This window comes from Bidens hawaiensis, unplaced genomic scaffold, assembly GCF_021521415.1.
Source record: "Bidens hawaiensis isolate Kalapana, Puna unplaced genomic scaffold, B.hawaiensis_p1.1 tig00005567_1, whole genome shotgun sequence".
In the NCBI taxonomy this organism is placed as follows: Eukaryota; Viridiplantae; Streptophyta; class Magnoliopsida; order Asterales; family Asteraceae; genus Bidens; species Bidens hawaiensis.
In genome coordinates, this window is record NW_027491360.1 from 815,925 (window position 1) to 960,103 (window position 144,179).

The following is a 144,179-nucleotide window of genomic DNA, read 5'->3' on the forward strand; positions in this document are numbered from 1 at the left end:
TCATTACCCGTTTAAATAATATAACAATAATAACAATATCTCCTAATTACACAGAAGTCCTCCACTAGCCGCTCCATGACTTTGACCACGTGCGTATAGTCGTTCAGTAGCGATATAAGTAGAAGAACGAGTCACACAGCCGTTGGTGATATTTAAACTTCGATCTTCTAGAGAGTTCATCTATAACCAGCTGTGTTGAATTAGGATCCTATATCCATGTTCCAGCTATAGGGTGTTCCCTGTGGATAATTGATACAAATGCGTCTCCAATTTGATACACCTGTCTAACACATCACTATACTAAATGCAATCATTAGTAAGCAAACAATACCGAGGATCGTCGATCCTTTATATCCTGACATATATTTCAAGGATAAACTATCCATAAGACAGTTAAGGATAAAGGATCCTCAGTATAAAAATCGTGGCCTAACACTACTAAAAACTAAAAAAAGATTGTTGCAATAATGGTCAATTTTGAATTTTGAAAACAAAAATAAATAATTGTAAATATTATTATAAAAAAATGTTCGATTTTTGGAAGTTCAATAAATAATTGATAAAATTTTCAAGATAAGATTCAAAAACTTTAACACGAAAAAAATAAAGATTGTTATTCATATAAAAATGAAATAATTTACATGAATTGTCTAAGCTACATAAAATAAAAAATGATAGAATAATAACTACTCTCCATCAAATATTTTTTCCATGCAATTAGCCAATCTACCAATTTGGGCTGCCATAAACTGAAATTATTTAAAATAAATTAATGTAAGATATACTGAACTATTAAAAAACAGATTAGGAAGAATTACCAATGGATGTAATCGGAATAATTAACATAATAATTTCGATAAAAAAATAAATCAACAATATTTTCGTATATCTCAAAACCTTGGGAATGCAAGGCTTCCTTACATAGGCTTGCATTCTGTTGCCCTGCAAATTATTATAAAGATTAGTAAAAAGTTGTATAAATAATATAGTAAATTAATGAATGTGTTAACAATACCATTTCGTCTTGAACAATCATTTCGATGGACCAATCTTGCCCGGGCTTTGAGTTGTCCTTCAGCCGCCAAAGTTTCAAAATACGCACCTTTAGGATACACTCACTGTTAAGAACATCCAATTTGTTCAACATGGTGATATTTGTTGGCTCCATCTTGCTAGTGGTGAAAAAGTTAAAAAAATAAAAAAAATCATTTAGGAACAATAACACTTTTAAGCAAAAAAATGAAAGATGAAAATGGAAGATATATAAACAACAAAAAGTAAAAACCTTGGCACAAAGCTAATCGTTTTTACTAAAGAGGCTTTGATGGTGTAAGAATTAGCCTCTCAAATGTACGTATTTATACGAAATGAATTAGGGTAGACTGAATTATAGAAGGAAGGTATACAGGTAATTGATTAGAAACATAAATTTAGGAGACTTCAAAAATTTTCAAAAAAGTTATAGTAAGAACGAATAGAAGGGAATCGTAATTAATGGATTTCAAATTTTGAATTTTCTAAAATGCAATGTCACATAATTAGATTAGAAATGCAAATAATATATTTCCAAATTTTTGAATTTTCTAAAATTCCTAATTTCCTAAAATACAATGTTACATAATGTAAAAATATAAGTTACTAATTATATTATTTACAATAATATAATTAATCATCAATTATAACACCATATATTATGTAATGTAATTCATATAAGGTGTGAAAATAAAAGTTACTAATTTTGTTATATATATGTAACTCAATTGTTATTAGTAAATCGTAATTATAAGTCAATGTTTACAATAATAAGTCAATGGGTCAATGGGTTAACAATGGATTTGTAACTCAGTTGTTATTGTTAAACAATAATAAGTCAATGAACTTGTATTATAATTGTTAAAACTTAATTAATGACCGTAATTAAGTCAGTGGGTCAATGAGTCAAATGAATTAATTATAGTAAAACTTAATGATTGTTAATTAATTCAAATTTACACCATAATTTGTACAATAATTCATTCAAATTACAAATTAATTACATTCAAAGAATATATAATAATTAATGCAAATTTACAAATTCCGTAATTAAACCATTTCTTAATCAAATGAGTCATCATTTCCTAAATTTAACATGAATGGTACAAACCTTTACAACTTTATGAATTTGATAAATTTATATAAATATAATATTTTAACAAAATTTTAATATTTTAAATCGGTAATATCTCTATATTATATATATAATCTCTTCTATTGATGAAATATCAAATAATTATCTAAATTATATATTATATATTATCTAAAAAATTAACAAAGATGGTGAATGAAATCAACCAAAAATAATAAAATATTCAAAATGAAATTTTGAATATTTGGTTTTCGAAACTATAGCTACGATTTTAGAATATTACATTAATTAGAATATTCAAAATGAAAAATTAGACACTAAATGTAAGAAAAAGGATAATACTTTAATAGCATTGATGAATCTTATTTTAATATATTATTGATTTATTTTATTAAGTTGAAAATTAGAGAAGGCATTGATATACATGGAAAGTATGAGAATCAACCAATAGAAAGGGGGGATATGGACTTAAAGACTATTGCTTTAATAGTATAGTTAGATAAATTATATTAAATGCTTATTGATTATTAATATTAATTTATACCATTTATATTATTCCTTTTTCATTATTCATTATAGTGTATTTTGCCTTAAAACCAAATCAATTATCCACTATTTCACGCCTCCATCTTGTTCTTCCACGGATCTCTATCTTCATTTCATTTATCCGGCAAATTGACCGTCCACCGTCGATGAAGCTGTTCACCAGCCCGACGTTTAATCTACAGCAATTCGGCCTACCCATGACTGTGTTAACAAACCATCAACGTTTCTACCGGTCACTTAAAGCATTAGGTATTATGTTCTGTATGTTGATTGGCATGATATTGTATATATATTTTTTTGTGATTTCATACACTAATTTAGGCTGCCCACCAGGTGTTCGATCAAATGTTAGTTTGTTATTTTTTATTATTATTGCTTAATTTTTAATTGTTTAATTTATTAATTGATAAATACTGGTTTTAATTTTAGATTTATGAGATTTGATCGATTAATTGCAAGTAAGCTTGAAATCCGTAATCAATTGCATGTAAATTTCTCTATATTATGAACAAATCAACCATATGATTAAGGATTACTTTAATTACGGAATTTCAAGATTACAATCAATTATGATATATACGTGGTATGAATGATTTTAACATAATTATCAAATTAACCATATGGTTAAGGATCTAATATTATCATAATAATTCTAATTTTAGGGATGGTAATAAATAAGAAATAAAATTTATTATACAAAAAACAATTGTCATAGGGATTCTAAAAGTATCATAAATCTACAATTTATATCAATTGTGCAATTATTAAATTGATGATTAATTTTATTAATGGTAATAAATAAAAAATAAATTGGTTACATATTTTTGTACATTACTATCTTTATGATGTATGTTGAAATATGCCGTACATTTAAACATATTAATTTTATTTATATTGTAATTATAATATAATAATATAATTTAACAACATTAAATTCAAATATTTCAAATTCCAAAATCCGTAATCAAAGACCTCCTAATTTTCATCCATATTTCAAGCTAATTCAAAATCCCAAATTTTATGATTTTTAATTAATTACATTTATACTTTCCTTCTTTATTCACCTATCCAAATATTCGAACATCTAATCCTTATGTATAAAATACTCTAACCTTCACATAATAATTCTCACACCATCATACCGGAATTAGCTATAACGAATTTGTTTCTTTGTAAGGTATATAGTTTGGTCGTGCTTATATAATTCATTTTGTTGCCATCATAAAACGAACCTACGAACCCGGAACCCATATAAACAACTTCAATCCTATCACCTCTCTTAAATTTCATTGTTTTACAAGAGATTTTTGTTGAAATGGAAGAACATGTAAGGGAAACATAATATAACAAGGTTAAAATACACATTATTCGGATTTACAAAACTTTAATGAAAATCAACGGAGGAGATAAAATTCAGACGTATATTATCGTTTTTTTGATTTTTTTTGAAATTATTTGTAAATTTATCGGTTTTGTTTAAAATTTTTTGAAAATTTATCAGTTTTGTTTACGCTTTTTTGAAAATCATCGGACAAGACAACTTTCACTGCAAAAGTATCTTTTATTTTGCAACTTTTTGGAAATTTCACGTTAGAGACGAAATTCACCTGAAATGCGTCGGAGGCGATGAATTTAAAAAAACATGAATTTCGTCTATTTTTGAAAACTCACGGGGCCGATAACTTTAATTTGAAAACCATGGTTTTCAGAAAATGATTTTGGCCAGAAAACTATCGGCGCAGACAGATTTCATAGTAACTTTCACGTTACTTTTACACCTGTCACACTGTGAGTGGTTAACAAATCTCACGTCACGAGTACTAATGTCACGTTGGAGATAAGTTTGTATTGACTATTTTGGGAATCTATCTCTTCAAATGGACTATTTTAAGAATCTGTCGACTATTTTGAGAATTACCGCGAATATAATATATCCAAATTTGAGAAAAGTAAAAGTGTTTTTTGATCATTGTAATGTTTGAGGTGACTACATAATTTAATTCGTTTGGGCCCCAATTACTCAGCTAGTGTGTTAATATAAATTTTATTTGTCTTAATTTAAATAAAGGTTAAAATGGTAAGTAAATGGTTTCGGACCAAACGAGAAGGTGAAGGAAGTCTCTCTCTATTTCTAGAGTGTGTATGCACATACGTAGCCACCGTAATCATTTTCCCTTCTTCACGTTGATGACTTTTAAATGGTTTTAATTTTTTTAACGGTTATTTGAATTACTTACATGTTACTGATAAATTCGATCATTTTTATTTTATCCTCAAAAGATAACCCGTTATAAGTGAGAAAATCCCCTAGCTTAAGATATTCGTGACCTTGTCTATCAACGTTTCGTTTGAAACGAATGGACTGAAGAGACAAACGAAATGAGGAGACCGTCGATCTTATAAAAGAGAAGCAAATGTCGAAAGATATCAAGTATTTGTCATACCGACCGACAACGTACCTCCAAGGAAATGCCTTGGTTCTAGCTCACATGAAAAGGAATAACATCCGTAAAATATCCGGACTTTAGTTTATTTTTTTAATTATTCGTATGTTTTTAGTATATATATATTTTTAAATTTTAGTGTATTAATATTTAATTAATGAAATATTTTTTATTTTATTATCATTAAAAGTTAGTCAAGAAATTAATATAATAATAATAATAATAATAATAATAATAATAATAATAATAATAATAATTGAGTAATAATTGCAAATAAATATAAGGGGTTATACCACTACATCGTTTTTTGTCACACTATGAAGCAAAATGGTTTTTAGGTTTTTCTTCTGGAATGGGTTCGAATCTCTAAAACCTCAAACCAATAATAGATTATTGAGATTCCGTCTCAAAGCTTGAATCAAGTATTGGTGATTGGTAATTGTAATGACTTACTGCGTAGTAAAAAAACGTTACTAAATGATTATAAAGAAGGTGAACCCACGATTTACACATGAAAAACCTATAAATTTAAAAACTTTTTTCGAACCCGTAAGCCGTATCCTGTATACACCTTAATTTTACATACCAATTAGACACGTGGAAAAATGAAAGTTAGATAAAACTAAAAGCATAAATACATTTTTGGATAAATAAATTTAAAAATGGATGCATAGAATTCGTAAGGGAAAATTTCCTAAATGATTCTAAAAAAGAGAGAGAAAAAGAAAAGGGATAATTCCCAAAATGATCCAAAATAATAGAGAAAAAAAAAATGATACTAAATGCGTCCAAGTTCCCAAACTAGCCCATCAAATATGTACCGAGGAGACGCTTTGGTAAAATAAATGACGGGATTTTAAAACCAATCAAAAGGTGACATGTTTAAAGGATCTGACACGTCAGACGGGATTTTTAAAAGTCTCGTCTGTTCCGACCATATTTATTTTTTAGTTAAATCACTTTTTAAACGGTTTTTTTATGTTTGTTGTCTGGTCAGTTCAAATTATTATTATCATAACTTCATCTTCTTTATCTTCTTCATCTTCTTCATCTTCATCTTCATGTTCATCTTCATCTTCATCTTCTTCTTCTCCGGCACCCTCAACCTCACCACCACCCGACACCACCTCACCGCCACCCGTTGCCGCCGCATCACCACCGCCAACCACCAATCTTTATCTCACATGTGAATTCAATACTTCTTCCATATTCCAATTATTCAGATATTTCTATTTATTTTATGTGTTGCAACTTCATTTAATCTCATCATTCATATTTCATAGTAATTGTTTTTATTAATTCTACTTTTTAAGTTTCTTACCCAAAACCCACTTGATATATTTGAACACCGGTAGATTATGTACATTTTTAGGCACAAGTGTTTCTACTTTTAGATCAAAACCAAAATAAACATGAAATCATGTCGGATAACAATATTTAATATTTGATCTAATTACATATCACATGAACAATGAGCATTTGAACATGAAGAGAGCAGTTGAAAGAAAGCTCTCGTTTTATTTAACATGACGGGATCCAATGTAATAAAGATTGGTGGTTGGCGGTGGTGATGCGGCGGCAGCGGGTGGCGTTGAGGTGGTGTCAGACTGTGGTGTGGTTGAGGGTGTCGGAGAAGATGAAGATGAAGAAGATGAAGATGAAAGAAAATGAAGAAGAAGAAGAAGAACATGAAGATGAAGAAGTTAGGATTAATAATAATTTGAACGGACTAGACAACAAACATAAAAATACCGTCTGGATAGACTGTTTATTAAAAAGTGATTTAACTAAAAAATATGGTTGGAACAGACGAGATTTTTTTTAAAAATCTCGTCTGGTGTGTCAGATCCTTTACACATGTCACCTTTTGATTGGTTTTAAAATTCCGTCGTTTATTTTATCAAAGAGACTCCTCAGTACATATTTGATGGGTTAGTTTGGGAACTTGGACCCATTTAGGATCATTTTTTTTTCTCTCTCTTGTTTTGGATCATTTTAGGAATTAAAAAGATCCTATTTAAGTCAAGATTCCCAAAACAATCCAATAAATATGTACTGAGGCGACAAGTTGGGAGAATAAACGACGAGATCTTTTAACCAATCAAAAGCTGACACGTGTAAAGGTTCTAGCACACCAGACGAGATTTTTAAAAATCTCGTCTGTTCCGACCAAATTTTATACTTAACTCACTTTTTAAAAAACCGTCTCTCCAGACGGTTTTTTTTTATGTTTCGCGTCTGATCCGTTCAAATTATTATTATCCTAACTTCATCTTCTTCTTATCTTTATCTATATCTTCTTCTATATCTTCATCTTCATACATAAAAATTAACCCCACAACAATTCACATAAATTACGTCGAAATTAACAAAATCAAAAAACAACCCAGATGAAATTAACTCTTGAAAACCAAAGATATGAAGTCAAGATCAAATTTTGATGATAGAATACATGAAAAAAAGAGTGAAATTGAAATGGGTAAGTGATGAAGATGATTAAGAACCTGATAGAAATGAAAAGATTGAATCTTTTTGTCGTTGTGTGATGAGCTAATTGTATTGTATTGTCTGTGTGTGTATGTGTGATTAGCAGCAGGCTTCTTCTTCTTCTTCCTCCATTGGATTTTGATTGATTAAACAAGTAATTTGTTGACAGAGGAATTTGGGGCTTTTGGTGTGGTGAAACTGGGGATTTTGGAGATGAATATGAAGATGAAAATGCAGATTTGGAAGAAGGCAGGGATAATAATAATTTGAACGGACCAGACGAGAAACATAAAAAACCGTTTGGAGATTGATTTTTAAAAAGTGAGTTAAGTATAAGACCATGTGTACTGCAAACGTTATGGCCGCGTTGTGGGGTGAAAACGCGGGGGGTACCCCCCCCCCCCCCCCCCGCGTTATGTTAAATTGATTTTTTGGTGCGTTGTATACAAAACGCGCAAATGGCACACAAATCAAAAAATATTACCGTTATTTGTTACTGTTGAGAATCGATGTTAATAGCCGTTGGGGTGGGTCTTGGAGCATGCTTGTTGGGTGGTGGTGATTGGTGTCCGGTGAGAGGTTGGATGTTTTTCGGCGAATCGATATTGTTGACGGTGATGTTGTGGCTGGATGTTTTCCGGCGAGTTGATGTTTCCAGCGAGCTTTCCATGGATGGTGATGGTGATGGTGACCGGCGAGTTGGGTGGTGGTGATGTGGTGGTTGATCACCGGCGAGATGAGGTGTGGTGGATGGCCAGAGATTGTGATAGATCTGAAAATGATGTGCTCCACTATATATTATTATTATTCTTGTGTCCAGAGGTGTCCAGAGATGGTGGTTATATATTTTTTTTTTTTTGAGTTTAATGAATTATTATTTAAAAAAAACAAAAACAATTAATGGTGACTGGGCGCCACGTGGCGCATAACCCCTGGAAGTGAAGAGTTATGACTACAGCCTGTTTTTATACAAAATCATAACTTTGACTGGGCGCCACGTGACGCATAACCCCTGGTAATGGAGCTTTATGATTACACATTGTCTAAAATATGGTCGGAGTCTAGTGTGTCAGAACCTTTACACGTGTCAGATTTTGATTGGTTAAAAAATCTCGTCGTTTATTTTTTCAAGTTGTCGCCTCAATACATATTTTTTGGATTGTTTTGGGAATCTTGATTTAAGTATGATTTTTTTTTCTCTTTCTCCTTTAAGATAATTTTAGGGAATTTTCCCAATTCATAAAGTTGATTATATTCCATTACAAAAACATTGACGCTTTTACCCCGACAATCCCCTCGTAAATTGTAATCGTAAGCAAGCCGATCCTGTTCATATTTCGAAGCAGCAAATTCCAACATGACGTACAACTGTGCAATGCCTATCGTACAACTATTCACAGAAGACTAGCTTTTGCAATAAATTACACATTAAATATTAAATAATAATAATAATAATAATAATAATAAACGCCACATAACTCAGCGGTAGCACTATATAAATCGTCCACGGAACAACTCAAACCATCCCAAAACCAAACTTGAAACTACAATCACATATTAAACCAGTTCTTCCAAAAATGGCCGACGAGGTGAAGTTATACGGAGTTGACGGAAGTCCGTTCGTTTGCCGAGTGAAAATTGCTTTGAATCTCAAGAAAATCGACTACAAATATGTCGTGGAAGATCTAGGCAACAAGAGTGCCGATCTTCTCAAATACAATCCTGTCCATAAAAAGGTGCCTGTGCTTGTACACAACGAGAAACCGATCTCGGAGTCGCTTGTGATCGTTGAGTACATCGATGATGCATGGAAAGGAGTTCCGATTTTGTCAAAGGATGCTTATGAGAAGGCTCAAGCTCGTTTTTGGGCCAAGTTCATTGATGACAAGGTAATTTTTTTTTTCTTCATAATTTCCATTATTATTTTTTTTATTAGAATTGATCAATGGGAGTTGAATCGAACGCGAATCATAAGTTGGTTGTTGCTCAATTTTAGAACACTCACTTTACAAGTGAGAGGTAGGGGATCAAACCTCACTACCACCAACTTATATGAGAGATATGATGGATGACCCTGGCTTGCCAGGGTTCGAGTCCTGATCTCACCCGGTTTTACCGGCTCCTCGCTGTCGTGCCGTTTGGCGGGCGTGGGGTCGGGTTTTATCCGGTGAATCCCTCAACAGGTGGACCGCTAGGGGCTTCGTCCGTCCGGACTAGTGGCCGGCTCGGGCTACCTTTAGCCAATGGGGGCCGCGTACGGAGTACTCGGCGTTACTTAGTTGGCCGTTCAAAAAAATAAAAAGAATCGAATGCGAATCGAATCGGGATCATGGCTTTTTCATTAAAGAAAGTATAGGATTCTCGCCTTGAAATATGATCACACACCTTTTATAATTTAATTTCACATATATACCTTTATTATTTGAAAATTTTCTTATATTCTTAATCAAAACTTAAAATAAAAGTAAAACACACGTATATATACTTTATTTGTATTTTGGTCAACAACAACATCAACGATCAGCGAGATGAACATAACATATATGAAATTTCAAGTTTTAGAAAAAAAATTAGCTAAAAATTGGTAAATAAACCTTTTTAAGTTAAAAGATGTGCTAAAAATTGGTTAATAAACTTTTTTAAGTTAAAACACACGTATATATACTAGTTTCGTTAGCACCAGGGGGTGATGGGAGAATAGGTGGGTAGATGTTTACCAGTTGGATCATTGACATGAACGGGTTTAACTATATGCATTGTTGTGTCTTCGGGCGAGTATTTACAGACGTTCGCCTTAAGTGAGGGTTTTCTTCGGATTAGAATACGAGTGTATTCTAATGTGGTGAATTTAGCTACTAGTCTATTTAAAGCTTTTTAAAGAAAAAGATTGGGCATAATGATCATTTATTAATCGTCTTTTAATTAATTGTGTATGAATATGTTGTAACTACTTTGTAAATATTTTAATTATGTATGGATATATATGTTTTTATGAAAGACATGTAACAACATAATCAGCCCCTTTGAATTGAATAAAAATTGTACATTTTTACATATGTGGATATTGATCTTTTTTTACCGGATAACCATAACTTATTTTGCATTTATTATATGCTATGTTTAGTGCATTCCTGCATTATTCAAGGTTATTGGCAGCCATGGAGAGGAGCAAGCTGTTGCAGAAGCTCAAAAGCAACTGCAATTTTTAGAAAACGAATTGAATGTCAAAGGTAAGAAGTTTTTTGGAGGTGGTAACATCAACCTGGTTGATATTGCTGCCACTTTCATAGCATACTGGGTCGGAGCAGCTGAAGAAGCATTAGGAATAAAACTGGTGACCAAAGACAAGTTCCCAAAACTAATTGAATGGGGTGGTAACTATATTAACTGTCAAGTTGTCAAGGATGGTTTACCTCCAAGAGAAATTCTGGTTGCTTTCTTCAAGAAGCGGTTTGGTAGCGCGTAATAATTTTCTTTTGACAATAAAGTTTGGTGTTTGAATAAGCAGCTCTTAGATGCTGGTCTGCTTTATATTATGTAGCATGTAATGTTACGAGTAACCTTTTTGATGTTTTGACATTTTGTTGAAGATACAATGCCTGATTTTGTTTTGTAGTTTCGTTTTACTTATAATGAATAAAATGTTTGTTTTTATGTTGGAAATTTGATATTAAATATTTACTAAAAGTATTACAAAGATTAAATATAGTTTAAATTAAGTCAATTTGATATTATATATGTAGGGTGGAGTTATTTTTACAAAGGCCATTAAAAATAAGACTTATGAGAAACCTTAATTAAATGACATGTGTAAGGTAGGAAACAAAATAAAAATGGTATATAAGTAATATTACACATTTTCTATCTTTACATGTAAGTCACATGTTAATTCTTAAATCATTTTTAAATGTTTATAACTTTTTAATATAATATGTATTTTTTAAATAAAATTCATCATAATAACAAATGTTTTTTATCTTTAATTTGAGTATGATTTTGTTATATAAAAATAAACAAAAATTATGGTATTGTGTCTTTTTGCTACCATTGTGTCTTTTTTTCGTCATTGTGTCTTTTTTCGTCATTGTGTCTTTATGTTTGTTAATGTGTTTTTTTCGCCATTGTTTTCTTCAACTGATCATTGTGTTTTTTTAATACTGATAACACCGTTGTGTATTAATATGTAAATATAATAAAAAATACCAACAAATTATCTAATACATAAAACACAATAATGAATACATATTACATAATAATCTAAAACGTAAAACACAATAATGAATACATATAACACAATGACCTCAAACGTAAGACACAATGGTAAATACATATAACGCAATGACTTGAAACGTAAAACACAACGCAATCTACATATTATACAATGACTTGAACGTAATACACAATGAACATAATACTATTTTTCTCAACTTAAGTGAATGTTGAGCACAATGATAAGTAGAAAGACAAATGTTGAGCATAAAGACACAATGACGAACAAAAAGATACAATGATGTAATCTTTGTTTTAATTTTTATCTATAATATGCGTACCAATTGAAAAACACAATGACCAAAATCTATAACATAATGCATAGAAAAACTCAATTAAAAACATAATGGACAACTAAATAACACAATATAAAAACCCACTAACTTTTTTTTATTTTTATATAACAATATGATATTCATATTAAAAATAAAAAACGCTTGTTATTATAGTAAAAAAAATTTCTAAAAAAATATTGTATGAAAACATTATAGACGTTTTAAAATTATAGAGGAATTGACATATGTCTTGCATATGAAGAGAAAAAGTTATCATAAGTGAGTTATTACATTCATGCCCTTCCCATCAATTGTTATTCTTAAATTAACACTAGTAGAAAAATGAGCTTTAGACGCGACTGTGTTTTCTTTTTTGACGCGGTTGACACCCAAAATTGCGTCTAAAAAGGTTCCATGAATTCACAAAAATCTGCTTTGTAAAAAAACCGCGTTTAAAGCTACAAAACAGAGTCAAATGATATGGGGCTTATTTTTTTAGCCGTGTTTTTGGTATAAACCGCGTCGAAAGCTTTAGGTTTTAATTAACCATAATACACTTGTAATTTCTTGTAATTTTTTCTAGGAAATAAATTTGAACCGATATATAATAAACATGTAAACAAACATCTGGTATTCTGAAAACTTGAAGGAAACAAATAAAACTATAAAATTAACGGAATTTGAAAATTTTTAAAGGGTTTAAGAAATTATATACTTATATTTCTGTGTTCAAAAATCAAAATTATGGATAGACTTTTAATGCTTTTAAATACATCAATTTTGGATTATACATTCCAAATTTTATAAAAATGAAATCTTAACATTTGATGCTTTATCAAGTAGAAAGATATATTTTATAAAAAAAAGGTAATAGAAATACTATGTGAAATAAAGAGGCGGTGGGCAATTAGAAAATATGTAAAGAGGCTGTAAACAATCTAATACGTAAATAAATCAAAGTTATCAGACATGGTTATTTACAATAGGGTCAGTTCCCAAGTCATACGAATGTCATTATTGAGTCAGGCGATACACGAACTGATTAGACCTGGTTAATTATTTGCAATAGGATTGATTCTCGAATCATGAGAATGCACGAAACGAGCCCGAATCGGATTAACTACTACAAAATAACCAGCTACATAAGGTTGTGTGTAGGGGGCGACATTGGGGTTTTTTAGGACGACATTGGGTTACAACACCACCCCACAAGCGATAAGTGAGGGGGTGGGATTGCTAAATTTTTCGCCGGGTTTGGGTTCTTTAGGGTCATTAATGACTAGTTCGAATTTGGGTTCTTTAGGGTCATTAATGACTAGTTCGAAGACCAAGAGCTTGAAAAGAATATCATATTAAGGGAGAGGTAATCCCAATTTCAGAGAAGAGGAAAAAAGTCCAATATAATAATAATTAAACCTTCTTTTTTCCGGGGGGGAGGGGTGGGGGGTGGCAATTCAAAATGGGGTAGCGACGCAGCTTGCTATTCGATTACCTTCTATTTTGATGTAATCACTACCTTTCGGTGACATTTATACTTGATATTTATATTGTTGGCATTCTAGTAATAATAATAATAATAATAATAATAATAATAATAATAATAATAATAATAAAATACATTTTCTTCCTTTCTTTAAAAAAAACTAAACTGAGAATTTAAAAAAAAAGGTGCAAGACACAGACACGGTTTTGGATTTGACCCACATTATCTAACTATATAAACTCTACTAGCTTTAGAAACCCGTGTATTACACGGGATAAATTAATGTATAAATTACAATGAATCATTTAATACAAATAAAAAGATAATTAAGTCTCTTTATATTATGTATAAAAAATGTATTACAAATAGTCGTTTTATATCATTAAATATATTTGAATTTTAAATCGACAATGGGTTGTTCTACCATCGGTATACAATAATGATGCAATGCTACTGGAAGCAACATTTAAAACAATGAGACATTTCTATGTTAAAGATGTAGCTAAAGTTTTTCACAAAAATGTAATACATTCCATACCCAACCATAGACAAAAATGACAACAGATTTTTTTTGAACAATTTTCATGTTATCCTTATAAACATATTATTGTTCAACTATCACAATAGTATTATAATAAATATAAATAATGGAAAATTTGTCTTTGATTTTAAGACTAAATATTTGTAAAAAAATAAAAACAATATATTATAGTTTTCTTTTCCCTTTTATTTAATATGAAGATGTCTCAAAAAATTGAATGCTAATCTACTCTTTAAACATAAACTCATTTATATATACATTTCAGTTTTAAAGAAAATATATTTAGACACGTAATTATTATATTAATAAATTTATGGCACTAATAGTTCAATCAATTGAGATTGACCAATTAATACGGCATGTTGAATTTATAATTAATACTATATTTAGACTCAAGATTTTTTTTCTTTTCCATCAATAGAATAGAAGTGATTTTGGCGGGAATTTGATAGTGAGAATTAATTTCAGAATGCCATGTATCAGAATTATTTTCTTTTATTAGTATAGGTAGATGAGCCAGTTTCTATATCAATTTAACAAACTCTAAACTAGTCTCTCTCTCTCCATTGTTCCGGGTAAGATTTAGTGCTCTTCGCATGCTTTGTACGTTAATAATTTTGCCTAACCATTTTTGTTGTTATCCAAATAAAGCTTTCTATGGATCATGTATTACATATAGGGGTGAGCAAACATGTCAGACCCGTGATGCCTGATCCGGACCCGTTTAGTGTTATTCTCAGTATCGGGAAACCTGCCTTACTGTAAATAACTAGGTTTCATCGGTTCTGGTCTTGCGAGTCTTACCTGGTTTATGCTCATTCCTAATTACCCGAGTTTCTACTAACGTATTTTCTAATCAAAACTTTCTTGAGATATTCGTATTTGAAGTTCATAATTATGGATAGAGTTTGAATGATTTTAAAAATTGAAATTTTATGTTATATTAAATATGATATTAGTAATAAATAAGCAAGATATTTTACAAAAAAATTGATTTACACATATTAATATGATTTTAAATGTATAAATTTGGATTATACATTCCAATAATTTTAAAGTCTGGTGCTATCTGTAGTAAAATATTTAAATAAAAATAAAATGATAGGCCCTGATTGTTTTCAAAATAATTGACCACAAATGCATTCTTCATTTACCTTGTATTTATAAAAAATAAAAAATAAATATTGTGTGAAATAAAAGGGCGGCTAGTTCCAAAAAAATAAAAAATAAAACTAAAGAGGTGCTAAACATTATCCCTCCAAATTACAAAACCCTAACTAAAGTTAATTCACGCAGTTAATCTCACAAGTTCGATTATCTTCTCCTTGATCTGTTCAAGCCCTAACCCCCCCCCCCCCCCCCAACCCACCCCCACCCCACCAAATCACCACATTTGGAGCTAAATTTTGCAACAATTTTGAAGATCAGCCATCTGGTATTATTTTCTGTTTCAAAAAAGTAACAATTCTTTGCTTTGTTCATTCTAATTATTAATTTGTTTTCCAAATTTGGTCAAAATTCTTGACGGGGTTCTTCTTTTTATCGATCAGAAACGATTCTGAGTTGTTGATTTATAAACCAATTTTGTCATCAAGCGTGTAGGTACACTTTTAACTTTTATATTCAATTAGAATTTTGTTTAAATAGGTATGAAGTAATTAAACTTTAATTGCTTTCGTATGTTTCTAGTCCCAGTTAACTCATATGGACATGTGGTCCCTTTGTATGCTGATTTTTTTAGCTTCCATTATTTCATGTCTGACTTAATTTTGGTGGATGATTTCCCTAGTTAACCATATGTTTTCTATTTATTGTTTTAGATGTCAAGTTCGTCCGAATTTCATGATGGTACTTTTTTGTGCGATACTGGTATTCTCGACAATATAGATAATGTGGCTTTTCTCGACTCCAATTTTGATTCATTTGAACAGATTCAAAATCAGCCCGTTCAACAACAAACGGTAATTAATTTGTTTGTTTTACTTCTTTTTTTAACCTACCTATGTAGCAGATCCTCATTTTCTGCATAAATTTGGTTCAAATAGAAACATATTGAACTAAGAAAGTAATGATACTTAAAATAACATGTGCTAAACACCAACTAAGTACACAAAAAAGTCATCTTGTATAAAATTTGGGGACAAATGAGGCTGAAGTATGTGTGATTATGTTGATTAGTTAGGTTATTAGCTCCTTACTTCACTTGTCATTCTTTAGTTATATTTTCAATTACACCTAAAATGTGTTAAATAATTAATTTTGATTTCATCTAATAACAAATTGTATGTTGTTTTAGATAAGAACTACCCGAACAAAGTCGATTCAAAAGCCTCAAAGTCAACGACAAAAACCGAAGCAAACTAGGGCGAAGCAAAATAAGGCTAAAGGTAAAAGAAACCAAGCTGTAGCTAAACCTACATATAAAGATTTATAGTACAAATGAGTAAAAATTGGTTTGGAGAAAATTAAAAAAAGACCTTAATGGCATCAAAATATGGCCCGTCGATTAGAAAACTGTTAATTGATATAGCAGAATTTGACCTATTAACACCGAGGAATACAAGATGAATTGAATATGAATTTGATTCAGAAATCTAACAATGATTTATGGCTTCTCTTAGTCATAATGAAACGATTACAAAGAAAGAAATCTCAAACCAAATGATTGAGTATTAAGAAAGAATTACAAAGAAAATGAAATTGAAAGTATTATCTAACTAAACCCTAATTTGGTTATAAATACCATTAACAACCTAGACTAAAAGTGTCACCTTTAGTCCCTTTAATTACACAAGTTGTGTAAACACTAACCATCTTACCAAGAATGACAATAAGCCCCCTGGACTTATATTACCAATATCTGCCTTTGACTTTCGTTACCAAGGCATATATATCATAACAATCTCCACATTATGCCTTTGTCAACTAACATTAAAACTAATCACCAACATGTATTAAATCCAAACAAGTGTTGAACTTTGGACCGGGCACAACTTTGGTTAACATGTCTGATGCATTTAACTCAGTATCCACATAATCAACTTCAATCTCCGTTGAATTGATTATTTCTCTTATAAAATGCATCTTTACTGTAATATGTTTGGTTATCTCATGATAAATGGGATTCTTTGATAGCTTAATTGCACTTTGGTTATCACACAACACCAAAGCTCTATCAACAATAATCCCCAATTCTGACACAAACCCCTTTAGCCACATACACTCCTTAACAACTTCAGTTAATGCAACATATTCAGATTCAGTAGATGACAAAGCTACCACCTTTTTAGATGTTGACTTCCAACTTACTAAACCACCATTTACCAGAAATGCATACCCAGTGACAGATTTACCCCTGTCTAGATCTTTGGCAAAATCTGCATCTACATACCCCTTCACCATCTCCACTCCACTACCACCTTTACCAATCAATATACCAACATCATGTGTACCATTTAGATACCTCATCATCCACTTAACAACCTCTCAATGTTGTTTACCAGGGTTACATAAAAATCTAATGACTAGGCTAACAACATATCCTAGATCAGGTCAAGTGCAAACCATTAGGTACATTAAGCTACCTACTACACTAGAATAAGGAATTTTTGACATTTCCTTTACCTCCACCTCATTAATAGATGAGTCCTTCTATGATAGTTTAAAATTCTGACCTAAAGGAGTAGAAACTGACTTACTAAAGCTCATAAAGTAATTAGCTAAAACCTTCTTCACATAAGACTTTTGAGTTAACTTCAAGATCCCAGCAACCCTATCTCTTGAAACTTCCATGCCAAGAATCTTCTTTTCACACCCCAGTTCCTTCATATCAAACTCCCTTTTAAGTAACTCCTTTGTAGCACTAACCTCTTCTTTTTCTTTTTAGGCCACAAGCATATCATCCACACACATTAAAAAAAATACACAAAAGACCCCTTTGTATATTCCTTAAAATATACACAATTATCAAAATTACTTATGTTAAAACCATTTGACACCATATAGTCATCAAACCTTTTGTACCACTGTCTTGGAGACTACTTCAAACCATATAGTGATCTTTTTAACAATCACACTTTATCACTATCTTTCTCCATGTAAAAACCCATAGGCTGCTTCATATAAATTTCTTCTTCTAAATTCCCATGAAGAAATGTTGTTTTTACATCAAGCTATTCAAAATCCAATACTGCACAAAATGACAATATTACCCTTATTGAAGCATGTTTCACAACTGGAGAATAAATCTCATTGTAATCCACTGCTGCCCTTTGAGTGAATCCTTTGGCAACTAATCTTGCCTTGAACCTAGGAGCCTCCCCTTCTTCCACTCCTTTAAACTTATAAATCCACTTACAACTTACTAACTTCTAATCTTCATGCTTGTTGACTAGCACCCATGTGTTATTCTGCTGCAATGATTCCATCTCTTCTTTCATTGCTTTAACCCACTCATCTCTATGCTCAGAGTTAACAACTTCATTATAAGTCAATGGTTCATTCACACTTTTAGATTCTGCAACACTAAAGATATATGCAGAAATGTCTTCCATGTTCCTGAATCTTGCAGGTGGTACAATGTTTCTTCTGATTCTGTCTTTCTAAGTTATAACTGGAAGTATTAGTACTTGTGCTTCTACTATTACTTGAACTTGGATCACCACTTGAGACTTCAGTTTAGTTTTTTTCTCTTTCATCAGCATCAATCAACTCCACCTTAAACTGACCATTTCCCTCCTCATTTTCCAATGTTTTCCCAATTATATCTTTATACATTGTATCCTCCTTAAACACTACATCTCTACTGATTATAACTTTAGATGTACCTTCATTCATTCTCCACAACCTATACCCTTTCACACCACTAGGGTAACCAAACATCACACACTTGACAGCCCTTGGTTCAAGTTTTCCCTGATTCACATTAGCATAAGAAAGTGAACCAAATACCTTCAAATTATCATAATTTGCAGGTTGTCCTAACAACATCTCCATTGGTGTTTTCATATCAATGGTTGTAGATGGAGATCTATTAACTAAGTACACTACTGTACTTAATGCTTCTGCCCAATATACCCTTGGTTTACCAGCACTAATTAACATACACCTTATCTTCTCAAGTAAAGTCTTTTTCATCCTTTCAACTGGACCATTCTGCTGTGGAGTTCCCAAAACAGTCATGTCTAGCTATGCCTTTATCTTTACAAAGCTTACTAAACAACCCATTACAAATCTCAAGACCATTATCAGTTCTCAACTTTTATGTTTTCCTTTTTGTCTGAGTTTCAACTAAAACCATCCATTCTTTGAACTTCCCAAAGGTTTCATCGTTATGTTTTAACATATATACGCAGACCTCCTTGAAAAACATCAATTATTGAGAGAAAATACCTTGCACCTCCTAAGGATTGTACTTTTGCAGGACCCTACAGATTAGCATGTACATAATCAAGTATATTCATTGTAGGATGCAATCCTTTCTTAAAGCTAATTCTCTTAGCTTTTCCAAACACACAATTCTCACAGAACTCTAACTCATAGTTCTTAAGATCTTTAAGATAATCTCTAATTTAATCAATCCTTGTGGACTAATATGTCCCATTCTTCTATGCCAAAGCATAGCCTTGGACTCCACCTCTTTCTCTGCAACATTTGCAGACCTTTTTGACAGAACCTCACTATCCAAGAAATAGATATTATTACCCTTCCTTGTACCAGACAGAACTGTCATGGATCCCTTAACCACTTTGACCTTACCATTCTTTAGATTTACTTGATAACCATTGCTCTCAAAGGTACCACGAGATATTAAATTCCTTTTTAAATCAGGAATATACCTAACATCTTCAAGCTCAATCTTGGTTCCATTATCTAACTTAAAAGAAATAGAACCAATACTTTGTATCTTGCAATGTATATCATCTCCTAACTTCACATACCCTTGATCCATTATTCTCAAGTTCTTGAAATACTCCTTTTCAGGAGTCACATGATAAGAACACCCGGAATCCATAACCCTTCACTAGACCCTTGTAACCTCTCGAAAAATACCATACATATTTTGGGTTAAAATTGTCATCTTTAAAAATAGAAGGACCCAAAAATATTTTAAATGTGGTAAGATTATAAGTTGGAAGAATTCAGTAACTAATAAAATGAGGGAATGGATATCCATCCCACATGGAAAGAAGGAAGAAAATGAGACTCTTTCACATGGGTATAAATAAGGAAGATGAATTCCATTCCACGTGGAAAGTGGGATAGATTTGGAAGCTCTTTATAAGGGATACAGTTTCCATGTAATATTCTTTTATGCTTAGCATGCACCCAGTGGTCCTAGTGGAGGGTTCGGAGCACTCGACGTGCATGCGCATAGGCATGGGTTCGGGTGAGGATGATGGCGACGGCAACGACGAAGGGCGATGGGCGAAATGTGGCGCTCTTTGCACTTCGCACGCTCGCTTCGCCGCGAGCCGCCTTTATGTTTTTGGAAAGTGGAAACGAGATTTATTGATAAATCGCGACACCTCATCGCATATCGCGATGGGTATGTCACAGAACCCCAAAGTGGGCGGTGTCGCGATACACGATCCCCCAAGTCACAACGTCATCACGTATCGTGATGACGTGGTCTGATAGACAGTGACGCGTGCCCCGCCACGTGTCCCCATATGGCACAGCGTGTCCAGCCACGTGGTGCTGGCACGCCTACTGATTACGCGACAAAGCTAGTCGCAATACGCAATGGCCTCCCAAGGTCCCATCGCGTATCGCTATGGAATAAAATATTCAAAAAAATTGCCGCCAGATCCATCGCGATACGCGATGGGTAGCCTAATCAGCTCTATAAATAGGGCTTCAAGTCCATTCATTTCATCATCACAACCTCACTCTCTCTCCAGAAACCACTCTCTCACTACCTCGAAAAGCATGCCACCGACCCGACAGTTATACCTAGTAATTTGTGCCGAAACCCGACGTTGCCTTGAAATTCATGCCATCACGAGAAGAACCGAAGTTTCGCCTTGAAGTACGTGACGAAGAAGATTGACGACCGACGTGCCTCGATTTGCGTGCAAGAGAAGTGTTAATCAAGATTTCTTGATAAAACGTGCAAGCGTGGAAGTGCTGCCCGAGAATCTAGAAAAATATAAACCAAGCAAGGTAGGGGTCATGCCCGAATAAAATATTATTATAATATTAAAAATGCTTAGACCCTAGTCGGGTGTATACTTGATACCTCGAGAATAAATAAAGAAAATATAAACAAAGAAAATATAAATAAAGAGATATGGATATAAAATAATTTTTTGTTAATAATGAAAATATTATTTAAAGTTTCTTAAATAATAAGTAAAGAAATAAAGTATACGTTTCTTCAAAAACGGTACCAACTGTGAGTCACACGCCTAGGCCTAAGATGGGGGTGTGACGGATTGGTATCAGAGCCATTAATCTTAGCGAATTAGGTGTTAACTAATAATACCTAAGCTTCGATCCAAGTGAAAGAATTTCTATTATTATTTGTTTTATATAATTAGGGATAAGATAGGCTGGTAACCATTTCTTTCCCCCCCTTCAATATAAACCACCCATAGACGTCGTTCAAGAAAGTGATAGACGACTTTATGCGCGAAACAAGGAGAGCTGGATGCCCCGAACCAATACTCCCAAAAGACAATATGAGTGAAGATTACTATGAAGACTTCTTTAACCAAGATCATCTAATTGACCGACCCACATCGATGTATTTTCCTGGCACTGAACAACTACCAATCAATATACCAAGCGATCCTCCGAGGCAAGAGTATCATCCCACAAATATCCCAAGTTTCCATCCATCAAACATTCCCGATTATCGTCCTTCTGACATCCCGATGTATCACCTGTCTAATTAAATGCTAGCGAACAAGCAAATCAAGGTTGAACCCAAGTCCGACTCATCAAGCTGGATGCAATGTCATTCCGACCAAAGACGATGGAATTTCGGAACACCTGTCCATAACCCCACCGACATTCACTCCAACTCCTACAATGGTCCTTCCCGAAGACCAAAGATGAGAGACCTTCAACCATACGAAAGATACCACCTCGACCCTGAAGTAACTAGTAAAGCAATAACCATGGATGAAGAGGAAAACCCAGAAGAGGAAGATCCAGAAGAAGATGAGGAAATCTCTGAGGAAGTAAGTACTATAGGGGAAAAGCCTTCAATCGATTCAAAATGTGTTTGTCCACCCGATGAGGGTTGTATACATCCCTTCTATCATAGGAACCCATGTTATTATCCAAAGAACCATATATACAATATATCCAAGAAAGAAAGATCAGATTTCCACCTGATTTTCCTCCTTTCCAAGGTATGATTTCGAAAATTTCTGAACAAGCAAATGACATTCCGTAACAGGAAGCAAAAGTTGAAGCTTTCTTTAATCATCCATTTGAGGCAACATTATCACCATATGCAAAGAATAATTACAACATCATGATGATGGGTTACCGTGACCCACCGCCGCAATATGGATATCCAAACGTCATGCCACAATCCTAGAAGGAACATCTGGATCGAGCTCTGCATGAGACTGATGAATTGAGGAAGAAGGTTGATACCGAAGGAAGCAAGGAGAAGAAGATAGGAGATAAACTTCTCCACAAATGAAACAAGATGAAGAAGATAATTAAAAGTTACATGAAGGACTAGGAACCTCTTCAAAAATGTTGTGTGTTTGATAACGTGTTATGTTTGTACTTAGAATATGAATGTTGATCGTTCATATTGAATATATATATATATATATATATATATGTATATATATTAAATGTGATATATATATATTTATGTGTAATGTGTATCGAAGTAATATATATATCCTTTGATGATATAATATGTGTGATCAATAAAAATACGTGTTTTAAGAAAAGAATATGTTTATTTTAGAATGTCAAACCAAGAAAACTCTCAAAATGCAGAAGCTTCTCAAGGAGAAGGCAACTACGCACAAAATGGACCTGCTCAGCAAATTCCTGAGAAATTAATGAATAAAATACAAGATATGATAGCAAGAGCCGTAAGGGCATAATCAAATCGAAGAAGTGAAACTAGGCAAATCGAACACACTCAAAAATTAATAAAATTTAAATCACGCCCTAACCCATCTCATCCCGAAGAAAGCGTACATGAATTAAACGTAGGTGGTGATTTCAATCGTAAATTTCAGAAACTCAAGATCGAAGGTTGTTCGTTCAAAGACTTCAAGAACTTCGGCCCCAAGGAATTCTATGGCGATAAGGCGCCATTGCGACACTTAGGTGGCTAGAGGAGATGGAATCGATAGTAATAAATAGCAAATGCGTTGAACAAGAAAATATTCAATACACGGTGCAAACGTTCAAAGGAGAAGTATTAGAGTGGTGGAACACTCTGATTATGAGCAAGGGGAGAGAACGGCTATATCAACTTATGTGGGAAGAATTCAAAGAAATGGTGCTAGCAACGAATTGTGCACCACAAATAGGAGCTAATAAAAAGACATGCGATCCCATAGAAATACATCACAGTTCCCCCTTTTTCCGGATTATTTCCGATGTAATCATAAAAGGCTAATTACTTGAAAACGGCTCTTCTGCTCATAAACGAAATGTTCCAAGTGTTCATGGAAATTATTGCTCCCAGTGGACCATTTGTATCTATATGCATCAGGATCCCGATTCATGGATCTCTCGATTCGAGGAAAAAAAGAGTTTCTCTTATTCGTATTAACTACTATTGGAGGAATGTTTTTTTGCGGTGCTAACGATTTAATAACTATCTATGTAGCTCCAAAATGTTTCAGTTTATGCTTCTACTTATTATCTGGATACAAATGAATATCTTTGATCATGGAATCCCCATTTGAATGATTCACGATCGATCTTTTTATTAAGTTTTGCCCAAGATCAAATCCAATCGAAGTTTCTTAACCACAAGGTGGTTGGAACTAATCTTCGCGAATATAATACCAAGTTCCAAGAGAATTGTAGACTTGTGCTCCAGTTGGTGACTCCAGAATCCAGCAAAGTAACCCGATACATATGGGGACTTCCACGAGAAGTTCGCGACATGGTAAGGTCTCACTTACCACAAACTGCCGATTCTGCCATGGAATTGGCTGGTTACCTGATGAATGGTCTGATCTGCAACAAGGAAGAAGACAAGAAAGTGGTGCCCAAGTGACCACAAGAAGATTGGAAGCGCCCGATTCAAGGGCAAAAGTGTCGAAGAAAGGAAAAGTGGAACCAACTCCAATTATACTCAATGAAAGATCTGCAAAAAGTACCACAAAGGCCGATGCCACTTCGCTACGTCCGCAACAACTGTGTGTGACTCATGTCACAAACCAGGACACACAACGGCTGGCTGCTGGAAGAAGTCGATGACTTTCTACAAATGCAAAGAAATGGGACACCTCAACTTCGAGTGCCATAAGAACAAACCCGCTACTGGTGGTGCAGGAGGAAGCGGCCACAAGAATGAGCTGAAAAAGGGTAATGCAAGAATCTTCATTTTTGACACCAAGAAAGAGGCCGACTTTCCGGAAATCATCACCGGTACGTTCTTAGTTAACAACATGTATGCTAGAGTTTTATTTGATTCAGGTGCCAATCTAAGTTTCATAGATTATAGCTTTTGTAGTCTATTAAATGAACCTCTAAAGAAATTAAGTAAAACTGTAAGCGTCGAGACAGCTAGTGGTGAATTAGTTAAAATTTTCGAAGCCTTAGAAAACGGAAAAATCTTGTAAGTTGGTTATGTTTTATCCATCCAATTGTTTCCCATGACTCTTGCTGGTTTTGATATAGTACTTGGTATGGACTGGTTATCCGATAATCATGCCCGTATCATTTTCAACATCAAAATCATAGAACTTCGAGCCACGGATAAACGAACCATTTGAATTGAAGGGGACAACAACGCTGGACAAGTTAGCATAATCTCCATGATTAGAACTAACAAGTGTTTGAACCAAGGATGCTTAGAATTCATGGCCTACATCACCGAAGAATCAAAACCAAAGGAGATAAATGACGTGCCTATTGTCTCCGAATTTTCCGATGTCTTTCCCGACGAGCTGCTAGGGATTCCACCCGATCGAGAAGTCGAATTCAAAATGGAACTTATGCCAGAAACTGCACCAATTGCCAAAGACCTGTATCGATTAGTGTCAACCGAGATGAGGGAGTTGAAGAAGCAATTAGACGAACTACTAGAGCCTTGAACAAAGTAACTATCAAGAACCGATACGCACTACCTTGAATTGACGACATATTTGATCAATTACAAGGAGCGAGTTATTTCTCGAAAATAGATTTACGTTCAGGCTATCACCAACTAAAAGTCCAATCCAAAGCCATCCCGAAAACCGCATTCCGAACAAGGTATGGAAATTATGATTTCATGGTCATGCCGTTTGGTCTCACTAATGCCCCAACCGTGTTCATGGACATGATGAACTGAATATGTAAACCTTGAATAAATTTGTTATCGTATTCATCGACGATACACTTATTTATTCTAAGTCGAAAGAAGACCATGAACTGCATCTCAAAAGTTTGCTCGTTCTACTTAGAAACTAGAAATTGTATGCCACATTCTCACAGTGAGAATTCTGGCTTTACGAAGTGAAATTTCTTGGTCACATAATCAATATGAACGGAACCATTGACTCGTTAGTCAAACGAGATAATGATATACTTAGACTTGGGAACAGGATTTGGGTACCAACCAAAAAGTTACCACCAGATCCATCGCGATATGTGATGAATCATTTTCAAGGCCCATCGCGTATTTCGATGGGTAGCCTGATAAGCTCTATAAATAGGGCTTCAAGCTAATTCAGTTCATCGTCACAACCTTACTCTCTTTCTAGAAACCACTGTCTCACTACCTTGAAAAGCGTGCCACCGACCCGACACTTATACCTCCTAATCCGTGCCGAAACACGACGTTGCCTCGATTTACTTGAAAGAGAAGTGTTGATCAAGATTTCTCGATAAAACATGCAAGCGTGGAAGTGCTGCCCGAGAATCTAGAAAAATATAAACCAAACAAGGTAGGAGTTATGCCCGAATAAAATATTAATATAATATTAAAAAGTCTTAAACCCTAGTCGAGGGTATACTCGATACCTCGAGAATAAATAAAGAAAATATAAATAAAGAAAATATAAATAAAGAGATACGGATATAAAATAATTCTTTGTTAATAATGAAAATATTATTTAAAGTTTCTTAAATAATAAGTAAAGAAATAAAGTATACGTTTCTTCAAAAAGAAGAAACGTAGTGTTTAGAAAATATAAATGATTGAACTAGAAATTCAAACATATTTAATAGAGAAAAGATATTTGAACGAAAGATTCGAATAGAAAAGATAATCGAGGTAGAGATAATACAAAATAGACTAAAGGTCTAAAGCTATATATTTATTCTAGTAATAACAAATGGTTATACTCGTACTATAGGTCTGAGATAACAAAGAAAGACAAACTCGATTAGCGAAGTGAAGCTATCTTTCAAAAGGTGAATATGCACCAAACTTTTAACTACTTTAATCGAGTCAATTAAATTGATTACATGATATTACGTATCTCTAAAAAATTATGAACAAAAGTATTCGATGGCCCTCAAGCTATCGTGTACGTTTGTATGGATCCTTTCATATGTGGTAGGTGGTGGGCACACCGCGCCACACCTGGTTATATGCCTCCGCCATGACGGGCCAGACCTAAGTTATGTTCGATAGAGGGTAATCATGTTATACTGATGGTAGCTAAGTAACCTCGAACGTTGCGGTGTTTGCTGAGCGGTTTCGAGTTGAGCTTAAGTTTGTAATTGTGTTTAAGTTTTAACTTGATTATTCCTAAGCCACGATGGGTCGAGACCTAAGTCATGATTCGAGGGGTAACTAAGTAAATAAAATATATTATGCGTTAGCTTATTCATCTGCATGTGTTGCTGACATATTTTCAAACTGTTTTACAGGTAACAGAGTATAGGCGCTTGAAGAATCGAAGTCGTCACTAGGCGATCTGATGGCTCAGATCATTTTGTTAAATATTAAACTAGAATGGTGGTTTTATATAAACAATGAATCTTTTGTAAACATTAAACGGGTATTTTATAATCCTGTATTTTGATATGTAAGTATTAATATTTTAATCCACGCAAATATTTCCGCATTAACCCATAACTCTGATTTATTTACAAAAACGGTACCAACTGTGAGTCACATGCCTAGGCCTAAGATGGGGTGTGAAAACCCTTGTACATTAGTAACCACCATGACATCTTCTCTATCATAGCCATCAGATCCTTCTTGTGAAGTATTTTCTTCTTTGTTGAAATTACTACTCTCTCCCTTCTTCTTCAACAACTCAGTTTAGTCACTTTTAAAGTGTTTATTAGAATTGCAGATGAAACATCTCTTCTTGAAATTAGACTTAGACCTTGACTTATGGTCACTTTTCTTTTTGAAGGTTCTCTGTTTTCATCTACCTCTCGCATGCAACCCATTAGATCCATCATCTTTATCCTCTCCTCTCTTATGCAACTCCTTAGAGTTCATGGCTGCAATCACATCTTCCATAGACAAACTTTATATTCCAAACATCAAAGTATCAACAAAATGCTCATATGACACGGGTAATGATGCCAAGAATATAATAGCCCTATCCTCATCATCAATCTCAACCTCTATATTTTCAAGATCAAAAATATCCGTCAACACAAAAATGTTAGTGAGCATAACACAACCTCCCCGTGGCCGCATGATTCCAAGGCCCCAAACCCTTCAATTTTGATCAAGCTAAATCGATTCCAAGCTCCTAGAGGTAGTTCAAGGTGTGTACGTAGTACATTCCCATGATCTTTAATTGCATAATCTAGGTCGTTACAATGGTCATTTAATATGTTTCTTGAACTAGGGACATATTCATATTAAAATCATTTGGCATGCTTCCCGAGGTTAAAAGTTGGAGTTTTTGGTGTCAAAAGATTCCTAGGTATGGCTAGTATATCATACTAATATTTCATGACCATTGGAGTTGTTTTGATAGGTCAATTGGTAAAAACTGATGTCTAGGGTTCTTGAATGTTGAAATCATAAATTGTTGTCATTCGGGTATTGTTTGAAGGAATGGTCAACCCGATCAGTTTGAAGCGTCTTATGTTAGTGTAAGGACAGTGGAAAAATAATTTTTTGGGTTATAGGGGCTGGTTTGGTTGATGATTCAAAGAGCGCGTAAAATCGATTAATTGTGAATTAATGTGGAAAATGATGAGATTTCAAACCCCATGACTTGGATGGTTAAATATTAATGGCTATGCTGTAATAAGGTTAAATATTCTAAAATTGGGGCTGGTTTTGTTGGTGGTTGGTTATTCGGATTGTTAACGCATGTATTCGACATAATTAATGTAAGACGGGCATAGTTTGGGAACCGTTGGTGATGATTTATTGGAAAGGGAGTTTAGGGTAATTCAAGGACTCCGGGGCCTGATGTAGATGAATATGAATGTTGGGTGTGGCTATGGGTCAATCCAATCTCGTTAGGCCATCTCGTAAAGTGAGCGAGTCGTTGCGGTTTAGTTAGTGGTTGTTGCATGCTTTAACTTGACAGTTGTGATGTTTATGTGATTCATATCAGGTGAGTTTCATGATGCCTCTTTTTAAATGTTTTACGTTTTGGGCTAGCATACACGTTTTATGACGTTTTTACCCTTTTGAAGCGTTTGGATGATAGTGCATAGTTTATGTTACTTTTACTATCTATGCTTGGAAGTTTGTATGATTTATGATTGTTTAATTTGTATGTGTGTGTGTGGTCACCACGAGGATATTTTTGTTAAGCCGTGACCGGGTCGAAGAGAAGAATAAAATTCCTTAATTTCCCCGTTGGGGGTTAATGTGACGAGTTCCGGGATAGGAAGACTGTCCTTAAAGCGAATGTATGTTTAAAACTCCCCTAACAATTTATCTGTCCTTGGGGTGAAGTTTATTCGGGTCCTTAACTTTGTGTTTTGGACTTGAGTGGATGTGACCCGTGTTACTTGCTTGACTGAGGAAAGTTTATTTATTTATTTATTGATGTTATTTATGTATTATTTTTTATGGAAGTAGTATGTTAAATACTTTGGTCGGTCTTTAATAAATTTTGATGATAAAAACACGAACTCACTCAACTCAAGCTGACTTTGCGTGTATGTTAGAATGATTTCAGGTTGAATGCGGACGGGATTATTTCTTGGAGGTGCTCATGACTACCCGAGGTCCCGAGGCAATTCTAGTCGATGCTCCTTATCTTGTTAGTATTTAAGAAAATTCTAATTTACATTTTTATGTCTTAAGGATAATATTTGGAGGTTTTTGTAAATTTTCCGCCGCAAGAATACTCTTTATTAAATTTTTGAAATATATGAAACCGGTTTAACCATTATATTTGAATTTGTTTGGAATGATTACCAACTGTAGGACTCCCGGATTTCGGGGTCTTGCAAGTTGGTATCAAAGCCAACGTTCGAGACCGGGCATCCTTCAGTTCTTGGGCTTGAACCGTTATGAGAGGGACTAGAATTCTCAGCCGCGGGTATCTGCACTCCAAGAGGTAACCATTATATTTCAATATATGTTAGGATGTTTCTCACTTAATTGTTGATGTGTTGGATAGAATGTAAAGGTAGTCATAAACAAGAAGTATTTAGAACGGGTAGGTAAAGTAAACAATTAATAACACTTGATCAACGTTATTAGCAGTTTACCCTTACTTTCCATGTGCTGAACACGACTTGTGGTTGATTACGTGAAGATTCTATCTTCGTAGGATTAAGCATGAATAATTAGAGTTTTAGTTAGAGGAGGCCATATAGGGAGCCGTGGTGGTGGTTAACCATCACGGACTAGAATTGTAGGGATGATTCACCAGTGTTAGATAATGATAACACTGAAGAGTAAGTTCATTTTTGTGTAAGTCGTTGTGAATGAGGGTTATCGATTTGTGCGTAAAATGTGACACTCGTCAATTTCAGGTTAACTCCGTTAATCCAAACTCCGTCAATTCAAACTTAAGATCACTTGATCTATAACGCACATCTCATTACATTTAAACTAGGGTTTTAAATGACGCATGACAATCACTACACATGTAGTCTTTCGGGATTGCACCGAAACGCACACGAGTCGACTCAAACCATTGGTGCACAAACGACAAACATCAAAACAACAAATACGTGATAATTATGTGTTAACATATATGTTACTTGATATGTTATGTGTAATGCTAAACACAAGAAGCAAGAACAAATTGTTTACACTAGAAAATTAATAACTAAAAGTAGAGGGGCCATTGTGTAACATATTATTATTATAATAATTAACAAAACCCTACACTCCCTCCCCTCTCCCTAGACCGATTGCCCCCTCTCCCTCTCTTCTTGGCTGCCGTAAACACACACACACACACACATACAAGGATTTTCAAGCTTTTATTGAAGAATTAAGGTGCTATTAGGTAATTAACTACTTCTCTATGCATTCTATGTGTTTAATTTTGATATTGAATGGGTTAATCAAAACCCTAAATTCTTGAAAGTGATGATTAAGATGAGTTAGGGTTTGATTGTATGTTTGATGATGATTTGCTAGTGAATTGATAACTAGTTGTGTTATAATTGCTTGTTAATTACTTGTTATTTGATTTTAAACTTTCAAGTAAAACCCTAACTATGTGTGTAACGTAAAATTGATATGCATGGTTGGTAAATCTTGTGTCTAGAGTGTGATATGCATGGGTTATGGTTCATAGATTGTTGTTATGTTGAGTTCTGATGTAAACTGGTACTGGACAGATTGTTGATTTGATGTTTAGACGACTGTAACTGGATGTTAATGTGGTAATTTGTCGATATTATTAAAACTACAGTATACTAGGTTGAGTCTAGTTTCTAAAGAGTCCAAATTTGTAATTTTTGGACGTGTAAAAGTTAACGTTTATTATTTTACAAAAACGTAGTGCAAGTCTGAATTGTGGGGTCTGCTGTTAGGCTGTTTTGAAATTATCATATCTCATAAACTACAAGACCAAATGGGTTAGTTCCACTTCTGGAAGTTAAAATATTGAGTTAAGAATCTAACCCAATTGGTCTTGCATTAAATGAATTTACCATTTAACGGGAATAACAAATATCATTCTGTTGCACACGATTTTGACTGCTGTGAGTTTACTGTAATGTTTTGGTCTTTGTGAGAAAATTATGTGGAATAAAAATACAATAAAAATATTTCTAGAAACCTAACTCATGTGTGCTTTTGTGACGATTTTTGGTGAATTAATTGATATATTATGATCTGTTGAATAGAGTATTCTTTCAAGTAGAAATCTGTCTTGATAAAACTAGCTGCTGAACTATGTGAAAATACATGAAACGTGTTTGTTAATAGATAATTGCCTTGTTTTGACTAAATTGCCCTTGTGGGGAGATAATTTACTAGTAATGTTCAATGTTAGTATTTGATGCTTAAGTAATTGTATACACATGTAACGTGTCACCAATGTGTTTGTCGAGTCACACATAATTCACAAACGAAACACGAAACGTATCTCATGCATAGGTATTATGTGCCGAGTCTAGAGACTCAATAGTAGTTTAAATGCTTAGAGAATCTCACTTTTGTTTTAGAGCACTAGTGAGGATTTTCTTTGACGCGCATCTCTCGGATTTGTTTTTGAATTCTTCGCAAATAGTGAGTTTCACGTTCCCCTTTTACTCTTTTAAACGCTTTTTACTTGGGGGAGATAACATACTCCAAACACTTTAGATTTTGTTATTGGTTATATATCGCTTGTAAGGCTAAGTGGCAAACAAACCAACTAAAGTCCTTCATAACATCGAACCGTTTAGTATTTGTATAATAGCGAGTCACTGTTGAGTAGTACTACTGGGTTTGACAAACCCCACCCAACTCTAAACTCGACTGTAGGTCGAGTGGGTGTAATCTTGGCTAACACATTACCATGGTCGTGGTTGACATGGTGGCAAGGCATATGATAAACAGTCAGCTTCGGTGTCGAACACTTAGTAATACTTGTTTTATAGGCTAGCTACCTATTGATATATAATTGACTTAACATTATCTTGTAATGCAAACGCACACACTTAAACGTAAACGTTTTCCTTTATTTATATATGTGAACTCACCAACCCTGTGTTGACACTTTTAGTATGTAATTCTCAGGTAGCCGAGGCGGGCGCGCGGTATAGGGACATGCATTTCATTGAACACTATCATTTTGAAAACTTGCTTTTAAACTTTTATTAATTTAGTTTTAAGTCGTCCTGCGTGACGCAACACTTGGCTTATGATTTACGCTTCCGCATTCATTAAACTTTAATATTTGTGGTTTAAAAACTTTGAATATGATGTTTGATTATAACTAATGATTCCGATCCTGTTAGTTCACACCCTCTGACGGTAAAACTCCGTTAATGGATTTTGAGGGTGTGACATAAAATAATGCCTGAACTGATTGCTGAGGCTGCAAAGGTGTCGAATGCTCTGATTAGAATAAGGATAAAAAGATAATGAAGGTGGTTCGAGAATGTGGAGGACTTGAGGTAAGGCTCACAAGACATGCTATTCCATTCATCTGGGCGCAACAAAGGTGTTCCAAGAATTTAAGATAATTATTGGTGGCCAGCGATGAAGTATGATGTGACTCCATACGTAAGTAAGTGTTTGACGTGTTTGCAGGTTAAGGCTGAGCACCAGAGGCCATATGAGAAACTCCAAACCTTTAGGCGTTCCAAAATGGAAGTGGGAGAACCTTGCGATGGATCTTATAACTAAATTACCACGTATGTATAAGAGAGGGTATGCTACTATTTGGGTGGTGGTGGACAGATTGACTAAGAGTGCACATTCCATGCCGATGAGGGAGGCTTGTAATTCATAGTAGTTAGCCGATTTGTTTATTCGCGAGATAGTGGCTCGACATGGGATTCCAGTATCCATTGTGTCAGATAGAGATACGCGTCTTACTTCTATGTTTTGGGAGAGATTTCACAAGGAGATGGCGACCAAACTTCATACGAGCACTGCTTATCACCAGCAGACGGATGGTGAGTCCGGAAGGACCATTCAGGCCCTGAAGGATAGGGTGAGAGCTTGCGTGATTGACTTTGGTGATAGTTGGGATCTGCATTTGCCTTTAGCCAATATCGAGGAGGATGACTGAGTTAGGTTGAAGGTTTCCCCATGGAAGGGTATCACTCGGTTTCGTAAGAGAGGGAAGCTAAGCCCCAAATTCATCGGTCCGTTCAGAATTTTGAAACGAGTTGGGGAGGTAGCATATAGGTTCGAACTACCTGAAGAGATTAAGGGGATTCATCATACCTTTCGCGTCTCGCATCTCAGAAAGTGTTTGGCGGACGGGGAGGCGCATGTAGACGGTTGCCATTCTTGATAGTAAGGAGGAGCACCATAGGAATAAAGTTGTTAGGCAGGTGAAGTTGCAGTGGAGGCACCGCAAATAATCTGAGGCTATGTGGGAATCGGAGGAAGGAATGATGAGACTCTACCTGCACTTGTTCCCGAATCAGCGGGATTCGGGACGAATCCCAATGTAAGGGGGGTAGACTTGTAACACCCAAAAAATTCTCGTAAACCGAATGACGCGAGTGTAAAGTTTGTAAATTATTTTCTCGGGATTCGCTTGAGGGCTCGGGAATCTATGGGCATGTCCAAAAAGTATTTCATTTAGTTTGGGAGCAAGAAGGATCGTATTACAAAGTGCAAGGGCTTAAGTGTAACATTTTGATTTATAACACAACCTCCCCCCTTCCTAACCCTATCTGACCGCAAGTTTCCATGGCCCCAAACCCTTCAATTTTGATCAAGATAAGTCGATTCCAAGCTCCTAGACAAGGTGTGTAATACACTCTCATGATCTTTAATTGCATAATCTAGGTCGTTACAATGGTCAATTAATATGTTTCTTGAACCAGGGACATATTCGAATTAAATTCATTTGGCACGCTTCCCGAGATCAAAAGTTAGATTTTTGGTGTCAAAATATTCCCAGGTTTGTCTAGTATATCATATTAAAATTTCATGACCATTGGAGTTGTTTTGATAAGTCAATTGATAAAAACCGATTTCTATGGTTCTTGAATGTTGAAATCGTAAATTGTTGTCATTCGTGTATTGTTTAAAGGAATGGTTAACCTGATCAGTTTGAGGGGTCTTATGTTAGTGTAAGGACAGTGGGAAAATTATTTTTTTGGTTATAGGGGCTGGTTTGGTTGATGTTTTCTTAATCGGTTTGAAAGAGCTCGTAAAATCGATTAATTGTGAATTAATGTGGAAAATGATGAGATTTCAAACCCCACCGACATGGATGGTTAAATATTGATGGGTAGGCTGTAATAAGGTCAAATATTCTAAAAATGGGGCTGGTTTGGTTGGTGGTTGGTTAATCGATTCGTTATCGTTCGAATTCGACATAATTAACATAAGACGGGCATTGTTTAGGAACCGTTGGTGGTGATTTATTGTAAAGGGAGTTTTGGGTAATTCAAGGACTCCGGGGGGCTGATGTAGATGAATATGAATGTTGGGTGTGGCTATGGGTCAATCCAATCTCGTTAGTACATCTCGTAAAGTGAGGGAGCTGTTGTGGTCTAGCTAGTGATTGTTGTGTGCTTTAACATGACAGCCTTTTGGATTGTCAAAGATTAGCTAGAGGATCCAATTGTGATGTTTATGTGATTCATATCAGGAGAGTTTCATGATGCCCCTTTTGAAATGTTTTACGTTTTGGGCTAGAATACACGTTTTATGTCGTTTTTACCCTTTTAAAGTGTTTGGATGATATTGCATAGTTTATGTTACTTTTACTTTCTATGCTTGGAAGTTTGTATGATTTATGATTGTTTTATTTGTATGTGTGTGTGTGTGGCCACCACGAGGATGTTTTTGTTAAGCCGTGACCAGGTCGAAGAGAAGAATAAAATTCCTTATTTCCCCTGTTGGGGTTAAGGTGAGGAGTTCTGGGACAAGAAGACTGTCCTTGGGGAAAATGGATGTTTAAAAATCCCCTAACAGTTTATCTATCCTTGGGGTGAAGTTTATTCGGGTCCTTAACTTTGTGTTTTGGACTTGAGTGGATGTGACACGTGTTACGTGCTTGATTGAGGAAAGTTTATATATTTATTTATTGATGTTATTTATGTATTATTTTTTATGGAAGTAGTATGTTAATTTCCTTGGTCGGTCTTTAATAAATTTTGATGATATAAACACAAACTCAGTCAGCTAATGTTAGAATGATTTTATGTTGAACGCGGACGGGATTACTGCTTGGAGGTGCTCAAAACTACCCGAGGTAGTTATAGTCGATGCTCCTTATTTTGTTAATATTTAAGAAAATTCTAATTTACATTTTTATGTCTTAAGGATAATATTTTGAGGTTTTTGTAAATTTTCCGTTTCAAGAATACTCTGTATTGAATTTTTGAATTATATGAAACCGGTTTAACTTTTATATATGAATTTGTTTGTAATGATTACCAACTGTAGGACTCCAGGATTTCGGGGTCTTACAGTATGCGAATCCTATAACATTATACATGTCAAGGAGGCTTGCGAAGTTAATGAAAATAGCATGTCAACTTATTCTAGCATGTAGATTGAATAAACAAACATATAGATTTAGCATGTATTAGGATTGAGTTTGCTTGAGTGAAAATAGAGTGTGTTTGAGTTTATGTGATATTATAATAACAATTTTACATCCCAAAGGTGTGAAATGTTTAAAAGGGATCGAGTATAACTCAAGTTTGGCGATTTAAGTTACAAAAGGAAGGATTAATGTCTTGGAAGTTTGAACACCGATGTCACCCTAAAAGGTAAACGAAAGTGTGTAAGCACGGATGGTAAAAATTGTATATATTTGTATATATTTATTTATATAAACATGATTCATAATAATTTAGTCAAGAATTTATCATAGGTTTACCACTTCAACAAATCATCAAAAGATAACTTGGAGGTTCATGACATTAAGAATCAAGAGAGTTTGGGTATAAACCATAAACTTTGTTAGATATGTTAGAATCAAGAGTGGTAGGATATAAACCACAAAATTTGTTAGTTACGTTAGAATCAAGAGAGTTTGGGTATAAACCACAAACTTTGTTAGTTATCAAGAGAGTTTGGGTGTAAGCCACAAACTATGTTAGTTTATCAAGTATTGTTATGGAATACCACTTTTACAAACCAAAATATGATTTGAAGGGTCATGAAAAAGAGTTAAGTATTTTTAGAAGTTATTATTGGAAGATTTTAGAAACTATGTTAATCCATTTTCTTGTGTGAGGCTTGGTGGGTTTATGGTTGTAGAATTATTGTTCGCAACTTCACCATATATTCTTTCACTCACAACAAAGATGGAATTCTTTAATAAACAAAACCAAGGTTGAAAAACATTTATAACTTTTGAACATTTTGAGAACTTAAGCTAAATAACATGAATATAGTTAATAGCTTAGTTTATTGCAACCAAAACACAAGATGGTTTGAAAATAAATCAAGAACACATATGAGTTTTGCTAAAATCACACCTTGAAATCTCTTTATGGATTCTTCCACTAAAGTTCACCTTTGTGAAACTTGGGGTAATATCCTAGAGAATTAACAAAGTGATTTTTAAGAAAATTAGATGAAACTTCAAGAGTTTTGGTTTAGAAAATGAGTTCTTACCAAGAAGATGAAGATTGAATGTTGGAGAATTTGATGATGAAGTTCGATGATTTGGGAGGTGGGAAGATGTAATAAGTAAATAGAAAGGTAATAGATATAAAGGGAATGAGGTTGGATTTTGGGGGAGTGTAGGAGGTATTGAAAAGGTAAGAAGAGGGGGAAAGAAGGTGGAATCCGGTTTTGGAGCCAAAGCAACAAACAATTTTCGTATTGAAAAATCAACAATAAACACCAAACTTGTTTTCGCGATTCCCGCTTCGTTATAACTCCGTTTCGCATACAGTTTTCGCCTACGTTCACTATTTTCAGAGTCCTATGATATGCAAGAGAGTATTTCAACGTTCATGGTGTCGAGATTTGGGTTTAAACCTTTAATTTTGATGCGGGTCAAGGGTTACGTTCTCAAACTTTTGTTTGTGATTCCCACTTTTGTTTGGACGCATTTAAACCTTGAATTTTGATCGGCTTGAATGCGTCCAAAATTAAGTATTTTAATGCGTTTAATTGTCTAAACATGAATCATGTATTAACAAGCAATGTGTGATTCAAATTAAAATTCCATTAGTCACGAAATTAAGATTACAAGGATTCAAAGTGAAAAATTTGACTATTACAAGTGATTAAATTAGTACTACAACGAACTGAAAAGTACATGTATTACAAATGGAGCCAAAGATCTGATACCAATTGTTAATTAATATAGCGGAATTTGATCTATTAACACCGAAGAATACAAAATGAATTGAATATGAATTTGATTCAGAAATCAAACAACGATTTAGGGCTTCTCTTATTCACAATGAATGATTACAAAGAAAGAAATCTCAAACCAAATGATTGAGTATTGAGAGAGAATTACAAAGAAAATGAAATTGAAAGTATTATCTAACTAAGCTCTAATCTGGTTATAACTACCATTAACAACACAGACTAAAAGTGTCACCTTTTGTCCCTCTAATTACATAAATTGTGTAAACACTAACCATCTTTACAATAATGACAATAAGCCCCCTGGCCTTATATTACCAATATCTACCTTTTACTTTCGTTGACCAAGGCATATATATCATAACCAAAACATATCGGGAACATTTGGTCTATCGAAATGAGCTGTTTTGTAGCTTCCGGGATGTTTAATACCGAGAAAAGTTGCTTTAATGAATACGAAGCGGTTTTACAGCTTTTTGTCAATGGATGGGTTGATGTCAATCATTTTCTGGTTTGCAATGTAAGTTATTTTTTATTTGGTAATATAACAGTTTTTAGATGTAAGTGAATTTATTAAGTTAATCATACATTTTCCTTTCTTGATTTAAGGTACTTTTATGAGGCGCCAGTTCAAAATTTCAACTGATGCATCTTCTTTAATGTGAATACAATCGCATGTGATTGGTTGTCGTTCAAATCACGCAGAAGTTGAAGGACATATCTCCAGTCTATGTAGCTTTCATGAAGATAAAGAATACTTTTTTGCAACATATTTTGACGGGTATTATATTTATATATTTTCTTGTCTATTTTAATTAGTTTTTCCTTATTTTGTTAGTACTTAATTATTCTATAAGCTTTTTTTTTGTAGCAATCATTGGTCCCTATTCATTATTATCTCCAAAAAGGCATGAGTATATATTTTAGATTCTCTAATGATAGCGGGAAAAAAGATCAATATAAATATCTTCCTTCGAAAGTAATTTGGTCTGCTCTTAGTGAAGTCAATTTTACATGGACAATGTTTCCGGTATGATTTATATTTCTTAGTTGATTTATTTATTTAAGTTTTAAATAATTAACTGTTAATTTATTTTAGTGTCAAGAACAACCATCCAATTGGGAATGTGGTTTCATGGTGCTCAGATATATGTTGGATTTTGTGTATGCTTATCAAAACAAATTTCGGACCTTGTAAGTATTTTATATTTTATAATTGTTTGATTTTCTTAAATGTTAACTTAGTCTATTTTTATTTCTTTTTAAGATGGTGCATGACATGCCATTTATTACCGAATCAGAGACCGAAACTTACTTGAGAAGTTGATGCCGAGTATTTTTTATAAAGTTTGGTATACTTGATTAGAAGTATTTGTAGTTTAGATTTATATTTTGTTTAATAGATTGACATTATCTATTGTAAACTTATGGATTCAATGCATTTTGGTCTAGCTATATTTTGAAGTTTATATTGATAAATTCTGGATTTAATGCATTATGGTTAATTGTGTTATTTTGGTGGATCAACTTGATTGTTAAAATTGAACGATTTAAATAGATTTGGGAGGTTAAATTATGGATTTGGAGCCATTATAGCAATTTATAAATGCTCATTTGACGCGGTTTGTGAGTGGCTAAAAATATTTTTTTAGAAAGGTGAGTTGTTAATTATTTGTCGCGGTTAGGAGGCATTTGACGCGGTTTAAAAGGGTGGCTAAAAATAATTCTTTGGAATTAGAGTGGACCATTTGATGCGGTTTTTGAAGCATTTGACGCGGTTTCCAAAACCGCGTCTAAAAGTAAGTATAGCTTTTGAGGCCCAATATTTTGACGCGGTTAAAAACCACATCTAAAGCTCATTTTCATCGCATCTAAAGCTTGTTTTTCTACTAGTGTAATCTCCACCATCAAAATTTAAGATCAATGGATTAGATTCCTTCTCACACTTCTCATTTTTGTTGTACTTCGTATTTTAACTTTACCCTATATATGTATACACATTTATGGTAAAGTGCTTTGCCTTTGTGGTATCTAAGAAGTTGGATAAACATATGATAGGGGTAGGTTGCATCCCATGAGTATTTTTAATTTTGGTACTATATGTACGACTAGGGTTGAGCAATTCACGGTTACGAACCGCCAGAACCTGGGAACCGGAACCGAACCGTATTATTGTATTTTTGGTCCGGTTCCGGTTCCTAAATTTGGGTGAAAACAGTTCCCGGTTCGGTTCCGGTTTGAACCGGTGGTTCCAGTTATAGAATCGCTAGAACCGGTTTAGGTTTAAACTTTGAAGATTATATTTAAATCTTGTATATTTAGTAGGCGTTCCGACTTCCATGCTCTAGCGAGAATCCACGTTCTAACTTTCCTAGTTATATACAATCCCTTAATGATGATCATCTTCCACTACCCTAAATCTGTTTTAATATATAATCATTTTCTGTAATATTTTAAGTCATTCTAATATATTCTCAATTCTCTCAATTAAAATATAATATGTTTATAAGATGATGTTTTATTTTCTAAATTGTAGCTTGCTTCTCGCACCTTCTAATAGTTTATATTTAGTTGTTTAATTGAAAACCGGTTCCAGTAAGAACCGTTTACATAAGAACCGTTTAACTCGGTTTTGAACCGGACCGGAACCACTAAAATACGGTCCGGTTCCGGTTCTTATATTTAGCATTTAGTGGTTCCGGTTCGGTTCCATTTTGGTCCAGTTCGGTTCGGAACCGTTGCACAGCCCTATGTATGATAAAATCTTGATCACACCCTAAAAGGTGTTGACACTGATCTTATGAATTTTTATAATGACTCGAAAGAAACTTTGACTCCAATATTTCTGATCAAATAACAGAAGTTCTCAAAGCTTCCAGTTCCTAAGAGCAAGCTAAATGTTCAAATAATCCACCTAGTTGTAGTGGCCCGTGTATCAGTTTTCCAAAAGGCCCATTGAAACTCACAAGATCTTCAAACCAGTCTTCACATACCCATCTATGGAAAACCGTCAATGACTCATCTTCACACTCAACCGACCCTCATTTACTTGCACTACCGGCTCTAGAGACTTTGTAGAGGATAAATACTTTCCAAAATCAGCAGGCTATCCCAGGAGAGATTTTCACATTCGTATTATTAGTATCCCAAACCCAACGTCACTTTGAAACCAACCCTAGAACACACCTCGTGCTCCCAGGGTTACCAAAACTAAGGGTGTTAAAAATAATCCGTATCCGAACTATCTGTAATATTAAACTTAATATATTTTAATTTTAATTTATATATCAACTTATGTTTATAAGATGTAAGTCATGTAACCCTAATTTCTAATCTCACGTCACTACCCTTCTCTGGTCTCCAAAGTCCTCTCCCATTCTTCATTTCCGCTCTTTTTTTCACAAGAGTGACGAAGAGACCGCCTCTCTCTCCATTGCTATCAGTTTGTTAGATTGTTAATTACATGCTGCTATTAGTTTGTAAATTTATTTTTATAACAAATTCGTTTTTTTTAGATTTTCGGATATACGATTCATTATTCTATCAAATATTCAAAATTTCGGATTCGGATAGTGAACTCACTATCCGAAAGGTCCAGATTTATTCGAAACTCTGGATATCCAGATTTGAACACCCCTAACTCAAACCCTAACCATGTTCAAATCTCCAAATACGCTTAATCTGACATCCTCGTGGCTCATGTTTCATGTCTACAAATTGAAACCTTGTAGCTCTATATGATTAAGTGGGCCATGACTTTACTACTCGGAACTTGGTTCACGTCTTCCGGTGATACATAAACTGTATCTTCCAAAACTATTCAATTAAAATATTCACCAATGCTTTATTGAAGTGAGTAATAAGAAATAAAGCATATCAGAATCTTGAACTGAAGAGTCTTCAATGCCTTCACCAAGTCCCAATGCATCAACTCATAAACATTCTTAGAAGCAGAATTAAAAACCTTTGGGCATTGTCTCTTCGAATGCTCAGCTCACCTCCATGCAGCCCACCAAGTCAACTATGACAACTCCCATTGTCAATGTTATCTCAAACCATTGGCAACCAACACTTCATGATATGAATCTCCCATTACACTCCCCGAAAAATGTCTTCACCCAACACAAGATCCCAGATCCCCTCAAATGTCGTATATGTCATATAACTTATCTACACCGAATAAGAAATAACTTCCTAGTTCCAATCAAATAAGTAACATTCATAGTTTGAGACCAGCTAACCGAAAAACAATTATAATAAATTAAGTAGAGCTTTCATAGAAAGTAATATGTACCAAGGGTTCTATGACTATACACACGACCATTTAACGTAAACCCTAACAGAAAAATTTTCCAAATGAACAACGGTTCACATGACTTGCAGCTAAACGCTTTTTACACTCATGTCGTCTCCAGCACATGCAACAGAAATGCTTTAACTGTGGATGATTCCTCATACATGCACTAGTAGAAAATATACCTTTAATGACACGCCAATCATGACACATAGTAATTTTATGACGTTGTAAAAACCACGCGTAACTAAATATTGTCATCTTTTATAGAAATTTGAAGAAACGAAGACACACATTTGTTTGTCAATGTTTTAGTTTCATAAAAGGTTTTTTTAACAAAAAACACGGGCTACACTTAGAGTGTGTGTCATTTTTAAGTGTCACCTTTTAATTTTTGTTAAAAAAAACTAAGTAAAAAACCCCTCTTTCATCTCATCGACCTCTCATTTCTATAACCTAATTACATCATCTCTCATCATCGATCTCTCATGGCTATAACCTAATTCCATCATCTCTCATCATCGATCTCTTATGGCTATAACCTAATTCCATCATCTCTCATCATCGATCTCCGGTTATTTCATCGCCATTGCTGACGTATTCGCCTCCGATCTGTTTCCGCCGTTGCGATTTTTGTTTCGGACCGGTATTGTTTAGTGATCGTTCGGTTTCAAGTTCGTATTTAGTGTAATTCGATTCGGTATTGCAGTTTGAGTTGATTCGATTAGTTGTGTTTGATTTAGGTTATTTTGAAACTGTAGCATTTTGATTTGATTAAATGAGTTCGAATTAGGTTTTCGGAAATTGTTAGCATTTTGATTTGATTAAATGAGTTTGAATTAGGTTTTCGGAACCGGTATCGTTTAGAGATCGTTTTGATTCGATTAAGAGTGTTCGTATTGTTTAGAGATCGTTAGTTTTCAGGTTAGCATTTAGTGTAATTCGATTTGATATGATTAGTTGTGTTTGATTTAGGATATTCCAAACCTGTAACATTTTGATTTGATTATGTGTGTTTGAATTAAGTTTTGTTTAGAGATTGTTGTGTTTTCAGGTTAGCATTTTGTGTAATTTGATTCGATTCGATTAATTGTGTTCGAATTAGGTCAAAATATGGTGAATTAAAACGAAACGGGCCAAATATGGTGAATTAAAACCAAACGGGTTAAAATATGATGTATTTAAAATAAACGGGTTAACATATGGTGTGTTAAACTGAAACGGGTCAAAAATGAAATTGGTCAAAATATAGTGAATTAAAATGAAATGGGTCAAAATATGGTGTATTAAAATGAATCAGGTCAAAACATAGTGAATTAAGCGGTTTAGGCAGTGAATTAAAATTAAACCGGTCAAATTAAATTAGGAACTTAAAGTGAACTGGTCAAACGGGTCAAAATATGGTGTATTAAAATGAAAGGCAGTGAATTAAAATTAAGCGGGTCAAAATAGGAACTTGAAGTGAAACTGGTCAAATGGGTCAAAATACAGTCAAACGGGTCAAAATATGGTGTATTAAGATGAAACAGGTCAAAACATAGTGAATTAAGCGCTTCAGGCAGTAAAGTCCTTTTAAGATGCTTCTTAATAAAGTCCTTTTAAGATTTCATTATATAATCATGAATTTAACAATTTATTACCTTAAAAAAGAAAATTGTAACCATTTTGCAAATTTCATACCCCCTTGGCAGGTTGTCTGGTGCACTTCTAGAAATAGTTTACTGGTTAAATAAGAAATTTAACAATTAATATTATTTATTCAGATGAAGTTATAAGTATCTTGCATTGTTTTTATTTGAATTCGAATATATTTTTTTCTTTTTACTATAAAAGTATGTCTAATTAATATAAATTGATGTTAATATAAAAAAATACATATCATAATTCTATATGTATACATCACAATAAGAACCAGCAATTAAGACCAGAAACAAATATAACAAAATCTACCTTTGATATGTACAAGTGACGTTTGAATGAACGACTTAACTAGAAAAATCTAACCATCAATAATCATCATTGTAGCAAATATCATGGATAAATCATGGATTACGTCTGATAGATTATTAAATGCGTATGAAGAAGGCGTGGAGGTCTTTTTAGAGTTTCCCAAAGTAATAATTCAAAATCCGATGTTATTCCTGTCCTTGTGTAAATTGCATCAACTTGTGTCATCACTCAATTGACAATGTGCGTTATTATCTATTTGCCCACGGTTTCGATGAAAGTTATACAATTTGGTCTTTCCATGTTGAAAAACTTCCCGAGGTTGATTCTAGTTGCCCTAATAAATCTAGATCGCCCGAGTTTGATTATACAAAGGAAATGCTGCATGATGCCTTCACCTATGTAGAAGAACCTGATGCATTGAAATCACTTCTTGAAGAATGTGATAAGCTACTTTACGTAGGCTCAAAGAATAATGCACTTAGTGGATTATTGAAATTCCAACATTTGAAGGGTCAATTTAGTTGGCCTGATTCTAGTTTTGATGCTTTGTTGGGTGCCCTAAGAGATGTCTTACCATTAAAAAGTACAATCCCTAGCTCGATATATGAGGCCAAGAAGTTGCTAAAAGGAGTAGGTCTACAATATGAAAAGATTCATGCATGTGAAAATGATTGTGTTCTATTCTGGAAAGAACATAAGGATGCTTCTCAATGTCCAACTTGTGGCAAATCTCGTTGGAAGGAGAATACCAAGAACGTTCCTTCAAAAGTTTTGTGGTATTTTCCTCCCATCCCTAGATTTAAAAGAATGTTTTCGTCACCAAAAATTGCAAATGACTTAACTTGGCATGCACAAGGCCGGGCCAATAACGGTAAGATAACTCATCCTCGTGATTCCCCATCTTGGAAGCTTGTTGACAACACGTGGAAAGACTAAATAAAAGAAGATCGGAATCTTAGATTAGCCTTGTCCGCCGATGGCATTAGTCCTCACAAGTTATTAAGTTCCAAGTATAGTTGTTGGCCGGTTATTCTAATAAGATATAATCTACCCTCGTATCTATGTATGTCAAGAAAATTCATGATGTTGACTATTGATATCAGGCCAACCCAACCAGGTAACAATATTGATGTCTACTTGGCACCACTAATAGAAGATCTAAAACTCTTGTGGGAAACTGGTGTTAAGACATATGGTGCTTACAAAAAAGAATACTTTAATCTAAGAGCAATATTACTTTGGACTATAAGTGACTTCCCCGCATATGGTAATCTTTCGGGGTGTGTTACCAAAGGTTACTATGCTTGTCCGATATGATCAGAGAATACCTTTTCCCAATGGTTTCCAAAGTCTAAGAAAGTATGCTACCTTGGGCATAGAAGATACCTGCCACTTGAACATCCTTTTTGTAAAAGAAAAAGACATTTCAACAATCAACAAGAGAAGAATGTTATAAAAAAACCATTATCTGGTGAAGACATTTACGACTATCTGGCGGGGTTTAATAATACATGGGGAAAGAAGAAAAGGTCAAAGAAGAAAAGGTCAAAAAAGAAAAAGAAAAGTATCGATGAGAGAGCTAAATTATGGCATAAAAAATCAATTTTTTTTGAACTTGTATATTGGAAGAAGTTGCTTGTACATCATCAGTTAGATGTTATGCACATAGAAAAAAATGTGTGTGAGAGTGTTTATGGGACATTGTTGAACTTACCTCACAAGACGAAGGATGGATTAAAAGCACGGGAAGATCTTAAGGAGCTGGGCATTAAGCCTGAACTACAACCTCAACCAAAAGGGAATCGACTTTGGCTTCCACCTGCATGCTACACATTGAATACCTCGGAGAAACTTATGTTTTATGATACCCTGTCTAACATAAAAGTGCCTGATGGGTATTGTTCCAATTTCAAGAATCTTGTATCTGATGATGTTTCAAAGACAAATGATTTGAAGTCTAATGATTGTCATGTACTAATGCAACAACTTCTTCCTTTTTCAATCAAGGGGGTGTTACACGTGAAAGTGAGGAAGACAATAATAAGTTTGTGTAATTTTTTCAACGAGTTGTGTAGTAAAGTAGTTGATGTCAGTATGCTAGGAAAGTTACAAAGTGACATCGTGTTAACTCTATGTTTGTTAGAGAAGTATTTTCCTCCTTCATTTTTCGATATCATGATTCACTTGATGGTGCATTTAGTGAGAGAGGTGAGGTTATGTGGCCCGATTCATTTTAGGTGGATGTATCCATTTGAGATATACATGAAAACACTTAAAGGGTATGTACGAAATCATCATCGACCTGAGGGTTGCATCGTAGAATGTTATGTGGCAGAGGAGGCCTTAGAATTTTTCTCGAACTACTTTAAAAACATGAAATCAATTGGCAATCCTCATGAATGTGTTGATGAAAGAATACACACTGGCAGACCTTTATCACGGGCTAAAGTTGATGTTGGTGCATAATGTCAGTAGTTCAGTATCTCGTGTTTATTTGTGTCTGTAATCGTTTACATTGTTCATTTGGTGTTGAACTTGTTCTATTATGTTCGCTATGTGTTTAGGCAAACTTAGGTTGAGCGAAGTTAGGACAACTTCGCCTAGTATGTTAGGAGAAGTTGTCGAGTTATATAAACTCTAACTTCAGCTCCTTTTTATAGAACTTTGAACGGCTGTGTTTTTGTGATTCTCTGAGTCACGTGTTTGTTCCTTGGTTATAATCCTTAGCAATATAACAAGCATTATCATATACACTCGTGTATTTGTTTATCTTCAATGTGTTCATCGTCTTAGCACTCGCATCATATACGTAGGGGATTCCGTACCCTCGTGTTACGAGATACTCCTGTGTAGATCCGGATGGGAACCTACAATTGGTATCAGAGCATCTTGCTTGTGATTGTGTGGTTCGGGATTGTCACACGTGTGTTAAGATTTTTTCGTTAGACAATTTGCGGAACTGTTTTACGTTGAAATACCTCTCTTTTGTCAGGTGCTCCTCAACACTCATCAAATACACCTTCCCATCACTCTCACAACCTTCGAAATCAGTCGTGCAAAACCTGCAAAACAGCGTTGTTCTTCTGGCGAAGTTGGCGACCCTCAAACTAGGGTTTTAGCGAACATATAGGGTTTAGGCGAAGTTATTGACCCAGCGAAGTTGCAGACTAGCGAAGTTGTCTTAACTTCGCTGTTCGCTGTTCATAGAATCTTGTTTTTGATCTTTGAGTCTCGTTTCTTTCAACTATGACTTCGTTAAACATCAAAGAACTGGTAAAGATAGAGGTTGAAGCTGGCTCAACAACTAAAGCTCCAAAACTGCTTAAAGGTACTGATTCGTTGCATGGAAAGATAGATTTGAACAGTATGTGAAGTATCAAGACGCAAAGATGTGGGTCTGCATTCAAGATGGGTACATTCCACCAACATCCATGTTTGAAGTTCGAGAACATATCAAGAAGTACAGTAAATGGAGGATGATGAAAAGAAAATGTATGAAGCAGAAAGTAAAGCTCATGCAGCCATTACAATGGCACTTCCTCAAGAGATTCTCCATACTTTCAAGAAGTACAAAACTGCTCGAGAATTGTGGGAAGCACTTGAGAATCGATATGAAGGAAATGTTGAGATTCGTACCTCCAAGACGAAGCTGCTGAAAACTCAATTCTCAGTATTCAAGTATCTAAAAAATGAGTCGCTCGATGATATCATCACACGATATTATCATCTGATGACCGAATTGAATAACTACTCCATTGAATAAAAGGAGGAGGAGATAGTTGAAAAACTTCTTGATGCTCTCCCACCAAAATGGGAGATGTACACAATTCTGATGAGAGAAGATAAAGATTTTGAGAAGATTGACTTGGACACGATAGTAAATAAGTTATGTAATTTTGAACTTAACATGGCTCGAAAGGAGACACCTACTGATCAGGTTCAGGATCCGAGAATGTATGGTGCTAAAGGATCTCCAAGCTCAAGTTCGAAAATAGAATCGACTGCCTACTACTCAAGGGAAGAACCAAACTCCAGTCAAGATGGTCATGTGATGGTCAATATGGATGGTGACGTATGTTTCGTAGCGAGAGGTAGTAGTTCCTCAAAACCTCAAACCACATCTGGTAATTTCTCAACCAATGCTTCTAGCAAGAACTACTCACAGATGCCTATGAGTGTAAAATCAGCTGAATAACAGTTTGCTCTTTATGCCTCTTTTATTGCATCTTATGAGAATTACATCAAAGGAAAAATAGTTGACCCTGCAACCTTGGATGAGGATTATGATTAGATCGATGCTGATGATCTGGAAGAAATGGATCTGCAATGGCAGATGGCTATGATAGTAAGAAGGGTAAAGAGATTTATGAAGAAAACGGGTAGGAAGTTTGTTAGAGAAAGACCGGGGTTTGACAAGTCAAAGGTTCGTTGTTAAAACTGTCAACAAAATGGTCACTTTGCTAAAGAGTGTACAAATGAGAGAGTCAAACGAAGTCAGAACAGGCCTGCTCAACAGAATGGAAATGGAAGTGAAAACAAGGCTATGGTATCTCAGCAAAACGGTGGATACAACTGGAACATACAAGTTGAGGAGGTGTTCAAACAGGCAAATCTGGTAAATATCGAAACTGGAAGAAGTGACAAAGAGACGGGGGAAGATCAAGCATACATGGCAGAAGTGAATGATCAACTCTCAGAGATATGTTCTGAATCTCACTGTGAACAATATGAAAAACTGTCTGATCAATTGAAAGAATTAACTGATCAGTTTGTTAGTTTGGACACTCAATTTAAAAATTTAAAAGAAGAACATCATTATTCTAAAACTAAAGAAAATAGCTACTCGGTAAAAATAAAAGCTAGTGAAAAAGATATCAGAAGTCTTAAAGCCACCCTAGCTGAAAAAATACAAGTGATTGATCTTAGTTATGAAGTGTTAGAAGAAAAGACCAAACTAATCGCTGAAAAGGATAAACAGATAGCTGATTACCAGGTAAAAGTGGTGGAACTGAATAGGAAAATTGAACAATTTATAAATTCTTCTGCGATGCTTGATCATATTATAAGTGTTCAACGTTCCCCGGTTAACAAGGGGGGAATTGGATTCTCAGAAGTCCCACACCATACAATAATAACTATACATATAATCCTAGTAATCAGCAATCCGTGAATGTTGAAATTAGTCAGACAGTTCCAATCAAAGTCTCTGCTAAAGAAACTAAAGTTAATGAGAGTGAAGCGAGTAAGACATGTTCTAATGTCACAAGTTTTGTCTCGGATTCTGTCTCGTCAAATTCGGATAAATCGTCTGAATCGGGTGAGATAAAAGAGGAGGCCGTGTTACTAAAACGAGGGGAGGACTATAAGTTTGATGAACATAAATCTTCCCTAAATCCATTTGTTCCATTGTATGTGAGGCAAACTGACAGTAACACAACCTCATCATCTACAACAACTTTTGAGACGAATGCTCAAAACAACAAGAATAAATCGAACAGAAGTTGTTTTAGATGCAACTGGATGGAACACTTTGTCAGTGACTGTCCTCTGAAACAAAGGAAATCTAGAAAATATGAGGCCAATTGAAAACTGAGAATAAAACGAATACTAAATATGATGCTGGTAAGAATGCTAACACATCAAATTTCAATCATTGGACTAATCCAAGATTTCAAAGAAACCAGTCTTGTTTTTTCCCAATGAATCACCAAACCAACAATTATAATTCCATTAATGCTAGAAATTCTCGAAGGTTTGGATGGCCTCATAGTCAGTCATCTAGAAAATTTCCTTTCAGAACTTATAGAAACTCTCCTCAAACTAACTTTGGGCAACCAAGGTACTGGATGCCGGATAACAGGTTTAATCAACCCAAGACCAGAAGGTCTTGGGTCCCCAGATTTTAATCTATTTATTTAATTGTGCAGGAACAGTCGAACAGGGCTGTAAACAATATGTGGGTTGTTGACAGTGGCTATTCCCGGCACATGACTGGTAACAAGAAATTAATACATGATTGGAAACCTGTTCAAGGAGGAAGGGTTAGTTCTGCAGGAGAAAGTGGAGGAAAAATTACTGGTATTGGGACTGTGACGAATGGAAGAATAAAGTTGGAAAAAGTGAATTTTGTGGAAGAGTTGAAGCACAACCTGTTGAGTGTCTCCCAGATTTGTGACAAAGAATACACCGTTCATGTTACTAAAGATGAGGCACTCGTACTCTATCCTGGTTTCAAGATACCAGAGACCTGGGTCGTGATGAAGGCTCCAAGAGAAAAGAACACATATGTAATGGATATGAGATCAACCGAGATGGCAGCAGAAGAGTCATGTCTTCTGTTAAAAGCAACATAATCTGAGTCAGAGTTGTGGCACCGAAGAATGGGTCATATTCATCTTCGCAAGATGAACTATATTGTCAAGAATGGGCTGGTACTTGGGGTTCCATTGAAGAACTTCAATTTTGAAGACCAATGTGTGTCATGCAAGAAAGGAAAACAGCACAAGAAGCCACATCACTCCAAGACGGTTAACTCAACTATTAGCACCTTGGACTTGCTTCACATGGATCTCTTTGGTCCTGTGAATGTAAAAAGTCTAGGAGGAACGTCATACTGTTTGGTGGTGACCGATGATTACTCACGATACTCTTGGGTCTATTTTCTGAAGGCAAAAGATGAAACAGTTCAGTTGGTAATTAACTTGATTACCAAGGTGGAAAATATTGTTGGGAGAAAGGTTAAGTACATCAGAAGTGATAATGGTAAAGAGTTCAAGAATTATCAGATGGAGATGTTTTGTTTGCAGAAAGGGATAGAACATCAGTACAACGCCCCATACACTCCACAACAAAATGGAGTAGCTGAAAGAAAGAATAGAACTCTAATCGAAGGCGCCAAGACCATGCTGGCAGATGCTAAAATTCCCGTGGTGTTCTGGGCTGAGGCTGTTGCTACAGCCTGTTATATCCTTAATCGTGTTTTAACTGTTAAAAGATTAAATAAAACATGTTATGAACTTATGCATGATAGAAAGCCAAATTTGAAAGGTCTTGAACCTTTCGGGTCCCCATGTTCGATATTAAAGACTAACTCTAAATTTGGTGAGAAAGCTGACGAAGGTATCTTAGTTGGCTATGTTGTTGGGACACCAACAGAAGAGTCTTTAATCTATCAAACAACAAGGTTGAAGTGGTCTGTACACTGACATTACCAGTTACAAATCACTAAGGCCTAGCATGGGACCAGCAGAGGCTTTCGACTATGATAAACTATTCAAATCTTTACCTTACTTGGATTTTGAAGACATTGATGAGAAAATGGCTACACAAATGCTGTTTGACAAAGAGGAGGCCATTGTACAACGTCCGCAATACAATGAAAGTCAACCAACCTCGTCGAGTGCGGTTGAAACTCCAGCTGTCTTGAATGAAGATGAATTCTACAATCCATTTCACACTCAGCCTCACTCTGATGAACTCTCTTCAAATCTTGAGAATGATCTGGAAGTCGGTCCAATACAGACCACCAAAATTCACAAGAATCACCTTTTAGAAAATGTGATCGGTAATCCTTCTGATGGTGTGCGTACTAGAAGAAGCCTGGATGAAAACACATGTGTGTATGCAAGCATAAAAGACACTGGTATTATAAATGAATGCTTGTATGCCTGCTTCATCAGTCAGATAGAACCAAAGAATTATCAAATGGCACTGAAGGATAGCTCGTGGGTTGAAGCCATGCAGGAAGAACTGGCACAGTTTGAAAATATGGAAGTATGGCAGTTAGTTGAAAGACCACAAGAAGTGAACGCTACCGGTACAAAGTGGGTATTCAAGTGTAAAAGAGATAAGAAGTGGGTAATCATTCGCAACAAGGCAAGATTGGTAGTCAAAGGGTTTAATCAACAGGAAGGAATTGATTACAATGAAGTGTTTGCTCATGTGGCAAGATTGGAGGCAATTCGACTGTTTCTAGCCTTTGCTGCACACAAAGAGATGAAAGTTTTCCAGTTGGATGTGAAGAGTGCGTTTCTGAATGAAAAATTCGATGAGGTGGTATATGTCGAACAACCCCCGGGTTTCCCTGACCCAGATTCTCCTAATCATGTGTACAAACTGAGCAAAGCATTATATGGGCTATATCAGGCACCTCGAGCCTGGTATGCAACTTTGTCAGACTACTTGCTAGAGAATGGGTTTGAGAGAGAGAAGATCGATAGTACCTTGTTTGTCAAACGGAAAGGGGTGGGATTTTCTATTCGTTCAGGTTTATGTGGACGATATCATCTTCGCTGCCTCAAGAGTTCTATGTGTCAGGAGTTTGAAGCAGTCATGAAGAAAAGGTTTGAGATGAGTGCCATGGGCGAATTAACGTTTTTTCTGGGTTTACAGGTAGATAAAAAGAAGGATGGCATGTTCATTCATCAAACTAAGTACGTTCATGATGTGCTTAAACGCTTTAAGATGGATGATAGTACCCCATTTGACACTCCAATCTGCGTCAACTACAAACTGGGTGCTGATTCCGACAGTGATGAAGATGTGGATCCCACTCAATATCGGGCAATCATTGGTTTTTTAATGTATCTAACTGCATCTACACCTGACATTATGTTTGCAGTTTGTCTTTGTGCTCGTTTTCAAGAAAACCCGAAGGAATCACACATGAAGGGAGTGAAAAGAATCTTGCGGTATCTTAAAGGAAAGCCTAAGTTGGGACTATGGTACTCGAAAGGGGGAGAACTGGATCTGGTAGCATACACCGACTCTGACTATGGAGGATGCAATCAGAATAGGAAATCGACAACCGGTGGATGTCAGTTTTTCGGAGGAAGATTGGTGTCGTGGCAGTGCAAGAAGCAGACCTCTGTAGCCATTTCCACCTGCGAAGTAGAATACATGGCAGCATCAAATTGCTGCTCCCAGATTTTATGAATACAACAGCAAATGCGCGATTATGGTCTGAATTTCACTCAAACTCCTATTTGCATTGATAACATTGTTGCAATCTCAGTAACTAACAATCCCGTTAAACATAGTAAAACTAAACATATTGACATTCGTCATCATTTTATATGGGATTGTGCTGAGAAGAAATTAATTTTGCTTGAAAAGGTTGATTCACCGGATAATTTTGCTGATCTTTTTACAAAAGCGTTTGATCGATCCTGTTTTCAAAACCTTGTTGATCTAAATGGGATGATCAATCCCGAGTAACCTCGTTTTCTTCTTTCATAAAAAAAACATCACTATCTCTTAAAATTATGTCGGTTGCTCAAGTTTGAAGGACATATTACACGAATATGTTTGGTCCTTACATCTACGTGTAGATTATAAGGATAGTCATTAACCAGTTGACTGAAAGAGACGGGGGCGGTTTATGATGGGTTTTTATTCTTTCGCTTAAAAGTTGTTCATACTTAGTCAGAGGGACACATATTCGTATGTGGTCGGTCCGCCTGATTCAATGGATCTTCAGGATAGCCGTTTACCTAAAAACTTTGACTTGATCGGGGCGTCTGAATTTTAATTTTTTTTGGGGAAATGATATAATTTTTCAGTCTATAACTTCGCAAGAAGTTTCTTTATTGGCGTTAAAATGAAAATTGATCCAACCTTGAAAAGTGATAGATAACTAATTTGTGTGCTTAACCGGTGAAGTTATTAGGCCTAAAAGACTTTAGATAGTCATTGTATGTTATGGTAGCTTTCTATGGTGCGTAAAAGTAGAAGTGATACAAACTAAATCTTCTCGATTTACTGTGGAGAGTCATTTTGAGTTGTGCATGTCTCCACATACATCTTTCCGAATGATAGGCAGAAAAGTGATTACCCAGTCATACACGAGCCCGTGAGTGATCTGATTCCCGCGAAGAAAGTGTTATGTATCTGCAGTGATCAAGATTCGGGAGTTTCAGTTGAATTACTATTATTAAAAAAAAAAGCTTTCGTTATTATCATTGAGCCTTATGAAGATTATCTGCTTACAAATATCAAGAAAGAGGCAACAAAGAATATTCCAAAGTATAAGAAAGTACGGGAAGACGAATTCGAAGGTCGACATGTGAATATTGATTGATCAGACACTACGAGCCGAAGTTAACTCGGGGTGACTTGGGGCTTGAGAATAGATAGGAGGCATCACATTCTCTCATGTGATGTCCATCTAAATTTTGAGCTTAATTGATCCTAATCCGTATCACAAAAGCGATGAAAACCATACTAAGTTTAATACCTGCCTACAACCTGTTTCTCTATGTCATAATACCGCTGAACATGGATCTGTGTGACAGCCTCTTAATTAGTATGATTCCTGTTCGGATCTTTTCTAAAACATGCATGTTTTCGTCAAGACTGAAATTTGATCCCGTCCTTTTATCTAACTTTTGTTATATATTTTGTCTTATGTTTTGTCTTCATAAACACTTGGTTACTTGTTTCTTTGAATGTTTATCTTTTATCCTTTGAGCGAAGTTTATTTATGGGCGAACTTGACTTTTATTTGACTTTGGGCGAAGTTACTTAAGCGCGAAGTTGGGTAAATGGCGAAGTTGAATTAACTTCGCCCCTGGGTTTTCCAAAACTATATATAGCAGAGGCGGTCAAACTAGGTCAAAACTCTTCTTCACTAAACCCTTGGCGAACTTATCTTTTGAATCAAACCTCTCGTTTTTTCCTCTTTTGTGTGCTATCGAGGTTCGTTAGTCCTTATTGTGTCATAATTTCTATAGATTGTGTGATAATCTGGGGCATACTATCAGTTTTCATTCGGTCGTTTTGAAAACCCTTGAGTCCTTTTTAATGATCGTTTGGATGTTGTAAAGATGTTAATTGGCAATTTTATTTCTTAATCGCACATTTTTATCCAGGAAATCAACATCTGATTGTTCATCCCTCAACCGTACTGGGAGATTAAAATTGACAGTTCTTGTGGCGAAGTTAGGTATAGGCGAAGTTGACCCTAACTTCGCTAACCATATAACTTCGCCGCTTAAGAACACTTGGATACAGAATAATCATCTTGTTTATTATACTCATGTGTACTGCTTTGCGTATTAGTGTTACATTCCCAGTGAAGTTAACAACTACACTACTACTGGTAAACAGCGAAGTTATAACCTTTTATTCAGAAATATGACTTAGCTCGTTTGTTTTGCAGATATGGCTGCAGTGGCTGGTGCTGGAGGTACCGGTGGTGACGAAGGCGGAGGTGATAAGCGACAGTTTTCCCCGGGTCACAACATGTATATCACCTTGGATCCGGATGGTCGTGGAACTAATGACTCCTGTGAGATCATTACGTTTCTTATTCACTCACATATTTTCCATGCCATCACTACTACTCTTCCGATCTCACTACCAAACATTGAAGATTTCTGGAACACGGTTGAGTATGATTGTCGTGTTGACCCACCTGTGATGCGTGCTACTGTTAACAATCAAGTGGTACAGTTCTCAGCCATCAGATCCGGGAAGCTTTACAGTTTGGGGTTGAGACTACTGACAACCCTACTGACTTTTCGGCCACTTTTCGAAATGGTGCTTTTGTTCGTATGGGGTATTCAGGACCATTGGCAGACTCTCAGAGAAGGAAGGGGTTCTTGTTAGATCAGTGGAGATTTCTGATGCACGTAATGATTGTGTGCATGTCTGGTCGCAAAGCTGGTACGGATGGTATGGGTGCGACAATTCAATTGGCGATGACTGCATTGACTTACAACAAGCCTTAGAGTTTCAATCAGATGATATTCTATGAGATCAATCGACAGCAACGAGCAGTGGCACGGGAAACATTTTTGATGTACCCGAGATTCTTACAGATGATTCTAAATCATGTAGCTCCCAATCTGCCACAACGACGTCCTATTTCGTATGTGGAGAGTGTTTATAAGAGAATTTTTGCTCAGTGTCGACCATCAAGTGCACGTAGCAGGGAAGAGCTACGTCCTAGGCATAAGGCATTGTTTGGGTTAATGAATCCTGCTTATGTTGCTCCTCCAGGTGATGAATTTCTTGATCCGGCGCCGCACCAAGCTGATATCCCTCAACCACCTCCTGTGGTTCAACCACCACCCGTGGTACAGCAAGCACCGCCTGCTGATCTTGTTGCAGCTCCAGAAGTACAGGTTGATCTTGAAGTTGCCTTTGGAGGGCAAGGGTTCTTTGATATGGAAAGGCTTGATCTAGCTGCTGAAGTTCAAGCCTCAGTCATTGAGGTGTCTGGTGTAAATGTTTCCATGGTCGATACATCTGTGGCGGATTCTGAGGGAACTGTCTCTGATTCCTCCACTGACGATATAGTCGAAGCACAGCAAATTCTTGCCAGATAAGAAAGAATTCATGGCAAACGAAAGAAAGACTTAGATGATAGTGAATCAAATTTTGAGGAGGATTTGTATCTTTTGGTACGAAGATCAAAGAAGGCAAAGGTTGATGAATTCTAAAGTTGGTGAAAGTTCAAGGGTTGTTCATTTTACTCCACCATCATTATCGGGCATGTCTATGTTACCGGTCTCTTCGGCAGTTCCTTTACCAGTCACCTCAAGTGTACCCTTGGTGACTGTATCATCATCCATTGGTATTCCTCCAACCACGTTCCAGTTTACAGCACCGGCGATTGTTTCCTTACCGCATCCTACCCTTACTCCATTAGAGGTGGTCGCTAGATTTGTTGAGTCGACGCTGGTAGCGACTGCTGGGTTACCTGTCTCTATACCACCCACGGTTACTATTCAGCCTACCTCTGATATTCCAGCTAGCTTGGGAATTCCACCGCCGTATGCTCAATATATTTCTCATATGCGGTTTGACTTTGATGCTACTCTGTCTGACTCTGAGAGGATTGCGGCTCTTGAACGGGTTGTTGCTGAACAGTCGCGAATTAATCTCATTCAGACACAATCTATTCAGTGGATTGTGGTAGTGAATCAGATTCAATCATCCATTCTCATTGAACACGGTAAACTCTTTGATGCTCTTAAACAGTTCTTAGCATATCAGGGGGAGACGACTTGCAAGGGTGATGAATTGAGGACAAAGAAAAGGCAAGACAGAGACGATGATCCCAATGCATCGAAAGATGCAGGTGGTGAGTTGCCAAGAACTGAACAAAATCTTGGGACTTCCACATCTCAGGGGGAGTCTGCTCGTCCATCAGGCTGTACAGGTGGTGAGAATGTGGTGGTTGTAGATGATGAGGAGGTGTTGGGGAATGCTGAGGATGATGTAGTTGATGATGTTTTGACAGCTAGTAAAATTGAAAAGATTGGGGAACAGATAGAAATAGATAGTGAGTTAGAAGAAGGAGAGATAGTTGATGATGGTGTAGAGCATGATATTCCAAGTGTTGATGAGGTAAAGCTGGGTCAAGATGAAAATGTGTCGGGTGATTCTGAGTGGGAAGAACAGCCAAGATGGAAAGAAGGCTGTGCGCAATGGTTCTTCAAAACAAAGAAACCTACGGTACCAACAATGTTCAAGAAAATTTACAATATCAAGGGCTATGCTGAATCAAAGAAAGGTATTATCTGTTGGTTGTATGATGAACAGCTGAAATTGTTTGTGATAAAGCGATATGATGGGGTTCAGTACTTAAGAAGGCTTTGAGATCGCTCAACACCTTGCCTGAGTGTGAGGTAAAAGATTTGGCTCATTTGAGATTGATTAATAGAAGTGATGACAACTTTGCAAGATGGATTGGAAAGATTGTGTGGAAGGAAAGTGTGAAAGAGGAAAGGTTTGAGTTTTTGAAGCCTCGAAAAGGGAAGTTGGTCGAAGACAAGAAACGAGGCATGCAGGCTGATGGTAAGCCTGGATGGTGATGAAATACAAGCCGATTCGATGTTTAAAAGAGGTTCTGATGAAGCTGATGCCCAAGGACGTGTTGAAGGATCTCAAGTGGTGGTATGTTGACTACTAGACTGCTGAAGCCGTGATGGAGGATGAGGATGAACAGGAGATCCTGAGAGTGTATGACCCAATGCACTTGGTTAATTTGTCACAAGCTGATTTGCAGGTACTTAATGATAAAAAGATTTTCTATATTCCTGCGTGGAAGGATTAAGCAAAGAAGTACCAAGGGGTGGCCTCTGTCTGTGTGAGACAGGGCATTCATGCTTGAAGACGGTGGGTACGTGATTTTTGGATTACTAGACACGAGAAAGAAGATAAAGATATGAAGCTACTGCCAAGGGGGAGTCTGTTGGTGCATAATGTCAGTAGTTCGGTATCTCGTGTTTATTTGTGTCTGTAATCGTTTATATTGTTCATTTGGTGTGGAACTTGTTCTATTAGGTTCACTATGTGTTTAGGAGAACTTAGGTTGAGCGAATTTAGGACAACTTCGCCTAGTATGTTAGGCGAAGTTGTCGAGTTATATAAACTCTAACTTCGGCTCCTTTTTATAGAACTTTGAACGGCTGTGTTTTTGTGATTCTCTGAGTCACGTGTTTGTTCCTTGGTTATAATCCTTAGCAATATAACAAGCATTATCATATACACTCGTGTATTTGTTTATCTTCAACGTGTTCATCGTCTTAGCACTCGTATTGTATACGTAGGGGATTTCGCACCCTCGTGTTACGAGATACTCTTGTGTAGATCCGGCTGGGAACCTACAGTTGATTTTGTGGATGCTAAGTTACTTGATCAGCTCATCTTTATGTATTACGAAACATTGCTATCATGGAGCCGTATATAGAGTAAGAGTTACAAATAAATGTATTTTCTTTTTACATTATTTAATTCATATAAATTCTTATTAACTTCTACTACAATTCAGGCAACATATGCTGGAAATCAAGCATCTCAACCCCCGTGCCTCTGAAAACAGCACCCAGTTGCATAACCAACACAGTCGGACATTTATTAGTTGGCTTAAAAATGAGGTTGAAAAACGGTTGGCGAGTGGGGAGATATATGACAATGTTCGTTGGTTAGCCAAAGGGCCTAGTTTTTCTGTTAATAAGTATAGTGGTTTTTCCATAAATGATTATCAGTTCCATATAACATCTCGGGATAAATCTAGAACAACTCAATGTAGTGGAGTATCTTTAGTTGCACATGCTATGCAAATTGCTAGTGCAAAAGACTCCAATCACGTGTATGGCATTGTTACTTATTTCGGTCGTATAAATGAGATATGGGATCTTGATTATCGCATGTTTACTATTCCCGTATTCATGTGTGATTGGGCTGATAACCGTGGAATAAAAAAGGATGATTTTGGATTCACAGTGGTTAACTTTTCTAGACTTGGTCACCCGAGTGAATGCTTCATATTAGCTAGTCAAGCCAAACAAGTTATTTATGTTCAAGATCAACAAAATGAAAATTTGTATGTTGTTGGCTTCACACCACATAAGATGTACAAGTATGATGCAAGTGATGAAAGTAACGATATGCTAGAATTTGATGCTACTCTTGATGTTACACAAGACCCCACTTTAGTAGACATTGACGATGATTTTTTGTGTACACGCCCGGACGACGAGGGCATATTAGTTTAAATTTTAGTTTTTATTTCATATTGGCATAGTTAAGACATTAATTCTACTATTATCTAAATCAATATTACATATAAAGGAGGAGTGATGGGCAATGGAGGTAATTTCACAATTACATGACAAGGGCAAAATAGTCATTTCATAATTGGGCATAAAAAGTAATTTGCCAACACTTAGATCGATTCTTAAAGCGCTTGGTGCAACTTGATGAAGCTTCATCCACCTATGAAATTACTCTCATGTCCTTTGCCTAATGAAGTTGGAGGAAATCCAAAGGTTTACCATTTAGTGGGGGTTCAAGTAATTATGATCTCATGATGTTAGTATTAGTTACTTATGTAGCATCATTTTTTATATATGTGTGTACTTTTGAAGAATTCCTATCAATGTTATATGCATTGCACGGTAGGGATGCTTATCTTGTTGTTATTTAGTATATTCAAATGATTTAACTCAATTCATCTTCCGGAAGGTTGTTTGATGTTACTTTTATTTAAGAAGAAAAGCAAACTACATGTATTGTTCTTTTCTATACATTTTTTTAGCATAATTTAAATAAATAATTATTTTGATTAATGCGACTTAAAATGATATGATTAGTTTTTACGTTTTTGGTTAATTATATGATTATTCATGTGTTAACTCAAGCATGCATTGTTCTTTCTTTACATTCTTTTTTATCATAATTAAGCAAATTTTTTGATTAATGCAACTTGAAATTGGGTATGATTAGTTTTTTATGTTTTTGGTTAATTATATGATTATTCAGGTGTCAAGGGGATAACAAGAACGATTTATTTACCCAAAACCCACACCTAAAAAGTGTTTATTCAAGAATGGGGCAACATCATATATACCTCTCAATTAATAAGAGCAGGAGTCGTAGCAGGAGCAAAAGTTTATCGTGTTATCTAAAATACATGCAGATGCTGATAATAGCATTAATATAATGTGCATGTGATGATTTAGTGTGACTGTGAAATGATGGAGCGGGAAAGGTTACTTAGATGCATGTTTTGTGTATAACAGCATTCTAGAAAGTAAAATTTAATATAGAGCATTTATTGTGTTAAATTATACTGGGAGTGTATGGCTTGAAGAATGTCATTATCTGTTTATGTTTTCTAGACGAGGTTGGACAAATTTGTAGAAATGGAATCTATTGTTTCTTGATGATGAGAGTTAGTGTGTTTTTAACTTTTTATTAGTTGTCACATCATTTTTAGGAGGTGCTACAAAAAAAGAGTCCAATAAACAGGGGCGGATCCAGTGTTTGCACCCACTCAAATCCATAGTTTCCTTTATAAAGTTGTAATATATTAGGTTCAAAGACCCAAGTGACCCATCCAAAAATATTTTAGTGACCCATTCCTAATTTTTTTAGTGTCTCAAACTTAGCTTTTTAAATTTTAAGCCAAAATTTTTAAGCCCAAATTTAATTTTGTAATGAACAATAACAATTAAGCCCATATTAGTTAATTGCTCAACCACTTTAATTGAAAATTTGGAATTAGTGGGAGATGAACAGATTAGAGTGATGACGGCTTCACATGTGACATCTCATGTTAGATTTGTTTTGCAAATTGTAATTTCGAATTATTTTAATATAAAACAAACATTCATGATTCATGGTTATCACTTATTAATTTGTTTCTTTTGTATTTGAATTCTGCAACTGCAAGTCTAGTAACCAATTTCGATCTTCTGTTTAGAAAAAAATAATGCCCTTTTCTTCAAATTCAAAAGGCATGTGATCTTTGTTGTCTTATGGTGAAAAATTATTTGGTTTCTAGCTTTCTAATATATTTATTGTATGAGTGTACTGTTTATTATTGTTATTTTTTTAGAGTTCTACATTATTTAACTTTGTAATCCATTTTATTTGTACAGTAAGATCTTTTAGCTATGACAACCATGGAAAAGTTTTTGTCTTTGAAACGAAAAACACCATCTGCTAGACCAAGTTTAGTTGATCTAGATAATCTTCTTTGGGATCCCGTCGATATAAAAAGAATATCACCCTAATCAAATAGACGAGATACGGAGAAAGTATTGGCTTAATGGACCTTGCTAACCAGGTGGACATGGTCATGTATGTCCATAAAGAAAGATAGGGTCTACATAACGACATTTCAGCACGTATTGGAATGATAAATACGGTAATTGGTTAGAGAATAGTGTAAAAGAGGACAAAGTATTATGCTTATGTTGTTACCTATTTGCAGATTATATCGGAAACCAAGGGGGCCTTATGTATTTCGTCAAATGGGTTTAATTCTTGGAATAAACCAGAAAGACTTGTTAAACATGTTGGTGATGTTGGTAGTGCTCACAATAAAGCACTTAAAAGATGTGAAGATCTGTTGTTTACATTTAATGAAATCACGTAGAGCGGTAGAGGTCAGTTATAATATGTATTTTGTTATTTTTATGAAATTTATTGTTTAAATTTATATACGTAGTTTTTTAATGTAAATTTTTACTCGACCCGTTTCGTTTTGACCCGACCCATTTTGGTTTGACTTGTTTTAGTTTGAATTGACAAGTTCTAGGTTGAACTTCTTTTTGCACCCACTAGCTTAATTAAGAGGATCCGCTGGCAATAAAACCATATGGGCTAAATTGTCTTAAACCGTATATGTGTCATTGTTTTAATTTTTTCAGATATGAAACATACAATCACAAAAGTTAATCAAGAACCACCAAACGAGCATTATAATAAATTAAGACATGATCATATAGACTTGTAATGTCTCTAAAAAAACTACTAAGTTATGTAAAAGTTTACTTCAAGTACTTGATATTTATAGATGCAAGCTAATAACTCATCAATTTAAACCAATATTAATTAATAACTCATCAACTTATATTAGTATATTCATGAAATGAAACCCACTTTCCATCAACTCAACAATTAATAACCATTGAGGCATCCATTCAATGACACTTTCGGTTTCACAAACACCATCACTAGCCTTATTTCAAGTTAACTCCCATATTATTCCTAGCCACTCTTTGCGGTCAACATTCCATCTACCACTCTTCTCACAACAAGTATACACATTGTTAATTCCATCAACACTTTCAGAATGTTAGAAACAAACATTGTCTCTCGCGCACTTCACAAAGACAACAGGCACAAGTACCACTATTCAGGGCACCCTATTCAATATCTTTTTGCATTATATGTGAATACCGGGTATTGTGGGTAAAATCTTAGTTTTACGCAAAAATTTACACGGTAGTTAATATAAGGATTAATACCCTTACAAACATTACAAATATCATATACATACCCAAGCAAAACTTTATATATCATATATATCCTTACAAAGTAACTAAAATATCATATATGCCCTTATAAACACAATTAAAGTATCATATATACATCTGTTAATTAATTAAAATTTAATATATGAAAATTTTACCGTTATTTTTTTAAAAAAATTAACTTTTATTTATGCCAATTTTAACGAATATACCATTCTATCCCTTTCTATTACATAATGTGTTTATACCCTATATTATTATTTTAATTTTAATTGACGTTTCTCACCTTTAACGACAACCAAATCGTCTTTCGTCACTACTTCAAAATTGCAAACAATTCGAAGATTTATCGCATCAAATGGTCTACACTATAAAACCTTTTATCGCTTCTAATCAAACAAGAGTACTATCGTAATTTTTTAAATTTTTAATGAATTGATATATTAATAATTTTGTAAGGGCATATACGATATCTTTAGTTTTGCATGGGTATATATGACATTTTCAATATTTGCAAGGGTATATATGACAATGCACCTTAATATAATCATTCTCTATACACTAATTAACCGATTTGTCCAGTATGTGTGAATAGAACTCGAATTTTGATGGTCCATGGGTGAACATGGATGGGTCGTTTGGGAGGATTGGGGTAGGAATGATCAAATATATATTATTTCTAATCTTCACGGAGTCATGAACATTAATAGCAAGTAAATGTGCTATTAGAGATGACGGGACACCCATATAGATAGAGTGCATGGCTTCCAAATCACATGGTAACACCACCTCACTCCATGAGGGTGATGTGTGTGACTTCATTTCATGGCAAATGTTTGCCACACAAAATTGATTCATTGTTGACCATTGAAGAATTAAAATGAATTAATAAAGTTTTAGGGTACTTTTGGGTAGGTGTTGCCGGTAATATTGTGATTTATGGGTAACTAAGGGTAGAAATGAGGTGACAATACATGATTGACTGATGCATGAGTAATACCCATGAGTGTCCATCTCCCCATATGTAAGGCCCCGTTACCGGTAGCCCTACTTTGGTGTTGGATTTACTCATAAACGCAGTTCTAAATATCAGAGTTAATTAAAACATTCACGGAACATTAAAACATTCAATAAACATTACATATAAATCCATAACTTTGTCATAATTAAACATATTGTCTTCCCATTCAATTATAAATACTAAAACGTTTTTAAGTCTTCAGATGCCAGACTCTTATTCTTCTGCCATGTGTCCTCATCAAGCGAGCTGCCTCAACCTATTTGCCTGCGTGCATACTAAAAGTCAGCTACGCTGAGTGAGTTCTAGTTAATCACATAACTTACTTTACATGCACATTCACGTGCCCATAGGTACGCATTACATACTTAACATGTCCATCAATCTTTCATACACATACATATCTAACCTTACATTATAAAGAGCATTCTCCCTACATACCTCGGATATTATTAGGGTCCGGTGCCCTCCATCCTCGGATATTATTAGGGTCCGGTGCCTTCCATCCTCGGATATATTAGGGTCTGGTACCCTTGGACTCAACTTCCCCCTTTTCCTAAAACGGATAATCCCTTTCCAAGCCGAGATTTTGAGCATCACGTTGTCACCAACGTTAAACTCAATTGGTCGTCGTCGTTTATCAGCATACGACTTCTGTCTGTCTTGCGCGGCTTTCATTCTGGCCTTAATCTGATCGAAATTTGAACACGTTTCTTGAACCACTTCTAGGCTTCCCATCTCTTTCTGACCAATCTCTCTCCAACACACTGGGGTCCTACATCGTATACCGTAAAGCATCTAAAACTGTGGCATACCAATACTTGAATGGTAGCTGTTGTTATAGGAGAACTCTTCTAGATGCAGGTGATCGTCCCAACTTCCACCAAAATCTAGAACGCAAGCACGTAGCATATCCTCAAGGGTTTGGATAGTCCTTTCAGACTATCCATCTGTTTGAGGATGATACGCCGTATTGATGTTCAACCTCGAGCCCATAGCTTCATGGAATTTCTTCCAGAACCTCGAAGTGAATCGAGTATCTCTATCGGACACGATCGATAGTGGCACTCCATGCTTAGATACAACCTCTTTGATGAACAAACTTGCTAACGTTTCTGACGAGATGGCCTCTCGTATAGGCAAAAAGTGAGCACTTTGGTCAAACGGTCCACTATCACCCAGATGGTATCATGATGCTTAGCTGTACGAGGTAGCCTGGTTATGAAATCCATGGTGACATGTTCCCATTTCCATTCTGGTATCTCTAGAGGCTGCATCTTTCCATAAGGTTGTTGGTGTTCTGCCTTGACTTGCAAGCAGGTTAGGAACTTACTGACATAATCTACTACATCATTCTTCATGTCTGGCCACCAGTAATCTCTTTTCAAATCTTGGTACATCTTCATAGCTCCTGGATGAATCGAATACCTTGACTTATGAGCTTCATCTAAGATTCGACCTCTGAGATTTCCATGGCGTGGGATCCACATACGGTCAAACCTAGTTTTAACACCATGGGTGTTTTCCATCAACTTGTCTTTCTGACCGAAAATTCTTTCTTTCTTCACTAGCCCTTCATCTTCCAGCACCTCTGACTGTAGTCTGGTAATTTCATCAAACAGACTTGAATTCATAATCAACTGGTATGACTTCACTGTTGCAAAGACTTCCTCGTTCTTATGACTTAGCGCGTCAGTGACCACATTAGCTTTACCAGGATAGTACTTAATATCACAGTCGTAATCCTTTATCAACTCTAACCATCTTCTCTGCCTCATGTTCAATTCCTTCTGCTCGAAGAAGTACTTTAATCTCTTATGATCTGTGTAAATAGTACACTTAGTACCATACAGATAATGCCTCCATATCTTTAAGGCATGCACTACTGCTGCTAGCTCTAAATCATGCGTCGGATAAGTACTCTCATGGAATTTCAACTATCTAGACGCGTAAGCTATCGCCTTCCCTCGTTGCATTAACACACAACCTAACCCACGATGCAAAGCATCAGTACAAACAACCAAATCCTCGTCACCATCGGGTAGAGCAAGGATTAGGGCTTGCGTGAGTCTTTTCTTTAACTCTTGAAAAGCTTCTTCTTGGAACTTACCCCAACTGAATACTATCGACTTTCGGGTCAAACCGGTCAACAGTGCGGCTATCTTGGAGAAACCTTCGATGAATCTCCTATAGTAGCCAGCTAACCCTAAGAAGCTTCGTATATCAGTCGGATTCCGTGGAGTCTTCCAATTCGTTATTACCTCAATCTTAGCTGGGTCCATGGTAATCCCTTCAGGGTTAATCACGTGACCAATAAATTAAACTTCTCGCAACCAGAACGCGCATTTCGAAAACTTAGCATACAACTTCTCTTTCTTCAAAGTCTCTAACACCTCTCTCAGATGTTCAGCATGATCAGACTCGCTCTTTGAATAAACCAATATATCGTCGATGAATACAATAACTGACTTGTCCAACATTGGCCGACACACCCTATTCATCATGTACATAAATGCTGCAGGAGCATTTGTTAGACCAAATGACATTACGAGTTCTCTGCCTCCTTCACCTTCAACTGATGATAGCCTGTTCTGAGATCTATTCGTGAGAACCAACTTGAACCTTGCAGTTGGTCAAACAGATCATCAATCCTTGGCAAAGGATATCTATTCTTTACCGAAAGTTTATTCAACTCGCTATAGTTATGCACATTCTCATACTTCCATCCTTCTTCTTCACGAACAATACTGGCGCACCCCACGGGGAAACACTCGGTCTAATAAAACCCTTGTCGAGGAGCTCTTGCAGTTGGGACATCAATTATTTCATCTCGGACGGTGCTAGACGGTAAGGCGCTTTCGCGACGGGCTGGGCTCGTGGTACTAAATCTACCTGGAATTCTATTTCTCGCTCCAGTGGCAACCCCGGAAGATCCTCTGGGAATACTTCTGGGTAGTCGCGCACAATAGGAACATATTTCATCCCTTTCGTCTCGGCCGTAGCGTTGACAACATATGCCAGGTAGGCACTGCACCCTCGCCTTAACATACCCTCGGCTTTTATCATCGAAATGACATTAAGCCCAGAACTTTCCTTATCACCATAAACCGTCACCGCACTACCATCCAAAGACTTTAACCTTATTATCCTACTCTTACACACTATTTGAGCTTCGTACTCAGACAACCAATCCATTCCCAAAACTACATCGAACCCTCCTAAGGTCATAACATACAAGGTAACAGGGAACTCATGTCCCTCTAACTCTATCTTACAGTCCTTAACCATTTTCATTATTTTAACAGAAGCGTGACTAGCGGTTTCTACTATAAAAGTTTCAGACACTCGGCAACATTTCATTTTAGCTAGTTTACTAAATGGTGTAGCTACGAAACTTTTGTTTGCACCCGAATCAAATGATACTGAAGCAGAAATACCGTTTACTAAAAACGTACCAGTCACAACATCCGGAATCTGTTTAGCCTGCTCCTAAGTTAGCATGTAGGCCCTAGTCCTTGGCCTAGCTTGATCGGCATCTTTCTTTCCACTACCTTCAGCTCCACCATCAGTACACTCCCTTGCCATATGACCCGTTTTACCACACTTGTAGCATGCGGGTTTTACATCACACTCATTAGCATAGTGCCCCACCTTCCCACACTTATAACAGGCATTTGTACCAAGCCTACACTCTCCACCATGAGCCTTTCCACACTTGTGACACACCTCTGAACCAGTACCCCACTTGCACTCGCCACCGTGCACCTTCCCACACGTCTTGCACGTCTTTCACTCCCACACCTTCTGCTTCTTTTCCTTAGAGTTCCATAACTGAGTACCAGGTCATTTAACATGAGCGACCCACTTCTTGTCCTTCTTCTCTTCTTCCACCACAACATCATCCGCAGCCAGGTCCGCATAAACCATTTCTGCGAGCTCGACAGCAGAGTCAAAGGTAGCAGGTATACTCGTCCTGACTAGCGTGCGGACTCTCTGTGGAAATCCCTTCACATAGCACTTGATCCTTTTAGCCTCAGTGTTGACCATATTGGGTACCAACCTAGACATTCGGTTGAACTCTGTGGTGTACTCACGATGTGTCATCGTCCCAGCTTTCAAGTTCAGGAACTTCATCTCCGCCCTCTCAACTTCGGCGTCAGCACAGAATTTCTTCATAACTAGCTCCTTCAGATCATCCCACCTTATAGCTTTAATCTCCTCCCGACTCTTCATCTGCTCAACCGACTCCCACTAGTACATCACCTCTTCTTCAAACGATTGGGTGGCATAACCGACAGCTTGATCGGGACGACACTCTCTAATGCGGATAATTTTATCCATGGTGGTTATCCATTGAAGAGTAGCGATTGCGTCTCCCAAACCAGTCAGCTTTGGCGGGCCACAACCCTTGAAGGACTTATAGTTGCAACCGCCTCGACCCCTCTTCCTATCATCATCTTTCACATGCCTGACCCCACTCGAGGCTTCTCTCTCTCCTTCCTCATCTTTCCTACCATCTCCACCTGCCCCTCCAGCAGTTCTTTCACGGCTTCCACCCGACTCTCCCGGAGTAATATTCTTCACAACAGTGGCTACAGCAGTCGCTACAGCTTGGACAATAGCTGTCTGAATTGCAGGATCCAGTTGAAACCCTCCGTTGTTGTTCGGGTCTCTCCTAGCTGCACTTCCTTCATCTTCGGTGTTGGAAGCGGTCTCCACCGAAGGTTGTTGGGCACGACGAGGCCTGCCACGATGCCTATTGGGGCCCTCAGTTCTCGCATCGCCTCCCGTTCCAGCCATCGTATTCTAAAAAGGGAAACACAAACGTCATCACTCAAGGAACTATTTAGTACAAGGATAGTAAGGCTAACAGGTAATAACAGTGGCCAATTGTGATTAGCTTATCACGTTACCTTCCGTGTCCTATACACTTTCCCTTATGAGTCTATTTGTGCTGGTTCTATCCTAAACAGTTAATCAATCAGGTAATCCTATCCCTAACATTCGCATATCCTTTCTTTAACAATCAAGCTAACATTAACATACAGCTTTAACCATTCACTTTACCGTTACTGAGCTTGCTTGAGTGACACATGGCTATCTCGAACTGGCATCTTCTTTCTATTCTTACTTTAATCCCATTCTCTGTTCGAGTCTAATTAAATCTCTCGAACTTTGCTCTGGTACCAACTTGTAAGGCCCCGTTACCGGTAGCCCTACTTTGGTGTTGGATTTTCTCATAAACGCAGTTCTAATTATCAGTTAATTAAAACATTCGCGGAACATTAAAACATTCAATAAACATTACATATAAATCCATAACTTTGTCATAATAAAACATATTGTCTTCCCATTCAATTATAAATACTAAAACGTCTTTAAGTCTTCAGATGCCAGACTCTTATTCTTCTGCCATGTGTCCTCATCAAGCGAGCTGCCTCAACCTATTTGCCTGCGTGCATACTAAAAGTCAGCTACGCTGAGTGAGTTCTAGTTAATCACATAACTTACTTTACATGCACATTCACGTGCCCGTAGGTACGCATTACATACTTAACATGTCCATCAATCTTTCATACACATACATATCTAACCTTACGTTATAAAGAGCATTCGCCCTACATACCTCGGATATTATTAGGGTCCGGTACCCTCCATCCTCGGATATTATTAGGGTCCGGTGCCCTCCATCCTCGGATATTATTAGGGTCCGGTACCCTTCATCCTCGGATATTATTAGGGTCTGGTTCCCTTTCTTCCATACCTTTTTAACATACTTTCTATATACATAATCATAAGTTTCGTACATACATACATCATTCATTCTTCATCTTACAACATACATATAACATCAACCATTTCCTGGCAATACATGCAATTCCTAAGATCGTTCATGTATCGACAAGAAACCATTCATACATTTCACATAATACATATATGGCATACACTTATTGCTTAGGATAAGTGTATTAACTAATCACATCGAGTATTCACACAGCCCCGAAAACATAACAAGGAATGGGGGCTAGAAACTCACCTGAAGTCGGTTACGTTCACCGTTAATTGTTATTCCTTTCATCAGTTGGGCACGGCTAACTGTATAATAATTACATGCATCAATTACTATCACTACTCATCTCTCGTTTCTAGTCTAATTATAACCCTCGACGAACGGGGGTCCGGGGGCAGCGCCCCTGGCAGCGGGGTCTAGGGGTGGCAGCCCCTAGCAGGTCCAAGGGGCAGAGCCCCTGGCTGGGGTCGAGCTGCTAGGTCAGTTTGGAAAAATTTTATTTCCATTAACTGTCGTAATACATTTTCCATTAAGATTTTGAATCATTAATTAATTTGCTAACTCAAAAGTTCAAGGGCCTAATTGTAATTAATTCATTCTTTTATAAGTCCGGGGACTGTTCTGTCATTTTATCAAAGTTCTAATTCGTTATTCAGTTCTTAACGAATGGGAGTTCATAGCGAATTAACTATTATAACAACTCTGGCTTTGTAACGAATTAGACCTTATAACGAACTGGTCTTTATGACGAATTGGATCTTATAACGAACTGGTCCTTATGACGAATTGGACCTTATAACGAATCAGTTCATGTAGCGAATCAGTCCATGTGACGAATTGGACTTTTTAATTCGTTATCTCAGTTAACGAATGGTCATAGCGAAGTGGAAGTTAGTTCGTTATATTACCCTAACGAATCTGAGCACGAACTAAGTCTAGTTCGTTATGCTCCCTTATACGAATCAGCTAACGAATCACCTATTAATTCGTTAGGCTCCGTTAGCGAACTAGGGTTAGGTCAGGGAATGTTAGAACATTCCCTGACATTCCCCTTAACCTCGTACCACTTTCCGGGGCCGCCTTTCCGGCGCCGCCATTGCCGGAAAGCCGCCGAAAAAACGCGAACTCACCGGAAAAAACGAGTTTTAACTCGTTTTTCATCGTTTTTCGCCCCGTTCGATCCAGATCTAAGCTAGGGTGATCCCTAAGCTCATCATAGGTTTGGTTTATACCCGATTCCACCCGGATCTCGTGATTTAAACGGTTTAACGGTGTCGGCTCGTCGTTTCGCAACTATATCTAACGGGTTAAGCTCATATAATATTAAACTATCGTTACCTCGGGTCGGTGCTCGGTTTCCTTCTTGATTTCGGCTAGGGATAAGGAAGAACTAGAGAGAAATCTTAAGTGTGTGTTTTTGGGTGGTGTATGGAATATGTGTGAATGTGGATTAAGTGATGTTTAATGGTATTTATATTTAGGGGTCATGGGCTTAAGGCCATGGTCTTTCCTTCTTCTTTCATACCCCAAGTCCATATCCCATTTATATTTACCCAACACTAGTCCAACTCATATTCGATTTAGCTAAACCGATAACGACCCACTATAAAATAGAGGAAGTTTATTTTATTAATATAACCGAAAGTAGGATGTTACACCATACATCTTAAATATGTATATACACCATTTTGATACACATATTTGATAAGAAAATAATGAAATGAGAAAACCCGCACCAAGAATGCCCCATGACAAAAGCAAAACTCATACACCACTAAGCACACTAACACGAGTTATGCTTCAAGAAAGGATTCATTATCAAAATGTCCAAAAGGTCGAGACCCTGGTACACTCATAACATATTTCGTTACTTATATGATTTAACTACAATTTATACAGTTTGTTTTAATTAACAAAAATAACATTATTGGTTGTTAGCAACACCCACACCCACTTCAAACACAACTAAACTACGGTTAAAGATCGGATGTCCTATCATGTTGCTAAGAAACATTACCCCATTAAACGTCATAGACAAGGGAACAAGGCTATATGCAAGGCATTCAAGCGTATCGTGATTGACACTAAGATAGCTATGGGGAACACCAAGGAAAAAGAGTGTTTCTACTAAAGTATCACACTCACTGTATATGCAGACGACATGTCAGGCGTAACATTGCTTTTGAAATAATACCGTTTGCTGATGTTATTTTAAAATTATTCCGGTATTGCTATATATTCTGGATTGTTTCACTTATATCTTTGTTTGTTATTGATATTTTTAATATTTACGTTATGAATCAAAACCTTATTGTTAATGTTGCGTAGACTTAATCGAATATCAAAAAACCAGTATATTTTCTAAATCACATCATTACATCATTTTACACTAACTAAATTGTCTTAGAAATATCAATAATAAAATTTGACTATTTTTCTAACTAAATCTGATAAGAGTATCATGAATAGGGTGACACAGTAAATTTTAATTTTTAGTGATGTAGCATGTTTGTGAAAAAAACTCGAATTGTGATTGTCCATAGGTGAACATGGATGGGCCATTTGGGTGGATTGAATTAGGAATGATCAAATATATATTCTTTCTAATCTGTATGGAGTCATGAACATTAATTCCAAGTAAAGGTGTTATAGCATGGTTGCATGCCAAGTTCTCTTCGTGGACTATTAGCCACTCTTACACACATACAAATTATAATAATAACTTAGTAGTTCATATTCATATTATATATTTAAGAAATAAAACTGACACTTTATCAAGTGACCAATATCGAAATTAAGGGAACAATGCTAATATGCAAAGTGTTCAAGTGTAACATGATTGACGCTGAGATAGCTATCAGGGAACACCAAGGAAAAACATGTTTCTACCAAGGACAACACTCACCATATCTGAAGATGCCATGTAAGGCGTAACATTATTTTAAAATCATACCGTTTGGTGAGGTTCTATTAATAAATGCCATGTCTTGCTATATTACTAACTACTTGGATTGTTTCACTTTTATCTTATGTTTGTTACTGGTATTTTTAATATTTATCTTATGAACCAAAACCTTATTTTCAATTTATGTGAACTACCTTTGAGTCCACTAATATCTTCATGGAGATTGCATATGGTATTGTTTATGGTGCTTTTTCTACTTTGCTCACAAACCCTAGGAAAGTTGTAAAGTTGAAGACATGACAAGAATTACCATATCTTCTAGGGCGGCTATACCTTACCACTTTGAGTACTTGTAATGTTTGATATCATTATTCTATTTATTTGTAAATAAATATCCTTAATATAAGCAGGTAAAATCATTGTTGATGGTAGGTTTTGAAATTTTAATCAACATAAGTGATTGAATGTGTGTTAATTGGTGAGTAGTTAGAGTTGAAATTTATATAGGAGATGAAAGAGATACTCAAACTAAAGTCAATTAAGTTGTCTGTTCATGAATGATAAAATGGGTAAAGAGGTGGGCATACGCGAGTTGGTTGTGCACATGCATACTGGTGTATGCATATATATTGGATCGATGATGTTATAAAGTAACCGGCACTTAACTTGCATAAACAAAAGTTTCTACTTGGTGCCTTACAAACTAACAAGCAAGAATATAACTAAAATTTCACAAAACATGATGTATCCAATATATATGTATCCATTAATATTTTAGTGTGCACCCCCCCCCCTCCTTCATCCACACTCGCGCGAACACACACACACAAACAAATGCAATTGAAAAATGTGATCGCACTGATAACCCATTACACACCACGCCAAACACTACAAACCAATACAATGAGATAAGTTACTCGAACCCGCAGCAACGCGCGGGCACTTTTGCTAGTTAGTTTAATTTGTATGTTTTTATTTCATATTGGCATAGTTAAGACATTAATTCTACTATTATTAGTTTAATTTGTATGTTTTTATTTCATATGAACAGTTAAGATATTAATTCTACTATTATTAGTTTAAATTGTATGTTTTTATTTCATATTACCTAGTCAAGACAATGATCCTACTGTTATTAGTTTAAGTTTTATGTTTTTATTAGTTTAATTCACGTTAGTTTTATGCTACTGTAACTAAATCATGTTGAAACAGGTTGATTTTTGTGTGCACGCCCAAATGAATTCTGCTTCTGAATATGAAAATTCTACTTCAGATCATGATGAAATTTATGATTTAGATCCTGATGGAAATTCCGCTTCAGAAACCAAATCACAAAGAGGCCCGACCATAACACCAAAAGCAACAAGAGGGAAAGCTGTAGTTGCATACAATACAGGAGATGTCCCAATTGGAGAAGCAGCAAAAAAAAACTCACTACTTTTGAAGGAATGACAGCAAGAACTATGGTTCCCATAACTTATAAATGTTGGACGGACGTGCCCAAAGAAACACAGGAAGATGCATGGAATTATGTTTTGGTAAGTCTAATTGCTTATAATTACAACCAATGCATGAGTTAGGTCCTTCAATTGTAGTTACACTTATGGCTGTTTAAAATAGTTACAATATTTTCTTTATTTGTCCCCTATATATATTTATTAAATGATACATGGAGATATTGTTTATGTTTTCAGAAACATTTTGTACTTAATCCAAATAGCTGGAAGCAAACTCTTCAATCAATTGCGACAAAATGGAGAAACTTCAAACATAAACTATACAAAAAATTCATTGAGCCAAAAAGAAATGACCCAAAGGCATTGCTTAATCCTCCTACTATGTATCGGTTCTTGACAAAAGAAGATTGGAAAGTTTTCGTAGCACATAGACTTTCCAAAAAGTGACAGGTTAGTTAATTTTTTCTCATAATTATATATAATAATAATAATAATAATAATAATAATAATAATATGAGAAAATTAATTTGAGTAGCAGAAAATTATGGTTACAGTCCAAATGCCATACTCTGCACGTAATGTTGTCGTCTCTTGCTTAAAAGATGCAAGTGCTATAAATAACTTATAATAAGACTTGTCAAATTAGCTGCTTAAAGCTATTGTGCCACCTGATACAGAATCCAGTGCTTACAAATCATGCAGACTGCAGATTCATATTCATGCATGGAATGGATCAAATGTTTTTAAAAACCTATAACTTGTGATCATGCTAATATATATTGAAATAATGTGTCACAAGAAAACAAACTTATTTAATACGTTGTATATACATAAGAAATGTTATACTTATACAAAGAATATTATGAGAAACGGGAAACCTGATCGGTTAATTTATGTTGTGTATTGTCACACCCCCATCTTAGGCCTAGGAGTGTGATCGACAGTTGGTACTATATTTGTATATAAATCAGAGTTACGGGTTATAGCGGAAGACTTTTATAAAACATAAGGATTGAACTTATAAATATTTACATTACAAAAAAAGACGAGACGAAAGTCTCGTTTAGTATTTACTTATTTATATGTTTTACAAAAACACCATATTTTAATATTCAAACAAAATTATCCGAGCCATCGGATTCTTGAGCCCTTCGTCCGTCAAGCTCTATTCTTGGTTACCTGCAAAATGTTATAAAATACGTCAGCAACGAATGCTGGTGAATATGTTGACGCAAAAATATTTTCTTTACTTAATCACCCCTCGAGACCACGTAAGCCTCGGCCCATCTTGGCTTAGGAATAATCAAGTTAAACAATCATCATAAACTCGAGTCTCTACACTATGTTACCTCAGCCAAACACCGCAGCGTTTCGGCATAACTTAGGTACCATAAATATACACATGGTCAGTCTCACTCGGACGTAACTTAGGTCCGGCCCTTCGTGGCTAGAGGTCGTGACCAAGCGTGGTGCGATGTGCCCACCGCGTTCCACATATGTAAGGATCCAGACAAACGTAAACCACAGCCTGAGGGCTAGGCTTATACTCTTATTTACAATGTTTTTAGAGACACGTAGCCTCATGTAAAGTTTTACACATAACACGTTTGATTGTTTGAAAACAACTTTATAAAAGTGGGGCTTATTCACCTTTTCAATGGGATCGGTTTCCAACACCGTCCGTGAGTCTTTCTCTTGCTATCTCGCACCTATAGTACGAGTATAACTTTTGTTAGTCGGATATACAATCCGGCTTAAGACCTTTAGTCTTATTTACCTCGATGAATCTTTAGTTCATAATTTCTTTTACTTTAAAACCTTTAGTTGAAAAGTAATGTTTATAAACCTTTAGTTTATTCATAAAAACCCTACGTTTTTTCTTCTTTAAGAAACGTATTTCTTTCTTTATTATTTAAGTATACTCATTATACCTAAGTAATATATTTTAAAACAAAGAATAATCATATACATATATATACTCACATATATATTTCATTTTTCTTTTTCTTTATTTTCTTTGTTATATATTTCTTTGTTTATTGAGAATAACTTTGACTTGGGGTATTAAGCCCTTATAATATTTTATTATTATTTTATTCGGGCATTATGCCTACCTTTGTTGGCTCAATAAACCCTATTCACTCGAGCAGCACTTCGACTCTATTTCTTTATCAACACACGCTTTGATCAATCCTTTGCTTGGACACAGGAATCGAACACCAACACTTCGCGACACGTACTTCGAGATGGTCGTCGGGACTTCACACCAATATTGTCTCCTTGCTTATAACATCATCGGGAGGTGGCACGATTATCGAGGTATTGGGCACGAAAAACGATGAATCGAGGCAACCATTTCGAGGTGGTTCGAGGGCACGCTTCCCAATGTGTAGAGAGAGGTTAGAGAGAGAGTAATATGTGTGTTTTGAGATGTGATGGATCTGAATTCGTGGCCTTCTATTTATAGGTTGAAATTGGACCCCATCGTGCTACGCGATGGGTTCCTTGGTAAGCCCATCGCGTGACGCGATGTAGGCTTGCCAAATCACAGGGTAGACCTTCCCCGTGGTGACATGTGGCAGGCGTCGCGCCACGTGGCGCACGTGGCGAACGTGTTGCCACATGGCGGCAGACGTTGCCATCGTGTGCCACGTGTCACTGCGTGTCAGACACTCCATCGTGATACGCGATGGGGGTATTTCTTGATCCATCGCGTAGCGCGATGGGTCAAGAAGATAGATTTTTCATTTAAGCCCCTGGAGTTTGGAATTTGGCAGAATTGGCCCTTGACTTTGGAAATTTGGCATTTTGACCCGATATTCACGTGATGTTACATCCTCCCCACCTTGAAATAAATCTCGTCCTCGAGATTGCTTCATGAGAACAAGTGGGGGTATTTCTTTCTCATTTCGGACTCGAGTTCCCAAGTATACTCGGGTCCTCTCCGTGAATCCCATTTAACTTTTACGATTTTCAGTGTTCGTCTTTTCAATTTCTTTAACTTTGAATCTTCGATTTGAATTGGTCTTTCAATGAACTTTAAGTTCTCGTTAATTTCTACATCTTTTAATGGAATCGAAAGAGATTCGTCGGCTAGACACTTACGCAGATTCGATACATGAAATACGTCGTGTATCCCTTGCATTTCATCGGGCAGTCGCAAACAATATGAAACAGTTCCGATTCGTTCAAGTACCTCGAAGGGTCCAATGAATCGAGGACTAAATTTTCCTTTCTTGCCGAAGCGAATGACGCCTTTCCATGGCGAGACTTTTAATAAAACTTTGTCACCAACATTCAATTCTAATGGCTTACGACGGACATCGGCGTAACTCTTTTGGCGATCGCGTGCCGTCTTAAGTCGTTCTCGGATTTGAAGAACTTTGTTAGTGGTTTCTTTGACTATTTCCGGTCCAGACAATTGATTATCTCCGGTTTCAGACCAACACACGGTCGTCCTACATTTTCGTCCATATAACGCCTCGAATGGTGCGGTTTGAATACTCGTGTGATAAATATTGTTATACGAAAATTCTATTAGGGGTAAGCGGTCATCCCAACTTCCACCTAAGTCTATCACACAAGCACGGAGCATATCTTCCAATGTTTGGATTGTCCTTTCGCTTTGCTCATAGGTTTGTGGATGATAGGCAGTGCTAAGGTTAAGCTTTGTACCGAGTGCTTGTTGGAAGCTTTTCCAAAAATGAGACGTGAAACGACTGTCTCGATCAGAGATTATAGATAGCGGTACTACATGCAAAGCAACAATGTTTTTTACATAAATACGCGCTAATCTATCCATTGAGTATGATTCATTGATAGGTATGAAATGTGCAGACTTTGTTAAATGGTCTACAATTACCCATATAGCATTATGTTGTCGAGTCGTTTTCGGGAGTTTGGTTATAAAATCCATGGTTATTAACTCCCACTTCCATATGGGAAGTTCGGGTTACTGAAGCAACTCTGAAGGCTTTTGGTGTTCAGCCTTAACTTTTAAACAAGTTAGACATTTCGCAACATGTGAAGCGATGTCCTTTTTCATCCAATTCCACCAGTAGTTTGGCTTGAGGTTTTGATACATTTTGTCACTACCGGGATGCATCATGTACTTGGACTTATGGGCTTCGTTCATAATCTTTTCACGCAAGTCCCCAAAGATTGGTACCCAAATTCGGTTGCCCATTCTAAGAATACCATCGTCACCTTTGACTAGCGAGTCAATGATGTCGTTACGTTTTTCATCGGAGATCTTGTTTTCATTGATTGCTTGAGTTTGGGCAGATTTGATTTGGTCAATAAGATCAATTTGAAGTTCTAGCCTTAACGCTCGGACTCTTTTTGGCTTTTCGTGTTCTTTACGTCTTAAGGCGTCAGCCACAACGTTGGCTTTACCTTCGTGATAAACGATCTCACAGTCGTAGTCGTTAAGAGTTTCCATCCAGCGTCGTTGGCGCATATTAAGCTCTTTTTGATGGAAAATATGTTTCAAGCTTTTATGATCAGTGTACACGGTAAATCTTACTCCATAGAGATAGTGCCTCCATATCTTAAGTGCAAAGATTATGGCGCCTAACTCTAGATCGTGAGTTGTATAATTCTTTTCGTGCACTTTGAGTTGACGAGAGGCATAAGAGATTACCTTCTTTCATTGCATTAGTACACATCCCAAGCCGGAATGAGACGCATCACTAAAGACAATGAAATCTTCAGTACCTTCTGGCAAGGCCAGTATAGGTGCTTGGGTAAGGTTTTGTTTGAGTATATCAAACGCCTATTGTTGTTTCGTTCCCCATTCATACTTGATGTTTTTATGACTCAAAGAAGTTAGAGGAACAGCGATTCGGGAAAAGTTTTCAATGAATCTACGGTAATAGCCGGCCAATCCTAAGAAACTTCAAATCTCGGTTGGAAAATTTGGGATCTCCCACTTAGAGATAGCTTCAATCTTAGCGGGGTCCACTTAAATACCGTTAACGTTGATGATGTGACCAAGGAATTGCACCTCGTGTAACCAGAATTCGCATTTCGAGAACTTGGCGTACAACTTCTCGGTCCTAAGGATTTCAAGTAAGGTTCGAAGATGATTTTCATGATCATCCTTAGACTTAGAGTAAATAAGTATATCGTCGATGAAGACGATAACAAACTTATCCAAGTAAGGCTTGCAGATACGATTCATCATGTCCATGAACGCGGCTGGCACATTAGTAAGTCCGAATGGCATAACGGTGAACTCATAATGACCATACCTTGTTCGAAAGGCAGTTTTCGGGATATCTTCGGATTGAACTTTGAGCTGGTGATAGCCGGAACAAAAATCGATTTTTGAAAAGAAGCTAGCACCTTGAAGTTGGTCAAAAAGATCATCAATTCGAGGAAGTGGATAACGGTTTTTGATTGTAATTTTGTTGAGAGCTCGGTAGTAGATGCACATACGCATGGATCCATCCTTCTTTTTGACAAATAATATCGGCGCTCCCCATGGTGATGAACTTGGTCGTATAAAACCTTTCTCGAGAAGCTCGTCCAATTGTTTCTTCAGTTCCTTCATCTCAGTTGGCGCGAGGCGATACGGAGCTTTGGCGATTGGAGCAGTACCAGGAATAAGATTGATCCTAAACTCTACTTCACGATCGGGAGGAATGCCACGAAGTTCGTCGGGAGAGACATCGGCATAGTCAGAAACAACAGGAACGACTTTGATTTCTTTGGGTTTTGATACTTCGGTGACGTAGGCCATGAATTCTAAGCATCCTTGATTTAAACATTTGTTAGCCCTTTTCATTGAGATTAGGCTAACTTGGCCAGCGTCCTTATCCCCTTCAATTCGAATAGTTCATTTATTAGGGGCTCGAAGTTCAACGGTCTTGCTATTGCAAAGGATACGAGCATGATTGTCGGATAACCAATCCATACCCAATATAACATCAAAACCAGCAAGGGTCATGGGTAACAATTGAATAGACGAAACATAACTGGCCAATAAGATTTTTCCGTTTTCAAGGGCTTCGGAGATTTTAACGATTTCGCCATTAGCGGTCTCGATGCTTAGAGTTTTATTTAGTTTGATTAAAGGTTCGTTTAATAGACTACAAAATTTATAATCTATAAAACTTAAGTTGGCTCCTGAATCAAACAAGACTCTAGCATAAGCGTTGTTAACAAGGAACGTACTGGTAATGGTTTCCGGTGTGTCGGCCGCTTTCTTCGTATCAAGGATGAAGACTCTTGCATTGCCCTTCTTGGGCTCGTTCTTTTGACCGCTACCACCCGCACCACCAGTCGCGGGCTTGTTCTTGGGACATTCGAAGTTAAGATGCCCCATCTCTTTACAGTTGTAGCAGGTCATCTTCTTCTTCAAACAATCGGCCGTTGCATGGCCGGGTCTATTGCACGATTCACAGATTCGAGGAGCAAAGTTGCATCTACCCCTATGATATTTCTTACAAATTTTGCATTGAGGGATGCCGAGGTTGGAGCCAGACCTTCGTTGGTCAACTCCTTTACCTTTGAAACGGTTGTCTCCTCCTTTCCTTGAGTCGTGTGTTGTTACGACCTTTTTATCCTCCTCCTTATTGCGGATCATTCCGCCCATCAAATACCCTGCCAACTCCATCGCAGAGTCGGCGATTTGTGGCAAGTGTGACCTTACCATATCACGAATCTCTCGTGGTAGTCCCCATATATAACGTGTGACTTTGCTGGACTCGGGGGTAACCAGCTGGGGAACCAAACGACGGTATTCGTGGAATTTTGTGTTGTACTCACGAAGGTTCGTTCCAATAACCTTGTGAGCCAAGAATTTGGTTTGGATTTGGTCCGTCTCATGCATCGGACAGAATTTTGACATTATCAATTCTTTGAACTCGTTCCAAGTCATGTTGTACATCACCTCCCTTCCTCTACTCATCATTAACGTGTTCCACCACTCGAGCGCTTCGCCTTTGAACATCAGGGCGGAGTATTGAATTTTCTCTTCATCGAAACATTTGCTTATAATCACTATCGTCTCCATCTCTTCAAGCCACCTTACGGTTGTGATGGCTCCCTTGTCACCATGGAACTCTTTTGGTCCATAGTACTTGAAATCTTTAAATGAACATCCACCGATCTTAAGTTTCTTAAAGTCTTGTCTAATGCCTCCATCGGCATTCGACTCATGAACACTTTCTTCTAAATGAGATGGTTTCGGGCGAGATTTAACAGATTTTTGGGAAGGGTGAACAGATTATGAATGTTTTGTTTGTCTAAATTGGGATCGAAATTCAGATTCTTCCCCTAACAACCTTTTTGATCATTTGTTGAATTTGATTCATATATTTATCGGGAATTGGTTCCACTTGTTCTTTCTCAGGACCTTTCCCTTTTTCTTCTCGTTTCTCGGTTTTCTTTCGGGAAACCTCTCGGTTATCACTTTGTCTAGACATTCTTTATCTTTTATTTTTTTTATCTGAAATTTAACATATTTCTTTTCTTAATATACAATTTTATTTATTTCACAAACATATACATATCATGAAATGATATGTATATTATTTTACAACATACTTATATATAGTTTTAAGCGATATATAAATTCCTATCCTTAATCATATGTTACATATATCACACAGACTATCTTAACATGAAAACTTCATCTCTTGAAACATGCCATCATCATTATCTTCTCAATCTTTCATGAATTTCTTCACTACTTTTGTCAACTTGTTGCATTTTTGAAGAAGCGTTTCTCCTATCTTCTTCTTTTTCTTCTCGTCAGCATCAATCTTCTTCCTCAACTCATCCGTTTCCTGTAGGGCTTGATCCAAATGTTCCTCCTGGGATTGAGGTATGTCAGTTGGATACCCGTATCTTGGAGGTGGGTTGTGGTAACCCATCATCACATTGTCGTAGTGGTTCTTGGGATCAGGGTATGGAGATGCAGTCACATCGGAGGGATAATTGAAGAATGCATCGGCTGCTTCATTTTGCTCACGGATTTCATTGGCTTGTTCTTCAATGGATGGAATTTCACCTTGGTATGGTGGAAAACTTGATGATGCCTTACCCTTGAGTTCATGAAGAAATTGCATATACGGGTCGATAGAACCATAACTTGGAGCTGAGTGTTGTTCTTCCCTTGGTGTGGTTACTTCATTTGGATTGTCAGGATATTCCTCCTCAGGGTCGGTTTCTTCTTCCGGTTCTTCTTCTAGTTCCTCTTTGGTCATTGCCTGCATGTGGATCTTCTCGTATGGCATTGTCACTCTCATCTTGGGCTTGTGAGATGGCCCTTCTTTGTTGGTGTGAGAATTAGCATAATCCATGATTGAAGTGCCGGTATGCCACCTTCGTTGATCGAAGTGGCATTGCATCCAGTCGGATGAGGGAGATTTTGGTTCCTCCTTGATTGGTAAGCTAGAGAGGAAAGCATACGAAGGGTGCGGATTTGGTGGTAAATGTGTTTGACCTCCGGATGGGTAATATGGCGGAACTTCAGTCGGTTGGTAGGTAGGGATCTCAGTAGGATGACACGTGGGTATTTCGGATGGTTGATACATGGGTAGCCTTGTTGGATGGTAGCTAGAATGCCTTGGTGCTTGGTATCCTTGACGTGGGGTGTTATCTAGATGGTATATTGGACTTGGGTTGGGATTTTGGTCATGTCCCTCATTGGAATTGAAGAATGATTCAAAGTAGTCCTTACTCATGATGTCCTTTGGGAATTTGTAATACTTCCTTGCTCTTCTTGCTTCATTATCATAATATTCCATTAATTTCTCGAAGACATCTTTGGTGGGTGGTTTAGAATGTGGAGAGGGAAAGAAAGGGTTACCAACCAACCTTATCCCTATTAAATTATACAAGTAAATATTTCCTATGCTTGGATCGAAGCTTGGGTATTGTTTTATGATACCAAATTCGTTAAGATCGATGGCTCAGATACCAACCTGTCACACCCCCATCTTAGGCCTAGGAGTGTGATCGACAGTTGGTACTATATTTGTATATAAATCAGAGTTACGGGTTATAGCGGAAGACTTTTATAAAACATAAGGATTGAACTTATAAATATTTACATTACAAAAAAATACGAGACGAAAGTCTCGTTTAGTATTTACTTGTTTATGTGTTTTACAAAAACACCATATTTTAATATTCAAACAAAATTATCCGAGCCATCGGATTCTTGAGCCCTTCGTCCGTCAAGCTCTATTCTTGGTTACCTGCAAAATGTTATAAAATACGTCAGCAACGAATGCTGGTGAATATGTTGACGCAAAAATATTTTCTTTACTTAATCACCCCTCGAGACCACGTAAGCCTCGGCCCATCTTGGCTTAGGAATAATCAAGTTAAACAATCATCATAAACTCGAGTCTCTACACTATGTTACCTCAGCCAAACATCGCAGCGTTTCGACATAACTTAGGTACCATAAATATACACATGGTCAGTCTCACTCGGACGTAACTTAGGTCCGGCCCTTCGTGGCTGGAGGTCGTGACCAAGCGTGGTGCGGTGTGCCCACCGCGTTCCACATATGTAAAGATCCAGACAAACGTAAACCACAGCCTGAGGGCTAGGCTTATACTCTTATTTACAATGTTTTTAGAGACACGTAGCCTCATGTAAAGTTTTACACATAACACGTTTGATTGTTTGAAAACAACTTTATAAAAGTGGGGCGTATTCACCTTTTCAATAGGATCGGTTTCCAACACCGTCCGTGAGTCTTTCTCTTGCTATCTCGCACCTATAGTACGAGTATAACTTTTGTTAGTCGGATATACAATCCGGCTTAAGACCTTTAGTCTTATTTACCTCGATGAATCTTTAGTTCATAATTTCTTTTACTTTAAAACCTTTAGTTGAAAAGTAATGTTTATAAACCTTTAGTTTATTCATAAAAACCCTACGTTTCTTCTTCTTTAAGAAACGTATTTCTTTCTTTATTATTTAAGTATACTCATTATACCTAAGTAATATATTTTAAAACAAAGAATAATCATATACATATATATACTCACATATATATTTCATTTTTCTTTTTCTTTATTTTCTTTGTTATATATTTCTTTGTTTATTGAGAATAACTTTGACTTGGGGTATTAAGCCCTTATAATATTTTATTATTATTTTATTCGGGCATTATGCCTACCTTTGTCGGCTCAATAAACCCTATTCACTCGAGCAGTACTTCGACTCTATTTCTTTATCAACACACGCTTTGATCAATCCTTTGCTTGGACACAGGAATCGAACACCAACACTTCGCGACACGTACTTCGAGATGGTCGTCGGGACTTCACACCAATATTGTCTCCTTGCTTATAACATCATCGGGAGGTGGCACGATTATCGAGGTATTGGGCACGGAAAACGATGAATCGAGGCAACCATTTCGAGGTGGTTCGAGGGCACGCTTCCCAATGTGTAGAGAGAGGTTAGAGAGAGAGTAATATGTGTGTTTTGAGATGTGATGGATCTGAATTCGTGGCCTTCTATTTATAGGTTGAAATTGGACCCCATCGCGCTACGCGATGGGTTCCTTGGCAAGCCCATCGCGTAGCGTGATGTAGGCTTGCCGAATCACAGGGTAGACCTGCCACGTGGTGACACGTGGCAGGCGTCGCGCCACATGGCGACACGTGGTGACACGTGGCGGCAGACGTTGCCACCGTGTGCCACGTGGCACACGTGTCACTGCGTGTCAGACACTCCATCGCGATACGCGATGGGGGTCTCTCTTGATCCATCGCATAGCGCGATGGGTCAAGAAGACAGATTTTTCATTTAAGCCCCTGGAGTTTGGAATTTGGCAGAATTGGTCCTTGACTTTGGAAATTTAGCATTTTTGACCCGATATTCACGTGATGTTACATGTATTTATTTCCGTTTGTATGTCTTTCGTCTCCTAGCTACCGGTTAGGAGTTTCTCTTTTTGGTTTTAATATATTCGTTGTTTATAAAAAGGGGGGGTATTCTGTTGGACCAATTGGCTAAATTATCTCTATATAAATATAAATAATTAGATAACAAAAACTTAATTTGAGTGTTGAATGGGCTGATAAGTGACTACTATAGTGCTATTTGCTTGGAAAATGATGCCGGGTTATTAAATAGTGTTGCACCAGGTTGATGTTACTCGTACAACTTATTAAATAGTGTTGTGTGTCTGCAAGTTGAGGTGAATTCGATTGGTGCGGGGTTACGAAACTGTAATAACAGCTTGGTGCAGCAACTACATGACAGTTTAATGTTTCTAATGCAGGATCAAAGTAAAGCTAACGAAGTTCGCACACCAAATAAATACAACCATCATTTGAGCAGAAATGGATACGCTGGACTTACTGTTGAAATTGTATGAATTAAATTAATCGAATAGTTTACTTGTATTTATTTGTTTATTCGTGTTAATTATTTTTGTAATTTTGATAATTTAGATGCAACAAACCGGCAAGAAAGAAGAGGAGGTTGATAGGGCAACGCTGTGGAAAGAAGCAAGAAAAAATAAAACAGGAGATTTTGATGAAAACGTCCAAGTGGTTGTTAATAAAATTGTAAGTTTATATCATGTCTAGTCATTGTAGAAGAACAAGGTCCGGGCAAACCCGGGCATGGGCCCTAAATATTAATAATTAATAAAAGAATTAACATAAAACAAATTAGGGCCCACTCTTAATAGCTAGTCGGACATCTTATGTGGTTGAAATATTAATCAATCAAAGCAATGACATAATATACAGTAAGTAACAACAACAACAACAATAATAATAATTAATAATAATAATACCTCAGATTTGAGCATAGCCATAATATGCGGTTGAAATATTAATCAATCAAAGCAATGACAATGGCTTTAAAAAAAGATTACATCTTATGTGGTAACGTTTACTCTTTTGTATGGAAATATCTCTTTAAATTTTAATTTATCCCAATTATAGGATGAGCGACATCAGTCGGTACATTATGAATCATGTGGAACACATGATGTGCTCAGTGAGGCCCTGGGTACTAAGGAACAACGTGGACATGTGCGCGGAATGGGCAAGTTTGTAACACAAGACCGATATTTTTTTGTATCCAAGACTATGAAGCAGTACATGGACAGTGAGCAAAAGAAGACCAATGAACGGTTCAAAAAACTTGAAGATGAGCTAGAGAAACTTAAAAAAGGTACACATAGTGTTTCCGAAGCCGCAAGTTGCCAAATGGGGGCCCATGAAGAGTTTGAAAACGAACCACTTGATCAAGAATAACCTGTAAGTAGTCTTGGGTACAAGGGTTTCTTTTTAATATAATATATTTATGTTTTATCATAATTCCTTGCAACTAATATCATATATTTGTAGGACAATTCGTGTTATCTTGCAGTTGATGAAAGATCCATTGTGGATAATAGTGTCTCGGGTATTACAAAAAATATTAACTTTATATTACCGCTTTATATTCATATTTTCACACTAGTAAGAGTGTCTGCGCGTTGCGGCGGGAACACATTTGTGATTTAGTCAGTAGCGGCTCCTTGGTTACTGACATCTTCATTAGTAAAATTACACTAATATTAGTTTCGCAGCGGCTACGTATTGTTTAAACTAATTTACTAATAATAAACTGATGTACCAATTCATAAATAATAAACGGATGTACCAATTCATAATAAATTGCAATGAAAGTTTTTTTTTTGTAATCAATTTGTAAAAAAAAAGGAGACAAAATTTAAACAAAATCAGTCTGCAGACGTAATTAAGAAAATACATTGCTAAACGTAATTAACCAAATTTAAAATCCGAGATATTCGGAATAAAAAAAAAACACTCCATGTTTTATACCAAGATTGTACGTTGCTACATCTAATGTTTTGTTTTTGGGTTTGTTTATAAAACCCATTCTCTGGAATATGCTTAACACACTCATTATTAGTACATAAAAAAAATTAACTGTATTGGGTCAATTCAACTAACACAACCCGTACAAAAATAATCATTTTAACCCATGACCGACCTAACACATTTTGACATTGGGGCTGCGAATAACAATACGAGTATTTTGGATGTAACAAGTTGTCAAGAAAAGTTTCAATTTAAAAAAAAAACTGCTCCTTTGACCGGTGAGTCAAACGAGGGGAATAAATTTCTTGGATCATTCCACATGCTTCCCATCATTTTTGGTCGGCTTAGGAATTCAGCTCGTCCAGGCTTTGGTATTCTTTGTCCACTAAACTGCCACATGTTTGGCTTCTTAGAATATGAGTGCATCCCTAAATGAAATCACAACATAGGGAATGGAAAGGCTTCAGCTGGCTGTTTTATAGGGAATGGAAAGGAAACCGGTTTAACATATGTGGCTAGGTTTTACTTCGCATACTGTCATAAACTTAGCTTTACATTAAATTCCAGTCACTTCAAACCTCTATATAAGTAAACCTTAACTAACCTGTGCCACCACTTCAATAATCATAATCCCTCCGCCTAGAAGCCGAGTTATGCCTTGTTCCCCTGCCAATAACAGTTATGCAAATGTGAACTATATGTAAACTGCCAGCTTGGCTAACCGTCCCATTTTGACATGTTACAAATACAAATACCCACCCAGAACTACCACTGCGTCCGGAAGAATAACTACCATAGGCTCCATAAGGCTCATCGCCACCGCATCCCTAAGAAAACATGACATGTTCTGTTTTGATAATTACAATTTACAAATAAAAGAACATGAAAATTTACTTTCAAGTCACCATAGCTACCGTACCCATTATTAGCTAGAAAATCATCATGTCCTCGTCCAAAAACTCTAGAATCTGTATTATCGTACTTTGTAACATCATGAACATCGCTTGGCACATGAAGATAAGGAAGAACCGGAACAAAAGTCGGCATTGCCCCTTCTCTTTCAAATAGACTGGCCCTCAAGCGTTATTGTCGTAATTACACGACAACACAAGTACATATTTGTATGCTTATGCATTATGCTTACCTGTACCATCTCATCATCATCCTCAGCAACTTTTGGAAGGTTTTCTTTTGAAATAATCCGTATATTAGCCTTGCTAATTCTCCTCATTTCACTTATTATTGCTCCACCTTTCCCAATAAGACATCCAATCTGAGAAGTCGGTTCAAGTAATCGAGTGGTATATGAAATAAGACCCGAATCTCTTTCAATTTTCTCACTGGACCGCGGTTGCAGGCGTAATGCAGCCTCAATAGCGGGAGAAAACGGGTCATCAAACACCTGAATACAAAAAAGATCACAATCATAATGATTTACTTTAAATAATATTCATGCTTTTGCCTAAATTTACCTCTTTGGCTGAAATAGATATTATGCAATCATCTGCCTCTGCTTTTGAACTAAATTTACCTAAATTTAGTTCATGCTTTTGCCTAAATTTACCACCTTCACCCTTGTACCCACCATAGGCACCAACCAGGTGGGGTAGACCCATATATGGTGCACCTCCAGGTGGACCCATAAGAGAACCACCGGATGGGTGAACATTATGTGTTGAAGAAGAAAGCAAGTGCTGCGAGCGTGACGGGTTATCATGTAGAGGAGCTGATAATTGGAAAAGTGCTTTCCTCACATTCGATGATTCACCAGATATCTGTATCAAGACAGCAAATTTGAGAATTGGGAAAAGAAGGCAATATATTAGTGTTGACTGAGTTAGTTGCAGTTGACTTGTATTACTCGCGCATAGGGCTAACTAATACAAGTGTGTTAGTTAGAGATCTAACTAACTCGAGTAAACTGTAACGAGGGTGCAAACTAGCCGAGCTTCTAGCGAGCTACTCAAGCTCGAATCGATAAAAAGCTCGAAGCGAGCCGGGCTTTTTCAAGCCCGGGCCATATATAGTTCGCTTAGTTATCGAACACGAGCTCGAGCCTTGTGCATTTCTAAGTTTTTCCTCTTTTAGGCATCTATTAATTTTACACTGCACAGCCAACCTAGAGCCGAGCTTTGGCTCGTTTAAGGTACTACACGAGCGCGGCCCAATCTTAGGCTCGTGTAAGATACTATACGAGCTCGACCCAAGCTTAGGCTCGTATAAAGTTTTTCTCAAAATATATAAAAATAGCCGAAAACGTATATAAATTAATTAATATATACTAAACAAGCCAAGCCTGAGCTTTAAAAACCAACTCACGAGCTCGAGCCCTCGTAAGTCAAAACGAGCCTACCTGTTACGCCTAGTCGAGCTCGGGCTTGGCTCGTTTAAACCCCTAACTGTAACTAACTCAGTCAACACCAAGGACTGTTACCTGAACAAAACAAAAAACCAAAGAGAATGGAAAAAACTTCAACCGAACCAAACCTAAAAAAAAAAAACTAAAGCCGAACCGACACTCAATACGGGTCAAAACAGGGTCAAGCATATTATGTAGCCAGAAATTGTTTGTGACCGACTAATACAAGTAAAACTATTTAACTAAAACGAAATTAAAACAAATTGAACAAACTGAAACCAAACCCAAAAGTAATGAAAAACTTAAAACTAAATCTGAAACGAAACCAACAACCAAAAAAATAGAGCTGAAACAAAACTAAAAACCGTAGAAAACCGAAAATTCGAAACCGAAATGAAATAAAAAATTGAATTCGAACTGAACTGAAACGAAACCAACATTCAAAAAAATCTTACCTGAACAAAACAAAAAACCAAAGAGAATGGAAAAAACTTCAACCGAACCAAACTGAAATTCTAAATTTTTATTTTTTTAATTTATAAGAACTTAATAAATATGTAAGTAAAATATTTTTTTGCCAAATGAATAATAATAATGAATATATAACAGAACTATTTACATCTAAATTCATTAGTTTCAGTTAACTTTTTTTCGGCCTAAAGTTTTCAAGCTAAAATTGCAAAAAGCCGAAAAAATCGAAACCGAACGGTTTTCAAAGATCCAAAAAGGTTTGAATTTAGTTCAGAACCGACACAAACCGAACAGTGCACACCCCTAATTCGAGCTACAGTCAAGATCTACAGCTGAATATGATAATTATTGGCAACCCAATTTCAATAACAACAAAACAATGGAAAAACACACAATAAATCTTAAAGATGCAATCGAAAAGTACAATAACAAGCTAACAAGTCAGTAAACTGATCCGAGTGTGTACAGAATCAGAATAAGAAGAATATGTGTGCACGAACATGAACCAGAACAATTGGGAGTTCGTGTTCTGGTTCAATATTAGTAGTTGCATTATAATTATAAAATAATTTAAACTACTTACAATCAAAACCTAACCTTATACCTTGAACAGCTTAAACAAAGAAAAGAGGAACAAAACTTAAAGGCTGCTTCAACATTGAAACCTCACGCCAAGATACAGTGGTTTCTTTATTTTTGCTTTCTACTTGCTCCAGAGAATAGCGTGTGTGTCGGCACCGATGATTGATAGAAGTAAAAAGAGGTGAGAAATAAAAGAATCAGAAGATGAATTAAGATGGAAGCTCATCTCTTCCGGCGATTCAGCCTTTTGATTTCCTTTTGCAATTTCATCAATTAGAGTTCATGTCTTCCGACGATCGACGGGCTAATTTTTGTGAGGCTTCTGCACACGCTGTTTGCGCAACCAGCCATGGGTTTCGACACAAGTAAAGACTTAAAAGAGGAAGCCAAATTACGGTTCGAAATTGTCTAATTTAAAATCAGATTCCCCGGTTTTGTTTACTGTTCGGTTATATGCACATGATGTTATTTAGTTTTTGTAGCAGAGTTTTTGGCTAATGATGATTTGTTGTTGCAAAAGGTCACTGTAATTTAGGTACAGAGAGTATTATTCTTAATTAATTGATGTCCTTAATGTATTAGTATTAGCTATGAGTGGCTTTAAGATATGCAAATTTGGTAATTTGCTTCTTACCTTAGTTACGTAACTCATCTTTTTAAGCAAAGAATCATAATTAGTTTACCCAAACGCACAAAGAATCTTGCTGGTATTAAATTGTAGTTGTATATATGTTCGTTATCTTCTTTTAAATGAAAAGGAGGAAAGTAAAAGATTTAAAATATATTGATGTAGATTTGCAGGGGTGAAATTTGGAGGGTTAGGTTCATTTTTTCCAACTTAATGGGCCAAACCACACTGCAGGATTCATTAACTTGATTGCATTACATTTCCTTGATTACATTACACTTTGTAACGAGTGTTACTGCAGGTTGTATTTCTTAGGCAACTATAATTAGTTTATGGTAAGAACTTAGCTAGCAAATTGTATTTTGTTGTTGATACATAGACCTAAGGCGCACACAGACTTTTGTTCTGCTATTGTTCTTTAAGAAATGGAGTTTTGGATTTAACTTTGCAAGTTCCCCGCGCAACGCGCGTGGGGAAACACCTAGTTTTTAAGAAATTTGGATCTTACTTTTTACCTTCACATAATAGGTGAGAACATTGAAGTCATTATGCAAATATGTCTACAAGGAGACGCTTTACTACCGGTTCCAATTGAAGAAGAGTTCATTGACAAGGTCAAAGATGCGATTGGCTTCATACTAAGTTGGCCAAGACATTTAGTTATTCGATGCTCTAACTTGGTAAGTACAATTGGTGGTTTTTATTTAAAGGATGAGCTGTTCGCTAAGCATCAACTATAAAGAAAAATATGATATTGTTACATGGATTTAAGGACTGAACCTGATTGTGAATTTGGACTAATAAATTCATGAGTTCCTTGGTCAATCAAACCAATTCGGTTTTCTTAATAAAATGCTGAATCAATTTTCTTTTTGTAGGAAAAAGTGGTCCCAAAAGTACCAATGGGAAAAAATGTAAAACGACTAAGAGAACTTGATGATGAGAATGGAAAAGACGATGAACAGCCAACAAAACAAGAAGATGGAAAAGAAAAGGATCAGCCAAGAAAACGAGAGACTGGAAAGGAAAAGATAAAGAAAAGAAAAAAGGATGACGAGATAATGGAAAACAAAAAAGAGAAAGGAAAAGAAAAGGAGAATGAAAAGGTGAAAAAGATGACGAGAGCACGGAGGAATACGAGGATAAGAATTGAGAAAAGTGGTATTTTGAAAATGATTGCAATGATGGCAGATGCAAAATTTTCAAAGGTTGAGTATATAAAATTGCGGTGTGAAGATGATCTCTTTGGGTACGAGAGTCGTGTATGCCTATTTGCGGATGATTTTGAAAAAGTTTTTACATTGCAGGAGATTAGCGGTTTTGTCATTATAACTTATATGATGTAAGTGCTTAAAATTTTATTTTAAATAATTGTTCGTAAAACACAATTTATTCACTCAGTTTAGTTTTTGTATCTTATCAGACACTTGTTTGAGCAAATCAAAAATGGGTCAAAAAGAAATCATGGAATTTGTTTTGTGAGCCCGACTACAGCCTCGCCACGTGAACGTAAATCAAAGTTCAAAAATATTGATGATTCAAGTCGAAGGATTGCAAATCGGTTGCTTAACCGAAAGGACAATGACATCATCTTGATTCCCTACAATCCCGGGTCTAATTATCAAAACCATCCAAATCGAAATCCAAGTTTTACTAGTTTTATTATTTGTTTGACTAAATTTGGTTTTTGTTTTTTTAGAAATCATTGGGTGCTGGCCGTACTACACATGAAAACAATAACTTGCTATTACCTTGATTCTCTAAGGCCAGGAACTGTTAATTTGCAGTTGCAGCAGATTATCGATGGGTAAGTTTACAAATTATGGAAACAGTATGCTTTAGTATTTGATATATTTCTTAACATTTGTGTAGCGCAATGAACTTGTACGGTACACAAAGTGGATCGGGGTAAAACTCAATTGGGTCAACGCTAGGGTGAGCATTTTATTCCATATTGAAATAGTAGTTTTAACCCCATTATATGAATCTATGTCACGATGACTATTTGTAATGTATTTATGTAGTGTCCATGTCAGCCGGGAAGCACCGAATGTGGCTACTTTATGTTAAAGTTCATGAAAGAGATAGTTGATGAAGGAATTAAAATACTGCTCAATGACAATGTAAGTACAGCAACTTTTTATATTTTCATTATTGTATCAGTTTAGTAAATTTATTAACCGATTATAAACGGGCTTTAACTTTTGTTGACCAAACCGAACCAAAAGTTTTAAACGGTGGGCTTGTGAAAATTTAGAGTGGATGATGCAGGGCAACTGACTGATATTATATCTACTTATTCATGTCACCAATTATGATACAGTGATGGAACTTTAAGGAATTAATTAACTTGGAAATTCAAAGTTAGCAACCCGGTTTTAGAATTAAGAGGTTCGAAGGAATTACTGGATTATATATACTTATGTATGAGATGTAATGAAATATGAAATTAGATGTTACAGTAGTGATAGAGCTGATGATGTTTGTGAATGATTAGTTGTTGATATTCATGATTTACTAATAATAATAATTGAATTCTGATTTAATTAATGATCTGTTTAGTAGGGAGAAAGGTATCTGTTGAAGATGATAGTTAAATGTTGTTGTTGTTATTATTATTATTATTATTATTATTATTATTATTAGTTATTTGTTAATTTTTTGAATGGCTAGATGATACTTTAAGTAGGATATTTATCTGATTTAACTAATGATGAGTTAGTAGGGAGAAAGGTATTATGTTCAGAAGCAGTTTAGAAACAAAATAGGAAGTGAATCATATCTGTTGAAGATGGTACTTAATTATTTTATTATTATTATTATTATTATTATTATTATTATTATTATTTGTAAAATTTTTAGCTTACAACTAGTGCAAACAGACAAATTTACCCATATACCCTGGTGTGAACCAGTTAGTTATTCAGAATGAAATGGTTTGACCTCAAATTTTTTTTGTGGATTTGACTGCAAATTTGACTAACGGGTCAAAACTGTAGTTTAATGGTCAAAAAAGAAGCTTTGACTGTTAAAAGTCAAACGGATCTGATAAATAAATCTTTAAATCATTTGAACTTTAGGTTTAACTAATCTAAATTTTTTCTCAGGTTGGAGGAGGGAATAATGAATACACGGATGCTGATATTGATGGAATTCGTGAAGAATGGTCGACTTTTGTGGCATCCTTTATTTACCGGTGAATGTTCGTATCGATGTTAATTAAATGTTAAACTTTGAAATATTGTGAATAATGGTCGACTTTTGAATGTTTGTTAGTATGTTGAAATATTATATGAAATGGATTATTTTGCTATATATGAATTTTAGTTTTATTATGAGACACTAATTGCCATTATTTAATGTTGAAATTATAAATCTGTCAAAAACATTCTATTTTATAATACTTGAAACCATGACACTCAAACGTGTGTCGAAAAAAAGATGTCAATAATGCTTGTCATAAATGCATGTCATAAAAAGATGACACACAAATTTGCGTCATTGTTTTTTTATGACATGGCCTTCCTTGACACGAGTCGTCTACCCCTTTAATGACGCGCATCATTAAAGGACTATTTTCTAGTAGTGGTGTTTAATAAAGCATCCATCATGCCACATACTATGGTCTCCAACTCCCCATAACCCCAATATCAACGGTACTAGTCAAACATGAGTAATCTCCTCCTAGCTTTCATTTTCAAAATATTCTAACTTCTTGATTAATTTTTAAACGTTCCTCCATAATCAGTACAACATTCAAGTTCCTTTTGACAAATTAATTAACAAAAAGTACATAACCATCAAAAACATTCTGAACACAATCATCCGGTCTTAATTTATAACTATAACAAACAAGAACAAACTGAAAACAATGAGCATACACAACAACGGCCTGAGCTTAAACTTGACGACGACTAAACTGGACACTTTAACGCTAAATCAATTAAATGTATATAATTTATAAACAGTTACCTCGGATTATCTCCTGCATACAAATTTAAACTTGAAATCTAAATTTTTGCATAACCAGGTTCCACAAACAGTCAAAACTCAAACTTGAAAAAATTTCAAAACCCAAAACATGGCCCGTGATGATACTAGCAAGTAGAAAATAAAACCAGCCTACCAACCTTGCACCTTGGCCCAACAACTAGCTAATGGCCCAACATCTTGCTAAAAGAGAAGAGCCAATAAATCCCTTTAATTGCCCAATCACTGGCCTAAGAAAATAAAGAGAAAGGGCCACTTACATAGGTTTTAATCTTGGTTAAATGACATTTCGGTAAAAAGTGTACATGCTCCCTTTGACCTAATCATGGCTGCAGCAAGACCCAAAAAGAAAAATTAAACTTTGCCTTTTTTTTCCTTTCTTTCTCTTTTGTTTGCATGCGAGAAATCCCCAAAGAAAAAATATACGTATTATTTTCTTAATAATAAGAACTACATATATCTCCAAAGAATAGTTGTTTCTTTTCTCACAAAAATCCACCACAATTCAGAGGCGACGTTAATTCTTCGAACTGAAAACCAAAACCTTCATGGGAATCTTTTTCCATGCAACGAACCGTGTGTTAAACGAGCAAAAGCTTTGATAACACTTGGTTCAAACAAACCGGCGTGCGAAAGCGAAACAACACACACACACAAAAGATAAACACACGGTAACCGAAATATAAACAACACATGTATTTTAACGTGGTTCGGTCCCAACAGGGATCTACATCCACAACTTGCAACTAGGTTATTTCGTTAACTTTGGACTAGACAATGACTTATAGTTACATGATGGGAATACATACATACATACATACATACATAACATAGATACATACATAAGATAAAATAATGCGCATACAATCATAAATGGATACATCATACACATAACCTACATAATTTGCATACAAAAGTACGTACATCGGTTCCTGGCCAACGATTTCAAACTAATTCGTGAACCATCCCAAATCAGTTTCTACTTCAATAGTATAAACTAGATCCTCTTTGATGTCGAACCCAAATTTCTATTATTACCAAAGCTCATTGATGTAGATATATCAACTACTTACATGATAATAAACATAAAAAGTACCAATCATCAGTTGCTACTTAATTAATAATAAAGTGAAGCTAAGAACCATAATTTCCAAACTAAATGAGGATGTAAAAATTATCGTCAAATTAACTATCAAAATCGATCACGAACACCAATACAAACAACAATAAAGTTACGAAAATCATGCATCAAGCCAAAACAACACTTTTGCCTCCTTCGGCAACATTCGGTCATCAGACTGCTTGGGCCAATTTACACCATCGGCACAACTTTCCATCTCCAAGCATTAAAAGTAATCGATTTATTAGTGGTCGTGAAGGACCTGATCGATTTAGCGTGATGTCGTTAGTTAGGTCCGAAAGCTGAAGGACGGCATGGATGGAGGTGGAGTGATTCAATGATATAAGAAAGTATCCACACGTATAAAGAGAGACATGAGACAAAATAACCAGCGGTCCAATAGCATCTTGTACAACTTCATAAGCACATGCACAAACCATGATGCACCAAAATCTTTGAAATTGTTATATTTATATATATATATATATATATATATATATGGGAGGGTTATTTTGAGAACCATAGTGAGTTTTAAGAACTCAATTTTGAACCATACATTTAATTAAATGATATGAAATATGTGGCTGAGATTAAATTTAATTAAAAAATGAAGCAGGAGAGAGAATAAGTATTTTTGATAATTACACAAGTTTAAACGTTAGTTACACATGTGTAAAAAGTCGATTCGGTATGTAAAAAAATACCGTAATTTTTTGTACATCACTTACACTTACGTATTACACATGTGTAAAAAAATTCGAAAAAAAAATTTGTTACGTTGAGTTCTTTCGAGTTCTTAAAACTCAAAGTGGTTCTCAAAAGAAATCAATCATATATATATATATATAAATATATATATATATATATATATATATAGAAAATGGTTCAAATAAAAAGAAGTTGTTTCCTAGGAATGGTAAGAACCAATAGAATTTTGACATTTGTCATTAAAACCTATGATGAAAGAATAATTCTAGGAAACTATGTCGGTTATAGTGGTGAAAGAGTAATTCTAAGAAACTATGACGTTTTTTGGTAATTTTAAATCTCAACCATTGATTGATATGATCCAATGGCTATGATTTATTAGGTTCTTAGGAAGAATAAGAATAAATCATAGCCATTGGATCATATAAATCAATTGTTGAGATTTAAAATTACAAAAAACCGTCATAGTTTCTTAGAAATACTCTTTCAGCATTATAACTGACATAGTTTCCTAGAATTATTCTTTCACCATAGGTTTTAATGACAAATGTCAAAATTCTATTGGTTCTTACCATTCTTAGGAAACTTTTTATTTTTATTTGAACCCTTTTATATATATATATATATATATATATATATATATATATATATATATATATATAGGAATTGTAAGAACCAATAAAATTTTGACATTTGTTATTACAAATTGTCGTGAAAGAACAATTCTAGGAAACTATGTCGGTTATAATGATGAAAGATTAATTTTAGGAAACTCTGTCGGTTATTGGTAATTTTAAATCTCAACCATTGATTAAAATGATCAAATGGTTATGATTTATTCTTAGTCTTCATAGGAAACTACTTATTTTTAGGATAACCCTCCCATATATATATATATATATATATATATATATAGGGTTCAAATAGGAATAAGGAGTTTCCTATGAATGATAAGAACCAATCAATTTTTGGCATTTGGCGTTACAAATGATGATGAAAGAATAATTCTAGGAAACTATGTCGGTTATAATGATTAAAGAGTAATTCTAGAAAACTATGTCGGTTATTAGTGATTTTAAATCTCAACATTGATTAACATGATCCAATGGCTATTATTTATTCTTAGTATTCATAGGAAACTATCTCTTTTTATTTTAACATACCCCTATATATATATATATATATATATATATATATAGGGCTATACTAAAAAGAAGTAGTTTCCTAGAAAGACTAGGAATAAATCATAGCCATTGGATCATGCTAATCAATAGTTGAGATTTAAAATTACCAAAAACCGACATAATTTCCTAGAATTACTCTTTCATCACTATAACCGACATAGTTTCCTAGAATTGTTTTTTCACCATCGTTTGTAATGCCAAATGTCAAAATTTTGTTGGTTCTTACCATTATTAGGAAACTTCTTATTTTTATTTGAACCATTTTCTCTCTCTCTCTCTCTATATATATATATATATAATCGGTCCCAAATTAACGATAAATTTCAATTATTAACTGGAGAAAGTCTCATGATCTAGAATGCGTATGCACATACGTAGCCACCGAAATCATTTTCTCTTCCTTACGTTGATGGCCATAAATTGTTTCTTTAATAGTCATAATGTCCAAAATTATATATAATCGTTAAAAAGCACTTGCATATATTTGTAAATCGGTGTACCGACAAATATCAAATATAATAAATTAGAGGGTAGTTCAACGAACTCCGAAAGCGAAATTAATATATGATTAATTTATTTAATTTCTTTAGACATTATATTTAAGGAACATAAGCCTCGAATACAATCTGGATTTGGTCATGTTATGGATCTAGACAAAAAAAAGCTGTAGATAGGAACAAATGAAAATATGGCTACCACAGTTCTAGGCAGAAATCGTTAGATAAAGGTCGGCTTAGGTGGCATGACAATAGTTTTAAAACAAAACAACACATTGAGATTTTATAACATTTAACAATTTGACGATATACTAGCAGAAATTACATAAGATGCGGGTATGGTAAAGCTTGTTTGTAGCGGAAGTCTATCTTATTCCAAGTGAACCGAATTACATGATATATCAGGGGTGTTTGGGATTCCATATTTAATCTCTTTATAACTTTTCCTCATAAGTCAGTAAATTACAATATTATAATTAATTGACTTGCACACTCACAAACATTCTTAATACCAAAAAAGCTTATAACTTTTTCTAAAAGTTATAAGATGATGAAAATAAGCAATCCTAAACACCCCCTTACTAGATGTTTACAATGAAGACAAACCATTGATATCACTCCAAGAAATTCGCTCTTTAGCCGCCACACCAGCCAACATTGTCGCTGTTATTACTCACTGCATTGTTGTTCCCTGGCGTCGCCAACGGCATCGCCGCTATTGGCTTGATTCGTGTGCTGCATCGATAGGTGCTCATGACTGCTGATAAAGATTAGATCTGAACGGCTACAACCCTCTCATCCTCATCTTATCCTTCTCTAACATATCTACATCAAACTTCAACAAATTAACACCATACCCCCACAACTACCACCTCCAACATCCATCAAACTTCATATCTTCAGCCAGCCGCCACCTTCAAAATCAGAAGTACATCAGCAGCTAGCCATCACGCCACCACCTCCGCCCCACGTGTGGACACCTGCAACTGTAAGAATATAGCACTAACAAATTTACATATGTGTTAAAAAAACATAAATATGTATAAAAATTAATTTTCAAAATTGTAATCGTAAATGTAGATATAAAATATGATAAAACTACACACAAATAACAATGAAATATAAATTTTTTATAAAAAACGTTAGTTTTCAAAGGTTCATTCAAGTTATTAAATAATTTAAGAGTTCTGTAATGATACTTATCCTACATATATATATATATGTTTAATGAGAGAAATGAATATGAACCTCTAGTTTTATTTTATGTTTTAAATATTTAAAAATAAATTAAAAAGATGTTAATGCAACAATAAATGCACACTCTCTCTCCAATTAATACAACTAATATAACCAAAATAATTATCTCAAATTAATATATCTAACTAATTTAACTATAATAATTAAAAAGATAAAAACACTACTTTAGTTTTATTTTTTATTTACACATTCTTCATTTTATTCAACATAAATACAATTTATTCATACAATACTATTTCTTTATATTGAAAAAATAATTTCCACTCAATATATTAGCATATATATAAGTTCAATAAATATACAACCTACACAAAGTTATATGGCCTACACTTGTTTTGAGCAATAAAAACGTACAACATACAAAAGCATATAATTTACATATGTAATTCGACATCAACAATTATATAAACTACACAAAGATACACATATCCTACACATACGTAAGTCATATGTTTTTTGTATGTAAGCTATATGTTTTCTTATTCTTAGAACAAGTGTAGGTTATATGTTTTGTATAGGTTGTATATTTTTTATTGGCATTTAATGCAACCATGTGTAAGATAGTTTTTTGTATTATTCATCACAATGTGACTACGTGTTGATGGATATTGATATGTTAAATTTGAAGAAATTGGTTTTGAAAAGAAAGTAATGTATAATAAATAGTATATGTGTGTGATAAAATTTTCGTGTGTAGGTCAAATGTTTTTTGTGTGTAGATTATATGTTTTCGTGTGCATGTGTATTTTATTGATGATGAATTTTGTGTGTAGGTTAAATGTTTTTCGTGTGAAGGTTATATGTTGTCTTATTGTTAGAACAAGTGTAGATTATACGCTTTTGTGTAGGTTCTATGTTTTTTGTTGATATCTAATTCAAACACATGTAAAATTGTTTTTCGGTATTATTCATCATAATGTAAGTATGTGTTGATGGATATTAATATATTGAGTTGGAAGAAATTAGTTTTGGATAAAAAGAAATTTTAATGTATGAATAAATTATACTTGTGTAGGATAAAAATTCAAGAAACAAAAAGTAAGTTATAAAAATAAACGAGTTCTTAATATTTTGTAATTAAAATAATTTAATTAGTTATATTAATTAAATAAATAAATATTATGGTTTATTAGTTATATTAATTGAAGAAAGAGAATAATTAATAGTTTCTTTATTTAGATTTAAACATTTAAAACTTAAAACAAAACTAGTGGTCCATATTCATTTCTTATATTTCTTACAATAATATCATTTTTCTCTTGAATCATCCCATATATATATATATATATATATATATATATATATATACACACACACACATGACCGCATCATTATCATTTATATAATAATATATCATAATTAATTAATTCTACCTTACTATTAAATTAGCTACGTAATTGTTGATGGATCAAATTACCCTCTCTTGCTAATCAAAGGTTTCCCCTTGGGTGTATATAAATATACGGGGAGACAAATAAACATCACAAGACAACCCTAAACCCCACAACTAAATTTGTCCCCCCCTCTCTCTTTATATATTATTCGGTTTCTTAAGAACCTTAATCCCCAACACTAATATACTTAAAGGAGAACTCGACAAAGCAAACTATCATGTTGTCTGGATCATTCGCATCAGCCGTGGCTTTTCTTTCTGCTACGACATGTATGTTTTAGTCATAGATGTATCATAATATTCATGTTTTCTATGTCGTACATGAAGAACTGATCAACCTGGCCACCACCACCGCACCACCTACATGCAATCGGCCACAGCCTGCAGATTTTAAAACTTTTAATGTAAATTTGTATTCGTTAATTATATGTATTTGTTGATTAAATTTATGCAAATATGTTCATGTGGATTTTGCGTTCATCAGAATTTATATAAATGTTCATGCGTTTGATTTTTTTGTAATTAACTCTGTCTTTGGCTAAATTTACGTAAGAAATCTAGATCTTGTCAGTCTCCCGTAAACTTTTCAGTAACATCTCCGGCATAGGCATAGGCAATAGCGTCAACATCAATCCATTAATAGCGAAGATTTGGTCTTTAGCAGCGAGGAATCAGTTGCGGAACAATAGCGGCGACTTGTCATCGGTAGTACCTTTAGCGGTTACAATTATGAGTATTACTGATGACACTTGTTTAGCTGCGACATTTGTTGCCATAAAAACCTGTTCTTTATATACACACGGAAAACCTTAAAAAACTTATTTCGAATCATTAACCTATATACAAATAAACCCTAATAACATATTAAGTATTACATATTACATAGGCTAAAAGAAAATTAGATAAACAATACTATTGTTTTTGTACTTCAAGAAAATTATACAATAATCAGTCTATTTGAAAACTAATTATATTTTTTCACCATCACCATCACCTAAAATACTATTGGTAAGCCAATATGAAACCAGTTAAGAATTAAGACAACATAATTAGATCCGAGTGAGGCAACAAACCCTTCAAATTAGAGTATGGCAGCCTAACACACCGAAAAAAGTTGCCGTTCCTAAAACAAAATACTATTGGTAATTACTTCTAATGCCATTAAACTATAAATTACACTATTCAAACCCTTCATCGTTAAGCTAAATATGAAACTGATAAGTAAATTCGGAGTATTTCGTTACAAAGATGCTGACTCTTTGCCACCGCTTGTCATCATGCGCTGTTGTTCATATTTTAAACTTTTAAGCTGCCAATTCAAAGTAGCTCTCTAAATTAGTTAACTACACCACAGATAATATATAATAACAAGTGGCGACCAAGCCAACTCCAACCTTTATATAAATCGTCCATGGTTGTACTCAAACCATCCCCAAAACTAAATCTCTAGTTAAATTAGGTAATAACGGCTGAATCCAAAAATGGCCGACGAGGTGAAGTTGTACGGAATTGATGGAAGTCCGTTCGTTTGTAGAGCGAAGATTGCTTTGAATATCAAGAAAATCGACTACGAATTCGCCGTAGAAGATCTAGGAAACAAGAGTGCTGATCTTCTCAAATACAATCCTGTCCATAAAAAGATCCCTGTGCTCGTGCACAATGGAAAACCGATCTCGGAGTCGCTTGTGATCATTGAGTACATGGATGACGCCTGGAAAGGGGTTCCGCTTTTGCCTAAGGATCCTTACGAGAAGGCTCAGGCACGATTTTGGGCCAAGTTCATTGATGATAAGGTATTGGTTTTTTAATGATTTCATTTTATCTGAACAATTGATCTTTTTCTAGATATTTTAAAGTTTTTTAAAAGTCATGTTTTGTTTCTATAAATACTTGATTATTTTAGGCTACTAGATTTAAAAGAAATCTCTTGTTTCACTTTACGATTCACTGTTGGACCAGATTTAAAAGCAGGTAACGTTATAATTTATAAATATATAAATAATATTAAGAATAAAAGTATATATATTTAGTTATTTACAACAAAATATTAAAATATTTTATCTTTTGGTTTGAGTTTGCATTTTAATAAGACAATAAACTTAAATATCTTTTTTCTATTATTATTTTTTTACGTGTCGAAGAAAAAAACAATACAAAATACAAGGCCTCGAAAATATGAGATTTAAAAATAAATAAATAATTGAAAATCTAGTCCAACCACCATATTGTCCAGTTTAACTGGTTCACCGAGCAGACCAATAACCGACCGGTTTGTGTGAGGAACACTTGAATAGTGTTAATTGACTTGGTTTCGACTGGTTCAAATGAAGAACATTTAAAACGGCGTATATAACCAGAACTTATTTGACATTAATTGTATGGCATGTTCAGTGCATTCCTGCATTATTCAAGGCCATTGGCAGCCATGGACAGGAGCAAGTGGTTGCAGAAGCTCATGAGCAGCTGCAATTTTTAGAAAACGAATTGAATATCAAAGGTAAGACGTTTTTTGGAGGTGATGACATCAACCTGGTTGATATTGCTGCTACTTTTATAGCATACTGGGTCGGAGCAGCTGAAGAAGCATTAGGAATAAAGCTGGTGATCAAAGACAAGTTCCCAAAACTAATTGAATGGGGTGGTAACTATATTAACTGTCAAGTTGTCAAGGATGGTTTACCTCCAAGAGAAATTCTGGTTGCTTTCTTCAAGATGCAGTTTGGTAACGCGTAAAGTTTTCTTTTGACAATAAAGTTTGGTGTTTGAATAAGCAGCTCTTAGATGCTGGTCTGCTTTGTATTATGTAGCATGTAATGTTACAAGAAACCTTTTCGATGTTTTGACATTTTGTTGAAGCCGATATGCATGATTTTGCTTTTATAATTAATAAAATGTTGTTTTATGTTAGAAATTTGATATAAAATATTTACTAAAAGCGCTATGAATATTAATGATAGAATAAATTAAGTCAATTTGATATTATATATGTATATACACATGTATGTGTTTTGTTGCCACTTGGTGTCTTTGGAAGAGGAGAAACAGGCTAGTCCATTTCGGGATCCTGATTCATCTTTCGAACTTGGTGGAGGAGGTTAAAGTGTTCGGTTATCTTTGGATAAAAAATAGAGGCCGAATAGGGGGGTCTCTCTTGGGAGGGTGTGCGTTTCGGGTGTAATGGGGTCTTGGGGGTAGTGTGCTAGCTTGCTTGTAATTGTTGCTTGGGTGCTGTTTTCGTTGTTTGTCGGCTGTATTCTTTTTTGGTCGGTTGTACTTTGCTTACTTCTAGCGGCTTGCTTGAAGTGTTATTGAAGTTTTTTGTTGATATTTCAAAAAAAAAAAAAATAGACACGCATGTCTTCACCAAGTAAACTTTCGTTACTTATAGTAAAGTGTTTTGGCATTTGCAATATCTAAGAAGTTGGATAAACATGCGTTGGGGGTTGGTTGCAAGGGTGGCCCGGAGGGTGTGCGAGCCGCACCTCCAGTCGGGGAACGTTATTTTTGGGGGCCAAAGCTTTTATATATACGTATATATCTTTTCCGCTAAAGGATCCCGAGTTAATAGGCATCGTCCATTGGCGATTTGGTCGTTAGTTTTGATGTTTAAAACCTGCCGGAATCACCGGAAAACTTTTGCCGGGAACCTAAAAACTTACTATTGTCATTTAAAGGTGATGACTCAAGTTTGAAGAAATGACAGAAATGACCCTTCATCTTTATTTCGTAATTAAATATACTATTTACATATTTAGTCCTTTTAGTTTTGCTTTTGTTATATTACATTTATAAAACTTAATAACTTTTATTTCAACAACATTCCAAATTCTTTAAACAAGTTCAAAAAATTAAGTTTATATTACATTAACTATATTAATTCTCATAAGTTGTGTATTAACAAATCATATAAGCATTCAATTTTAGGGTTTCGAAAATTGGGGTATTACATTAATACTATATATTTTTTATGTTTATTGTTTTAACATTAATCGTCATTTATAAAAATTAATTTGTATATTTCATTATTTGTTAAGGCTTGCGGGCCTTTTTATTTCGACTCGGTCGAGGTATTAAAAATCTCGGATACGCCCCTGGTTGGTTGCATCCCATGAGTATTTTTAATTTTGGTACTATATGTACGCTGAAATCTTGATCGCACCCTAAAAGGTTTTGACACTGGTATTAAGATTTTTATAACGACCCGAAAGAGACTTTGACTCCAATCATAAACTTTGACACCAACCACAAAAGAAAAACTAATTGAGAATTCGAAAATTCTACAAATATAAACGTATTATTATTTGACGTATAACAGAAGGGTTAGGTTAAACTCGGTAAGTTATCGAGTACGGGTCCTTGGAGTCAGATTGCAAAAATAATCTCGGGTTTAAAGGAGGTCGGGACATACTTGTGTTTGTCTTCTCGGAATCTGGTAAAGAATGGAGCAAAAACTTGGTTTTGGTTAGATGTTTGGATTGGATCAATGCCTCTGAGTGTTCGATTTCCAAGACTTTTCCGTTTGGAGAAAGCCAAAAGTTGTTCGGTCGCAGGCCGTCTTTTCATGCTCAATGGTTGGATCTATGGTCATTAGGAATGGGTGAGAAATTTGTCAGGAGCAAACGAAATTGAAGATCTGATACATCTTTTAAAAATGTTTGAAGGGGTAATTTTGTCACAAGGAGAAGATGAGGTCTCATGTACTTTGGGTGACTATGCACAATTCTCAGTCAAAGAGATCAAAAAGAAAATTATATCCAATTTGAATGAGATTCCACCCTCTTTCTGACGGGAACATATTGGTCCCTAAGAAGGTCGCCTTTGTGGCTAGGAGGGCGGTACTCCACTGTCTCCCAACCTTTGATGCTTTGGCGAAACATAACATTCCGGTGAGAACGGATCTTTGCCTGATTTGTGGGGAGGTAGAGGAACACGTGCTCGTTTATTGTGGTATTGCTCAAGCCATGTGGAGTGTGATTGCGCAATGGTTTAAGCTACCATCCATATACTTGTTTAGTTATCGTGATGTGGTGGACCTACACAAACAGTCGTCACTTCCGAAGGATCGAGCAAAAATATTACAAGCTATTTTTTTGGTTGCTACCATGGTGTCTTTGGAAGAGGAGGAGTTTTGAACTTGGTGGAGGAGGTCAAAGTGATGGGTTTTATTTGGATAAAAAATAGAGGCTGGATAGGGGGTCTCTCTTGGGAGGATTGGTGTGGGTTCCGGGTGGGGTCTTGGGGTTAGTGTGCTAGCTTGCTTGTAGTTTTTTGTTTGGGTATTGTTTCGTTGTTTGGCGGTTATACTTTGCTTGCTTCTAGCGCCTTTCTTGAAGAGTTAATGAAGTTTTTTTATTGATCGTTCAAAAAAAATAGAAGGGTTAGGTAACATACAAAGTAAATAAAAAATGAGAAGTGTGAAAAGTAATCTAGTCCATTGATCTTAGATTTTAATGATTGTTTTTAATTTGAGATAAAAAAATGATGAAAATGGCATATATGGAATAGTCCATACTATTGATATTCTCTCTCCACATGCAATGCACATGTCAATTCCCTTATCATTTTAAAACGTTCATAACATTTTTATACGACAATTTTTTTTGTTAAAAATCACCAAAATAACAAGCGATTTTTTTATCTTTAATATGAGTACCATATCAATGTATAAAAAAGTAGTGGGTTTGTATACATTGTGTTATTGGTTTGTCATTGTATTTTTTTAATTGAGTTTTCTACATTGTTATAGGTTATGGTCATTGTGATTTTCAATCGTTACACTTAAAGATAAAATTTAAAACAAAGCGTACGTCATTGTGTCTTTTGTTCTTAATTGTGTCTTTAGGCTTATCATGTTATCTTTTGTTCGTTATTGTGCCTTTCTACTCATCATTTTGTTTTAGTCATTGTGTATTACGTTCATTGTGTATTATGTTCAGTCCATTGTGTATTATGTAACTACCATTGTATTTTACGTTTTAGATCCTTGTGTAATATGTATTCGACATTGTGTTTTATGTTATTGTGTAATATGCATTAATTATTGTGTTTTACACTTTTATGTACTAGATATTGTTGTTATTTTATCATTATATTCACATATTAGAATTACACAACGGTGTTATTTCACTATAATAATTTTCAGATTTCATCAATTTTGAAAAAAAAAAACACAATGATAAATAGAGAGACACAATGATAAACATAAGACACAATGACATAATTTTTTTTATTTTTATAAAACAAAGCCATCCTCATATTAAAGATAAAAAACGTTTGTTATAATGGTGACCTTTTTAAAAAAATGTCGAACGAAAAAGTTATAGAAGTTTTAAGATGATGGGAAAATTGACATATGCATTGCATGCGACTAGAGAAAATATGTGTTTTTCCTTTTATACCTTTCTCCTTTGGTTCCTACTCACATGCCAACAAATTATGATTTTCTCATCCTTCTTATTTTGTTTTCTTTCGTAGAATAACTCAAACATATAATAGATTTACAATTAACAATGTAATTTAACCAATACAAAGGTTAGCTATAATAACTTATAGAATTACAATTATTTTCAATTTTATCATTTTAAAATTATTAAAGAAATTCCCAGTTTCTCCAATTTAATAACTTATACCAATAGCCAATTAATCTTCAGAAATTCACAACCCTTTCGTTCCAAGAACAAGTTATGACTTAAAATAACACAAGTCTTCCAAACCTGCAGTTCCCAAGAACAAGTTAAGTTTTCAAATGATCCACGTAGTTGTAGCGGCCCTTGCATCAGTTTCCCGTAAGGCCCATTGAAACTAACAAGAGCTTCAAACCGGTCATCACGGACCCAACTATGGCAAAACCCGCCATTAACTCATCCTCAAACTCAACCGACCCTCATTTACTTGCACTACCGGCTCTAATGACTTTGCAGAGGATAAATACTCTCCAAAACCAACAGACTATACCCAAGAGAGATTTTCACATTCGGATTGTTGGCATTCCAAACTCAACGTCACTTTGAAACCAAACCCAGAACATACCTCATGCTCCCATTCTTACAAAAATTAATGGTGTTCAAAAGAATCTGAATCCTAATCGTATCCGAATTATCCGATACTCCGTACCCGAACTATCCGAAATATTAAATTTAATATTTTTTAATTTTAATTTATATACCTCTTATATTAGATCATATGTAAGTCACGTAATCCTAATTTCTAATCGCACGTCACTTCCCTTCTTTGGTCTCCAAAGTCCAATATCCAATTCTTCATCTCTGCTATCTTTTTCACAAGAGTGACGAATCGACCACCTCCATTTCTCACTCCACGATCATCTACTTGTTCGTCACCACCTCCAATCCTTGTCCGTCACCACCACTCCATGGCGCCATCACCGTTTCTCCATTCTCCACCTCGAAAAAGTAATTTAGGTTGCTATTAGTTTGTTCGATCATTAATTACATGTTGTTATATTGTTAATTACATGTTTCTATCAGTTTGTAAGTTTATTTTTAAAACATGTTTTCTATTCTTTTCTTCTTTTTTCCCCAGATTTTCTTATATCCGATTCACTATCCTATCGAATATCCGAAATTTTTCGGTAGTGAAATTCACTTTTTGAAAGGTCTAGATATATCCGAAACTCAGGATCTCCAGTTTTGAACACCCCTAACCCAAACCCCGACCATGTTCAGACATCCATATACGCTCCGATCCGAAATCCTCGTGGCTCATGTTTCTAGTCTGCAAACTGAAACCATGTAGCTTTACCAGATTCAATGGGCCATGAGTTTACTACTCGAAAGTTGGTTCACGTCTTCCGTTGATATATAAATCGTATCTTCCAAAATTATTCAATTAAAAGATTCACCACTGCTTTATTAAAGTGAGTAACAAGAAATAAAGCATACCCGAATCTTGAACCAAAGAGCTTTCATTGTCTTCACTGAGTCCTAATGCATCAATCCATACACATTCTTAGAAGTATAATTAAAAGCCTTTGGACATTGACTATTCGTAATCCCACCTCCATGCAGCTCACCAAGTCAATTATGCCAACTCCCATTGTCTCTATTATCTCAAACCACTTCTAACCAACACTTCATGAGATGATCTCCCATTGTACTTCCCAAAAAATATGTCTTCACCCAACACAAGATCCCGGACCCCCTCAAATGTCGTATATGTCATGATCATCACTGAACAAGAAAAAAATTCATAGTTCCAAACAAACAAGTAACAATCACAGTTCGAGACCGAATAATTACCAACAAATAACAATAGTAGAGTTTCATGGAAAGTAAGTGGTACCAAGGGTTGTATGACTATACAAACGAATAGTTAAAGCCCCTAACCGAAAAATCTTCCTAACGAGCAACGACTCATATGACTTGCATCTAAACTCTTTTTACACTCATATCGTCACAACACGCGCAACATGAATGCTGTAACTGTAGATGAAACAACTCTTTAATAAAGCATCCATCATGCCACAAACCATGGTCTACTCTCCATGATACCGAAAGGAACACTCCTCGTCAAACATGAGAAATCTCCCACTTGCTTTCATTATCAAAATATTCCAACTCATTGATTAATTTTCACTGGGTCATCCATAATTGGTACCACATTTAAGTTCCTTTTGAGAAACCAATCAACCATAAAGTCCATAGCCATCAAAAAATTTGGATCATAATCATCCGCTCTTAGTTTATAACTATAACAAACAAGAACAAATTAAAAACAGTGAACATACACATCAATGGCACGGGCCTAAACTTGACGACTGTTAAATTATACATTGTTATTCAAACCTATTTACTCTTGCAATAGCCGCTAAATCAAGTAATTGTTACTAAATTGTAAACAATTGCCTCAGATTATCTCCTATAGACAAATTTAAGCTTGAATGCTAAATTTTTACATAACTAGGTTCCAAAATTTATGATTGCTAATAAACGGTGAAAACCTGAACTTATAATTCCAAAACCCAAAACATGGCTGTCACAGCCCCCGACACCTATACCCCGGGAGGGGAGCCGTGAACATTGATCGGTGGTATCGGTGTTTATTAAATTATTTTGCAGCGGAAATTCTCATCAGAATCGTAGTTAGGAAAAATGATCAGAGTTATAAAAACACCATGATTATTATTATGATAAACCGGGAATTTAATCCCTTTTTATAGAAACATAAGTTTTATAGGGTTAAACCCTAATTTACAAAACACATTTCTTTATTCTGGTGACAAGCCACTTATTTAAGTTGGAAGCCCGCATGCATCATTCCTTTGTCTCTAACAAGTCACTTGAAACATGTTTAAAATATTTGATCAACAAGAAATACTGGTGAGTATATTCATTTGTAAATGACACATTTTACAGTTACATCATTAAGATGTTTTTACATCTACTTGCTTACAAATTACCGAAAGGTACTTGTCACTCGACCGTATCTATGACTGTGGTCATATTACTAATTGGCTAACACTTTTCCAATAAGTAATGTGTAATAGCCCAGGCAAGCCTTATACACAAAACCCCACAATACCAGTAGTAACCATCCCGTAAGTTTACAAAGACTTAATCACTGTAATGTATTTAAAATACTTTGAAAATATATTTGAAACCATTTAGACCATCTGTCATGAGTTTTATAGGTTTTGAAATCATCATGACAGTGTCGGAACAATAGTTGTCTCACACAAATGTGAGTGGTACAAAACTCGAATGTCACACCTTGCAAGATTACAATTAAAGAACACCTACTGGTATTAAGCACCTAGGATAAACACAGTGTAGTATATCTAGATTAGTATAAAACCAATAATCATAACGATAATCATGAGAGTAGAAACTTTACACGATGACACAATGTCTTACCTTAATAGGCAGAGCTTTTGGATTCTTTTATATTTCTTTCGATCGGATAGGATATCGTTACAATAACTCGGGTATTATACCAAATATTTAATATGTAATTATATGTGTGTGAATTCAGAGAGAAAAGAAAATTTTGAGCAAGAATGAATGTCCCGTTCACAACCTATTTATAGCTGATTTTGGACCCCGTCGCGGTACGCGATGGCCATAGACAAAGGCGTCGCATATCGCGAAGCATCTTATAGCTTTGCTGAGTAGCCCTAGGCTTGCTACGTGGCACGCCACATGGCAAGTGACGTGTCTCATCTGCGTGGCCTCCACGTCGCGGTACGCGATGGGTAGCTATATCAGCTCACCGCGTATCGCTACGCCGCCATATATTTGAATAAGGTTACACGTCATCACGGTACGCGATGAGGCTAACCCAAACCTGTCGCGTATAGCGATGGGAGACAAAAAAACTAAGGCGGCCCTTAAGCGGCTCTGTGAAGTGCAAAGTGCGCCATCAAAGCGCCACATTGCGCCCATCGCACTTCGCCCGAGCTCGTGCCCGTGCGCATGCGCGTTCGGGTGCGTTCGCACCCTCTGCTAGGACCACTGGGTGTGTATGTCTTATAAGAACATTAACATATGAATTTTCTTTCTTATAAAGAGCTCACTAGTTTTATAATCTAGCGATGTGGGACAATGACTTACAATCCTATTTATACCATGGTGGAATCCTCTCCTTTTCTTTCCTCCACCAATGTGGGATGGAATTTTTCCTTCTTCTATTTCCTTTACTTTTATTTTATGGTTTGTTATAATGGCATGGTGATAGTAAGTAGAAAACAAAACTAGCCCACTAAGCTTGTACCTTGGCCCAACATCTAGTCAATGGACCAACAACTTGCTAAAAGAAAAGAGCCTATAAGTTCCTTTAATGCCAAACTAGGCTATTAGCCGGTGTTACACACGGTGTAAAATATTTCAAACGTTATATATATATATATATACATATATATATATATATATATATATCATAAGAATTCTTTACCTTGTTGTATACAAAAACCAAAAGATGTAGAAAAAATATGTATAAAATGTGGAATGAGAAACTGTTATGCAAATCATGGAGTTGCTAAAATAATAGTCATGCAAAAAAAGGGAACACAAAATCAGTTATAAATAATTAATTGTGGTTAAAATTGGTTTTTAAAATCATTTGAAAGAAAATGGTTGGTTATGATTATAAAAAACATAATTAGTGGGGTTATAATTCTTGAAACATTAATTAGTGAATTATGTGGTAATTCTATAGATGAAAACTGGATGACTTGGAAGTCTATGTGAACATATTAGTTGAATACCATGTGAATATCTTGTATTGCTTTAGTAGTATAGTAAGATCACCAAATGACCACCTAGGTTTTAATCTTGGTCAGATGACATTATGGTAAAATCTGTACCCGCTCCCTAGCTTTGACCTAATCATGGCGACATCACGACCCAAAAAAGAAATAATTCAATTTTGTTTTTGATTTTGCATGCGAGAATTCCCCAAAGAAAAAAAATCATTTCTTATCTATAATCGTATATAGTGTCTTTAAAGATATTTCTATGGGGAGGTTTAACAAATGTTAAAAAGATTTATTGGATGGCTTGGGATAGAGTTACGCTTCCTAAAGATAGGGGAGGGCCTGGTATCTCTAGCTTCAGAGATGCCAACACTTCTCTTATGGCGAGGTGGGGCTGGTGGTATTAAACAGATAAAGAAGACATATGGGAAAAAGTTATTAATTCTATTCATTGACAAATATCGGGCGAGGGTCTTATGCCAGGTAATAAAAAGTCATTGGGGGGGGGGGGGGGTTGTAATAGTATAGCTAAGGAGCTAATTAAAGTTTTCCTAGCTGGTAGCAACTTAGTACGGTTGATCATAGGAGTTCTAATTGCAAAGACTTATGCTTCTGGTTGGATGTTTGGGTAGGGTGGACCAGCTTGAAGATGGAATGTCCAAACCTTTATAAACTAGAAAAAAAAAGAAGTGCAAAGTTGTTGACAAATTATGGCGCCAAAGAAATCAACTTAGTTGGACTTGGGAGTGGTCAAAGAATCCAATGACGCCCGTAGAAAGAGCTGTGTGGGAGCATTGTTTCCATATAATGGCAACTACGATTTGGCTAGGAGGTTCGGATCGGTGGAAGTGGTTGGGGGATTCGAGCGGAGAGTTCTCGGTGAGCTCGGTAAAGAAGTTGTTAGTGAAGAGCAAGGATTCAAATGTTAATTTTGTGTTAAATTGGTGCAAATGGATTTCGGTGAAATGTCTTATCCATGCGTGAAGGGCTAAAATGAACTGGGTCCCAACTAAAGAGGCTCCCGAAAGAAGAAATATTCCCTTCTCGAACCAGTCGTGCTTGTTGTGTGATTCGAGAGTGGAATCTATAGATCATATTACTTCAGGTTGCTTTATTGCTACTTTGGTTTGGGATAGTATCAAAAGATGGTGCAAGGTCCCTTCCAATTTTGGATCTACAGTTCGTGATATTCTGGAGTGGTAAAATAGTGTGGGGGCTCGGAGACCGGGATTAGGAGGCATTCCACTGGATAATTGTTGAGTGTTGGATATTGCGGAAAGCGAGGAATGATAAAAAGTTTGAAGGAAAAAAGGTGAAGATAGAAGTGATTGTTGGAGATATAAAATTATTAGGTTTTCTTTGATATAAACATATATCTAAATATAAAACGATAGGGCGGTCGAATTGTTGTAACTTTAGTTTTATGTATTTTCTGGTTTGGTTTGTTGGTGGTGCTCCCCCGGATTGTTGAGGACGCCTGTTTCTGTGTTCCTGATGTTTGTTTATAAAAGTTTACGCTTTAAAAAAAATAAAAGAAGTTCAACATATCTTTAATTCTAAATCAGTGAAAAAGTCAACCATTTACCCTCGTAGAAAACCACGGATAAGAAAGGTTAATTATGTATGCGATTCTAAGAAAAATAAAGTATTTTTATAATTAAGTGTGACTTGACTAATTTGTTTAGTCTTGTTACCAATTAATAATTTATTATTATAAGTTGTCATAACTCATAAGTTAAATAAAGGAAAAATATATTTTTTAAGTATCCGTAATTTCTAGAGATACGCAAATTAACCATCCAAAGATAGTCGGGCTGCTCGATTAAAATTTACCATCCGATTGCTTATGCAAGTATTCATAATCAGACACGTGTCAGAAAAAAAAGTCGGGTATTATCGTTTATAAAAAAAGTGCCTGATTTTGCTCACAACCGGCGAGTTATTAAATTGTCGGTTCAACTGTTTAATGTTTTTCTTCCCATCTAATCCGATTGTTTACAAATTGTTAGATCGAGTGGTCAATCTAAATGGTCGGATTTTTATATAAACGGTCCATGGCCGATCTAAACAGTCGGATGACCGATCTTGTTAACATGTGTAAGAATTTTATTGGGTTACAATTTTTGAGATTTTCAAAACATAGGGTTTGTCTTGGAATCCATTTCCCCACAATTAATGGCCATGTTAAAGACTTTCCCAACTAAATATGGAGTTTTCTCTTAAAGTAGTGTACTTAGAAAACTTATTACCTAAAATAGTATAGTTTCAAAAGTATTTACCAAATAGGTGTAGTTTTATATAAAATGACATGTTTACCCTTAATAAAAAAATAAAGTAAAATAATAATCAGTGATTAAAAAATCTTTTTAAGAACCAATCCCCTTCTCATTTTCAATTCCTAGATGTCGAGAACTCAACAGTCAGAACAATGAAAAAGATGTCGGCGACACACCACCATCTCTTGCCGGAGACACTGCCATCTCACTCCGTCGGCACCATCTTCTCTCTCCGGTTTGTTTCTTTTTTTTTTCAAAAGCACCGATTCATCTGGTATACCGCTGTACTTGACCTCACTCATTGCCTCTCCAAATTTCCGATCGTCATCTTCATCAACTACAACATCACCGCCGACATCTACGTTTACACTGAATATGAATCTCTTGTTTGCAGACCTTGATTCGTTGATCTATCTGACCAAGAGTGACTAACTCATCTTCACGGTTCCGTTTGTTCATTTTCCCGACGATTCCGGAATTATTTCTTCAATCAAGTCGTTCCTAGATAATCCCATTCCGGAATTATTTCTTCATAAACATGACGATGGTGAATCAGAGCGGGTTTTTGCTGTTGCAGTTTTTGATGTTTTTATTTGTTGCAGAAACTAGCTACATTACAAACCTTGTCCTTATTTCAGGTTGATTGTATATATAGGGTTGTCATGGCATGTACCAAACATACTTTGAAGGATTGATTTTCATATGTGTTGATTTTTAACGATGATGAACAATGTTGTATATATTTTTTTTATAACGATGATAAATTTGTAAAGTTAATTACAAAGTATTAATAATATATTTGTTAAATATAATAAATAAGACAAACTACACTTGTTTGGTTAATACTTTTGAAACTACACTATTTTGGTAAATAAGTTTTCTAAGTACACTAATTTGGGAGAAAATATATCACAGGTTTTGACACAACCTTGATGGTGGAGAAAGTCTCGTTTCTAGAATGCGTATGCACATACGTAGCCAGCAAAATCATTTTCTCTTTCTTACGTCGATGACCATAAATTGTTTCTTTAGTAGTCACAATATCCAAAATTATACATAATCGTTAAAAAAGCACTTGCATATCTTTGTACATCGGTGTACCGACAAATATCAAATATAATAAATTAGAGGGTAGTTCAACGAACGCCTAAAGCGAAATTAATATATGATTAATTTATTTATTTTCTTAAGACATTTTGTATAAGGAATATAAGCCTCGAGCCCTCGAATGCAATCTAATTTTTGTCATGTTATAGATCTAGACAAAAAGACCTCGAGATAGGAACAAATGATAGATAACGTACGTCGGCAATCGTTAGAGCGGTGGCCTAACATACAAGCTAGAAAGTCGCAGTTCCTAAAACAAAATACTATTGACTTCTAATACCGTTAAACTATAAATTACACTATTCAAACCCTTAATCGTTAAGCTAAATATGAAACTGATAAGTAAATTATTTCGTTAGAAAGATGTTGACTCTTTGCCACTGCTTGTCATCATGCGCTGATGATCATATTTTAAACTTTTAAGCTGCCAATTCCAACTTTGCTATGAACTGCATATCGTACAAGTATTTATCTACACCATAGATATTAAATAATAGCAAGTGGCGACCAAGTCAACTCCAACATTTATATAAATCGTCCATGAACTCAAACCATCCCCAAAACTAGATCTGAAGTTAAATTAGGTAATAACGACTTAATCCAAAAATGGCCGACGAGGTGAAGTTGTACGGAGTTGACGGTAGTCCGTTCGTTTGTAGAGCGAAGATTGCTTTGAATATCAAGAAAATCGACTACGAATTCGTCGTAGAAGATCTAGGAAACAAGAGTGCCGATCTTCTCAAATACAATCCTGTCCATAAAAAGATCCCTGTGCTCGTGCACAATGGAAAACCGATCTCGGAGTCGCTTGTGATCATTGAGTACATGGATGATGCCTGGAAAGCGGTTCCGCTTTTGCCTAAGGATCCTTACGAGAAGTCTCAGGCCCGATTTTGGGCCAAGTTCATTGATGATAAGGTATTGGTTTTTATGATTTCATTTTATCTGAACAATTTATCTTTTCCTAGATGTTTTAAAAGGATAAGTGTTTCTAGGAAGCCTTTTAAGAAATCTCTTTCACTTTACTTACGATTCATTGTTGTACCAGATTTAAAAGCAGGTACCGTTATAATTTATAAATAATATTAAGCATAAAAGTATATATATTTACAATAAAATATTAAAATATTTATCTTTTGTTTTGAGTTTGCATTTCAATGAGACAATAAAATACAGGGCCTCGAAAGTATGAGATTTAAAATAAAATTGAAATCCAGTCCAACCACCATATTATCTGGTTCAACCAGTTCACCGATCAGAACAATAACTGACCGGTTTATATGAGGTACACTTGAATATGGTTAATTGGACCTGTTTCGACCGGTTCAAATGTAGAACATTTAAAACAACGCATTTAACCAGATCTGATTTTGCATTCATTATATGGTATGTTCAGTGCATTCCTATAGTATTCAAGACTGTCGAAGCATGAAATGAATCTGACCTGATCCATGACGATGTTCCCACGGATTTTCGAGATGAACGAACCACGACTTGATCTTCTTCTTCGATTGCCTGAGACCTGCAATGGCTTTTCGGGGGTGTGGAGGTGACTGCTAAGAAATCTCAAGGATCTCTTGTTTACAGACACAAAAATATGGTGGTGGCTCTTATTGAGCATCCCCTTAATAAGGAGGTGGAGACCTCCTTATATAGAGAGCCTCATGGCCACCATCATGGTACCCTAATGGGCCTAGCCCAGTTAGGGTTACCTCCACAAAACCCCCTCAGCCCAATAACATTGTATTAGTCCATATAATAAAATAAGCCAAACATAATAAATTTAGGGTCGTAAAACCGGGTTTAGTATCATACCCCTACAAGCCCCCCAAGTCCAGTGTTGCTCCTAGGCGTGCAAGCGTTTAGGTGGAGCGCTGGACTTTATGAGGTGTGTTAGGACATGAGGCGGTTTTTTCTCTTTTCTTCGGCCTTGTCTTTATTTTCAGAGTTTTGGGAGGTTTTCTTCATGATGGTGACATGTTGTGGTCCTTATGATAATGATGGTGCACTAGCATGAATAAGATATAGCACGCATCATAACAATAGTGGCGCGGGGCCTAATAAAAGATAGAGTGCGCGTCTCGATAATAATGTAATATAACTTGCGTGCGAGGCAGCTTACGAGCTATAAAAATAATAGAGCTTGCGCGCGAGGCGACTTACGAGCTTTGAGAATAATAAAGCTTGCGCGCGAGGCGACTTACGAGCTATGAGAATAATAAAGCTTGCGCGCGAGGCGACTTACGAGCTATGAGAATAATAAAGCCTTCGCGCGAGGCGACTTACGAGCTGTAAAATAATAAGGCTTGCGCGCGAGGCGACTTACGAGCTACAAAATAATAAAGCCTGCGCGCGAGGCGACTTACGGATCTATGAGAATAATAAAGCCTGCGCGCTAGGCGACTTACGAATCTATGAGAATAATAAAGCCTGCGCGCGAGGCGACTTACGAGCTATAAGAATAATTAAGCTTGCGCGTGAGGCGACTTACGAGCTATGAGAATAATAAAGCCTGCGCGCGAGGCGACTTACGGATCTATGAGAATAATAAAGCCTGCGCGCGAGGCGACTTACGGATCTATGAAAATAATAAAGCCTGCGCGCGAGGCGACTTACGAGCTATAAGAATAATTAAGCTTGCGCGTGAGGTGACTTACGAGCTATAAGAATAATAAAGCCTGCGCGCGAGGCGACTTACGGATCTATGAGAATAACAAAGCCTGCGCGCGAGGCGACTTACGGATCTATGAGAATAACAAAGCCTGCGCGCGAGGCGACTTACGGATCTATGAGAATAACAAAGCCTGCGCGCGAGGCGACTTACGGATCTATGAGAATAATAAAGCCTGCGCGCGAGGCGACTTACGAGCTATAAGAATAATTAAGCTTGCGCGTGAGGCGACTTACGAGCTATAAGAATAATAAAGCCTGCGCGCGAGGCGACTTACGGATCTATGAGAATAATAAAGCCTGCGCGCGAGGCGACTTACGAGCTATAAAATAATAAAAGCTTGCGCGCGAGGCGACTTACGAGCTATAAGAATAATTAAGCTGGCGCGTGGCCATGTGGGATATTATTAGGCTCCCGACCTTTAAGTTTGGCGCGTATGTGATAGGCGCCATGCGCAGATGTTTCATGCGCGGATGTTTTATGCGCTTGCGCATAGGCTGTGTCATGCGCCACGCGCAGATGTTGCATGCGCTTGCGTTTAGTTTTTTTTTCATGCGCCAAGCGCAGAAGTTGCATGCGCTGATGTGATATGCGTGAGTATGTGATGCGTGAGCATACGTCATGCGAGCACGTGTGATGCGTGAGCATATGTGATGCGTGAGCACATGTGATATGCGAATTCCCAACCTTTAAGTTTGGCGCTTGGCCTTATGGGTTTATGAGGATTCCCAACCTTTAAGTTTGGCGCGTGGCCTTATGGGTTTATGAGGATTCCCAACCTTTAAGTTTGGCGCTTGGCCTTATGGGTTTATGAGGATTCCCAACCTTTAAGTTTGGCGCTTGGCCTTATGGGTTTATGAGGATTCCCAACCTTTAAGTTTGGCGCGTGGCCTTGTGGGTTTGAGGATTCCCAACCTTTAAGTTTGGCGCTTGGCCTTATGGGTTTATGAGGATTCCCAACCTTTAAGTTTGGCGCGTGGCCTTATGGGTTTATGAGGATTCCCAACCTTTAGTTTGGCGCTTGGCCTTATGGGTTTATGAGGATTCCCAACCTTTAAGTTTGGCGCGTGGCCTTATGGGTTTATGAGGATTCCCAACCTTTAAGTTTGGCGCGTGGCCTTATGTGCGCATGCACGGCGACAGAGTGGTGACTTGCGGGCGCGCGTGCATGGCGGAGAGTTGCGTACACGCATGGTAGAGGGTTGCGCGCACCTGCATGGCGTTGGAGACTTTACGTAAAACCAAAAGCATGGAGTCGTCTTTCGAACTCACATGGTGGTTTTCGCGGGCGCGCATGCATGGCTGTGGAGTGAGGATCCGCGAGCGCTCGTGCATGGCAGTAGTCTTTTGCGCAAAACCCACATGGTGGTTTCCGCGGTGGTTTCCACGGGCGCTCACGCATGTCGGCGGAATGGTGACCCGCTGGCGAGCATGCGTGGTGGCAGTCTTCTGCGCAAAATCCACATGGTGGAGGTCTTTTGCGCGAAACCCACATGGTGGTTCCCGCGGTGGCACATGCATGGCTGCGGAGTGAGAATCCGCGAGCGCGCGTGCATGGCGGCAGAAGTCTGGTAATTTTTGGATCTGCAATTTGAGAGTTAGATCTGTAACTTTAAACCTAAAATCCAGGTCTGTAATCTAGATCTAGATCTGTAAATCAGATCAAGATAGATCTGAAGCTCGGAGCGGAGAGAATTTAAAACCATCATAGATCCGGAGGCTTGATCATCCGAATCAGGTAGTTTCTTTTTTGCACAGATCTGGAAGCCTCTTTTAGATCCATGGATCTTTTTGAGCTTTAATAGAACAAGCCTTGAAGCCTTTTTCTATAAACTTCCAGATCTGGGTTTTTCTTGGGAGAGATCTGAGAGCCGAGACGAAAATCGAAGGGTAGTTCGTTGCCGTCCCACGGATGGCGCCAATGTTGAAGCATGAAATGAATCTGACCTGATCCATGACGATGTTCCCACGGATTTTCGAGATGAACGAACCACGACTTGATCTTCTTCTTCGATTGCCTGAGACCTGCAATGGCTTTTCGGGGGTGTGGAGGTGACTGCTAAGAAATCTCAAGGATCTCTTGTTTACAGACACAAAAATATGGTGGTGGCTCTTATTGAGCATCCCCTTAATAAGGAGGTGGAGACCTCTTTATATAGAGAGCCTCATGGCCACCATCATGGTACCCTAATGGGCCTAGCCCAGTTAGGGTTACCTCCACAAAACCCCCTCAGCCCAATAACATTGTATTAGTCCATATAATAAAATAAGCCAAACATAATAAATTTAGGGTCGTAAAACCGGGTTTAGTACCATACCCCTACATTGGCGCTAGAAGGAGGGCCTGATACTAAATTTATTATGTTTGGCTTATTTTATTTTATGGACTAATTAAATGTCAAGCTGTCAAGGATGGCTTACCTCCAAGAGAAATTTTACTTGGTTTCTTCAAGATGTGGTTTGCAACGCCTAATGGTTTTGTTTACAATGAATTTTTAAATAAGAGCTCTTAGATGCTGGTTTCTTTTGAAATGTAACGTTTATGATGTTTTTGGCATTTTGTACGTTTTGTTATCTTAAAAATAAATTGTTGTTTAATCATGTCGGAATGTGATATTAAATTGTTATGGTCATATATAATAGTGTAAGGACTAGAATTGTCATTAATAATAGTGTAGGACCTTATTTGTAAAACAAAGGTACTTGTAGCCTTTTAATGTTGGTGGAGGCTAGAGCTAATGAGATGGTATCAACCAGTTTGTTGACCTAATTTTTAGTTACTCTCTAATTCTCACTATCACAAATCTGGGCATGGCATGATGGCAATGATATCAAAGCGTCGGCCCTTCGACCACTATCGTTAATTTCATCTCTAACTTCACAAGGAACTGATTCGCACAAACAGGTAGTTTACTTCGCAATCAACGTAACACTATACATCGCACAAAGACCAAGTTCACAAGACTTTACATTACAACATATCACTTCGCCAATAACCAAATCGCATGTTGTACTTCCTAAATAAATACTAGTTTGTGAATAAGCTATCTCGCACGAAACCGTAACATATGCAGATTATAGTTAGATTAGCCACTAACAAGAGTAAACTATCTATATATAATAAGAACTAACACCTTGATATGTGAATCGACGAACATTAATGCGAATGCGAGTCCAAATCTTCAGGCAAAATAGCCAACAGATTTGAAACTAACTTTAAAACAATGAAAAGGCTTATAGATTTAAGAAGCCTAAGTTCTCTGGCTTTTAGATCTACAAAACTGATGGTTGGTCAGTTTGTATATATATTAGTTTGTTTATGTACTTGTATTAGTCGTTTATTATACGAACATTGGTTCTTCATATGCGTGTGTTATATTTCAAGTCACAGGTACTTAAAGTAGCTATTTTGGATTTGCACGAGCACATAATGAAGACCCGGGATGTCCAGCACGCAAAACAATGCTAGAAACAAAAGTTGTTGGTGAAGAGATCCATCGCGATACGCGATGGGAGAGGATGAAAACCCATCGCGTAATGCGATGGATTAAAATATTAGTTCATTGACTTTTGGTCCATCGCGATACTGATGGTCGGGCAAAAGTCGTGAATATTATTATATTATTTGTTTACTTTTAGTTTAAATATTGTATGAACTTTGGTACTTCAAGCGTGTTTATGTGTTTCAGGATACTTGATATTAAGGACACCTATCGGAATGAATTACGGGCTGGAACGAAGATGTAAAAGACACAAAATGATTGGCAAGCTTTCCGATGCAAAATAAATGAAGAAAATGAAGAAAATTCTGTCAAACACCCTTAGCGCGGCGCTAAGGGAGTTTAGAGATACTCTAAAGACTCACATCAGGAAAGTAGACTTTAGAGACGCGCCAAAGTCTCACCCCCTGGACTTTAGAGACGCTTTAAAGTCCACCAGAAAGGGAAAATTAAACCTAACTCTATATTATTGAGTTTTCAACCCCCATTCGAGATATCCTTCATTCCTTCAACCAAGTACAAGCCCCAGGACGATTTTGCATCATCCCGAAGCCTCCGGTTCGTCCGTTCATCGCATAATTTCATCCTCTCATCAGATAAGCGAATCCTTCGTGATGCCGATGTCAGGCTAAAACCATTGTATTCACTTTAGGCTAGGGTTTTGTTTAAACTAACTTTGATCAGATTCTATGTTTTGAATGAGTATAAACTTGATTGAATTTCTTTAATCTTGTTTTACATTACGAATTGATTGTTTAAACAGTTTATGATTTTGATTGTCAAACTTTGCATCACTTTTCTGGTTGTGTTCACCACATGTAGGGTTAGCTCTTATGTCATTGAGCCAATAATCGTTAGTCATTGCTTATAACTGATTTTCATATTTTAAACTGGTAATTGGGTAAACCGGAGTTCAGTTGTGTTAACAATTCGGTTAGGGTATCGTTTGTCCTCACAACCCAACTGTTAGGTTTAGTAATTACTGCGCAATTAATCTTAAAGAATCTGTGATTAGTCGGTTATCACTTTACCTGAACCTGAAGTGAATCATTTTCTCATTATTGTTTACAAACTTTTCCAAGTAACCGTGTGTTTTTATTATAATCATCTTTATAAACCGCTTGACATCGTCTGCCCACTTTAGTTAATTAATTAATAATCATGAACTTTACTAGCACTCTCCATTGATTCCCTGTGGAGACGACCTTACTTACCCGTACTAGTTATAGGTATTTAAGCATCATAAATACTTGTTTTTGATTAGAGCACGACATTTACGTCAAAATGGCGCCGTTGCCGGGAATCAACACGCAAAGTGCTAGTTTAGTGTTTTGTTTACTTTTAGTTTTCTTTTATTTTTGTCAGTTTTACGTTTGGTATTTGTTTGTCTCATGTGTGCAGGTAACTTAAGATGATGTGGAGTCGGGTCTATGACCCACATGAAGGATATAAGGTCGTGGAGGATGATGACTCATACCATCCAAATTCATATCATGAACCACCTTCAACAAAATCTCAAGGCTTCTACAATCCATATAATTATAACCAAAGGAACCTCAACCAGCAGGGTCGTAACTGGCAGTTGCAGAATTTTTCACCACCTCCACTAGATTATCAGCACAACTACGATTCAAGTGAATATGATAGTGATGAACCTGAAAGGCTAACTTTTGTAATTTACCGAGAGGAGGAAGACTACTATTATGATGAGTACCCCCAACCGATATACAAAGAAGACCCTCAATATTATAATCATGGTTGTACCTATCAAAGGAATTATCAGCAAGATAAAGAAGGTTCCTGGGGTAACAAAGACGACTCTATTCAAGACATTATGGAGTTATTGAAGCAAATGAAGGCATATCAAGAGACTCAGAATAGAAATCAAGAGGCTCAAAATAAGGCTTTAAATCAAAGGCTAGATATTCAAGAAACGTCTAATGTTGCCCATGATGTGCTGATGAGTCAACTTTTAGAAGAGGTAGCCCAAATTAAACGAGAACGAAAAAAGTTGGCTAGTGGTGCCGTGGTTGATGAGGGAGTGATAGAAGAGGCTCTTGACCTTTCAGAAAATGAATTTGAGGAGCTGGTTGTGGAGAATAATATCACACCAATTCCTTTAGTTAACGAAGAGCCAATGGATTCATCGGTTGTGGTTGCTGATGAGGATATAAAGGGAGAGAGTTCGGATCGTTTGGGGCATGAAGTTGAATGTTTAGACCCGATTGAAGACATAGCAACTTTTAAAGAGCCAGTGATTGAAGTAACCCAGGTGAATCCCGACCGTTCTCCCATTTTGTTCACACATATAAATGAAGATTGGGGTGATGGTGCAAGTTCAAAGAAGAGGAAGGTGAGTTTGGAAGACCTTGAACAAAACATGGTGAAGTGGCCTTGTGTTCGGTTTACACACATGTCCACCACAAAGAAGAAGGTATGGACACAAAATTTTAACTACCGAGCTTACGCCGGAAACTCGATAGGAAAATGTTCAGTTTGGCCCCGTTTGAATCCTAGTGTTTCAGTTAGAGGCAAGAGTGTGTGGATTAGAGTTGTTAACTATCGGTAAATATGTTGGACACTCAGAAAGTAAATGTGAATTCACACCAGCTAGTATTTGTTCATTAAACATACTAACCATGATGGAAGAAGCGGAGCCGAGGTGTGTCAAGTACCGAGCTTTTAAAGGAAATTCGGTAGGGAAGTGTCCGCTTAGACCACAGTAAAAATCATACCAGGTAACGGTCTGGCTGAAGACCTTAACAAAAACTTAGCGCTGACCAGGAGGCAACCCGGATTTTATTTTCAATTTGTATTTTATTTTATTTTTTTTGTAGTTTTTTAACCGTTTTATTTCAAGCGTACCACTGTAGCAAAAGTCAAGTGTGGGGATGCCACACCGAAAAGTCAGAGTTTTATAGTGTTTCGGTGAAAGAATTTTAAGTTACGAGGTTTTGGATATCTGACGTGCTTTCATGTTCATCGTTGCTACGGTTGATTCAGGTACGTGTATATTTTTGTTGTATCAGAACTTTGTGGGTGTTGTTCACTATAAACCCTCACGAGACCTCACTCATCCACCCGGGCTACCGGGGGGTTTAAAGGGCTTGTTGCATACGCTAAATGCAATCGTGATTCCTACGAAAGTGAGTTAGGTATTTTAACAATTTTACTAGTTAACAAATTTTATTATGAAATTTATTTAACTTGGCTTGATAATTAAAATTAACGGTTTGAAAGACCTATCCTAACAGTTGTGAGAAGCATGCTTCTACACGTGTGAGAATTTGCAGATTCTGTTGAGTGAATTGAGGAGCCGGGTTTGTTGAGCGCAAGCACGATTATATTTGAGTGGCTTAATTTTGTTATCAGGTGATCTTGTTTTCATAATTCTTTTTGTTTTCTTAGTTTTATTGTTAAAAGTGTAATTGTATAGTTGTATAATTTTTAGGACCATCACATTAAGCCCGGTTTTAAAATTAATAAAATAAGAAATAAATTTTAACCCCGTCCTCGTTAATGTTCTTTTAAATGCTAAATTTTAAACATTGAGGGCAATGTCAACCTCAAGTGTGGGGATGGGAGTAAAATTAAAATTTTTGCCTTATAGTGCCTTGATTGTGCGCAAAAGCCTGAATTGTAAATAATTTATTGCTATTATTAATGCCAAGTAGAGATCTTTGGTCATGGTCAGTTTTTAAGCTTCTCGAAAGTCTTCCCATGCAAATGTTTTTCAAAAAGAAAAATTGAAAATAGGATCGTTTAGGCAGGGATAACGAGTGATGGGGACATGTATACATGTTTATATCGTCAGCCCTATTTCTCCGGTACGTGTGTGAGTTGACCCAATATATATAATACACATATAATATATAGTACACACATGTCATTTGAGTGCTTTCATTGATGTTCATGGATTACGGGATCGTAGTTGGCAAAATACAAAAGTGATAGAGGCAATTAGGTTAAGCCTCGTCTGGATGAGCGAGAGTGTAGGTACTGGGGGTTGGGGCCTCATACATTATACATATGAGGATGGTTAAAGTGAGGGGTGGGGGGTTGGGTCCCTTAGAAAACCTTTCTTGGACTTATTTTTCATTTGGTTGACCCCGACATTATGCTACGAGACGATCCGGCTTAATAGGTTTATTTGTAATTGTATTTGTTTTTGATTTTGTATTTGCATTTGTTCCAGTATCAAGCATTACGTTATTATGTTAAAAAAATGATGAGGAAAAAGCAAAAAATATGTCTGTGTATATTCAGTTATGTATTCAATAGTTCGTTTATAAAAAAAAGTCAAAGAAAAGCTCAAAAAGAGTCAATGTTCTAGTCAGTATTGGTTGTAAATCAAAGTCAGTGAGTTTGTTTAGTTGTTTAGTCGTTGGAATAAATTAAGTCATTGTTTATTTAGTTGTTTTGTAATAAGCCGGGTCAGATCTTTTGAGCTACTTTAATATTTTCCTTCCATACCCTTACACCTGGCCCCGTTACAACCCTTTTAAGACCTCTTGATTTGCATTTGTGTCAAAGCAGCTTTATGGATGAATATTTGTTTATGAGTGATACTGAGAGCAGAGTGATACTAGCACATCTTTTTCTAGTCCAGATATTAAACCGAGAGGAGAAATGTTATATTATGAGGGGTGTGACCATGTGTGCCTTAACCGGAAACAAAGTACACTCGTTTGGGCGGTTCCATAGTTTTAAATTGTAACATTAAATTATTTGGTGGGTTATCAACCTTGACAGTGTCAGTTCTTGGGAATTAGGTATGACCTTATACCTCACTAGTATTAATCGTGGTAATTTATGAATCATCGATCGAGGTGTATGTGTTGCATGAGAGTTTGCTTGAGGGCAAGCAAAAGATAAGTGTGAGGATGTGATGGTCGGGCAAAAGTCGTGAATATTATTATATTATTTGTTTACTTTTAGTTTAAATATTGTATGAACTTTGGTACTCCAAGCGTGTTTATGTGTTTCAGGATACTTGATATTAAGGACGCCTATCGGGATGAATTACGGGCTTGGAACGAAAATGTAGAAGACTCATAATGATTGGCAAGCTTTCCGATGCAAAATAAATGAAGAAAATTCTGTCAGACAACCTTAGCGCGGCGCTAAGGGAGTTTAGAGATACTCTAAAGACTCACATCAGGAAAGTAGACTTTAGAGACGTGCTAAAGTCTCATCCCTTGGACTTTAGAGACGCTCTAAAGTCCACCAGAACGGGAAAATTAAACCTAACTCTATTATTTTGAGTTTTCAGCCCCCATTCGAGATATCCTTCATTCCTTCAACCAAGTACAAGGCCTAGGATGATTTTGCATCATCCCGAAGCCTCCGGTTCGTCCGTTCATCGCATGATTTCATCCTCTCATTAGATAAGCGAATCATTCGTGATGCCGATGTCAGGCTAAAACCATTATATTTACTTTAGGCTAGGGTTTTGTGTACACTGACTTTGATCAGATTCTATGTTTTGAATGAGTATAAACTTGATTGAATGTCTTTAATCTTGTTTTACATTACGAATTGATTGTTTAAACAGTTTATGATTTTGATTGTCAAACTTTGCATCACTTTTCTGGTTGTGTTCACCACATGTAGGGTTAGCTCTTATGTCATTGAGCCAATAATCGTTAGTCATTGCTTATAACTGATTTTCATATTTTAAACTGGTAATTGGGTAAACCGGAGTTCAGTTGTGTCAACAATTCGGTTAGGGTATCGTTTGTCCTCACAACCCAACTGTTAGGTTAGTAATTACTGCGCAATTAATCTTAAAGAATCTGTGATTAGTCGGTTATCACTTTACCTGAACCTGAAGTGAATCGGTTTCTCATTATTGTTTACAAACTTTTCCAAGTAACCGTGTGTTTTTATTATAATCATCTTTATAAACCGCTTGACATCGTCTGTCCACTTTAGTTAATTAATTAATAATCATGAACTTTACTAGCACTCTTCATTGATTCCCTGTGGAGACGACCTTACTTACCCGTACTAGTTATAGGTATTTAAGCATCATAAATACTTGTTTTTTATTAGAGCACCACATTTACGTCAGATACGCGATGGACCTGGGAAGACCCCATCGCGTACCGCGATGGGTGGCGAATATGGGAAAGTTAGGGTTTTAATTATAATATCCTTGTGACGACCCTAGTATCATCTAACACTTTCCCGACAGTTTCCAGAGCACGAGAGGAGTATTCCATCATTCCGATTCAACCCGAGATCATCTACATGTTCCATATCATTAGAATTGAATATCTTGTGATGTTGAGACGCGGCTAGTCTTCAAGAAGCATTCCCGGGATGTAAAGTTTGTATCATTTCAGTTTTCTCATGTGTTAAGGAACAACTTGATTGTATTTATCTTTGATTAATCTATGAGTATTGATGTCTAGTATTGTTGTACACTCAGTTGGTTTAGGTTCATTTCTATATGAACTATTAGATTGTCGGTTTCTATGATAATTGCTTATAGGTTTGTTTGACTATTAGTTGGGTCACATTGGTAAGGATTGTTTGATAACCAGTGTGGTGTTTTAGCAATTGTTGATGCCTAAGGTTTGTCTAGTTAATCGGTCTATGTTGGTCTTTGATAAATAATCTGTTAAACTAACATGAGATTGCTATTATGTGCTTACTTGAACCCCGGGTGTGAGCTTTTTCTATTAATTGCGTGTTTAATTATTAAAACCAAACTTGTTTGCTTGTGTGATCAACAATGCAAATTATTACTTCATAATCGTATAAAATCTGTTGCACGTTACATTGACCAGATACTCCTCGTGGTTCGACACCCTACTTACCTTAGCTTGCTTAGGTGATTAATTAGGACTTGATTTTAATTATTTTTTTGACTAGATTGCGACAGTCTAGCATCAAAACCAACTCGAAAATGCACAAGAAAAATGAACTTGTAAGCGAAAAACCAACATAAGAGAACTAGTTCAAATCTAGTCAATATCCAACGGTTTTGATGAAACACCAATCGAAACAACCCGGAATTGAGCAAAAGGCTTTGATACCACTTGTAGGTCCTTCCGAAACAAGGATCTAACAAGAGTTTTCAGATCTACATGTTTCAGGTGAACGGAAATCAACCCGAACCACGTTCATATCAAAACCGTAACAAAAACGAGTATAAGAAGAACAATCAGCACACGAGATCATCAAAAGTATTTGGATTTCTTCACAAGGGTTTGTTTTAGAAGTCGGTTTCCTAAATGAGAAAAAACCATAAACCTAAACCATATCCTTCATTCACCAAGTTATTCACACTTTCTCCACAAAACAAGTCGCATGGATTAAGTAATTTTTCATTTTTATTTAATTGTCTTCCCCCAAATGACCAACAAAACTCTTTGTTATTGAAATATGAAGAATTGTGATAGAAATATGAATGATCATGTATTTCCTTTTTGTTTAGTTTTACAAAGAAGACTATCAATACAGAGAACTCGAATATAAAACTAAGAAAGTACAATAAGTTGTGAATGCAAAAATATCATCCAACAGTCCTAATTTTGAGAGAATCAAGTTGTCATCTTCTATAATAGGAAATGAATAATTCTTTGATTCTATGATTTTTCAAAAAAAAAATCTTTATTTTCTAACAACCCCCCCCCCCCCCCCCCACTTCTCAATTTAAGTAGTGGGATCTACGATACTCTACTTGTCAAGATAGAAGGTGAAGATTCTTCCATTGACGGATTTGTTAATAATCGGCTAACTGATCTTCTGATCGAACGAACGATAGTTCTAAAATCCCCGTTTCAAGTTTTTCTTTGATGAAGTTTCTGTCGACCTCTACATGCTTTGTACAATCGTGTTAAACATGATTCTAGGAAATTTCTATTGCAGTTTTGTTATCAAACATAATCTTAATAATTAATGTTAAGGGAAATCTTATCTCAGTTAGAGGTCTTCGTATCCGAAGAACTTCTATCGGTCCTCGTTCAATTCCACGGAACTTAGCTTCAACACTGGATAATGTTACCACCTTATGTTTTTTGCTTCTAAATGTAACAAAGTTTCCTGCAACTAGGGTAAATTATCCTGATGTTTATCTTGGTCATCCTCATCTCCTATCTATTCTGCATAGATATATAGCTATATCTTTAGATGTTTATTTGGTTGGAATAGAACCACATAACCCGTTGTTCCTTCGAGGTATATGATAATTCTCCATACTACTTACATGTGAGTTACTTGTGGTTGATGCATATATTTCCTAGAAACCCCAACCACATATGAAATATCTGGGCGAGTATGCATGAGGTATATTAGTTACCGACCAAACTCCATATCTTTTTTTTTGTTTGCCTATTCTCCTTTTTACATGTGCAGCTTGTGGTTTGCCATCATTGGGGGTGTCAGTATGTTTGCAATCAATCTTTCTGGTTTCGGCTAGAAGATCAAGAATATATTTCTTTTGACATATAAAAATCGCTAGTTTGGACATTAATACTTTAATTCCAAGAAAGTAATTGAGTTTTCTTAGGTCCTTCATTTCGAACTCCGTGAACAAATTTGCCTTCAACTTCTTCATTTCCTCCTCATCGTTTCCTGTAATGATCATTCATCAACATATATAATTAAACAAGTCACAAGTTTACCTCTTTGTTTAAGTGCGTATGGTCGGAGTTGCTTTGTCGAAACCCTTATTCTTTCATTGCTAGAATGAATTTTCCGAACCATGCTCGCTCGAGGAGACTTTTTAAACCCGTAAAGAGATTTTCTCAACCGACATACTTCCTTAGTCTTGAAACATTTTGTGAATCCGGGGGGAGCTTCCATATATACTTCTTCCTTTAACTCTCCATGTAGGAAGGAATTATTAATATCAAATTGATGAAGAGGCCATCCTTCATTTGCGGCGATTGAAAAAAGAACTTGAATTGTGTCAACTTTTACTACTGGAGAGAACTTCTTCTATGAGTAGTCAATTTCGTATGTTTGGGTGTAGCTAAATTAGCTACTAGTTGTGCTTTATATATTTCAATAATTCTATCCGATTTATGTTTGATAGTGAAACCCATCTACATCTCACATGTTTCTTTCCTGGAGGAAGTTTACACTTTTCTCATGTGTCATTCTTCATTAACACATTCAATTTTGTTTCAATAGAATCCTTCTAGTGATTCTAATGCTTGTTCCATTGAGTTTGGAATTTGTTCAGTATATAGGGAAGAATTAAAGGTTTTGGCTTATTTGGATAAGTTTCCTTCGGTTATATTTCTCATGGGATATTTGGAATATCTACTATGTTAATATGGGGAATACTTCTTTGGTGGTATTCCTCATTTGACCATGGATGGGAGAAAATATTTCTCTTTTCTTCTTCTTGTATTGTTTCTTCTTGTTTTTGTTCCTCCTGCACTGTTTGTTCTATTTCTATCTCATAATTATCAAGATTTTGGTTTTCATAAGTTTATTCATTTTGTACATTTTCATGTGTTTGAGAATTAATAACCTTAGACTCCAGATCATGGGTATTTTGGTTTGGAGCACTGATCATTGATCCATCAGATTGTTGTGAGGCTAGTGACTCATCTTTGGTACTATGATCTTCTGATGATAGTGGTTGGATATCATGATTGAATTCTCTTAATGACAGAGCCCATTTTGGAACCCATTTTAGCCAACTTAGTGTGTCATTATACTTTTTCTCCCACTGACCACTATGTTGCGATGTATAAAAAGATTCGGTTTGAAGAAAGTTACAATTCATGGTAGTTTTCATATGACGTATTTTTGGACTATAGCATTGATTTACTTTTTGGTTAACACCATAACCCACAAATAGACATTTTCAGCACAATGATCGAGTGTGGTTCGATTTATTTTTAGGAATGTGAACAAACACGGATCACACAAATATTTGTGGTTGTAATGTAAGTGCGTGTGGGAGTTTGACAAATCAGAAAGATTTTGGACAGGAGTTTTAAGGTCAAGAGCTTTGGCTGGAGATTGATTGAGAAGATAAGTGGCAGTGGCGAGAGCATCAAGGGCAGAAGGATTTAAGGGATTTAGTTTCAATTCAAGGGTCCGAGTTATTTATAAGAGAATGCAGTTTTTTCATTCGGTCGTCCCTTTTTGTTCGGGGGTTTAGGAACAAGATTTTGGTGAATTATTCCTTTACCTTGACAAAACTATGTCATTGCGTTGTTAACGAATTCCTCCCATTAACCGATCGAAGAATTTGAATGTTGGTTTTAAACTGTGTTTCTATCATAGCATAAAAATTAGTAATCTTGTCAAAAAAATTCATATTTATATTTTTAAAAAATAAATACATGTCATACGAGTGCAATCATCAACGAAAAGAACAAAAGAGCGAAAATTTTGCCCCCAACAACTTTTGCTGGTCCCCATATGTTCAAATGGATAAGGGAAGAAGGTGAATAGCTTTCGTGTTATTCGGTTTGAACGTATGCCTATGACTTTTAGCCAAACACAGGTTTCATAGTTTATTGTTTCATTAAAGGAAATAGTTTTGGAAATGGAAGACGTAAATAATCGATAGATTGGTGTCCCAATCATCTATGTCATAACCGAGCTTCTCGATCCGTAGTTCCATGAGCTAGCATCGCAGTTTCATGTTGAGCCACTTCATCCACAAAATACAATCCTTAGCGTTCAGTGCCACACCCAATAATCACTCTCGTCCTAATGTCCTGTAAAGTGCAAAAGCATTAATAATTAGCAATCTAATTCCTTTGTTACATGACTAATGGATAACAATTTATGTGACAAAGATGAGACATAAAAACAATTTTAAAGTTTCAAAAGTCGGGGAAATTTAACTATACCTCCATTTGCGGTTTTAATGTTGTTAATCTTAGGTTTAGATTTTGAAATTTTATCTGATAATTCAAAAGTCATGGTGTCGTTGGCACGACAATCAAATATCCATGATTTTTATAAATTTTCACATGTTTAGCCATATTTACTTGCCCAACAGGTTTTAAGATCCCATTGTTGTTTCTAGACCCCCTGATGATTTTATTTTGATTATCTTAAAAAAAAACACATTCTTAAGGGGCCTTATTTGATGAAATTGAATTATGTTGGGAAATATCAAACATGTATTGACCAGTATTGTAATTTATAGATTCATTAGGGGGATTATCTAACATTTCTAATATTATAGGGTTTAAGATTTTAGCATTAAAAAAGCTATGGTTTGAAATAAAGTTATAAAAACAGTTACCTGCATCCCTGTAGCAATCCTTGTGTGAGCCTTGATGAAATTGTTTCTGTACTGAACTTGGTGTCCTCCCCATGTGGTTTATAAATTGTTTGGAATTATAACTCAATGTTTTCGTCAGGCAATGACGAATACTCCCTCGTCCAGCTTCGTGTCTTCATTTCGGCTCGATGTTAAATCCACCAACCCTAAACCCGCCCAGAGGTGATGATTTTCCGCCATATTGCTCAGAATCGGAAAACGTGAACCATTTGCGACGATTCGTGACTTACGGGGCTATTGTTGCTTACCGGAGCAATGGATTTGGGTTGATGACGGCGATCTTCAATTTATCCAAGAGGGTCCGTTTTTGGGTGTGGTTTTGATTTGTGAGGGTGGTTTTGATGAGATCGATGATTTGCAAAGCAAGATCATCATTGTAGGTTTTGTTGGTCTTTGCTTTGTTTTATAAATTTTATTGAAATGCTTGAATGAATGGGGTAGACGAGAATATATAGAGCAGGTTTAATCCAATGATCATAAACACTGCTTTGATACCATCTTTGTTACTAAGATATGAAGAATTGGGATAGAAATAATATGATATGAACATATATTTCCTTTTTGATTAGTTTTACAAAGAAAACTATTAATACAGAGTACCGAGGTCAAAGCTAGGGAAGTTAATAAATTGTGAATGCAAAAATATTCTCCAACTAGGTTATTGACCTGTGGGCGCCATGGGTGAAAAATATAAATCATGTAACGTCTACACGTTTCTAGCATCAACTGATATATAAATCATGTAAAGCATAATATTCAACTAAAATAACATCCATTTTACAATTATAAATTAGTAAATAGTTTCTTATAAATCACATTTGTAGTTTTATTTGTAATTTTAACTTTCTTGTCTAATATAAGCATTTTAACACCGTCTCTACTCTTCACTGGTGATAAAGCCACATATAGTTGACCATGTGTAGACACCGGTTCTCGCAGGTTATGCTAACTCTTGCTAGTGATTGGCCTTGACTTTTATTAATGGTCATTGCAAAACAATCCGCAATAGGAATCTGTCGTCGTTTCAATATGAATGACAGTTTCTTATCTGAAGGAGTTAGACCACTACGAATTATATAAGTGCGAAACTCAATGTTAGTACCTGAAATAACCTTTACTTCGATAAAATGCCTCCCAAGTTAATTACTTGTAGTCTGGTTTCGTTGCATAAACCGTTATTTTGTCAATATTCCTTAGTAACATTATTGGCACACCAAATTTTTAAAACCAATATATGATTAGGCATACCAGACATCTTTAAACCATTTAGAAAATCCGGTGAGTGTAATGCTGAATCGAAACCAGGATCAACACTATCAGACTTGTCTATACTATCAGAACTGAGATATTAAACTTTTTCTTCGGGAAACAAAGACAAAAACTTGTCATTAATATCTTGAAAAACCTCATTTAAAGGTGCAAGTATGGTCATTTCTTGAAAATATGAAATATCATTAAAATTTTCCAATAATGCTGAATATACAAAATCAATCAGATCAAAAATAGGATCGGATGAATCACCAGTCAAAAAATCATATGGTATGGATGGTAATGAAACTCGAACCCGACGGGAATACCCGAAACCCGACATAATTGGGACGGGTAAGACCCGTCCCATTAGGGAATGGGACGGGTTTGGGATTAGATTAAAAATTTTTCGCGGGTTTGGGATTTCTAATATACCCGATTACCCGATAACGTTGCCCCATTTACCCGATTATATATCCGATCCGACACACACACACACACATATATATTAACAATACATTAAAAGAATGGTACATTATATTCTAAATATACGATAATAATATCAATCCATTAATGAATGTTTGACCTTTCAGTTACCATCTTTCACTGCAAGTTCTAAATGATAATTACCAAATACAAAATCTCCTTGGCCGCCCAAATCCTCAACATTCGTTACTATTGATGGTTTTACGGTGTGAAATAAGTTCAATATTCCAACAACTCACATGTCAAGTTTTGACTAAGATAATAATTTTTGGTAACGTTTATGGTTATCATTCTTTGTAATCTATTAGTGATATTTTATTAAAAACCCAACAGAAACCCGACGAGTTTTTCGTCGGGTATACCCGACGGGTATTTTTAATAAATAAATGGGAAACCCGAAACCCCGATGGGTATCCCCGAAACCCGACGGGTAATTACCCGATAAATACCCGACGGGTCTGGGACAGGGTTTTATAATCGAGTCCGGGTCTGGAAATACCTAGACCCGTACCAGACCCGACCCGTTGCCATCCCTAATATCTATAAAGGCGTTATTGTATTATAAATAATGAAATGAAAATGTTGTATTTATAAATAAATGATAATTTTATATGAATTAGAAGACATCATAACTTATTTGAATCCAATACAAAAACATGCAAACACTAACAAAGATAAATGAAAAATTAAAATATTTTATAACTTAAATCATGAGTACAATAATAAGCAAGCAAACAAACAAATTAGTCTCTAAAACAACAAAACAATTTTACAATTTTTATTCAACAAAACTTCTATCTCAATGTTGATTCAAAAGATGAACTTTATCTAAGACATTTGTTACACATCAATAACCGTAATGTTTATTAGTTAAAGATAGTGTTTTGGAAAAAAAATCTACTAAGGATAATGTATCCAAATCTGTTATGTGAGGTTTAGTGCTAAAATGATAACAACGATTATATGAAGGAAACTGAGATGAACACAGCGATGTGATTACGAAGGAAAAATCCCTTAACCTAGATAGTCTTACTCCGGTCAAAACTTATCGAGGTAATCGTTGGTAAAATAACTCCAGTCAAGGATTAATTGGATAATCTTTGGTCGAAGTACTTTAGTCAATGATCAACAAGGTAACCTTTGGTCGATGAGTATATGGTTATCGTGGTCTCCGGCACAAAAAACCCCGGACGGTGAAAACTATCACCGTCAATTATATTAATAAACAAAAGATGGTTACAAATGTGGTGGAGAATCTGATCGAGATTACAAAGAAAGCTAGTGTAGAGAGAGTGTTTAGTTCTGATCTAGTGTGTGTAAGTACATGTGTGTAGTTGTAACCTAATTCGATCATAAACTCGATATTTAAAGGGAATAACAACTAACAACTTTTCCTAAAAATCCGGAAGTGTTCCACTAACCACTCCATGACTTTGACCACGTGCCTATAGCCATCCAGTAGCGAATTAAGTGGAGGACCAGGTCTAGGAACCGTTAATGTTGATAAATATCAACATTCATATGAGAAACAATCGTTAACAACACCAAATACCGAGGATCCATGATCCTGACATAGCTCTGGGACTCTTCAGAAGGATAATTGATCCAGACACGTCTTCAAGAATAACATATCCTCAGTACTCAGTTATTTGTGACACAACAAGAAGTCCTATAAATCCGCCATTGTCCTACTATCTTCATCCACGACTTTGACCACGTGTTTGACAAGTCCAATAGCGAGATATCCGGTGGAATAAGTCTTGGAGCCGTTATACTTATTAAATAACAACATACACACAAGAAACAATTGTTAATAATACCAAGTACTGAGGACCACTGATCCTAACAGGATCTGTCTAAGGATAACTGATTCAAGAACATATGTCAGCATAACGTATCCACAGTGTCAAATTTCCGTGCCCTAACAATTGCCCCCAAAATGGCAGTTGTGATAAGATCACAGCTGTCATTTTGCCTTTAAATTCAGATTTCCTGCAAAAACAGATGAGATTTGACAAGATAGATATAATTATCATATATCTACAGAGTTTGAGAACTTCCCTTCAAGCTATATATCCAAAACCTCTTATTCTTCCTGCAAATCATGAATAACTAGTAACACCTGTTTAACCCGGGTGGATGATCCATTTTTATGAATGTTGAAATCCGGGTTAAGATTTTTGGCTAAGTCCAAGTGACTTATAATTAATAATAATTGAAAACTTTTGACTATTCGCTTGTTACTTGTTATTTTGAAAGTTTGTTTGATATAGCTTTAGACTTGTTGAAAGTTTTGAGAAATATTCTTTAGTAAAAAGTTTTTAGGATAAAATATCCTTGCACAAATAAACCAGGATCTTAAATCCTTATAAAAATAGATTGAGAATAATGAATCCTTATATCTATGAAGATATAAACTGAAATCAAATAAGTGTAAACCGATAAAAATAAATCATACCGTAAGGTCTTGTTAGACCTAAGTTACCATAAGTATTGATCCTTTTGCAATCCTTATAAAACTGAATTAAAGGATTTTGAATCCATAAGTATTGATCCTTCGGTGATCCTCAGAATCTAATTTATGATTCCTGATGCAAATAACTATTATCTGGAATTAAACCCAATAAACCGGGAACAAGCCCACAAAATAAACTGGGGACAAGCCCAACAAACTGGGGACAAGCTCATAAAATAAACTGGGGACAAGCCCATAAAATAAACTGGGGACAAGCCCGTGCAACTGGGGACAAGCCCGTATAATCTGAGGACAAGCCCGTGAACTGGTGTTAAACTGGGGACAAGCCCAAATACCGACAAGCCCAAACTGGGGACTGGCCCAAAGATACGGATGTCAACTGGGGACTCTCCCAAACCGGGATTTAGCCCAAACGTGAGATAACGTGAAAACGTTATAAACCGATGGTATGGTACGTCTACCATAAATCATAGGATCCTCCATATAGCCGAAGACAACGAAATTGTCAGCCACTAAGCGTGTACTGGTCCCGCTGCCCCAGACTATACGTTGGATAGCGTGCGCAATTGGCGATTGTGAGAAAGGTGAAAACCTTTAAACCGTAGGGTATATGACCATCGGGGGTCATATCCAATCGTGGGCTAGGCTAAGGGAAATAAGATAGTACCTCAAACGTAAAGGAGAGGTGGCCAACCTCTTGAACATCAACTGAATTATTGTAATCCTGCATGGTTATTCAAAACTTGGAAAAGATAAATATTAAGAATACATTATCCTTAAAATAACAAGAATATGAAATGAATAAGTGATCAGATAGATATTACCAATTTTAGGATCCTTGATCCTAGATGGATGCTTGATTTTCGAAGGATACTAGATCTTGACTAGAAAAAAAATACTTTTTTGGATAGCATTCCATGCTCTTGGTAACCTGTTGTCTTCCATAGTTAGCAAGTGATATGCCCCTTTCCTAACTTCTGACTCGATCAAGTAGGGACCTTCCCATTTGGGTGCTAACTTTCCATCTGCTAGATTAGTTGTGTTTTAGAAGGCTTTCCTCAAGGCTGGATCTCCTTCCTGAAATCTTCTAATCCTTGTATTCTTGTTGTATGCCCCAGCTACCCTTTGTTGATAAGCTGCCATTCTGATCTTGGCTAGGTCTCTGAGTTCTTCTACAGTATCCAAGTATTCAAGAAGGATTTCTTCATTGGCTTTAGGATCACGGATGCTCGTTCTTGCCGTAGGAACTACCATTTCTGTGGGAATTACTGCTTCTGATCCAAACACCAATGAGAAGGGTGTTTAGCCTGTTGCATTTTTAGGCGTAGTCCTGTCTGCCCAAAGAACATAAGGAAGTTCTTCAGCCCATTTTCCCTTCTTCGATCCTAGCTTCTTCTTTAGATTGTTGATGATGATCTTGTTGCTAGACTCTGCTTGACCATTGGCTTGAGGATGAACCGGAGTGGAAGTAATAATTTTGATGCCCCATTTGTCACAAAAGTTAGTGGTTCTATTCCTGATATACTGGGAACCATTGTCACAAACAATTTCAGCAGGAATACCAAATCTAGTTATAATATTTCGTTTAATAAAAGATATTACTTCCCTCTCTCGGACTTGTACAAATGCTTCTGCCTCAATCCATTTGGAGAAGTAGTCAGTCATAGCAAGCATAAAAACCTTTCCACCAGGTGCTTTTGGTAGCTTGCCTACAATATCCATACCCCATTTCATGAAAGGCCATGAGGAGGATATAGGATATAGAGGCTCCGCTGGCTGATGAAGGATGTTCGCGTGTCTTTGACAAACATCACATTTCCTTGAATACTCCAATGCATCCTTCTTCATTGTTGGCCAGAAGTATCCAGTTTTGAGTATCCTGGAAAATAACGCTCTTCCACCTGTGTGATTGCCGCAATCTCCTTCATGAAAATCCTTGAGTACTTCTTGGATCTCAGGATCCTCAATGAATCTGAGATATGGACCTGCAAGAGATTTCCTATATACCATATCATCTAAGAAAATATATTGGGATACCTTGAGTTTGGAGGACTTGGGATTGTCTGTGGCTGGAATTTCTCCAGTCTGAATGTAGTTCTTGATAGGATGGATCCATGATCCTTTGTTATATGAGGATAAAGGATCCCAGAGCACGATTTCTTTATCATTCGTTATCTCTCCAACTTCCTGTTCTCCTATTGCTGGCAAGAGAATGTGCTGTATTGGGATTCTCAAATCCTCAGGAATCTTCAAAGATGAAGCTAAGTTTGCCAAGGCGTCTGCCCCAGCGTTTTCTTCTCTAGGTACCTGTAATATACTAAACAACTCGAAGGATTTTGCTAATTCCTTCATAATTTATAAATATTTGACCATATTCTCACCTTTTACGGTGTAAGAACCGTTAAAGCGATTAATTATAAGTAAAGAGTCTATATAAACTTGAAGATACCTGATCCTAATTTTTTTTTGCTAAAAGTAAACCTGCGACAAGTGCTTCGTATTCTGCCTCATTGTTGGTGGCTTGGAATGCATATGCAATGGACTGGGGTATGTCCCCCTGTGGAGATTTCAGTAGGATACCCAATATTGTTCCTCTTACGTTGGATGCTCCATCTATGAAGAGGGTCCAAGGATCCTTTGTTTCTTCTAGTTGCTGAACTTCCAAATCAGCTTCCTTCTGCATGTTGCTACTGAAATCAGCCACAAAGTCTGCAAGCTCTCGTGACTTAATGGCTGTTCTAGGCTCATACTGAATGTCATATGCACTCAACTTCATAACCCACTGGGCCATCCTTCCTGACATCTCTGTCTTTCTAAGCACATCCTTAACAGAATAGTTAGTTCTCAAAATAAGAGTATGGTGTTTAAAAATAATGTCTCAACTTGGTTGAGGCAATAATCAAAGCAAGAATTAATTTCTCAATGTGAGAATAGCTGACCTCTGCGTCTAAGAGGTTTTTACTTACATAATATACCGGATGTTGTGGACCTTCATGATCCTTGGCCAGAACAGCACTGACTGCATTACCTGAAATGTCTAAGTATAGAGACAACGGCTCACCATAAATTGGCTTCATCAAGGCTGGTGCTGAGGATAGATAATCCTTAAGAGCCTTCAGCGCATACTCATGCTTTTGAGTCCATTCAAACTTCCATGGTCTTGCCTAACTGGTCTTTGAACATCATATTGACCAGTCTTTGATATGTTGCCCCTGTCATGTCTGAATGCTTAAAGGCAAAGGTAGATTTTCTTCACCCTAAGAAGGATACCAAATCCTCCTCAATCTTGCTGGGGATACTGGATCCTAGGAACACCTTTATGTCTGGATCCTCGGGATCGAAGGATACTCTTATTTGTTTTTTTAACGTCTTTCTACCGAGCTTCCAGAACGTCCCCAAGATGTTGTTGTGGTTGCTATGCTATAGTTTGCTTGGTTGTTGGCTTCATCAATGACGAATAATAGTTCTTGGCTTCCACTTGATCGCCATCTATCCTTATTACTCCCCATGAGGTAGGAAGCTTGATGCACTGATGGTATGTAGAAGCCACTGCTTTCATTTCATGTAGCCAAAGCCTGCCTAAAATAACATTGCAACAAGAAAGGTTATCAATTAGACAAAATCTTTGATAAGAATTTAACCCTTCGATGTATATCGGGAGGTTGATGTCCCCCAATGTTTTCTTGGTTTCTCCACTAAAACCAAATAGCACCGATGTTCTTGGGATGATTTTTAAATCTGGTATGTTCATCTTCTGAAGTACATCATGTTGGATGATATTGACCGAGCTACCACCGTCAACTAGGATCCTGCGAACATAATGGTTAGCTATAAATAAAGTAATAATCAAACCGTCCTGATGAGGATCCTGGATGCTTGATTTGTCTTCTTCATCAAAAAAGATTCTTTTGTCAGTTATTGATGTAGTGGGGATAAGCGGTCTTTTCCCATTATTCAATTCGGTCTTCTCAACGAGGGTCTCTGCTGTCGGAGAGGAACTTCGAAATATATCTGCGCCTCTGGAGACGAAGTTGATCATGTGCGCATCTGGTGGTGGCGCTGCTGCTTTCTAAGGGGCTTCTTCAGGATCCTGGATCCTTGATTTCTTACCGGGTGACTCCTATTTTGTTGAAGTACCCAATCTTTCCTAGATCCTTTTATCATCCTCTAGTCTTATAAATCTGAGTGCCCTGTTTCCGACTTCATCTAAAGTCCTACATGGAGTCATCACAAGATCGTCATAAAATGGGGAGCCCCTTTGAAGTCCCATCTTGAATGCTTCAATAGCTGTAGCTATATCAATATTAGAAATCTCTAGGGCCTCCCTGCCAAACCTTGTAACAAAATCCTTAAGGGACTCATCATAAGGTTGGGCAACTCTATATAAATCACTAGTTAACTTTTCAAATTTCCTACTACAAGAAAACTGGCTGCTGAACAAGTTAACTAAATATGAAAAAGAAATAATAGAATAGGGAGGAAGACTTAGCAGCCATTTAAGTGCAGATCCTATTAGTGTGGATCCGAAACCCTTGCATAGACAAGCCTCCTTGAGCCTTTCAGGAATAGGATTGATCTCCATTCTTTCTCTGTATTGTGCAACGTGCTCCTCAGGATCTTTGGTCCCATCTTATGTCTTCATGTTGGGTGTCTTGAATCGCTTAGGGATTTCAGCATAACAGATGGGTAGAGCAAATCTGGATAACTTGTGGCTTCCCTCCGGTATCTCGGGGATTGGACGTATCACTCCTGGAACACTGGATATCATATCCTTGAGATTTTGTAGTTCCTTGGCTATAGCTTGGTTGATTCATGCATCCTGCATGGAACCACGGTTAGCATCTAAGGATATAGGATCATACAAGTTACCTCATTGTCGCGTGAAAGTCGACATTCCAGAAGAGTGGCTGATGTAACAAGCATCTGCTACAAGAGTTGGTCCACCATAAGCTATGGTCTGCATAAGGATTATATCTCCTTCATGGATTCCAGAAGATCGTTGGTGTTGAAATCCTAAGGATCCTTGGCCCTGGTAGAAGGATCCTTGTGGCTGGAAGTTGTAGGATCCTTGGTGACACACCCCAGAGGACCCTTGTTGAAGGATTGATGACCATCTCTGGAACATGGAGGATCCTTGAACCTGCTGACCCATCGATCCTGGATTAAGGACTGAAGGTCCTTGCTGAAAGATCGAGGATCCTTGAATCTGCTGACCCGTGGACCTCGGATCTAGGATAGATGATCCTCGGTGGAAGATTGAGTGTTCTTGAGTCTGTTGACCCATGGATCCCTGCTGAAGGATAGAGGATCCTTGCGGGAAGAATGAGGATCTCTGAGCTTGCTGACCCATGGACCCTTGTTGGAGGATAGATGATCCTGGCTGAACCAATGAGAATCCTTGAGTCTGTTAACCCATGGACCTCTGTTGAAGGATAGATGATTGTTGTTGAAAAGTTGAGGATCCTTGAGCTGGTTGACCCACGGACCCCTGGTGAAGGATGGGTGATCCTTGCGGGAACTGAGCTAGGGACCCTGGACTGGTGAAATCCAGCATCCTAGGAATCAGGGGGGGTGAAATCCTCTGCTGGCCTCTTAGACTTTTTGATGTCTTCGATTTCACGCAGGATCCTTTGGTTGGTCTTGTTTTGCTGCTCCATATATGCCTTAACCTGCGAAAACATAGATGAAACATCATTGTTAGTATTAACCACCGGCCCAGCAGAAGCGGTTTTTGAGCTCTAGAAGGCTGGTAGTTGCGTCTTGCTCCCAGCAGCAACAGGCCGTTGTGCTCCCGTGATTGGCGGGGGCATCGGCGACAAAGTCCTTGATGAGAGAGAAACCGATGACAGCATGGTTGATGGAGCAGAGGTTGATTGAGAGGCCATTGAAAGTGATATGGGTATGAAAGGTTGGAAATTGGTAGGGAATAATCTGGATTTCACCAATTGCCTCACGGTGGGCGCCAAATTGTTTTGGAAAAAAATATGCTAAGGATAATGTATCCATATCTGTTATGTGAGGTTTAGTGCTAAAATGATAACAATGATTATATGAACAAAACTGAGATGAACACAGCGATGTGATTACGAGGGAAAAAGCCCTTAACCTAGATAGTCTTACTCCGGTCAAAACTTATCGAGGTAATCGTTGGTAAAATAACTTTGGTCAATGATTAATTGGATAATTTTTGGTCGAAGTACTTTAGTCAATGATCAACAAGGTAACCTTTGGTCGATGAGTATATGGGTACCGTGGTCTCCGGCACAAAAAACCCCCGGGCGGTGAAAACTATCACCGTCAATTATATTAATAAACAAAAGATGGTTACAAATGTGGTGAAGAATCTGATCGAGATTACAAAGAAAGCTAGTGCAGAGAGAGTGTTTAGTTCTGATCTAGTGTGTGTAAGTACATGTGTGTAGTTGTAACCTAATTCGATCATAAACTCGATATTTAAAGGGAATAACAACTAATAACTTTTCCTAAAAATCCGGAAGTGTTCACTAACCACTCCATGACTTTGACCACGTGCCTATAGCCATCCAGTAGCGAATTAAGTGGAGGACCAGGTCTAGGAACCGTTAATGTTGATAAATATCAACATTCATATGAGAAACAATCGTTAACAGCACCAAATACCGAGGATCCATGATCCTGACATTGCTCTGGAACTCTTCAGAAGGATAATTGATCCAGACACGTCTTCAAGAATAACATATCCTCAGTACTCAGTTATTTGTGACACAACAAGAAGTCCTATAAATCCGCCATTATCCTACTATATTCATCCACGACTTTGACCACGTGTTTGACAAGTCCAATAGCGAGATATCCAGTGGAATAAGTCTTGGAGCCGTTATACTTATTAAATAACAACCTACACACAAGAAACAATTGTTAATAATACCAAGTACTGAGGACCACTGATCCTGACAGGATCTGTCTAAGGATAACTGATCCAAGAACATATGTCAGGATAACGTATCCACAGTGTCAAATTTCCGTGCCCTAACAGATAGTACCCGCGTTTATTTACACATCAATTTATATATAGGTTGCACATCAATGTTAA

At 36.2% G+C, this 144,179-nt stretch overlaps 5 protein-coding genes across 7 annotated transcripts; 4 read left to right on the forward strand and 1 right to left on the reverse strand.

The window, feature by feature from the left end:
• Nucleotides 1-8,850: 8,850 nt before the first annotated feature.
• On the forward strand, nt 8,851-103,759 carry LOC143630141 (putative glutathione S-transferase). 3 transcript variants are annotated; one of them, XM_077099228.1, is made up of 2 exons: nt 8,851-9,491; nt 103,257-103,759. In XM_077099228.1, exons 1-2 carry the CDS (start codon nt 9,180-9,182, stop codon nt 103,596-103,598), a joined length of 654 nt encoding a protein of 217 aa, XP_076955343.1. In that variant the 5' UTR covers nt 8,851-9,179; the 3' UTR covers nt 103,599-103,759. The 3 variants fall into 3 exon arrangements, with proteins under 3 accessions (XP_076955343.1, XP_076955341.1, XP_076955342.1); XM_077099226.1 differs by lacking the exon at nt 103,257-103,759 and adding an exon at nt 10,727-11,210 and having other exon boundaries at nt 9,059-9,491; XM_077099227.1 differs by lacking the exon at nt 8,851-9,491 and adding an exon at nt 102,240-102,658.
• On the forward strand, nt 58,535-59,467 carry LOC143630134 (uncharacterized). Its single transcript, XM_077099217.1, has 2 exons — nt 58,535-58,613; nt 58,694-59,467. The coding sequence occupies exons 1-2, from the start codon at nt 58,597-58,599 to the stop codon at nt 59,418-59,420; spliced, it is 744 nt and encodes a 247-aa protein (XP_076955332.1). The 5' UTR covers nt 58,535-58,596; the 3' UTR covers nt 59,421-59,467.
• LOC143630135 (uncharacterized) lies at nt 59,327-94,054 on the forward strand. Its single transcript, XM_077099218.1, has 8 exons — nt 59,327-59,414; nt 73,358-73,939; nt 74,096-74,308; nt 85,116-85,205; nt 85,288-85,404; nt 92,589-92,651; nt 92,741-92,839; nt 93,824-94,054. The coding sequence occupies exons 5-8, from the start codon at nt 85,288-85,290 to the stop codon at nt 93,914-93,916; spliced, it is 372 nt and encodes a 123-aa protein (XP_076955333.1). The 5' UTR covers nt 59,327-59,414; nt 73,358-73,939; nt 74,096-74,308; nt 85,116-85,205; the 3' UTR covers nt 93,917-94,054.
• On the reverse strand, nt 87,044-90,740 carry LOC143630109 (uncharacterized). Its single transcript, XM_077099200.1, has 6 exons — nt 90,723-90,740; nt 88,149-88,553; nt 87,808-88,078; nt 87,571-87,758; nt 87,436-87,503; nt 87,044-87,342 (listed from the first exon to the last, which is right to left on the reverse strand). The coding sequence occupies exons 1-6, from the start codon at nt 90,738-90,740 to the stop codon at nt 87,294-87,296; spliced, it is 999 nt and encodes a 332-aa protein (XP_076955315.1). The 3' UTR covers nt 87,044-87,293.
• A 12,304-nt stretch (nt 103,760-116,063) lies between the features above and the next one.
• LOC143630117 (putative glutathione S-transferase) lies at nt 116,064-123,038 on the forward strand. The gene is made up of 2 exons (XM_077099206.1): nt 116,064-116,375; nt 123,030-123,038. The coding sequence occupies exons 1-2, from the start codon at nt 116,064-116,066 to the stop codon at nt 123,036-123,038; spliced, it is 321 nt and encodes a 106-aa protein (XP_076955321.1).
• The last annotated feature ends 21,141 nt before the right edge of the window (nt 123,039-144,179 follow it).

Coding starts and splice junctions, on each gene's coding strand:
- LOC143630141 (XM_077099228.1), top strand. CDS start 9,180: ATGGCCGACGAGGTGAAGTTATACGGAGTTGACGGAAGTCCGTTCGTT. Junction 9,492..103,256: donor CCAAGTTCATTGATGACAAG/GTAATTTTTTTT, acceptor TGGCATGTTCAG/TGCATTCCTGCATTATTCAA.
- LOC143630135 (XM_077099218.1), top strand. CDS start 85,288: ATGCAACAAACCGGCAAGAAAGAAGAGGAGGTTGATAGGGCAACGCTG. Junction 85,405..92,588: donor AAGTGGTTGTTAATAAAATT/GTAAGTTTATAT, acceptor ACATTTGTGTAG/CGCAATGAACTTGTACGGTA. Junction 92,652..92,740: donor TCAATTGGGTCAACGCTAGG/GTGAGCATTTTA, acceptor GTATTTATGTAG/TGTCCATGTCAGCCGGGAAG.
- LOC143630109 (XM_077099200.1), bottom strand. Junction 87,759..87,807: donor GGTACAGGTAAGCATAATGC/ATAAGCATACAA, acceptor TACGACAATAAC/GCTTGAGGGCCAGTCTATTT. Junction 87,504..87,570: donor GTAGCTATGGTGACTTGAAA/GTAAATTTTCAT, acceptor ATGTTTTCTTAG/GGATGCGGTGGCGATGAGCC.
- LOC143630117 (XM_077099206.1), top strand. CDS start 116,064: ATGGCCGACGAGGTGAAGTTGTACGGAGTTGACGGTAGTCCGTTCGTT.